The sequence below is a fragment of the Heterodontus francisci genome, chromosome 5 (assembly GCF_036365525.1).
Source record: "Heterodontus francisci isolate sHetFra1 chromosome 5, sHetFra1.hap1, whole genome shotgun sequence".
Lineage (NCBI taxonomy): Eukaryota > Metazoa > Chordata > Chondrichthyes > Heterodontiformes > Heterodontidae > Heterodontus > Heterodontus francisci.
The window spans coordinates 107,003,451-107,125,346 of NC_090375.1; the positions used below are offsets into that span (position 1 = coordinate 107,003,451).

Consider the following 121,896-nt stretch of genomic DNA (forward strand, 5'->3'; position numbering starts at 1 on the left):
CGCTGGAGGGGACCACCAGCTGGGGCACAACTGGTATCACCTCCATGCTCCATCCACTTTGCACCATCTGTGCCACTGACTGGTCAATGCTACAGAGCACTGCATGCCTTCTGTGCATGTCAGTGCACTATTGCTTGCATCCACTCAGAGTGCTTCCACACATGGCTCCATGAGGTTGGTCACTCACTCAATGGAGGAGTTAATTCATTCAAAGCCCTGAGCCATGGTGGTGCACATAACCTGAATGGACTCCTCCATTCTCACCCCATGATTCCGCACTGCCTCAGGAAACTCCAACATGTGGGCACACATCTTGCGCTGCTGGTCAAATTGAGCCACCTTGCTTGTGACCCCGGGGCTGTGCATCTGGGCCGAGCTGAGCCGGGCTGTGTCTGTCCTCCATCCTCTGCTCACAACTTCCTCTGCCTCTTTCACCTCTTCCTGCTCACACGTGATGTGCTCTTCATCCACTGCCACACTTTCTAATTGTGCACGAAGATCCATTGATATGAGTGTAACTGTGTTGGTGGAGGGTACGTTTGAATGATGTGACTGCGCTGGGTCTGTGGCATCCATCTCCTCTGAGGACCCCGGTGGTGTCACTGCAGCACTGGCAGGCTCCACCTCTACAAGTGGCCCTGTGAGAGACATAAGAAGGAGATCATGAGAACTCAGCTGACAGCAGATGCCTCTGCAGAGCGGAGGCTTCCCAATGCAGCTGAAGTTTTGATGTGCTGCCAGACAGGGAGGTGTGCACTCCATCCCCTTCATCAACAGAATTCAATTATATTTCCACCCTCTCCTACATGTATTCCCATTTCTCCATTGCCCACTTCCTCATGCAATGCCACCCTTGCGATGTCAAAGGTCCCCTCCTTCATTCTAGTAAAGATGGCAAGCTGGGGCACTCCTCCACCTGTGTGAGCCTTCTCCCTGGCATTGGGTTCCCTTTTCTCCTGCAAGGACAAAAGAAAGAGAGTGATAAGGCAATGTTGGCCTCTCTCACCAATTCCAGCAGCTCATTTAAATGAAATGCTTTACTTATCAGTGCTGCCAACTCCTCTGTAGTGCTAGCAATTCGAGCCTTGCTCACAGGTCAGTAATTATCTTGGACACACATTTCCTCCATGTTCATGCACACCATGTACCCTCAGGCTGGTGTGTCTGCTGGAGGCCTGTCATCTGGGTGTCATGTTGCACTCACTTTGCTAGAATAAAGAAGGTCATTGAACCTCTTACGGCACTGCACCCAGCTCCTCCTCCCAACACTGCGGCTGCTCATGTGCTCTGCCACCTCGAGCCAGGCCTGTTTGGTTTCACTGGGGGTGGTCTTCTCCTGCCACTCTCCAGGAACAAGATACCTCCATTGTCTCTCATCACCTCCAGCATTACCGCACGGGTAGCATCATTGAACCCTGAGACAGCCCTGCCATGGTGCCTGGCCTCTGCCTTTCCTGCTCTTCGTTTCTTCCTGTCATTGTGATGCAAGATGGCTGCTGTCATCCCTTTAAATCAGGTCTGCACTTTCAGCCTCCTGCCTCCTTCCCGCACTTGCTGCTGCTAATTGGCTGCCAAACCCGCCCTCCAGCCAATTAGGGCCAAACTCCAGGAAAATACCCACCTTTGACTGCTTCGCCCTCAGAGCAGGGTCGGACACAGAAATGGTACTGATGTTGGGGTCTCGACCGCAAATGGAAGATCCTGCCTCACATTACCTGATTCACTTTATGGCAAATAACTCCAACTTTCAGAGTATGATCAATGATCGCTTCCAAATCCTTATCTTTTTCAGCCATTACCCCTTTTATTTTTGGTGAAAGTGTTCTGGATGACTTAATTGGTGGATCTCCTAGCTCTGCTCCTGTTCCTGACAATTGTGCCGTCCACAGGACCATGATATGTGGGGTCATTAACTGGGATCCATATGACTTCCTAACAGAAGTAGGTCACATTTGAATGACCCTTGAGTCTGAAAATTTACAGGTCACTGGATCTCTTTCGTGACAATAGTCAGGTGAAATTTTTTTTAATGATTTTATCGAATCTTTGATATTTTAGTTTTTCTTATCATTAAAAGCAATTTGGGCGGGCCACCCTTTCTGAAATTTTCATGGCATCAGACCTTACAGGAGAGGCATTTGTTAAATCCTGGTCGTGTTGTGCTTAACTAAGTTTTACAGTTCCCATGAACCCATGTTAAAATAATGCATATTTTTGCTGTTACCTGTTCTTCTATGTCTACCCTTCATTTTTCCACATTAAAATTCATCTGTCACATCTTGGCCAATCTACCAGCTGAAGATAGTCAAGCTTTTCTATAATTAACTGCCTATAGAGCTTTGCCTCATTGGAAAGTTTAAGAACATTTAAGTTCAATTTAATTTAATAAAGGAAAGCAGATACAGAAGCCTAGGAGGTGGTGGTGTAGTGGTAATGTCCCTCAACAAGTAACCCAGTGACCCAGGTTATTGCTCTGGGGACATGGGTTAAAATTCCACCATGGCAGATTCAGTTAATCTGGGAATTTAAAAAGCTAGTCTAATAAAAAATTCTGAGGGACAGGATTAAATTCCACTTGGAGAGGCAGGGATTAATCAGGGATAGACAGCATGGCTTTGTCAAAGAACAAAGATAATTACAGCACAGGAACAGGCCCTTCGGCCCTCCAAGCCTGCGCCGATCCAGATCCTCTCTCTAAACATGTCGCCTATTTTCTAAGGTTCTGTATCTCTTTTCTTCCTGCCCATTCATGTATCTGTCTAGATACATCTTAAAAGACTCCATCGTGCCCGCATCTACCACCTCCGCTGGCAATGCGTTCCAGGTGCCCACCACCCTCTGCGTAAAGAACTTTCCACGCATATCCCCCCTAAACTTTTCCCCTTTCACTTTGAACTCGTGTCCTCTCGTAATTGAAACCCCCACTCTGGGAAAAAGCCTCTTGCGATCCACCCTGTCTATACCTCTCATGATTTTGTACACCTCAATCAGGTCCCCCCTCAACCTCCGTCTTTCTAATGAAAATAATCCTAATCTGCTCAACCTCTCTTCATAGCTAGCGCCCTCCATACCAGGCAACATCCTGGTGAACCTCCTCTGCACCCTCTCCAAAGCATCCACATCCTTTTGATAATGTGGCGACCAGAACTGTACGCAGTATTCCAAATGTGGCCGAACCAAAGTCCTATACAACTGTAACATGACCTGCCAACTCTTGTACTCAATGCCCCGTCCGATGAAGGAAAGCATGCCGTATGCCTTCTTGACCACTCTATTTACCTGCGTTGCCACCTTCAGGGAACAGTGGACCTGAACACCCAAATCTCTCTGGACATCAATTTTCCCCAGGACTTTTCCATTTATTGTATAGTTCACTCTTGAATTGGATCTTCTAAAATGCATCACCTCGCATTTGCCCTGATTGAACTCCATCTGCCATTTCTCTGCCCAACTCTCCAATCTATCTATATTCTGCTGTATTCTCTGACAGTCCCCTTCACTATCTGCTACTCCACCAATCTTAGTGTCGTCTGCAAACTTGCTAATCAGTCCACCTATACTTTCCTCCAAATCATTAATGTATATCACAAACAACAGTGGTCCCAGCACGGATCCCTGTGGAACACCACTGGTCACACGTCTCCATTTTGAGAAACTCCCTTCTACTGCTACTCTCTGTCTCCTGTTGCCCAGCCAGTTCTTGTCGGGGGAGATCGTGTCTAACTAACTTGATTGAATTTTTCGAGGAGGTGACTGGATGTGTAGATGAGGGTAAAGCAGCTGATGTAGTCTACATGGACTTCAGTGAGGCTTTTGATAAGGTCCCACATGGGAGATTGGTTAAGAAGGTTAAGAAATTGCCCATGGAATCCAGGGCAATTTGGCAAATTGGATCCAAAATTGGCTTAGTGGCAGGAAACAGAGGCTAATGGTCGTGGGTTGTTTTTGCGAGTGGAAGCCTGTGACCAGTGGTGTACCACAGGGATCGGCGCTGGGACCCTTGCTGTTTGTAGTGTGCATTAATGATTTAGACGTGAATATGGGAGGTATGATAAGTAAGTTCGCAGATGACATGAAAATTGATGGTGTTGTAAATAGTGAGGAGGAAAGCCTTAGATTACAGGACGATATAGATGGGCTGATGAGATGGGCGGAGCTATGGCAAATGAAATTTAATCCTGAGAAGTGTGAGGTGATGCATTTTGGGAGGACTAACAAGGCAAGAGAATATACAATGGATGGTAGGACCCTAGGAAATACAGAAGGTCAGAGGGACATTGGTGTACTTGTCCATAAATCACTGAAAGCAGCAGCACAGGTAGATAAGGTGGTCAGGAAGGCATATGGGATACTTGCCTTTATTCGCCGAGGCATAGAATATAAGATCAGGGAGGTTATGAAGGAGCTGTATAAAACATTTGTTAGGCCACAGCTGGAGTACTGTGTACAGTTCTGGGCACCACACTATAGGAAGGATGTGATTGTACTGGAGAGGGTGCAGAGGAGATTCACCAGGATGTTGCCTGGGCTGCAGCATTTCAGCTATGAAGAGAGACTGAAAAGACTAGGGTTGTTTTCCTTAGAACAGAGAAAGATGAGAGGGGACATGATTGAGGTATACAAAATTATAAGGGGCATTGATAGATTAGATAGGAAGAGACCTTTTCCCTTAGTGGAGGGGTCAATAACTAGGGGGCATAGATTTAAGGCAGGGGGCAAGAGGTTTACAGGGGATTTGAGGAAAAAAAATTTCACCCAGAGGGTGTTTGGAAACTGGAATACACTGCCTGAAGGGGTGGTAGAGGCAGGAAATTTCATAGCATTTAAGAAGTATTTGGATAAGCACTTGAAATGCCATCGCATACAAGGCTACGGGCCAAGTGCTGGAAAATGGGACTAGAATAGTTAGTTGCTTGATGGCTGGCACAGACACGATGGGATGAAGGGCCTGTTACTGTGCTGTATAACTCAATAACTCCATGAAACCATTGTCAGTTGTAAAAAACCCATCTGGTTCACTAATGCCCTTTAGGGAAGGAAATCTGCTGTCCTTACCTGGTCTGGCCTACATGTGACTCCAGACCCACAGCAATGTTGGTGACTCTTTTTTTAAAAAAAAGCCTCTGAAATGGCCTAGCAAGCCATTCAGTTCAAGGGCAACTGGGGATGGGCAATAAATGCTGGCCTTGCCAGCAATTCCCGCATGCCACAAATGAATAAAAAAAAGAAGGCCGCATTTTTAATGAGGGCAGGACAGACAATCCACAAATGTGTTCTACCAGCCAGGAAATGGAAAAAGCAAGGTCATATCCGTGATTTCCCATGTAGGTTTCTATACTGATTGTGCTACCTGGGACAAGCGATAAAAATCACACACCTCCACAAGGAAAAAGTAAAGTCGGAAAACAACTCACTCTGCTGCTTTCACTTCAGATTCATTGCAACATGTGTGTAAATTTACTTATCTTCTCAGTTGAGTTCATAATACACTGCATGAATGGATCTTTAAAGGGGGAAAGTTTTTTTAAAAAGTGAAATAAAAGATATGGACTTTATAGCTTTTAGGAAAAGATTACTATTTAACTATTACTATTAGAAATTTAGTTATTTGACAGTTCCTCGGTGGCTTATTTTGTGAGTACCTTTGCTATGCAGAGCAAAAGAGTTCTAAGTTTGATTCCTGGTTTGTGGTGTGCTCACTGATCTTAGCTGGGGTAATAGTAGGGCAGTATAATAGGCCTTGGGTGTTCCTAGATTACGAAATGGAAAATCACCCAAGGCGACCACTCGTTACCTAGCAACCTGTGCTGCAAGTGTGTTTGTGCACTTGGCTGTGATGCTTACTAGAGTTGGATAACATGCTGCTTCTCACTGTTCAGGCCTGCATTTGAATAATGGCTATTTTGGTGAGACATTAGATTGGCTTCGACGGGAAATTGAATATTATACTGGTTCAACAGGGGATCAGGAAACATTTGTTCATTATTAATAAACGATATTAGGAAGGTACTGCAGTAATATTGTGAAGATCATGCATGAATAATGACCATTTTATTGAGACACTGTCTTGTACCTCAGGTTTACTAATGACACTTGGCTAGTGCAAGGGAGTATACGAAAGAATATATTTAACTAATGGGCAGATAGACTAAGCGGTGTTATGTTTAGGTTCTAGTTATCTCATGAGACATCAGTTCAATGCATTGTTTTACTAGTCAAAGTCCATGCAAACTCTGTTAGAGATAATATTAATGACCTAGACTTGGGAATTCAGGGCACAATTTCAAAATTTGCAGATGTCACAAAACTTGGAAGTATTATGAACTGTGAGGAGGATAGTGATAGAGTTCATGGGGGTGGAAGGTTATCAGGGGTAGGTGGAAATGTGGAGTAATCAGTTCAGCCATGAACTTATTGAATGGTGGAGCAGGCTCGAGGGGTCGAGTGGCCTACTCCTGCTCCTAATTCGTATGTTCAAGAAGATATTGACAGGCTGGTGAAATGGGTGGACATGTGACATAAAATTTAATGCAGAGAAGTGTGAAGTGATACATTTTGGTAGGAAGAATGAGGAGAGGCAATATAAAATAAAGGCTACAGTTCTAAAGGGGATGCAGGAACACAGCGATGGTGGTGGAGGAGTTGGGGGAGGATATATGTGCACAAATCATTGAAGATGACAGCGCAAGTTGAGAAAGTAGTTAAAAAGGAATAGGGATCATGGGCTTTATAAATAGAGGTACAGAGTACAAAAGCAAGGAAGTTATGATGAACTTTTATAAAACACTGGCTTGCCTCAGCTGGTGTATTGTGTCCAAATTTGTGCACCACACTTTTGGAAGATTTTGAAGGCTTTAGAGAGGGTACGGAGAAGATTTACGAGAATAGTTCCAGGGATAAATTGGAGAAGCTGGCGTTGTTCTCCTTACAGAAGAGAAATTTGAGAGGAGATTTGATAGAGGTGTTCAAAATCATGAGGGGTCTAGACAGAGTAGATAGAGAGAAATTGTTCCCATTGGTGGAAGGATCAAGAAGCAGAGGACACTGATTTAAGATAAAATGCAAAAGAACCAATCGCAATGTGAGGAAAGATCTTTTTACACAGGGAGTGGTGAGGATCTGGAATGTACTGCATGAGAGTGTGGTGGAGGCAGATTCAATCATGGCTTTCAAAAGGGAATTGGATAAGCACCTGAAGAGAATAAAATTGCAAGTGACTGGGAAAGGGTGGGGTGTGGGACTAGTTTACTTGTTCTTGCAGAGAGGCGGCACAGGCAAGACAGGATGGATGGCCTCCCTCTGTGCTGTAACATTCTATGATTCTATGATAATAGGCAATTTGCAAGACTCTATGACAGGGTTGTCCAACCTTTTCGCATGGGGGGCCAAATTACAATTTTTGTCTTACACAGGGGCTAGCGAGAAAATTCTAGAAAGATAAATGCATTTAAAATTTATCTTCCTATTAATCAAAACAACAACAAATGTGCATTTTTGTGAAGAAGCTTTAAAAGAGAAGATTAATTTATTGACTTATTTTCTCATCACCATGTTGGACACTGATTTATTGAGATACCTGGCCCTTTTCCGCTTGCACAAGTAGTCAACGTTGGCCTGCACACTTATTGCCGCGATGCTGAGTATTCCAGATAGGAATATAGGAACATAGGAACGTAGGAGCAGGAGTAGGCCATTCAGCCCATCGGACCGGCTCTGCCATTCAATACGATAATGGCTGATCATCCACTTCAATGCCTTTTCCCCACACTATCCTCATATCCCCTTATGTCATTTGTAGATGTCCATCTGTCAGGAGTGATCTTGATCACTCTCTCTTTGTCTCTCTCTATCTCTCTCCCTGTGTCCCCACTCTCTGTGCCCCCCCCCGTGTTGTTCCACCCCTCTCTGTGTCATCTTTGCTCTCTGTGTTCCCCCCCACCCTTACACCCTCTTTCTCTCTCTGTCCTCCTCTCTCTCTGTTCCCCCCCTCTCTGCCCTACTCTCTCTCTGATCCATCTTTCTCTCTCTGCCCCCCCCCCCCTCTGTCCCCCCCTCTCTCTGTCTCTCTCACTCTCTGCCCACCCTTCTGTCCCCCCTCGCTCTCTGCCCACACCTCTTTCTCTATCTCTCTCCCCCCGCCACCACTCTTTCTCCACCCCCGCCCACCCCCCACCCTTCTCTCTCTTTCTGACAGTTCTAGGGAGCAGGAATGCTCAGCAGAGCAGCTTTGTGATTGGCCAGTTTGTTTTTAAATCGCAATGTCAGTTTCACAACTGACAGGTGCTGGGAGCAGGAGCAGCGGATTCTGAACTTCAGACAGATTCAGGATTTTCCGGCAGGTTCTGACTTTTCTTTTTAAAAGCCCGCCAGAGAACCCTGAATCTGTCCAAAGTTGGGAAACTGCTGTTCCCACTCCGAGCACCTGTCAACTGTGAATCTGACAGCGCGAGTTGTTTTAAAAAGATGGTCTGGAAGAAGAAGACAATGGAACATTTCTTATCTCTGAAATAGATCCGTGGGCCGGATGGAAAACTTTGGCGAGCCGGATCCTGACACACGGGCTGTATGTTGGACAACCCTAGTTTATCAGACCTACTCTAATAAAAACCAGAATTAAGTAGCTGGCTGCATACGTACTCTTGGAACACTTGGCTAGGTTCAGAAGCCTTCTTCATTTCTCCCAAAGTGACATATAACAAGACATTTTCCCCCTTTTTATAGTCAGTTCATTGCCCACATATGGCCCCATTTGTGAATTTAGCAATTCCCTTAAGATGTAAAGTTTTAGCTTGCAAGTTTTTGATCAATGAATTTAACTTTGTTAGACATCTTATGGCCCTAAGATCATTGAACAAATTGCTGAACATGCACAGCCATAGGAACCTCATCCTTATCAGATCCTGTGTTATTGTCTAAAATTATCATCTTTTTAGACAGTAGTCAACCATTTTCCATTACACGTTTCTGCTAAAATATCTTTCTGGTTTGCTTCAGCTGTATTATGTTGTAGCTAGGGGTTCTTACTGGTGAAGTGCACACTGCTTTTATAGGCTAGCTACCTTTATGCATGTTGTTACAGTTTATCCTACCTATTATGCTTGCATTAGCCATTCTGTCCTGGTTTCAAAAGCAAAGAAATACAGCAAAAAATTGATCTGCACCCATTTTTGGGCACAAGGATCATGATTTGTGCACTGTCTGCACCTGCTCCCGTTGAGGCAGGCAGCGCATAAACTTTGTGCTGCCTCCTGATTTCCATGAATTCTGTATGCATCCCAGCGCAACCTGCACTACTAGCTCATTGCGCACACAACAGGGTGCCCAACAGATGTGAGGATAGTATGCATTGCAGCCAGCCTCCAGCTCTTAAAGGCAATCTATCCCTCCTAAAGGGAAGCTGCACTGAATCAAAGGTGGCTGCTGCTGACTCCCAGAATTGCAATTGGAAACTCGGCAAATGGAACACTAGGGCAGAGAAAGGGCTCCACTGTTCACGGATGTAGTGCTGGAAGCCTTAGTCATGGAGGTTGACAGGAGGAGAGACGCCATGTTCCTAAGCAGAGCCAAAAGGCCCTCAAGGAATGCCCTCCAAAGAGTGTGGGGGTAGGTGACTGGGTGGGGCGGGGAGGGCAATGCATAAATCTGGCACCATGGACCTGGCAGCAATTCTGAAAGACATTTGATGACCTCATGTGGATGGTCACAGTCACTGAATGCATTTTCACATAACATCTCTTGCCCAGAAACCACCAACCTCTCAAGTTGCACTCTCTGTTATACTCTGTCAAAGCAGCTAGCCTAAAAAAAAAGAATTTCTTAAAGTGGGAACAGTGCAGAGTTAATGGAACAAGCTTTAAAACAAGTTTCAAGCCACAAATAGAAAAGTCATAACAAGTACAGTGCTGAAGGCACACGCAGAGCTGAACAAAGTTAAATATAGAGCAGAAAGCAAAAGAACAGCAAAAGGATGGATATCAAATTTCCCAGTATGAACTGAAAGGCCATTGATATCCTATCTGAGTTCAAACCTTTTATTCAAAGAATGCAGTTATGCTTCAAAGACCAAGTGGTTGCAGAAACAGAGAAGCAGGCTGTGAAAATACTGATAGCAGATAGAAATGAGGGGTTATACCAGTGTTGTCCAACATGTGGCCCGCAGAACATACTCTGGCCTGCCACGGGTTTCAATCTGGCTTGCCAATCATGGTGCGTGTTGTGCCAACCCGCCAATCCTGGTCTGTTTCATTCCGCCCTACCAATCTAAGCACACGTTTCGATCAGGCCTGTCAATCCTGATGCTGTCAGTCATGGGCGCTGGCCAATAAAAAGCGGTACGGGAGGTGGGTGAGCTCGGTGAGGCAGTGGTGAAGAGGTGAGCTCTAGGAGTCTGCAACGGAGAAGGGAGGTTGGAGGCAGTGGAGAAGGGAAGTCGATGGCGGGGAAGAAGGGGAATTGGCAGCAGCAGGAATTGGCGGCGGAGAAGGGAAACCGGAGTCGGTAGCGGAGAAGGGTAGTTGGAGTCAGTGGCGGCGGAGAGGTGAGCTCGAGGAATTGGAGGTGTGGCGGGGAGGGGAGCTCGAAGAGTCAGGGGTGTGTGGGGGAGGTGAACTGGAGGAGTCGGGTGTGTGGGGGAGGTGAACTGGAGGAGTCAGGTGTGGGGGAGGTGAACTCGAGGAGTTGGGGGTGTGGGGGAGGTGAACTGGAGGAGTCGGAGGTGTAGACGAGGTGTGCTCGAGGAGTCGGGGGTGTGTGGAAGGTGAGCTCGGATTCAGGGGTGTGGGGGGAGGGGAGCTCGGATTCGGGGGTGTGGGGGGAGGGGAGCTTGCAGGGACTGTGGGTGGAGGTGAGTTTCTTCTCCTGGTGCATGGTGGGTGAAGGGAGGAATTGTTGAAGAAAATCTGGTAATTTTTTAAAACCCAGTCAGCATTGCTACATCAAGTGTGCAGGCAGACAATGGCAACCTGTGCAAGCAAAAACAATGCCAGGCATCTCACTAAATCAGTGTTCAACATCATGACGTGAAATTAAGTTAATTCGTCTTTTCAATTAAAATTCCTTTACAAAATGCACATTTGTTGTTGTTTTTATTAGCAAGATAAATATTTAATGCCTTTATCTTTCGAAATTTGATCACTGGCCCTCCCGGGCTGAGCAAAAATGGTAATGTGGCCCTCCGCCCGAAAAGGTTGGATAACCATGGGTTACACAGAATCAATACCTCTGGCTTATCTGAAGAGGACCAGAAAGATCCTGCAAAGATATGGAAAGTGCTAGAAAATCAGCTTCGGGCAAGAGTGAATTTTAGAATTCATCGCCTGGAATTTATGTCCTGCAAGCAACATCCACAGGAATCAATAGATCAATTCATCAATAGATGCTGTAGTAAGGGCAACAAATGCAATTTTCAAAAATGGAGTCGGTGATTGTCTCAACACCCGTTGAAGCATTTCAAAAAGACCTCTTGGTAAAAAGGAAAGGTCACAGCATTGATGCTCTGCTAGAAGATGGCAGGAAATATGAAGCCATTGTAGCTGGACAATAGCATCTGCAAGCACTAGGTGCAGCCGCGTGGTAACCACATCACAAAAGGCATGCAAGCTGTGTGGGCAGTGTGGTTTGTCCCACTCACCGCAAGGTTATCCTCTATTTCAAGATCTGTGGAAGGCGTGTGGTGCAAAAGGACACTGGGCCCGCCTATGCAAGAAATCTGGCTCCAAAGATGCAGCCAGAAGTCACAATAGAATACAAACAAACAGAAGACAGGCGCAGCAACATGGCAACAGCAGCAAGGACAGTGCCAGAAACCTGCATAAACGCAAGCCGATACATGAAGTCCACAGCGAAATAGACCTGAGACAAGACCCAGAGTGGAGCAATACTCAGCCAGAAGACGGGCAGGCGTTTCATATAGTGAACCTAGCACATTGTGTTGATGAGGTCAAACAACTGGAAACTTTTGCTACTATTAATATCATGTGCCCAAAGAAAGCTGGCAAACACACACTCAAGACTAAGATTGACATGGGAGCTAGTGCAAATATCCCACCAGTCGAAATCCTGAAGGATATGTACAGGGCTATTGGAAATCAATGATACAACTGACAACTGCAATGTTAACTGCATATAATAATTCACCCATTCCTTGCAGTGGCATACCAACAATGCAATGCAGCTATGGAAAGTTGGCATAGAAACCACAAATATTGGTAGACATGAGTGGACCAGCAGTGGCAGGACTACCAGCATGCAACATCATGACTATCCACGAGGTCACCAAGGTACCCATTACAGCAGAAGAGACCAAGGGTACTCACATTGAGTCAGTCCAGGACTAACAACAAATGTACCCGGAGAGGTTAAATGCCATAGGAGATTTCAAAGGCGATGCCATACTGCACCTCAGAAAGGATGCAATTCCGTCAATCAACCCTCCCAGAAAGTGCAGCATGCACATGCAAGAAAAGTTTAAGCATGAGTTGGATGACATGGAATGCAATGGCATCGTCCATCGTGTGCATCATCATACAGACTGGTGCAGCTCAATTATGTGCATGCTCAAGAAAGATGCAGCAATCAGGGTATGTCTAGATCTGCGGCATCTAAGCCGCTCCCTAAAGAGATGCCCTCATAAGATTCCAACACAAGAAGAATTGAATTCCTAGTTCACAGGAACCAAATTCTTCTCCAAGTTGGAATGCTAAACATGGATATTGGTCGGTACACCTAGCTAAGGAATTTCAGGAAGTCACCACCTTCAGAACACAATTTGGAAGATATTGCTTCCAGAGACTACCCTTTGGCTTATCTGTCAGTCAAGATCTGTTTCAACAGCATATGGACAAAATTATAGAAAATGTGCCTGGATGTCTATACATTGGAGATGATATTGCGGTAATGGGCAAAACCAAAGATGAGCATGATCGAAATCTTCATTCACTGATGGAGGTAGCTCATCGCGAAGGGCTCGATTTTAACAGCAAGAAGTGCCAGGTGAATGTAAGTCAGATCAATTTCTTTGGCTCCATCTATTAATGTTGCAGAATCCATCTTGACCCAGGCAAAAGCGAAGATGTAAGACATATGCCTCCCCCACAAGACAAGGAAGACCTCCAGAGATGTCTTGGATTTTTCAACTTCTTGGCACCATACATTCCAAATTTTTCTGACAAAGTATCATCATTGAGCGAGCTCTTAAAGAAAGACGTACCATTTGTATGGCAGGAGGACCAGCAGCATATGTTTGAGTCTCTCAAACAAGCATTGTCAGCAAAAACCTGTAGCCTGCAGTACCATGACCCAAGGAAGAAGACAATCCTGGAAGTTGACAGTTCACAGAAAAGGCAAGGAGTGTGCATCCTACAGGATCGCAAAACGATTGCATTCAGCTCCAAATGTTTATCCTCAGCACAGTCCAATTACTCAAACATCGAGCGTGAAACACTTGCTCTGGGTTTTGGGATCACAAGGTTCAACACCCACCTGTTCAGTCAGCAATTCAGTGTGGAAATCAATCACAAACCACTGAAGATTATCTGGTGAAAACCATTGACATGTGCACCACCTCAACTGCTGCGGCTCTTAGTGAATGTACAGGGGCACGACTTAAACGTCTGCTACAAACCGGATACAAAAATGGTCACCTCGGATATGCTGAGCAGATTGCCAAACCCGAGCAAGAATGAAGAAGTTCCACTGGATCTACAAGTGGACAGCATGGACACCGAGGTGGAAGATGTGCTCACAATCGATTTAATGCATTTGGGTCAGCACAAATGTGACCAACTGCAATCAGAAACAGCCAATGGCCTACAACTGAAGGCACTATGGAGAGTCATCAGAGAAGGTTGGTCTGATATTATAAAAGAGGTGCCAGAACCCCTCAGATGCTTTTGGTCTTATAGAGATGAACTCAGTTTCGCGAGAGGCATATCCTTCAAGGGAAAAGAAGTGATTGTGCCCAAAGGTCTCCAACAGGACATCTTGTCACAACTTCACCAAGGCCATATAGGCATAGAGCAAACGAGACGACTGGCATGAGACACTGTTTATTGGCCAGGGATCAACGGTGACATAGAAAGGTTAGTGAGGATGTGTGAGGCATACCAGAGCCACCAACCACACAATGTAAAGAACCTCTACACCCATATGAGATTCCGTCAGTCCCTTGGTCCAAAATAGCCACTGATCTATTCTCCGTGAATGGAGACGACTTTATCTTAGTCACCGATTATTTCTCCAAATTTCGAATAGTCAGACACGTAAAAAACACTTCAAGTTGGGAGAGCTGTCCCACAGACTAGTCAAGCAACAGCCTGACATAGTCATACTCACGGAATCATACCTTACAGACAATGTCCCAGACACTGCCATCACCATCCCCGGGTACGTCCTGTCCCACCGGTAGGACAGACCCACCAGAGGTGGTGGCACAGTGGTATACAGTAGGGAGGGAGTTGCCCTGGGAGTCCTCAACATTGACTCCGGACCCCATGAAGTCTCATGGCATCAGGGCAAATATGGGCAAGGTAACCTCCTACTGATTACCACCTACCGCCCTCCCTCAGCTGATGACTCAGTACTGTTCCATGTTGAACATCACTTTGAGGAAGCACTGAGGGTGGCAAGGGCACAAATTGTACTCTGGGTGGGGGACTTCAATGTCCATCACCAAGAGTGGCTCGCTGGCACCACTACTGAACAAGCTGGCCGAGTCCTAAAGGACATGGCTGCTAGACTGGGTCTGCAGCAGGTGGTGGGGGAACCAACACAAGGGAAGAACATACTTGACCTCGTCCTCACCAATCTGCCTGCCGCAGATGCATCTGTCCATGACAGTATTGGTAGGAGTGACCACCGCACAATCCTTGTGGAGACTAAGTCCCGCCTTTACACTGAGGATACCGTCCATCGTGTTGTGTGGCACTATCACCGTGCTGAATGGGATAGATTTCGAACAGATCTAGCAATGCAAAACTGGGCATCCATGAGGCATTGTGGGCCATCAGCAGCAGCAGAATTGTACTCAACCACAATCTGTAACCTCATGGCCCAGCATAACCCCCACTCTACCATTACCATCAAGCCAGGAGACAAACCCTGGTTCAATGAAGAGTGCAGGAGGACATGCCAGGAGCAGCACCAGGCATACCTCAAAATGAGGTGTCAACCTGGTGAAGCTGCAACACAGGACTACTTGCATGCCAAACTGTGTAAGCAGCATACAGTAGACAGAGCTAAGCGATCCCATAACCAACGGATCAGATCTAAGCTCTGCAGTCCTGCCACATCCAGCCGAGAATGGTGGTGGACAATTAAACAACTAACTGGAGAAGGTGGCTCCACAAATATCCCCATCCTCAATGATGGGGGAGCCCAGCACATCAGTGCGAAAGATAAGGCTGAAGCAATTGCAACAATCTTCAGCCAGAAGTGCCGAGTTGATGACCCATCTCGGCCTCCTCCTGAAGTTCCCAGCATCACAGATGCCAGACTTCAGCCAATTCGATTCACTACTCGTGACATCAAGAAATGACTGAAGGCACTGGATACTGCAAAAGCTATGGGCCCTGACAATATTCCGGCAATAGTACTGAAGACCTGTGCTCCAGAACTTGCCGCGCCCCTAGCCAAGCTGTTCCAGTAGAGCTACAACACTGGCATCTACCCAGCAATGTGGAAAATTGCCCAGGTATGTCCTGTACACAAAAAGCAGGACAAATCCAACCCGGCCAACTATCGCCCCATTAGCCTACTCTCAATCATCAGTAAAGTGATGGAAGGCGTCATCAACAGTGCCATCAAGCGTCACTTGCTTAGCAACAACCTGCTCAGTGACGCTCAGCTTGGATTCCGCCAGGGCCACTCAGCTCCTGACCTCATTACAACCTTGGTTCAAACATGGACAAAAGAGCTGAACTCAAGAGGTGAGGTGAGAGTGACTGCCCTTGACATCAAGACAGCATTTGACCGAGTATGGCATCAAGGAGGCCTAGCAAAACTGAGATCAATGGGAATCAGGGGGAAAACCCTCCACTGGCTGGAATCATACCTAGCACAAAGGAAGATGGTTGTGGTTGTTGGAGGTCAATCATCTGAGCTCCAGGACATCACTGCAGGAGTTCCTCAGGGTAGTGTCCTAGGCCCAACCATCTTCATCTGCTTCATCAATGACCTTCCTTCAATCATAAGGTCAGAAGTGGGGATGTTCGCTGATGATTGCACAATGTTCAGCACCATTCATGACTCCTCAGATACTGAAGCAGTCCGTGTAGAAATGCAGCAAGACCTGGACAATATCCAGGCTTGGGCTGATAAGTAGTAGGTAACATTCGCGCCACACAAGTGCCAGGCAATGACCATCTCCAACAAGAGAGAATCTAACCATCTCCCCTTGACATTCAACAGCATTACCACCGCTGAATCCCCCACTATCAACATCCTAGGGGCGACCATTGACCAGAAACTGAACTGGAGTCGCCATATAAATACCGTGGCTACAAGAGCAGGTCAGAGGCTAGGAATCCTGAGGCGAGTAACTCACCTCCTGACTCCCCAAAGCCTGTCCACCATCTACAAGGCACAAGTCTGGAATGTGATGGAATACTCTCCACTTGCCTGGATGGGTGCAGCTCCAACAACACTCAAGAAGCTCGACACCATCCAGGACAAAGCAGCCCGCTTGATTGGCACCCCATCTACAAACATTCACTCCCTCCACCACCGACGCACAGTGGCAGCAGTGTGTACCATCTACAAGATGCACTGCAGCAATGCACCAAGGCTCCTTAGACAGCACCTTACAAACCCACGACCTCCACCAACTAGAAGGACAAGGGCAGCACATACATGGGAACACCACCACCTGCAAGTTCCCCTCCAAGTCACACACCATCCTGACTTGGAACTATATCGCCGTTCCTTCACTGTCGCTGGGTCAAAATCCTGGAACTCCCTTCCTAACAGCACTGTGGGGGTACCTACCCCATTTGGACTGCAGCAGTTCAAGAAGGCAGCTCACCACCACCTTCTCAAGGGCAATTAGGGATGGGCAATAAATGCTGGCCTGGCCAGCGACGCCCACATCCCATGAATGAATTAAAAAAAAGAAATAGAAAAGAATGAAGACATTGTGGCTGCTGCCAGGATAGCGAGCATTCACTGACATGATATACTCTGCATAGTCACACACCAACTGCACATTGATGCAATGATACTTCTCCCCATTGTCACTGCCCCAAACAGCCACATGCATTCAGTCAATGGAGCCCTGCACTATTGGGAATCCTGCTATCCTGGCAAAGCCAAGTGTCTCTCATCCTGTTTCTCCCTGCTAAGGGAGGAAAAAATGTATTCGGCTCTCCTGACATAGATGGCCTCCATTTTCTCCCAGATGCATCGATGGATACTGTAGTGGGTGATATTGGATATGTCACCAACTCCCACTAGGAAAGGTCCAGAAGCATAGAAGTACAATGCCACTGTGGCCTTTGTGGTCACTGGCAGTGGTGTCATCACCTTGGTGTGAGGTTTCAGGTCCAGTTGAAAGAGGTGGCACAGTTCTGTCATCACCTCCTTGTTGAACCTAAGGTGCCTCCTGGATTAGATTGCGGTGGGAAAAGTGCTCCCTAAAACCCTTGGTGAGCAGAGCCCTCCTCCTTCTCCTCCTCCCCCTTCACAGAGCTTCCCCCCTCTGCTCCATTTGTTGGTCATGTTGCAGACCCAGAGGCACTGTAACCACAGCCTCCATACCTTGTGCAGAGTTGGGTCACCAGATCCTCTGGCCTTCCTGATTATATGCAGCAGCTCACCACAAAGCCTCCAAAATCAAGACACAGCATTTCCACTAACATTGCCACAGCAGAAGTAAGTCAAAAGCAGCTCGCCTGCAAGTTGGATGCCTAGCCCTTTAAATAATGCCAGTGAGAGGTCCCTTGTGCTGCTGTTGCATGTTCAGTTGAGAGTAGTACAGACATTCAGTGAACATATGCAGACTAGGTTTGTGAAAGGTTCATCAACTTAGCCAAATGGCTGATTGACATCACAGTCAGATCTCTCCTCATGCTATCAATACTCACAAAGCACATCCGCACTAGCACACTGTGCTGCACAGGACAAGTTGGAAGTGGAAGTGGCTGGCAGCATGGCCTGCACCATTTTATGGCTTCAGGAATTTCGTAGCGCTAAGACTAGCCCAAAATCATGGCCATATTCTCCAACAGGTGTTGAATGGAAATTAATGTGAATATGTATAAAGTAATGCACATTGGTAGAGGGAACTGAGTGCATACTTAGTTCACCTGCAAAAGTAAAAAGCGAAAAGACTAGTGTTACGACCAGGTGAGAAAGAGGTCTAGTGGTTCCCTTTCAACTTTCACCTGGTCTTGCTGTAAAGGGTTTTATTTTTAAACACATTGTGTTTTTAGCTTCCTGTTGGTGAATCCTTGTTCACCACTTTCCAACTATAAGGCAAAGAAACCAACACACACACAGGTTTTCTTAGGTTTAAGGAAGAAAGATTGAAATTTATTCAAACTTAATCTCTATTTCGGTTGATACCTATGGATAAACTATGTGCTCACACTAGCATGCATACGCGATACACATTTGCAAATGGAGACAGAAAAGAGCAGAAGAATAAAGTGGAAAAGCTTGAGGCAATATCTGAAGAGTTTTTGTTAGGCGTCTTCGAGCTCACTTTAGAGTTCTTGATTGTAGATAAATCTTGCATTTCGTTGGGAATCTTGCATTCTTCTTGAACCTTGTTCACTGTAGGAGCCTTTTCACTCTTGGGGTTCATGTGTCTTCAGTGGGTTTCAGTTCTGTGAGAAAGAGATGGGAGCAGACAGGAGAGGCTGTGGCAAGCCAGCCAGCAGAGGTCTTTTCAATCCGGGAGCATTCTACTTTCTGCCTAAACTGGACAATTCAGAAAAAAAAAACAGTCGCCAAGGAAGTTAGTCATGTGACTAACTGGTTTGACCACGTCTGTTTGTGGATTGTATTGGAGCAGAGCATAGCTCCTTTGTTCCCAAACACTGTCTGGTAATACGCAAAAATGTCTTTCCAGCCAGGTGCCTGGCAACCCCTTGTAACAGGCCTTCTCTTCTTCCCAGAAACAATTTGAAATTTAATGTCCATATGCCAAAACTGATGTGCCTCATTCTTGGGAGGTGGGGGCCTGCATGACATAGGAACATAGGAAGATAGGAACAGGAGTAAGCCATTCAGCCCCTCGAGCCTGTCCCGCCATTCAATGAGATCATGGCTGATCCGCGGCCTAACTCCATATACCTGCCTTTGGCCTATATCCCTTAATATCTTTGCTTAACAAAAATCTATCTCAGATTTAAAATTAACAACTGTTCTAGCTTCAACTGCTGTTTGTGGGAGAGAGTTCCAAACCTCTACCACCCTTTATGTGAAGAAGTGCTTCCTAACATCTCTCCTGAACAGTTTGGTCCTAATTTCTAGACTATGCCCCCTAGTTTTTGAATCGCCAACCAGTGGAAACAGTTTATCTTTATCTCGCCTGTCTTTTCCTGTTAATATCTTGAAGACTTCAATCAGATCATCCCTTAACCTTCTGAATTCGAGTGAAAACAGGCCTAATTTGTGTAATCTCTCCTCGTAACTTAACCCCTGTAGTCCAGGTATCATTCTTGTAAACCTACTTTGCACTCCCTCCAAGGCCAATATATCCTTCCTAAGATGTGGTGCCCAGAACTGCTCACAGTACTCCAAGTGGGGTCTAACCAGGGTTTTGTACAGCTGCAGCATAGCCTCTGTGTTTTTATATTCCAATCCTCTCGATATAAAGGCTAGCATTCCATTAGCCTTTTTGATTATTTTCTGCACTTGCTCGTGGCATTTTAAAGATCTATGCACCTGAACCCCCAAGTCTCTTTGGACATCCACTGTACTTAACCTCTTCCCATTTAGAAAGTACCCTGCTCTATCCCTTTTTGGTCCAAATTAGATAACCTCACACTTGCCCGCATTGAAACCCATCTGCCACAGTTTTGCCCACTCACCTAGTCTGTCAATATCTCTTTGCAATTTTATGCTATCATCTAGACTGTCTCCAATGCCGCCTAACTTTGTAACATCAGCATACTTGGATATATGACATACCATGCCATCATCCAAGTCCTTAATGAATAATGTGAATAATTGAAGCCCCAACACAGATCCCTGCAGGACACCACTAGTTACATCCTTCCAATCGGAGTACTTACCCATTATCCCCACTCTCTGTCGCCTTCCACTCAACCAACTTCCTAACCATGTCAATAATTTGCCCTCAACTCCATAGGCTTCTACCTTAGTTTAACAGTCTCTTATGTGGGACTTTATCAAATGCCTTCTGGAAGTCCATATAAATAACATCCATAGACATTCCCCTGTCCACTACCTTAATCACCTCTTCAAAAAATTCAATGAGATTTGTCAGGCATGACCTTCCCGTCATGAATCCATGCTGGCTGTCCCTGATTAACTGAAAATTTTCTAGGTGTTCAGTCGCCCTATCCTTAATTATAGACTCCAGCAACTTGCCCACCACAGATGTCAGGCTAACTGGTCTGTAATTTCCTTGGTTCCCCTTTTCACCCTTCTTAAAAAGTGGAGTGACATATGCAACTTTCCAATCCAGAGGGACCACTCCTGAATTTAGGGAACTCTGAAAGACTATAGTTAGGGCATCTACAATGTGCTCCCCTACTTCCTTTAACACCCTCAGATGGAAACTGTCAGGTCCTGGGGATTTCTCACTCTTTAGTTCCATTAATTTCCTTGTTACTGATGATTTACTTACATTAATTGTATTACGTCCCTGTCCCCTATCGGCTATTAATTTTTTCGGGACTTCTGGCAAGCTATCCTCCTTTTCAACTGTAAATACTGAGACACTAGTGTAAAAAAATGCTAGGAACCAGGTAGTCCCATTGTTATCTAGCATGCAGGTAGTACACATTTTCAAACAACTAATACATCATTCACAACATACAACATAAAGAAATACTAACAACTGAAAGTACAATCTGAACAAGAATCAACATATATGCAGCTCTTAATTAAGGATGTTGTCCTACATTATAAGCAATATCCCACCTTGCATTATCATGCAAAGTAGATATTCCCTTTTCTATCTTGGCCTATGTTGGTGTATATACTGTCATGCCTGGAGGGCACAGTGATGAAATATGAAATGAACAAGAGGAATTATGAAATAAAAGTCAACTGCTGAACTGAACCACAAGAAAATGAACACGTTTGTGCCACAGACAAAATGGAGTGGCGGTCAGGTGACCCCTCCTGTACAGTCAGTAAAATATCTGTGTTGAAGACGAAACCCATTATCCACGTCTGAATTAGCTTTCAGGAAAACACATTGCAGTGTAAAACATTCCTTTCTGTGCAAATAACTCTGATCTTCAGGAACGGAGCTAACAAAGTCTGTTGTAGACAAAGTGACTCCGCAGTCAAGACTAAAATAATAGGTGTGAAGTAGCACCTATTCATCAGAATGGACCACATTCAGATGCCATCATGGAACAATGGTTCCCATATCCTGGAACATTGCATGAATCACCCCAGGGGAGAGAGCCCTCGGACACCTGATTGACACCCCAACCTGACAAGTTTCTACCTTAAAAGGTATCTCTCTGGAGAGAGAGGAGCAGAACAGCAGAATGCCGGAGAAGGTGCTTTCCAGCCAGAACAGCTTTGAGAAAATTCCAGTTAAGCAGGAGTCCTGATGACAACATCTTTTAACTACTGCAGCAAAGAAATTTCTAGGTGACTTTTGAACTCCCCTATCTGCGAAAGTGAACCAGGATTTTCCCCATTGACTTTGGATTAAGGCTTAACCACAAGGAGCTTGCAACACTTCATCCTTTTCAAGCCAAAGATCTTCTAGGCCTGCACTATTGAAAGATTTCCTCCTGAAAAGCTTCTAAAAGTTTTCTTAAAACAACAAACTCTTTTACCATAATTGAACTCTGAATGCATGCTACCATTCTACTTTATCTTATCCTGTGTGTGTGCAGGTGTGTATGTGTGTGTATGCGTGAGTGAGTGAGAATGCAAACATTTTTCGGTTATTGTGTAAAATAAACACTTATCTTTCTTTTTTAACCTATGAGAAAACCTGCCGTTTCTCTATTTACTTGACCCTTAAAACACTCAGGGACTAAAACACTATTGTTACGACTGAGTAGGGGGAGTGCACTGTCTTTTCTAGTTTCACTTCTCCACAGGTCACAACATATATTTTAAATGTTTACTCAGTTACCTATACAGTCAATCATATACTCTACTCTATCCCAGAATAAAATACACCAACCAGGTTTCTTTAATAAACAACAAAATTATCAGTTTATTATGAAACAATATTTATCCTATAGCAAATCATTAACACACAGGTTGAAATATGAAAGTTCCCTTTTTACCTCAGCCCAAAAAACACACACACAAACACACTCACACTAGTTAAAGAAAAATAAAGAAATTTTCTCTGCAGAGCTCATTTACAAGAAAAAAAACCAAAAAAAGAATACTTTGGCCAAATACTTCTTGAAGAAAACAGATGAGATATGTTGTGTTTCAAAATGGCATTCGGTATGGCATCTGAGAATATGTAGATGGGTCACCGGGTTCTTTTCTGGAGCAGTTCTTTTCCGACGACGTCAAGAATTAATCTGGCAAGTTTTTCCAGCTTCTCAGGAGAAATGTGGCATCAGGGGTTTTAGCTCTCACACACACTGAACTTTCAGGGCTTTTCAGAGAAGTCAAGAAAGAGATGAGCTGGGTGTTTCTCTCCTGGCAAGCTGACCTCCAACTGCCTCAAAACAGTCCACACCCCAACCAGGAAGTCAAAACAATATCCCAAAAGCGAAACTGCCTGAACAACATAAATCTTTACATGTCACTTCTCTGTAAACATCTTACTCAATTCACCAAGGTTTCTGTTGTTTGTTGAGCTTAAGGCGTGTGATTTCCAGTAAAGGTTGTTTTGAAACAAAACCTTGTAAAAAAACACATGCATGGAATCTTTTCAGTTTTAAACACAAGCTCTCAAAAAAAAAGAAAAAATGGATGCACTTTCAGATTACTATTTTTAAACAATATCTACGGTCAGTTGTGAGGTGAAAAGTGGAAGTCACCCATATCACTCCCACCTGCCCATAACAATAGGTTAATTGTTTTTGAGAAGTACTCAATCTATGCAAAATAGTCATCAAACTCAAAGATAATGGTGGAATAGCAGGCCAACTTTAACTATAGCTTTCTGCCAGGAAGGTTATATCAGTCTGTACATCAGTTATTTTATGGGATTTTACTAGCATCAATATCTTATCCCCAAATTTAGACATTGCAGTTGGTGTAAAACTAAACGTTGATCATTGGACAGGGCTCTTAACACTGTCACGAGTTTAATATTCTTTGCAGTCATGACACAATGCTTTCCCCTCTCTAAAAATGCTACATTAGTTCTCTTCAAACTTCATCTTTTACTTGTATAATGCAATCAGGGAATTCTTCATCCAGGATGAAGCCACGAACTGGCAACTGGTTCTGCAGCATGTTACACCAGCATATCCAGGCACTACCTTTCTTGGAACAGCAAGAGGTATCTGGGGATTTCCAGACTCCAACTTTCCCACGAACCAACATCTTGGGATGATTAACAACCTCTTTGGATATATTGTCTCCCAGTAGACTGATTGATTCAACCTTGAACACCTCCATTGGTCTTGTGTTATCGTTTAATACATGTATTGCCACCACTCGAGGGATTAACTTAGAAGTATATTGATTCTGGTTATGTGGCATTCTGGCATGATATACAAATATACGAACATATGAATTAGGAGCAGGAGTAGGCCACTCAGCCCTTCAAGCCTGCTCCGCCATTCAATAAGTTCATGGTTGAATTGATTACTCCATGTTTCTACCTACCCCCGATAACCATCCACCCACTTGCTTATTAAGAATCTATCTACCTCTCCCTTAATAATATTCAAAGACTCTGCTTCCACCGCCTTTTGAGGAAGAGAATTCCAAAGACTCATGACCCTCTGAGATAAAGTTTCTCCTCATCTCTGTCTTAAATGGGTGACCCCTTATTTTTAAACGGTGATTCCTAGTTCGAGATTCTCCCGCAAGGGGAAACATCCTTTCCACATCCACCCTGTCAAGACCCCTCAGGATCTTATATGTTTCAATCAAGTCACCTCTTACTCTTCTAAACTCCAGTGCATACAAGCCTAGCCTGTCCAATTTTTCCTCATAAGACAACACGCCCATTCCAGGTATTAGTCTAGTAAACCTTCTCTGTACTGCCTCCAAAATATTTACATCCTTCCTTAAATAAGGAGACAAGAACTGTACACAGTACTCCCGATGTCGTCTCACCAATGGCCTGTATAGCTGAAGCATAACCTCCCTACTTTTGTATTCAATTCCCCTCGCAATAAACAATAACATTCTATTAGCTTTCCTAATTACGTGCTGTACCTGCACACTAATCTTTTGCGATTCATGCACTAGGACACCCAGATCCCTCTGCACCTCAGAGCTCTGCAATCTCTCACCATTTAGATAATATGCTTCTTTTTATTCTTCCTGCCAAAATGGACAATTTCACACTTTCCCACATTATACTCCATTTGCCAGATCTTTGCCCCTCACTTAACCTATTTATATCCCTTTGTAGCCTCCTTATGTCCTCTTCACAAGTTACTTTCCTACCTATCTTTGTGTCATCAGCAAATTTAGCAATCATACCTTCGGTCCCTTCTTCTAAGTCATTTATATAAATTGTAAAAACTTGAGGCCCCAGCATAGATCCCTGTGGCACACTACTCATTACATCTTGCCAAACAGAAAATTACCCATTTATGCCTACTCTCTGTTTCCTGTCAGCTCGCCAATCTTCGTTCCATGCCAATATGTTACCCCCTACACCATGAGCTTTTATTTTCTGTAATGACCTTTGATGTGACACCTTTTCAAATGCCTTCAAGAAATCTAAGTACAGTACATCCACTTCTTTCTTTTGGGCCTCCTTATCTCGAGAGACAATGGATACGCGCCTGGAGGTGGTCAGTGGTTTGTGAAGCAGCGCCTGGAGTGGCTATAAAGGCCAATTCTAGAGTGACAGGCTTTTCCACAGGTGCTGCAGAGAAATTTGTTTGTCAGGGCGGTTGCACAGTTGGCTCTCCCCTTGCGCCTCTGTCTTTTTTCCTGCCAACTACTAAGCCTCTTCGACTCGCCACATTTTAGCCCCATCTTTATGGCTGCCCGCCAGCTCTGGCGAACGCTGGCAACTGACTCCCACGACTTGTGATCAATGTCACAGGATTTCATGTCGCGTTTGCAGACGTCTTTATAGCGGAGACATGGACGGCCGGTGGGTCTGATACCAGTGGCGAGCTCGCTGTACAATGTGACTTTGGGGATCCTGCCATCTTCCATGCGGCTCACATGGCCAAGCCATCTCAAGCGCCGCTGACTCAGTAGTGTGAACAAGCTGGGGATGTTGGCCGCCTCGAGGACTTCTGTGTTGGAGATACGGTCCTGCCACCTGATGCCAAGTATTCTCCGGAGGCAGCGAAGATGGAATGAATTGAGACGTCGCTCTTGGCTGACATACGTTGTCCAGGCCTCGCTGCCATAGAGCAAGGTACTGAGGACACAGGCCTGATACACTCGGACTTTTGTGTTCCGTGTCAGTGCGCCATTTTCCCACACTCTCTTGGCCAGTCTGGACATAGCAGTGGAAGCCTTTCCCATGCGCTTGTTGATTTCTGCATCTAGAGACAGGTTACTGGTGATAGTTGAGCCTAGGTAGGTGAACTCTTGAACTACTTCCAGAGCGTGATCGCCAATATTGATGGATGGAGCATTTCTGACATCCTGCCCCATGATGTTTGTTTTCTTGAGGCTGATGGTTAGGCCAAATTCATTGCAGGCAGCAGCAAACCTGTCGATGAGACTCTGCAGGCACTCTTCAGTGTGAGATGTTAAAGCAGCATCGTCAGCAAAGAGGAGTTCCCTGATGAGTACATCCACTAGTTCCTCTTTATCCACAGCACATGTAACTCCCTCAAAGAACTCTAATAAATTGGTTAAATATGATTTCCCTTTCACAAAACCATGTTGACTCTACCTGATTACCTTGACTTTTTCTAAGTGCCCTGCTATAACACCTTTAGTAATAGCTTCTAACATTTTCCCTAAGACAGATGTTAAGCTAACTGGCCTGTAGTTTCCTGTTTTCTGTCTCCCTCCCTTTTTGAATAAAAGGAGTTACATTCACTATTTTCCAATCTAATGGAACTTTCCCTGAGGAGGAGGTGGTGTAGTGGTATTGTCACTGGACTAGTAACCCAGAGACCCAGGCTATTTTCCAATTTAAAGGAACCTTTCCCGATTCTAGGGAATTTTGGAAAATTAAAACCAACGCATCAACTATCTCACTACCCACTTCTTTTCAGACCCTAGGATGACGTCGATCAGGACCCGGGGACTTGTCAGCCCACAGCTCCAACAATTTGTTCAGTACCACTTCCCTGGTGATTGTAACTTTCTTGATTTCCTCCCTCCCTTCCATTTTCTGACTTACAGCTGACACTGGAATGTTACCTGTATCCTCAATAGTGAAGACCGATGCAAAATATCTGTTCAATTCATCTGCCATCTCCTTATTAACCATTATTAATTCCCCAGACTCACTTTCTACATACCTCCTCGCTTTATACAAATTCTCTGCTCCATCATCATTCCAACCCTTTATTTGATTTTTGATTAAGAAATTTGGAATCCAATTAACTTCAGTGTCTTCTAAATTCTTTTGAAACTGGTTTAAGTGAAACCATCCATAGATACTACATGTAATGGCTTTGGACACCTTTTGATTGTGGTATGCTTGATTTGCCCAATTGATTATTTCAGTAACTGTATCTTGTACCTTCTCCATACTTTATGCTAGCTCTTTTATGAATGCAACTGAGTTCTGTTGTTCCCCAATTGAATCTCCAGTTTTTAAAATATATTTCCTTATGCAATCCCTTCAACTATTTTTTTTATTCATTCATGGGATGTGGGCGACACTGGCCAGGCCAGCATTTATTGCCTATCCCTAATTGCCCTTGAGAAGGTGATGGTGAGCTGCCTTCTTGAACCGCTGCAGTCCATTTGGGGTAGGTATACCCACAGTGCTGTTAGGAAGAGAGTTCCAGGATTTTGACCTAGCAATAGTGAAGGAACGGCGATATAGTTCCAAGTCAGGATGGTGTGTGACTTGGAGGGGAACTTGCAGGTGGTGGTGTTCCCATGTATTTGCTGCCCTTGTCCTTCTAGTTGGTAGAGGTCGTGGGTTTGTAAGGTGCTGTCTAAGGAGCCTTGGTGCATTGCTGCAGTGCATCTTGTAGCTGGTACATACTGCTGCCACTGTGCGTCGATGGTGGAGGGAGTGAGTGTTTGTAGATGGGGTGCCAATCAAGCAGGCTGCTTTGTCCTGGATGGTGTCGAGCTTCTTGAGTGTTGTTGGAGCTGCACCCATCCAGACAAGTGGAGAGTATTGCATCACATTCCTGACTTGTGCCTTGTAGATGGTGGACAGGCTTTGGGGAGTCAGGAGCTGAGTTACTCGCCTCCGGATTCCTAGCCTCTGTCCTGCTCTTGTAGCCACGGTATTTATATGGCTACTCCAGTTCAGTTTCTGGTCAATGGTAGCCCCTAGGATATCGATAGTGGGGGATTCAGCGATGGTAATGCTGTTGAATGTCAAGGGGAGATGGTTAGATTCTCTCTTGTTGGAGATGGTCATTGCCTGGCACTTGTGTGGCGCGAATGTAACTTGCCACTTATCAGCCCAAGCCTGGATATTGTCCAGGTCTTGCTGCATTTCTACACGGACTGCTTCAGTATCTGAGGAGTCACGAATGGTGATAAACATTGTGCAATCATCAGCGAACATCCCCACTTCTAACCTTATGATTGAAGGAAGGTCATTGATGAAGCAGCTGAATATGGTTGGGCCCAGGACACTACCCTGAGGAACTCCTCAGTGATGTCCTGGAGCTCAGACGATTGACCTCCAACAACCACAACCATCTTCCTTTGTGCTAGGTATGACTCCAGCTAGCGGAGGGTTTTCCCCCTGATTCCCTTTACCTCAGTTTTGCTAGGGCTCCTTGATGCCATACTCGGTCAAATGCTGCCAAAGAGTTCAGCTCTTTTGTCCATGTTTGAACCAAGGCTGTAATGAGGTCAGTAGCTGAGTGGCCCTGGCGGAACCCAAACTGAGCATCACTGAGCAGGTTGTTGCTAAGCAAGTGCCGCTTGATGGCACTGTTGATGACACCTTCCATCACTTTACTGATGATTGAGAGCAGACTGATGGAGCGGTAATTAGCCGGGTTGGACTTGTCATGCTTTTTGTGTACAGGACATACCTGGGCAATTTTCCACATTGCAGGGTAGATGCCAGTGTTGTAGCTGTACTGGAACAGCTTGGCTAGGGGCGCGGAAGGTTCTGGAGCACAGGTCTTTAGTACTATTGCCGGAATATTGTCAGGGCCCATAGCTTTTGCAGTATCCGGTGCCTTCAGTCATTTCTTGATATCACGCAGAGTGAATCGAATTGGCTGAAGTCTGGCATCTGTGATGCTGGCGACTTCAGCAGGGGGCTGCGATGGATCATCAACTCGGCACTTCTGGCTGAAGATTGTTGCAAATGCTTCAGCCTGATCTTTCGCACTGATGTGCTGGGCTCCCCCATCATTGAGGATGGGGATATTTGTGGAGCCAGCTCTGCATGGTCTGATCAAGTTCCCACATTGACTGAATGGAGAAACAGAATATTATTTAAATGGAGAGAGACAGCAGAATTCTGTGGTACTGAAGGATCTGGGTGTCCTGGTATATGAATCATAAAAAGTTAGTATCCAGGTACAGCAAGTATTAGGAAGGCAAATTGAATATTGCTGTTTATTGCAAGTGGAATAAAATCTAAAAGTAGGGAGGTTTTGCTACAGCTGTACAGAGCCTTAGTGAGCCCACATCTGGAGTGCTGTGTGCAGTTTTGCTCTCCTTACTTAAGACATGATAACATTGCATTAGAAGCAGTTCAGAGAAAGTTCACACGACTGATTCCTGGGATGAAGGGTTTGTCTTGTAAGATAAGGTTGAACAGATTGGGCTTATACCCATCAGAGTTTTGAAGGATGAGAGGTGATCTTATTGAAACATAGAAGATCCTGAAGGGATTTGACAGGGTGGATGCTGGAAGTGTGTTTCAAATTATGGGCGAGACTAGAACTAGGAGACACAGTTTAAAAATAAGGGGTCTCCCATTTAAGACGGAGATGAGGAGAAATATTTTCTCTCAGAGGGTCGCTAGTCTGTGGAATTCACTTCCTCAGATAGCAGGCCATTGAATATATTCAAAGCTGTTATCCTTGATAACAAGAGAGTCAAGCGTTATGGGGGGAAGACAGGAAAGTGGATTTGAGGCCACTTTCAGATCAGCCATGATCTTATCAAATGGCGGAGCAGCCTCGAGAGACTCAATGGCCTACTCTTGCTCCTAATTCTTTATATGTTTGTATGTTAATCCTGTTCTATGTCGCAGTACCTACAGTGGATCCCATATCTCATCAAGCAACAGACAGATAGGCTAAGAGATGTTGTTAAGTTGAGGTTCTAATTGATTCATGAGATGTCTGTTCAGCACATTGCTTTATGACTCAAAGTCCATGAAAACTCGATTAGACAGAACATTAATAGAGAATTAACAAGACATCTGTCAACAAAGCTACTGCTGGGATGCATCTCAAAGGAACTTTATTACGGGGCGATTCTGCCATCCCATGCTGTAGGGGAGCAAGTATTGCATGAAGTGCAGATTGGAGAATTGGGGTGACATGTTGTAGCTCATCTATAACCTGCACTCCCTGCATCTACTGCTCTCCTACTCAGGCCTTGGGATCACAGAATGATCTCATAAATAAAGAGACTATTTTCATCCTGCACAACTCATCGGCAACTCAAAATACTGTATGAAATTTGGTTGGCCTGATAATTCAAATGCTTAGGTGTGTTAAAGTAGATTCAAAAATGATTCCAGCTTTTAAATTCTATTTGCTAGTCACTATCATGGAAGAAAAGTAAGATGAGACATAAACCATGTCTTTTAAGTGCTGAAAGACATGGCTTAGACAAATATAAGCAAATTAATTTCAGATTTCAGAACTAACCCACAAAAGTACAATGAACCTTCACAAGAGTGTAAGCAGACAAAAACAATCGACACCGAGCCGATGAAGAAAACTGCGCAGCACGGGCGTTTTAATTGAGTCGGCATCAGATTCTGGAAGAAATGAGAATGTCATCAAAAATTAATTGAATTCTGAAAGTGTTCAAACAATGCTGCATTCCGAGTGAAAGTACAGAAGCACATATCGTGAACTTGTGCACTGCCAGCTTGTGGAAAATTAAGCCCATTATATTCACACTGAAGAAATTACAAATTTATGCAGTGAAAAATGATGAGCTCTCATGATAAAAGTATCCAACGTGCTTATAACCTTGAATGCTAACATGGTGCCCATATTCAGAAGGAGTGGTTGGTATACAGATCCATTAGTTTGCTTTTGATCTTGTATAAAAAAATATAAGGAATAAACTTGAGGGCTATCTGGACAATAAGATTGTTAAAGAAGTGGAATTCCGTCAAGTTGTATTGCAAGGGAACACAGTTTCACAGCATGAGTGAAGAGTAAATTTAGGACTGATACCAGGAACTTCATTTCAGCACAAAGCGAAACTAGTAGATGAATAGATTCTCACGTAGAGTAATGGAGACAAAACCCCTGGAATAATTAAGCAAACAATTGGAATAATTTAATACAGAGGGACTTTAGGATCATTCTGATGGATGAAAGAAGATAGGCGCAATGGCCTTCCCCGTCATTAATTATCTGGTGAATGTAAAATGTACAGTTGATCCCAAACTCAAGTAAATCAACATAACTTGTCTTTTTCCAATATTAAAAGCCTATCTATATGGAGTGTTTAAAACAAGTGTTTTAATATTATTCAGATTGCATCATTTTTATATAAAATTCAAAAGAAGAATTTTGGATATGTATATTGAATCCAGCATTCCTTTTTAACATCTTATGTGAGACGAATCACCCAAAAGGTGCTGACGTATTGACAAAACTGTTCCAGAAGCCAAGCCCTCCTTTTCACGTCCAGTTCCTTCTCATTATTCAGCTATAAAGATGCTGTGGCGCTGGATCTGGATATCTGTTTCTCCTGCGTAACTTATTGTGTAAAGTTCGAAACATCGGTGAGTTAAAGCCTCGATGTGGGTTTTGATAGCTTTCATTCCCCGAAAGGACTTCACCCTTGTTCGATCGCCACAGCTGCTTCGTATGTTTTGTAGCTTAAATTTAGTGAAGTGAATCAACCAACTTTGGCGGATCGGGAAGATCGAAAGGAAGAGTAAAGACTGCAAAAACCTCTGCTGCTGTAACCACCCGTTGATCCTGACAAATTATCCAACAATGGCAGATCTGACTGTCTGGATTGTGAGTGTCTTGGCCGGGGTGTCGCTCGGCTTGCTCCTGCTGCTAAGGATCAGGAGAAGGCAAGTGCAGACTTCTGTTACTGTCTCTTTTCTACTGTCTTTAAAAAGCCTTTGCAGCAATAGAAACAGCCCCTTTGCAGTTAAACAAAAATCGATTTGTAAATCCCAGAATAATAGAATTTTCCTTTACAGAAGACTAACCAGCCCATGCCAACCACTTTATTTGCCGAAAACCTATTACATTTCTAGCCTTTGCCAGTTTTGATGAATGTGGAAAGGATGTTTTCCCATGTGGGAGAATCTAGAACTAGGGGTCACTGTTTAAAAATAAGGGGTTGCCCATTTCAGACAGATAAGAATTTTTTTTAATCTCAGAGAGCCATGAGTCTTTGGAATTCTCTTCCTCAAAAGGCAGTGGAAGCAGAGTCTTTGAATATTTTTAAGGCCAAGGTAGATAGATTCTTGCTAAGCAAGTGGTTGGAAGGTTATCCGGATAGGAGGGAATGTGGAGTAATCAGTTCAGTCATGAACTTATTGAATGGCGGAGCAGGCTCGAAGGGCCGAGTGGCCTACTCCTGCTCCTAATTCGTAAAGGTCACTGACCTGAAACGTTAACGTTGCTTTTCTCTTCACAGATGCTGCCAGAGCCACAGACTATTTTCCAGCACTTTTTTAAATTTCAGATTTCCAGCATCTGCAGTATTTTGCTTTTATTTCTGAAAGAACTATTCACTTAGTCTCATTCCCATGCCATTTCCCCGCAGCATTTATTTATTTTCTTTTTCAAATCTTTATCCACTTTACTTTTAAAAGCTATTATGAATTCTACTCCCATCAGTGTTTGTGCTCGAGCTTTCCAGGGCTGATTCTCCTGTCCAGAATGCCCTGTTTGTGCCAGTTTAAAGGGTGCTATGGAAAAGAAATGGGGACAGAATCCTGGCATTATGTGGTTTTAAAGGACCCAAATAGGCAGCAGCAGGAAGCTCTTGGGATAATTTAAATGTCAGAAGCTCCAAAACTTTCTGTACCATTTTGTGGAACTAATACTGGGAAGGCATGTGTGTAGAAGCTGTGTGGAAATTAACTGCTGGGAGTTTCTACCCTTTGTCTTCTGAATGGAGGATCTTTAAAAGGGAATTTAGCAGCTTTACAACAATGCAGCAATGTTTAGGATGTGTTGCTTTTTCCTGTACATTTCACCCAAAATCGGTGCAAAGTTGAGCAATTTCAAATGGAAATTATGCCCAGTATGAATCAAATTTTTTGTGCTCATAAGACATCAAGGTGGAAGCCAGCCCTGCCCATAAAACTGGCGACATTTCCAAATCAAATTAATCACCATAGTGAGTTTTGGCAAATTACACCCATTTGTGGGTCTTTGAGGAGGGTCTTAAAATTAAGTTTTTTTTAGGCACAAGGGAAATAATAGGCATAATATATTAAAATATATTTAATTTACTAAGAAACTGACTACCAGACAGTGTGACCAATTCTGGATGTATTTGCCTTGGGGTAAGTGCAGAGTAAGTTTACCAGAATGATACCTGGACTCCAAGGGTGAGGCTGTGAGAAGAGATTAAACAACTAGGGTTGTATTCCCTGGAATTTAGAAGGTGAGGGGTTGATTTTTCAAAGTTTTCAAGATATCAAGGGGAACAGATGGGGTACATAGAGAGAAACTACATCCGCTAGTTGGGGAGTCTAGGACGTTGGACAGAGTTAAAAAATTACAGCCAGACCTTTGTTACGACCTGGAACTGAAGCGAAAGGTGTCTAGGGGTCTGTTACTATCTTCACCTGGTCTTATTGTAACAGGGTTTAAATTTAAACACACTGCATTTTGAGCTCCCCCTTTGTGAATCCTTGTTCACAACTTTCCAATTATAAGGCAAAAAAATGAGCATAAACAGGCTTTCTGTGGTTTAAAGAAGAAAGATGAAATTTATTAAACCTTAAACTTAAACTCTAATGTGGTTAACGCCTATGGATATCCGATGCACCCACGCACACGTGATACATGCAAATAGGGACAGAAAAGAGCAGAAGAAAACATAAGTAGAACCGTTTGAGACAATATCATGTTACTGTTTCTCGAACTCGCTGTAGTACTTGATTGATGATATGGTCTTGCATTTCGTTGGGGCCCAGTACTTGTCTTAAACCTTGTTTACATAGGAGACTGTTCTCTCTTTGAGTTTATGTGTCTTTACAAGATTCAGTTCCGTGGGAAAGAGACAGAGGCAGGCAGAGAGGGTTCTGCTTCAGTTCCAGGAGCACAGCCTTCTTTACTCCATGAGCACAGGGCTTTGTCTCTTCAAGTCCTTTGTTGGAAGTTCAAATTGTCTGCAACAGCCAGTTAGTCATGTGATTAAAACTGGTCTGACTACTTCTGTGTATTGGGGAAGCAACTGCTGGGTCCCCATTGTTTCAACATTGTCTGGTACTATGCAAATGTCCTTCCAGTCAGGGCTTGCAATTTTAAGTTTTTGTTCATGTGGCGAAATAATGTGTGCCTCAGTCTTGGCAGGAGGGGAGTTTGCCTGACAACTTTCAGGAGTGAAATTTGGAAACATTTCTTCACTCAAAGGGTGGAAATTTGGAACTCTTTTCCACAAATAGCAGTTGATGCTAGATCAATTGTTAATTTCAAAACTGAGATTCATAGATTTTTGTTATCCAAAGGTATTAAGGCATATGAACAAAGGCAGATATATGGAGTTCGGTCGTGATTAGCCATTGAGTGGCAGAACAGCTTGAGGGGCTCAATAGCCTATTCCTGCTGTTACATTCCTATGAAAGAGAGGCAGGAGAGGCAGAGAGGTTAAGGAGGGAATTCCAGATTTTAGGGCCTTGATAGCTTAAGGCATCACTGCCAATTTATTTTTATTCTTTAACGAGATGTGGACATGGCTGGCTAGGCCAACATTTATTGCCCATCCCTAATTGCCCTTGAGAAGATGGTGGTGAGCCAACTTCTTGAACCGCTGTAGTCTATCTGGTGTAGGTATACCCATAGTGCTTTGAGGTAGGGAGTTCCAGGACTTTGACCCAACGGCGTGAAGGATCAGCGATATAGTTCCAAGTCAGGATGGTGTGTGACTTGGAAGAAAACTTGTGGGTGGTGGTGTTCCCATGCATCTGCTGCCTTTGTCTCTCTAGGTGGTCATGAATTTGGAAGGAGCCTTGGAAATTGCTGCAGTGCATCCTGTCGAATAGGGCTGTCCAATATATGGCCTGCGGGCCAGAACCCAGCCCACCGACCTTTTCCTTCCATTCCGGCAATCTGCCCATGGCTTGGTTCTGATTGACGGCTCCCCTGTACATCAATGGAGGGGGTAGGTGGGGCCTGTGTATGACGGGCAGGGAGATCCCTGTATGTGATTGGTCACTCCCTGTGACTGACAGGGGCTGCCCTGGGCGGGGTTAGCGCTGATTGGTAGAATGCAGTACATGCGCCCTGGGATTGGCCGTACCTGCTGCTTTCATGTGGTTTAGTAAATACCCTGTATCTGAGCAGGTTCCCGCCTCTACTCACCCAGCTAAAATAATACAGGCATGGTAAGTATCCGGCTGTGGGAAGGGCTGCTGTGGGGAATAGATAGCAGGGAATATGGAGCAAGTTTTTTTTTATTCATTCATGGGATGTGGGTGTCACTGGCTATGCCAGCATTTATTGCCCATCCCTAATTGCCCTTGAGAAGGTGGTGGTGAGCTGCCTTCTTGAACCGCTGCAGTCCATGTGAGGTAGGTACACCCACAGTGCTGTTAGGAAGGGAGTTCAAGGATTTTGACCCAGCGACAGTGAAGGAACGGTGATATAGTTCCAAGTCAGGATGGTGTGTGACTTGGACGGGAACTTGCAGGTGGCGATATTCCCATGCATCTGCTGCTCTTGTCCTTCGAGGTGGTAGAGGTCGCGGGTTTGTAAGGTGCTGTCTAAGGAGCCTCAGTGTGTTGCTGCAGTGCATCTTGTAGATGGTACACACTGCTGCCACTGTGTGTCGGTGGTGGAGGGAGTGAATGTTTGTGGATGGTGTGCCAGTCAAGCGGGCTGCTTTGTTCTGGATGGTGTCGAGCTTCTTGAGTGTTGTTGGAGTTGCACCCATCCAGGCAAGTGGAGAGTATTCTATCACACTCCTAACTTGTGCCTTGTAGATGGTGGACAGGCTTTGGGGAGTTTAGTTTAGTTTAGAGATACAGCACTGAAACAGGCCCTTCGGCCCACCGAGTCTGTGCCGACCATCAACCACCCATTTATACTAATCCTACACTAATTCCATATTCCTACCACATCCCCACCTGTCCCTTTATTTCCCTACCTATACTAGGGGCAATTTATAATGGCCAATTAACCTATCACCCTGCAAGTCTTTTGGCATGTGGGAGGAAACCAGAGCACCCGGAGGAAACCCACGCAGACACAGGGAGAACTTGCAAACCCCACACAGGCAGTACCCAGAATTGAACCCGGGTCGCTGGAGCTGTGAGGCTGCGGTGTTAACCACTGCGCCACTGTGCCACCCAGGAGGTGAGTTACCCGCCGCAGGATTCCTAGCCTCTGACCAGCTTTTGTAGCCACGGTATTTATATGGCTACTCCAGTTCAGTTTCTAGTCAATGGTAGTCCCTAGGATGTTGATAGTGGGGGATTCAGCGATGGTAATGCTGTTGAATGTCAAGGGGAGTTGGTTAGATTCTCTTGTTGGAGATGGTCATTGCCTGGCATTTGTGTGGCGCGAATGTTACTTGCCACTTATCAGCCCAAGCCTGGATATTGTCCAGGTCTTGCTGCATTTCTACACGGACTGCTTCAGTATTTGAGGAGTCACGAATGGTGCTGAACATTGTGCCATCATCAGCGAACATCCCCACTTCTGACCTGATGATTGAAGGAAGGTCATTGATGAAGCAGATGAAGATGGTTGGGCCTAGGACACTACCTTGAGGAACTCCTGCAATGATGTCCTGGAGCTCAGATAATTGATCTCCAACAGACACAACCATTTTCCTTTGCACTAGGTATGACTCCAACCAGCAGAGAATTTTCCCCCGATTCCCATTGATTCCAGTTTTGCTAGGGCTCCTTGATGCCATACTCGATCAAATGCTGCCTTGATGTCAAGGGCAGTCACTCTCATCTCACCTCTTGAGTTCAGCTCTTTTGTCCATGTTTGAACCAAGGCTGTAATGAGGTCAGTAGCTGAGTGGCCCTGGCAGAACCCAAACTGAGCATCACTGAGCAGGTTATTGCTAAGCAAGTGCTGCTTGATGGCACTGTTGATGACACCTTCCATCACTTTACTGATGATTGAGTGTGGACTGATGGAGCGGTAATTAGCCGGGTTGGACTTGTCCTGCTTTTTGTGTACAGGACATACCTGGGCAATTTCCCACATTGCCGGGTAGATGCCAGTGTTGTAGCTATACTAGAACAGCTTGGCTAGGGGTGTGGCAAGTTCTGGAGCACAGGTCTTCAGTACTATTGCCGGAATATTGTCAGACTTTGCAGTATCCAGTGCCTTCAGTCGTTTCTTGATAACATGCGGAGTGAATCGAATTGGCTGAAGTCTGACATCTGTAATGCTGGCGACTTCAGCAGGGGGCTGCGATGGATCATCAACTCGGCTGAAGATTGTTGCAAAAGTAGTGGGAACACTGAGCAAGTAGCGGGGAACACTGAGCATGGAGCGAGGAACATGGAGCAGGGAGCAGGGCACATGGAACAGCTAGTGGGGAGCACAGAGCATGGAGTGGGGAACATGGAGCACAGAGCAGGGAACATGGAGCAGCTAGTGGGGAGCCTGGAGCGAGGAACACAGAGCAAGTAGCATGGAACACAGTGTAAGTAATGGGGACCACTGAGCACAGAGCGAGAAACACCGAGCATGGAGAGGGGAACACGGAGCAAGTAGTGGGGAACAGAGAGCAGGTAGTAGAGAACATGGAGCCAGGGAGACACAGAGACAGAGGGGGAGAGAAAGAGGCAGAGAGTGGGGGAGAGAGACGGGGAGAGAGAGAAAGAAACAGGAGAGAGATAGCGGGGGAGAGAGAGAGACAGGGAGAGAAACGGGGTGGGGAAAGAAAGAGAGAGGGAGAAGAGTGAGGAGGGGAGAGAGACAGAGGGGGGTATGGAGACAGAAGGGGGGAGGGAGACAGACAGAGTGGGAGTGAGAGACAAAGAGAGGGGGAGAGAGAGACAGAGACAGAGAGCAGAGGGAAGAAAGAGAGACAGAGAGAGGAGGGGAGAGAGAGACAGTGAGAGGGGAGAAGGAGAGACAGAGAGGGGGGAGAACAGAAAGACAAAGAGAGAGGGGGGAGAGACGGAGGGGGGAGAACAGAGAGACGGAGAGAGAGGGGGAGAGAGAGAAAAAGAGGGAGGGGGAGAGAGAGGAGACAGAGAGATGGGGAGAGAGAGATGGGGGGAGAAGATAGAGAGAGAGAGAGACAGAGAGGGCGAGAGAGACAAAGGGAGGGGAGAAAGATGGGGGGACAAAGTGACAGAGAGAGAGTGGAGGTGGGAGAGACAGAGACGGGGGGGAGAGTGACAGAGGGGGAGAGAGAGTGCGAGGGAAGGGGTTGAGAGAGACAGAGAGACACACAGAGAGAGCAAGGGGAGAGGGGGTACAGAGATCAAGATCTGTTTTGAAGGATGGACATCTATCCAGAATACTCCACATCGCTGCAGAGATTGACTGCTTATGCAAGCAAAAACAATACCAGACATGCCACTAAATCTGTGATCAATACAGGGACGAGAAAGTAAGTCGATAAGTTAGTCTTTTCATTTAAACATTCTTCACAAAAATGCACATTTGTTGTTGTTTTGTTACTAAGATAAATTTTTAACGCCTTTATCTTACTGAAATTTGCTCACTGGCCCCCTATGAAGGGCAAAAATTGTAATGTGGCTACCCAAGCGAAAAGGTTGTACACGCCTGTTGTAGATGGTATCCACTGCTGCCCCTGTGCAACGATGGTGGAGGAGTAAATGTTGGAGGTGGTGAATGGGGTGCCAATCAAGCAGACTGCTTTGTCCTGGATGGTATCGAGCTTCTTTAGTGTTGGAGCTCCACCCATCCAGGCAAGTAGAGAGCATTCCATTGCACTCCTGACTTGTGCCTTGCAGATGGTGGACAGGCTTTGGGGAGTTGGGAGGTGGATTACTTGCCACAGAATTCCCAGCCACTGACCTGCTCTTGTAACCACAGTATTTGTACAGCTGTTCCAGTTCAGTTTCTAGTCAATGGTATCTCCAGGATATTGATAGTGAGGGATTCAGTGGTAATGCCATTAAATGTCAGGAGGAGATGATTGGATTCTCTCTTGTTGGAGATGGTCATTGCTTGGCACTTGTGTGGTGCAAATGTAACTTGCCACTTCTCAGCCCAAGCCTGAATGTTGTCCAAGTCTTACTACATATGGACATGGACTGCTTTAGTATTGGACGAGTTGCGAATGGTGCTGAACATTGTGCAATCATCAGTGAACATCCCCACTTCTGATCTTATGATGGAGGGAAGGTCATTGATGAAGCAGCTGAAGATGGTTGGGCTTAGGACACTACCCTGAGGAACTCCTGCAGTGATGCCCTGGGACTGAGTTGATTGACCAGCAACAACACAATGGTGGAGCAATTAAAATTGTGGATACTCAAGAGGCCAGAATTGAAGGAGTGCAGATAACTTGGAGGGTTGTGGGGCTGAAGGAGGCTGCAGAGATAGGTAGGGACAAGGCTATAGAGGGCTTTTAAAACAAGATAGCGTATTTTTAAATTAAAGCATTGCTTAACCGGGAAGCAGTGTAGGTCACCGAGTTCAAGGGTGGTGAGTGAATGGAATTTGGTATGAGTGGAAATGGGCAGCAGAATCTTGAATGACCTCAAGTTTACAGAGGCTGGCCAGGAGTGCATTGGAATAGTCAAGGTCAAAAGGCATAGATGAGGGTTTCAGCAGCAGATGGGTTGAGGCAGTGGTGGAGTCTGGTGATGTTAAGGAGGTGGAAATAGGTGGTCTTAGTGATGCCATGGACATGTGGTTGAAAATTCATCTCAGGGTCAAATACGATACCAAGATTGTGAACAATCTGGTTCAGCCTCAGGTAGTTGCCAGGGAGAGAGATGGAGTCGGTAACCAGGGAAATGGAGTTTGTGGTGGGGAGTGGGCTGGATTTTATCCGGCCAGCAGGAATGGGTGTGGAGGCATAGGAAGCCTAAAAATCAGGGTGGATGCACTCGCCCGGAAGCCCGACCTTGTGACGTCAGATCCGGATTTTCACAGCAGTGGGAAAGCTCAAAGGCGACGTTGTCATCCCAACACATGGGACTGCAATTTGAATTGGTGAACAGCTGATTAGAATGCATTTGTATTGAATTGAAACCCATTTTATGGGGTGTTTCAGATTTAGTCAACGGCACACAGGGATCACGTGCCTTCAGATCCCTGGCTGTTTAAAGGTGGCTGCATCAAGGTGAGGCCTCAGTAACATCGCAGGAAGACAGCCATGGGAGCAGTGGATAAGGGAAGGGGGGGAACGGAGGTCATTGTCGGCCTGTGGTATTGGGCTCTCTGCATGGGTGGGCTCACTCTCGGGTGCAAGGGCCGGGTGGATTCACTGTTGGGTGCAAGAGCCAGATGGGCTGACACTTGGGTGCAAGGGTCGGGTGGACTCACTGTTGGGTACAAGGGTCAGATGGGCTCACACTTGGGTGCAAGGGTCGGGTGGGTGACTTCTCGGGTACTGGGCTCTCTGTCAGCTTGGGCGCTGAGGCGCATTCGTGAATATTCAGAGGGGACTAGCAACAGGAAGATCCAAAGGCAAGTTCATCACTTCAAGGACAATGCACAGAAGGGGCAGAGATCAGCTGACATGGGTCTCATACACTCCGTCTTTGTGGACCCCCGTGCTGCGCAGCAGCGGCTCAGAGGGAGGGAGGGCCAGGATCCAGCTGAGCCCACCTGTGTAGCTGCAGTAGGAGAGCGGCAGCAGCCAGTCACACCAAGAAGGGCCTATCTCTGCCAGAGAATGTACTGGACTCGCCTCACCTACCTCCAAATGTCCGAATGGCATTGTCAGTGAACACTGCAGCTCTCCAGGGAGGCTGTTACTGACTTATGTGCCATGCTGCAGGATGAGTTGTGACCCATTGGCTTCAATGGACACCTAATGCCCGTGGCCCTGAAGATCATCGTGGCACTCAATTTCTATGCATCTGGCTCATTTCAGGGATCCACTGGGACGTGTGTGGGGTCTCACAGGCAGCAGCCCATTGCTGTATCAAGGCGGCCACCAATGCCCTGTTCAAGAGGGCTGGTAACTATGTGCGCTATTGGACTGACCCTTACAGTCAGGCAGAGAAGGCCATCGGCTTCGGAACCGTCACTGGATTCCTCCAGGTGCAAGGTATCATCGACTGCACGCATGTGGCCATCAAAGCTCCCACACAGCAGCCAGTGAACTTCATTCATAAGAAGGGTTTCCACTCGCTCCATGTAAAATTGGATCTGTAACGACCGGAAGTGCATCCTGCAGGTGTGTGCCCGCTTCCCAGGAAGCAGCCATGATGCCTACATACTTTGACAGTCCCAGGTGCCACAGCTTTTCAGACCCCCCACTCGCCTTCAGAGATGGATTCTTGAGGACAAGGGCTACCAATGAAGACATGGCTACTTAACCCTGTGAGGAACCCTCACACTGCAGCAGAGGAGAGATACAAAGCTGCCATGGGTCCACCCGACCGACCATCGAGCAGGCCATTGGGCTGCTGAGGATGAGTTTCCGGTGCCTGGATTGATCCGGTGGAACCCTGCAATGTGCCCCAGCGAGGGTCTCGTGTATTTTCGTGGTCTGCTGTGCTCTGCACAATCTAGCACAGCAAAGGCTGGGGAGGGGGGGAGTGGGGGGATGCCTTGCACGAAGAGGACATGGTTGATCGCTAGTCTTCATCCGAAGAGGAGGATGTAGAGGGAGCTACTGAGCAGGCAGCACTGAAACTTGCTTCCCTTGCACTGGAAGCCAGGGTCAGTGAGAGGTGTGCAGGGAGGCACAAGGGACGCACTAACTTCCTGCCAGCATGATGGCCTCTCAAAGCGAACTCAATAAAAACCCACCTCACTGTATTCCACCCGTCAGCTACTTCCAGTCGTACTCCAGTGCCTAGTGCCCAGCTTCACCATGCACTCTGACACATCTGAAACGCTGACCAAATGCAGCCTGTGCCTACACTGACAGTCCATTGAGGGGGCAAGGGTGAAGGTTACATCTCACAAGTCAGCAATGAAAGCATGAGCCATTTACAGCATTGAATCTGACCTCTATTTATTACCACAATTGCAGGAACCAATGCAAAGGCCAAAATTGATGCACCCGTGGAGTCCCAAGTGTGTCTACGTTCTCTTCTTTGTACGCTTTTGTGTGCTTTTATGGGGTGCAGCCCCTATGGTGGCAACTGTGGTGGAGGCAGGCTGTCCCTTGGCCTGGGATGACTGGCGTGCATCCCCTGGCTGCCTGAGGCCAGGAGGGACCCGGCTGCCTGAGGGATTCCTGCAGAGGTGCAGGATCCTTCTCTGTCGTCACAGCTATGGGAGCTGGTGTCACTGGCGGAAAGGCTGAGGAGTAATTGTCCGCACTCAGCCATCAGCTGTGGAGTCATCTCTCTTCCTCCCTTTCAAGTCTCACTTGTACATCCCTGCTGACCATAGAAGGACGAGGACCTGGAGAAGATTCCAGATGCCTCATCCCTCTCTCACCTTGCCACTGCTGCTTTGAGCTCATGGTCATGGTGATGGTGTAAAGATCTGTGCGCCTCTGTGGGATCTGGCTCTCCAGGAGGGCTGTCAATCTTTCGATGGAGGAAGCCATGCGGTCACACGCCTGAGACAGGGCAGCACTCATGGCATGCATGGACTCCTCCGGCCTCCGCTCATGGCCGCACAATGCCTATGGCAGCTCTGTCAGATGTTCGCTTACCTCTTTCTGCAACTCCAGTATGTTCTGTGCTGCTGACACCAGAGGCTCGTCATCAGCCTGGGGCTCATTTTGGGTCTGGACGCTCAAATTCCTCTGACTTTCAGTGGCCTCGGCTGTCACAGCTTCCAAGCTGCTTGGGCTGATGTGTGGTGCTCTCACCAGCTTGTGACCCTGAATCTAAGCCCAAGTGCATACCCACCTATGTAAGAATATCTGTGTTGGTGGATGGTGCAGGGGAATGATGTGATGGTGCCTCTATCCTCTGACTGTTTCTCCTCCACCTCAGAGGTCGACAGCAGGCCCCTGTCTCAGCAGCTGAGTTTGCCTCCAAAGTGCCGTGACCTGCATGAGAGAACAGAAACATTTGTGGGTTAGGTTGTTCAGATCACGTCATGCCAACTATGCGTGATGTGGATCTCCAGAAGTGTGGTGGAGGACACATGAACACGATGTCTCTTCACTCTCTTGTGCAGACACTCCAATCTCACCGTCAGTAATTGCACGGCCCCCCCTGGTCCCCACTAGCTCCAGAGCCACCTCCTCTGCCGATGTCAGGACGCACATCAGGGATCCCACCTCCAATCCTTGATGTCTCCCTGGTGTTATGGGTCTGTTTCTCCCTCAAACGGAAAGAAGGACACAGTTGGACTTCTCACAAAGAGTAACAGAACACCTCTGCTAGTGGCAGCCCCTTGTACCCTGATGGAGTTTCCTAAATGGCTCCTCCCACGTCCGTTCTTAGGGACGTAATGGGGGTGAGATCTGAAACAAGGCAGCCTGTCGCCAAGTTGCAGCCTTGCATTTGCTATAGTGTGGTGATGCCTCATCCTCTTGCCACCGCCTTTGTGGTCATTCCCTCCCCATGTAGCGCTCCCTGCCCCATAGCCACATTCAAGCCCAAAAGAGATGGGTATGGAGGACTCAACTTGGCGGAGCGAATGAGGTCATTAGCCCTCTTGCGGTACTGGACCCAGTTGCGGGGAGGGGGGATTTCTACGGCTGCTGACCTCCTCAGCCATCTCTATCCAGGCTTGCTTGGTCAGGCAAGAGGATCTCTTCTTGCATCCCTTGGAAAGAGGACTTCTCACCTTTCCCTTGCAGCCTGGAGGAGAATCTCCAGGGAGGCGAATCTCCAGGGAGGCATTGCTAAACCATGGGGCCATCAGGTGTCTTCCCTCTGACATGGTCCTAGTTGGCTCCTGCTCCGTCCGGTAGATCTACAGTCCTGTTGCAGGGGTGCATGGAGGTTCAGGAATCACTGCTGTAGTAGAGGCGGGTCCAGGAGTTACAGCAACAGCAACAGTGGTAGAGGGGAATCCAGAAGTTACAACAGCAGCAGTGGTGGGGCCCAGGAGGTACAGCAGCAACAGAGGGGTCCAGCAGCACTCCAGGTTCACTGCATCAGTGAAAGGCAGCAGCAGGAGCAGGGCTGGCAGCGCTTTAAAGATAGTGCCAGCACTTGTGTTCTGGTCATGTGACGCTGCCATCAGCACCTTGTAGCCTGGCCCCGTCCTGCAATAGGACAGGCCCTGTTTATTGGCCGGCTGCCGCCTGATTGTGGTTGGCCAGCCACACATGTGACATGCGGTGATGGCACCCACTTCTGTTGCTGCCGCCAGGACCCACAACAGGCTGATAAAATTCAGCCCAATGATTTTGGTCTCCCCAATATGTAGTTGGAGGAAATTTCTGTTCATCAAGTACTGGATTTCAGAAAAATAGTTTGACAATTTAGAGAGTGTGGAGGAGTCAAGGAAGCTGGTAGTGAGGCAGAGCTGGGTATCGTTGGTAACAAGTGGAAACTGACACTGTGTTTTCGGATGAATTTGCTGAGGGGCAGCATACCAAAAATAAGGTGTGAGAGTGGGAAGAGAAGCTATTGCAGGTGATTCTCTGGCTACGACTGGATAGATAAGAATGGAACCACCCAGCTGGATGATGGTGGAGAGGTGTTGGAGAAGGATGATGCGGTCAACCATGTCAAAAGTTGCCTACAAGTGGAGAAGGATGAGTAGGGATGGTTTACCTTACCCTCACATACAATGCCATCTCTGACTTTGATAAGAGCTTTGCAGTACTGTGTCAGGGTGGAAGCCTGATCAGAGGGATTCATGCATGGAGTTCCTGGAAAGATGGGCATGGATTTGAGAGGCAGTAACACGTTCAAGGACTTTGGAGAGGAAAGGGAGGTTGGCAATAGGGTGGTAATTTGTAAGGACAGAAGGTTCATGGGTTGTTTTTTGAGGGGAAAGGTGATGACGGCAGATTTGAAGGAGAGGGGGACAGTACCTGAGGAGAGAGAAGTGTTAACAATGTCAGCTAACATGGGGACCAGGATGGGAAGTTGGGTGATCAGTAGTTTAGTGGGAATAGGGTCGAGAGAGAAGGAGGTGGGTCTCATGGACAAGATGAGTTAGGAGAGGGTATGAGGGGACATAGGGGAGAAACTATAGAAAGATACAAGGGCTAGGACAGGCGGGAACCATAGAGGAAGTTTGGCCTAGTGGGCGAGGGGAAGGGAGGGAAGTGGCAGAGGCAACTGATTGGATGACCTCAATCTTAGTGACAAAGATGTCCATAAGCTTCTTTCCTTATTGATGGAGCGAGGGTGGAGGAGACAAGGGACAGGGGTTTAAAGAGATGGTTTGGAGTAGAGAACAGAAGCCAGGGTTTTTTTTTGCATTCCAAGATGACCCTGGAATAGTGAACAGTTTTGTCAGATGAGAGCAGGACCCGATAGTGCTTTTTGTGGTTTAGCCTGACCTGGTGCTGATTGGCTAAACCAGATAGAAACGTAGAAACATAGAAAATAGGAGCAGGAGTAGGCTATTCGGCCCTTCGAGCCTGCTCCGCCATTCATTATGATCATGGCTGATCAACCTGTTCCCGCTTTACCTCATATCCTTTGATCCCTTTCGCCCCAAGAGCTATATCTAACTCCTTCTTGAAAACGTACAATGTTTTGGCCTTAACTGCTTTCTGTGTTAGCGATTTCCACAGGTTTACCACTGTCTGGGTGAAGAAATTTCTCCTTATCTCAATCCTGAATGGTTTACCCCATATCCTTAGACTATGACCCCTGGTTCTGGACTCCCCCACCATCAGGAACATCCTGCATTTACCCTGTCAAGTCCTGTTAGAATTTTATAGATTTCTATGAGACCCCCCTCACTTTTCTGAACTCCAGCGAATATAATCCTAACCAACTCAATCTCTCCTCATACGTCAGTCCCTCCATCTCAGGAATCAGTCTGGTAAACCTTCACTGCACTCCCTCGATAGTAAGAATGTCCTTCCTCAGATAAGGAGACCAAAACCGCACACAATATTCCAGGTGTGGCCTCACCAAGGCCCTGTATAATTGCAGCAAGACATCCCTCCTCCTGTAGAACAAAGAACAAAGAAAATTACAGCACAGGAACAGGCCCTTCGGCCCTCCAAGCCTACGCCGATCCAAATCCTCTATCTAAACCTGTTGCCTATTATCTAAGGGTCTGTATCTCTTTACTTCCTGCCCATTCATGTATCTATCTAGATACATCTTAAAAGACGCTATCGTGCCCGCGTCTACCACCTCCGCTGGCAATGCGTTCCACGCACCCACCACTCTCTGCCTCTCTGCGTAAAGAACTTTCCACGCATATCCCCCCTAAACTTTTCCCCTTTCACTTTGAACTCATGTCCCCTTGTAATTGAAACCCCCACTCTGGGAAAAAGCTTCTTACTATCCACCCTGTCTATACCTCTCATGATTTTGTACACCTCAATCAGGTCCCCCCTCAACCTCCGTCTTTCTAATGAAAATAATCCTAATCTACTCAACCTCTCTTCATAGCTAGCGCCCTCCATACCAGGCAACATCCTGGTGAACCTCCTCTGCACCCTCTCCAAAGCATCCACATCCTTTTGGTAATGTGGCGACCAGAACTGCACGCAGTATTCCAAATGTGGCCGAACCAAAGTCCTATACAACTGTAACATGACCTGCCAACTTTTGTACTCAATACCCCGTCCGATGAAGGAAAGCATGCCGTATGCCTTCTTGACCACTCTATTGACCTGCGTTGCCACCTTCAGGGAACAATGGACCTGAACACCCAAATCTCTCTGCACATCAATTTTCCCCAGGACTTTTCCATTTACTGTATAGTTCATTCTTGAATTGGATCTTCCAAAATGCATCACCTCGCATTTGCCCTGATTGAACTCCATCTGCCATTTCTCTGCCCAACTCTCCAGTCTATCTATATTCTGCTGTATTCTCTGACAGTCCCCTTCACTATCTGCTACTCCACCAATCTTAGTGTCGTCTGCAAACTTGCTAATCAGACCTCCTATACTTTCCTCCAAATCATTTATGTATATCACAAACAACAGTGGTCCTTGACCACTGTTGATGTACTTGAATCCATGTACTTGAATCCTCTCGCTATGAAGGCCAACATACCATTTGCCTTTTTTACTGCCTGTTGCACCTGCATGCTTACCTTCAGTGACTGGTGTACGAGAACACCCTGGTCTCGTTGCATATTCCCCTCTCTCAGTTTATAGCCGTTCAGGTAATAATTTGCCTTCCTGTTTTTGCTACCAAAGTGGATAACCTCACATTTATCCACATTATACTGCATCTGCCATGCATTAGCCCACTCACTCAACTTGTCCAAATCACCCTGAAGCCTCTCTGCATCCTCCTCACAACTCACCCTCCCACCCTGTTTTGTGTCATCTGCAAATTTGGAGATGTTACATTTAGTTCCCTCATCTAAATCATTAATATATATTGTGAATAACTGGGGTCCTAGCACCGATCCCTGCGGTACCCCACTAGTCACTGCCTGCCATTTGGAAAAAGACCCGTTTATTCCTACTCTTTGTTTCCTGTCCGCCAACCAATTTTCTCTCCATCGCAGTACACTACCCCCAATCCCATGCGCTTTAATTTTACATGCTAATCTCTTATGTGGGACTTTGTTGAAAACCTTCTGAAAGTCCAAATAAACCACATCCACTGGCTCCCCCTTATCAGCTCGACTAGTTACATCCTCGAAGAATTCTAGTAGATTTGTCAAGCATGATTTCCCATTCGTAAATCCATGCTGACTCAGCGATATGATTGGTTAACTAGATACACAGTTGCTTGTCCTGTTCACGCATGTCCCAGATTGTCTGTCGGGGGCACTGTATGAAAATGGCTTTCCTATCACTCTAAGTTTCAGTGCAAAATCTGTGGGCGAGCGTAATGAACAATTGGCACCACTTGTTTGCCACTGAAAATAAAATATGCCCTAATGTGTATTTAGCCTACTGGGGGCAAAAACCTAAGCATTAAGGGAATGCAATTTGAAGCTGAATAGTATGTGCAAGAAATCAGTTACAAAGGACACATACTCACAACTATACTCAGGATGATAGAAAACAGTGAAAGCAATCAAACATATGAAAACATTCAGCAATCAAAATTACCTGCAGCAATATGCATGGTGACCTACTTAAGCAAATTCCTGACTGAACTGTCAGATGTCACAAAACATTTAAGCAAGTTACTTAAAAAGACATAGGGCAGGCTTTTCTCCCCCAGATGGGGTCAGGTATGGAGGTGGGCCGGTGCGCAAATTGGCCAGTACTATCCCGTGCCCAGACAGGTAGTTAATTAAGGGAATTAAATGCCTATTATTAAGGCCCATTATCAGAGAATGACTAGAATTTTCCAGTCAGCCTGTGGGCCACTTGAGATGGCAGCAGACCAGGTGGCCAGCATTCCAGACAGGCTTTGAAGCCCTCCCTGCCTGCCTGGCCACAGGCCGCAGGGTTCCCCCTCCACAACGGTGGCCCAGCTGCTGAGGGCATTTTTAAATTTAAAAGATGGACAGAGGGCATCTCAAGATGGAGGTGCCTTCTGTCTCTCTCTCTTACCTGAACTGCAGGCCACAGCTTCTTTGCAGCTGGAGGGCCTCTTATTGGCCCTCCAGCTTCAAAAGCCTGCCCGCCATTCTTATTTGGACAGCGACCCACCCTCTGGCTCCTAATTAGCCAATTTGGAGAAAAGCACTGCCGAGTGACTGTCTCCTGCACAATGCAGGGTGGTGACCCCAATTTAACCCGACGTCAGGTTCCCGATCCAAAACCCAAAATTGGATGCAAAAAGTTCCACTAATATGTACATCCGAAAGAATTGGATCATAAATATCTTGGGACAATTCTGAAAAAGATGATTCATGAGATCCTACCTTGACTGCAGAGCATCTTACATAAATTGCAACAGTACAGCTTGATATTCAAATACAAGCAAGGTATGCAGCTGCATGTAGTGAATGTGCTGAGTTGAAGCTAAACCCAACAATGCCGGTGAGAAAGATTATCAAATAACTGTGTACCTGGTATCCTGACTCCCAATGTCACAAGGCATAACAACCTTGCACTTAGACTGCCTCTTAATTTAAGAAACATCCAAAGACCCTTCACAAATAAGCAACACTTAACAGTAATTCAGTAACTGTTTTGTAACAGTTTTAACTATTACAGAAATAAGAAAAAACAGTCATGATTTGGAGTTGCAGGGCGGCACAGTGGCGCAGTGGTTAGCATCGCAGCCTCACAGCTCCAGCGACCCGGGTTCAATTCTGGGTACTGCCTGTGTGGAGTTTGCAAGTTCTCCCTGTGTCTGCGTGGGTTTTCTCCGGGTGCTCCGGTTTCCTCCCACAGCCAAAAGACTTGCAGGTTGGTAGGTAAATTGGCCATTATAAATTGTCCCGAGTATAGGTAGGTGGTAGGGAAATATAGGGACAGGTGGGGATGTGGTAGGAATATGGGATTAGTGTAGGATTAGTATAAATGGGTGGTTGATGGTCGCCACAGACTCGGTGGGCCAAAGGGCCTGTTTCAGTGCTGTATCTCTAAATAAAAAAAATAAATACAAAGGCTAAAGATGATCCTGTGCTACAGCAGTAATGGGACTTTGATTAATTAAACATTGAAGAGTGTCTTATCTTCGAGTCATAAAGTTCTTGTAGCTCCAGCTTGAGAAAATTTCTGTTGGTAAAAGTATATCAAAGCCATTGAAAATCCAAAAAGTTAACAAGAGATGTCTTGGACTGACTAGTACAGAGGAGTAGCCCTCATTATAAAGGATGCTGTAAGGAGAGTACTGAGAGATGTTCAGAAGATCAGGAAGTAGAATCAATATGGCTGGAGATTAGGTGTAAAGAATGCTGAGGGGTGTCGTTTATTGGCCCCCTAACAGTATTTATACCATTGGACAGAGCATTATGCAAGAAATAATTGAAGCTTCTAACAGGCAATGCAATATTCGTGCGGGACTTTAATCTTCACATAGACTAATCAACTTGGCAAAGGTAGTCTGGAAGATGACTTTGCAGAATGCTTTTGTGACAGTTCCCTGGAACACTATGTTATGAAACCAACTAGGGATGAAGTTATTTTATATGTAGTACTGTGCAATGAGGCAGGTTTAATTACTAATCTCATAGTAAAAGATCCTCTGGGAAAAAGCAATCATAATGCAATTGGATTCCATATTAAGTTTCAAAGTGGCATACTCCAGTTTCAAGCAAGAATTTTGAACTTAAACAAAGCTAATTACATAGGTATGAGGGCAGAACTGGCTAAGGTCGATTGGCTAAATAGACTGAAAGGTATGGCAGTAAATAAACAGTGGGAAACATTTAAAAAATGTTTAAAAGGTCCAACAAAATACATTCCATTTGAAAAAAAACTCAGCAAGAAAAATCCATCTATGGCTTCCAAGGGAACTTAAGGATAGTATTAGATTAAAAGAAGAGGTTTATAATGGTACAGAGAATAGCAGTAAGCCTGAGGATTGGAAGTGTTTTAGAAACCAGCAAAGAGTAATCAAAAAGTTGATAAAATGGGGAAAAATAGAATGAGTTAACTAGCCAAGAATATGAAAACAGACTGTAAGAGCTTTTACAAGTATATAAAAAGGAGAGTAGTGTTACAACCAGGTGAGAAGGGGTTTAGGGATTCCCTCTCAGCCTTTGCCTGGTTTAACCGTGATCGGGTTTAATTTTAGAAACACCCTGTTTTTAGCTCCCCCTTAGTGAATCCTTGTTCACTGCTCCAATTGCAAGGCAAATAAATCAGACAGGTTTCCTTAGATTTAAACAAGAAAGGTGGAAGTTTATTAATCTTAAACTCTAATCCGGTTAACGACTACGAATATGCGACGCGACCACGCTAGCATGCATATGCAATAAACAGACACACGCAGATAGAGACAGAAAAAGTAGAAGGAATAAAGGGGAAAAGTTTGAGGCAATATCTGGTAGTTGCAGTAAATGTGGAGGCTTTGGTTGCTGATAAGCCTTGCAATTCGCTGGGACCCAGTTCACGCTTCAACTTATTTCGATGTAGGAGTCTTCTCTCTTGAGGTTTACGTGTCTTCCATGGGTCTGGTAGCTTGAAAGAAAGTAAGAGAGAGAGACAGCCAGGCAAGAGACTTGCTTGTTTCAGCTTCAGTTGCACACTGCCTTTTCTTTCCTCTTTTTTTTCATGGGGACAGTGCAGAGGGAGCTTTACTCTGTATCTAACTCCCTTTTTTTCTTTATCTAACCCCTTTTTTTTTCAAGGTGGTCTTTATACCCCAGGCCCCTTTTATGTATGTTATGTCGAGGGGGCCTTTATTCCTCAGGCCCCCTTTGCATACATTTTTGCACACTGTCTTTTGTCTTCTTTCTGTGCTGTGACAGTAGCTAAAATAAATGTTGGTCCCTTAAAGGCAGAGACAGGAGAAATTAACACAGGGAATGAGGAAATGGCAGATGTTGAACAAATATTTTGTGTCTATCTTCACAGTAGAAGAGACAAATTACATCCCAGAAATAGAGGGTAACCAAGGGGTTAATAAGAGTGAGGAACTTTACCAGCAGAGAAAAAGTATCAGAGAAACCTAAGGGACTAAAAGTTGACAAATCCTCAGGACCAAATGGTCTCCATCCCAGGGTTCTGAAGAGGTAGCTACAGAGATAGTGGACGCACTATTTATGATTTTCCAAAATTCTTTAGATGCTATAACATTCCCGTCAGATTGTAAGTTAGCAAATGTAACACTGCTATTCAAGAACGGAGGGAGAAATAAACAGGCGACTACAGGCCAGTTAGCCTGACATCAGTTGTGGGCTAAATGCTGGAATCTATTGTTATGGATGTCTTAACAATGCACTTTGAAAGTCATAGTATGATCAGACAAAGCCATCATGGTTTTATAAAAGTGATATCGTGTTTCACAAATTTATTTGAATTTTTTGAGGATGTAACTTGTAGGGTAGATAAAGAGGAACCAGTAGATGTAGTGGACTTGGATATCCAAAAGGCATTTGATAATGTGCCACAAAAAAAGGCTAATACGCAAGACAAGGGCAAATGGAATTGGGGTTTTTTTTTGTGTTTTTTTGTGTTATTTTATTTTAATTTGTTGAGTTTGTTTCTACTGTGCATACCCACTTTTTTTTTCATGTTTGTGCTTGTGGCTGTTCAGTTTTCAGTCCATTAACACCCTATCTGTACTAATGCTTTGTCTTTCAGCACATCATTAACATCTTGTTTGCCTTTGCTCCATGACCTTCAGTCAGTTATTGTCTGTGACCTTGTCCTATCAACACCTCTTTTATTTCTTTATTTATTTAGAGATACAGTACTGAAACAGGCCCTTCGGCCCACCGAGTCTGTGCCGACCAACAACCACCCATTTATACTAACCCTACAGTAATCCCATATTCCCTACCACCTACCTACACTAAGGGCAATTTACAACAGCTAATTTACCTATCACCTGCAAGTCTTTGGCTGTGGGAGGAAACCGGAGCACCTGGCGAAAACCCACGCGGTCACAGGGAGAACTTGCAAACTCCGCACAGGCAGTACCCAGAATTAAACCCGGGTCACTGGAGCTGTGAGGCTGCGGTGCTAACCACTGCGCCACTGTGCCATTAAATCTTGCCCCACCCCCGCTTTACTTGCTTAAAATATTTTACATTTCTTATATCTGCCAGTTCTGAAGAAGGGTCATTGACCTGAAATGTTAACTCTGCTTCTCTCTCCACAGATGCTGCCAGACCTGTTGAGTATTTCCAGCATTTCTTGTTTTTATTTCGGATTTCTATCATCCGCAGTAGTTTGCTTTTCTTATATGGAATTGGGCGTAATATATTAGCATGGATAGAGGATTGGTTAACAGACTGCAGAGAATAGGGATAAATGGGGAATTTTCAAGTTGGCCGGGTGTAACTGGGAGTGTTGCAAGGATCAGTTATTTTTTATGCTGGCCAGGCCAGCATTTATTGCCCATCCCTAATTACCTTTGAGAAGGTGGTGGTGAGCTGCCTTCTTGAACCACTGCAGTCCATTTGGGGTAGGTATACCCACAGTGCTGTTCGGAAGGGAGTTCCAGGATTTTGACCCAGCGACAGTGAAGAAACGGCGATATAGTTCCAAGTCAGGATGGTGTGTGACTTGGAGGGGAACTTGCAGGTGGTGGTGTTCCCATGTATTTGCTGCCCTTGTCCTTCTAGTTGGTAGAGGTCGCGGGTTTGGAAGGTGCTGTCTAAGGAGCCTTGGTGCTGGGGCCTCAACTATTTATAACCTATATTAATGAATTAGATGAAGAGACTGAGAGGAATGTATTTTAGTTTGCTGACGATATAAAGTTATGCAGGAATGTAAGCTGTGAGGACACAAAGAGGCTGCAAAGAGGTATAGACAGGTTATGTGAATGGGCAATGAGTTGGCAGGTGGAGTATAATGTGGGGAAGTGTGAGGTTATTCACTTTGGTAATAAGGACAGAAACGCAGAATGTTTTTTAAAAGACGTGAAACTTCTAAATGTTGATATTCAGAGAGAATTGGGTTTACTTGTACATATAACACTGCACCACACAAGTGCCAGGCAATGCCCATCTCCAACAAGAGAGAATCTAATCATCTCCCCTTCACATTCAATGTCATGACCGTCACTGAATCATCCACCATCAACATCCTTTGACCATAAACATAAACTTAGCTGCACCAGCCATATAAATACTGTGGCTACAAAAGCAGGTCAGGGGGCTGGGAATTCTAAGGCAAGTAACTCACCTCTTGACTCCCCAAAGCATGTCCACCATCTACAAAGAATCTACAAAGTCAGGAGTGTGATAGAATACTCTCTGCTTGCCTGGATGAGTGCAGCTCCAATAATACTAAAGAAGCTTGACACCATCCAGGACAAAGCTGCCCGCTTGATCGGCAACCCATCCACCACTGTAAGCATTCACACCCTCCACCACTGATGCACAGTGGCAGCGCTGTGTACCATCTACAAGATGCACTGCTATACTCGTTTGCTGATTCTTGGTTAGAGTAGTCATTCGAGGTGCTGAGGTGGGAAGTATTGTTTTTATTCTGCAGTCCACCAACAATAATGCTGGTACCACTACATTTTCTCTGGGCAGACGACAATTGTTGTGGCGTCAATACATTTGACCTAATGAAACAGGGCTAGATGCATTATGATCTGATCTTTTACTTTCTTCAATAAACCTTTTGCATTTCGAACATCTTTCTCAGCTTTTCCATTGGATTTTTGAATTCTTTTGTGATGAGGTTGCGATCTTCATACTAGTAGTTTTGCAAAATCATCTGAAACTTCTCGGAAATCATATCTAGCAAACTGCTGCTTGCAAAGTGCAATCACATTTGATATGAACTCTTGGCAGTAAGTTAACTTACTGAGTTCAAAACAATTTGAGGAATAATTAATAATTAATAAAGATTGATTGTAATGAAAGTCAAATATGTCAGTGCCAGCTTTCTGAAACATCTAAATGGGGTGTCATATGCATTGAGTGGGTCTTTCTTCCAATTCCCACCTTACCTTCAGACCCTACTCCAGCCCCCAATATCCACAATTCAACATTCCGATTGCTTTGACTCTAGTCTCTTGTGTGTTCCTGCCTCCTTTCTTCACTCTACCATTGGTGGCAGAACCTTCTGTTTCCTGGGTTCCATTTTCTGGAGTTCTCCCTTTAAACCATTCTGACACTTCACTTCCCTCTTCTCCTTTAAAAACCTTCTCCAAATCAAATTCGTGGTCACCCCCTCCAAATCTTTCCTTTTCAGGATTGCTGTCTGTTTCCCATATGCTCTCATGATATGTTTTCGGATTTTTTTACATTAGAGCAATAGATAAATGGAAGTAATTATACTTGTAGAATGTGTCGCATGTTGGACATGGAAAACCACATCTGCAATTTGTGCCTACATACATAAGAACATAAGAACATATGAAATAGGAGCAGGAGTAGACCATACAGCACCTCGAAGCTACCATGGCTGATCTTCTGCCTCAAATCCATTTTCCCGTCAGCACCCCATATCCCTCAATTCCCTGAGAGATCAAAAATCTCTCTATCTCAGCCTTAAATATACTCAACAATGGAGCAGACACAACCCACTGGGGTAGAGAATTCCAAAGATTCACAACCTTTTGTGTGAAGAGGTTTCTCCTCATCTTAGTCCTAAATAAAGACGCCCTTATCCTGAGACTGTGTCCCCGTATTCTAGATTCCCCAGCCAGGGGAAGCAACCTCTCAGTATCTCCCCTGTCAAGCCCCTTCGGAATCATATATATTTCAATGAGATCACCTCTCATTCTTCTAAACTCCAGAGAGAATAGGCCAAATTTACTCAGTCTCTCATCATAGGACAATCCTTTCTTCCCAGGAACCACTCTAGTGAACCTTCGCTGTACCACCACCAATGCAAGAATATCCTTCCTTAAATAAGGAGACCAAAACTGCACACAGCACTCCAGGTATGTTCAGCCACGATCATAATGAATGGCGAAGCAGGCTCGAAGGGCCGAATGGCCTACTCCTCCCCCTACTTTCTATGTTTCTATATTTTATTCAAGAATCATTAATGAGGAGCATAGGTGTTAATTTTATTCTGGCGATGGGGGCCCGGGCCGGAAGGTGTGGGGAGACCTCTCCGTCAGACCCCCCTTTGCAATTCCACAGTGGGCAGGCAATTAACTGCCGGCTTTTGGGTAAGCCATCTCTTTAAGGGACGAGTTCCCGCCTCCAAGAGTTGCCAGCCAATCAGAGGACCGTCAGCTCTGCAATACCAGCAGCACCACTGGGAGCAGTAGCCAGGCCCGGTTTTGCAGGAGGCCCTGCAGTATGAAGAGAGTAGATTGATGAAGGCCCCGGGACAGGTAAGTGGGGTCGGGGTCACCGGGGCAAACCAGGCAGGCTCTGGTGACTGGGTTGGGGGCCACCATCGCTGCTGGAGGGAGGGGGGGCACTCTGGGAACACCCCCCGACCTGCTAGGAGACCACTGGGTTTCATCTGGCGTTATCTCCTTGCGGTTGGGGCCCTTCCACCTTTAATTAAATTGAAGTGAAGCTGGGAAGAGGCCCTTAAGTGGCCAATAATTGGGAGCCCCTCCTCAATTCTTGTCCCTAGGGGGCCCATAAAATTCGGCCCATAGAGTCCGAACCGTTAAGTATTCGTTAGAATATTTAATTTAATGTCAACATTATGTACAGAAAATACAATAAAGAGAAAAAAGAGAGGGAAAGAAAGGTGGGGTTAGGGGAGAGATAAAAGAGACAGAAAGAAAATGCAAAAGAAAAATTTTAACTTTTAAAATTCTCCAACAATAATTCAAAACTGATGGAATGTGCAGCCTTAGTTATTTTAAACTGTTTTTCTGAATTCACACTGAAAATGACGGAGATTTCTGAAAAATGTTGAATAGGAACGGTTGCGTTTTTTGATTGGGTCATGAGCTGACTCTGGATGAACTGACAAAGGCCGAGACGAGTAAAACTCTTGGAAGTGATGGTTTCCCAGCCGAGTTGTATTTGACTCTCTGGGACTGGATTGGCCCAGACCTGCTGGAAGTGTATGAGAGTATGCTTCTGGCTGGCAACATATCAGAAACCATGAGGAAAGGTGTCATCACCGTCATCTATAAACATCTATAAAAAGAAGAGAGAAGTAGGAAATCAGAAATTGGCAGCCCATTCAACTGCTTGATGTGAACTACAAAATTCCATCCAAGGTCAAGCCAATTGGTTCAAGTCTGCTCTGCAGTTGGTGATACACCCTGATCAGACCTACATTGTACCCAGCAGGAAGACCTCTTATAGCCTCAAGCTTCTCAGGGATACAATCGCCCATGTACAGGACAGGAGGGTGGACACCTCCCTCATCAGCTTGGAACAGGAGAAGGCCTTTGACGGAATATCGCACACCTGTATGTTGGATTTGCTGTCCTAAAGAGGGTTTGGGGAGGGAATCTACAATTGGATCCAAGTGCTCTATACAAACATCAGTGGCGCAGTTTCAATCAAGGGTGAGAATCAGAAAGCTTTCCGATCAAATCTGGAGTCAGGCAAGGCTGTCCTCTCTCCTCTGTCTTGTTCTTGTGCTGTATCGAACCTTTTTCCGAGTTCATCAGGAAGGATGTGCGCATAAGAGGGTTGACAATTCCAGTCACTCAGGTCAAAGCCTCCCCGTGCATGGACAACGTAGGCGTCTTCTGTTCAGATCCACTGTTGGTTCACTGATGAGCGTCCGCGATCAGTTTGAACTTGCCTCAGGAGTGAAAATAAATCACACCAAGAGCGAGGCCATGTTCTTTGGGAAATGAACCAATCGATGCTTTGTCTCCTTCACTGTCAGGTCAGACTACCTGAAGGTGCGGGGGATATGCTTCAAAGAGGCCTCGGCGTGTGCCAAAATCTGGCAGGAGTGTATAGCCAAGGTCAAACAGAAACTGGGTATTGTGGGTCAGAACATGATCATCAGGTGTGAAGTGCTGTTGGTGATGCTGTACGTGGCACAGGTCTGGCCCATGCTCTGCTCCTGCGCCACAGTGGTCACCCAAGTCATCTTCCACTTTTTCTAGAGATCGAAAGTGGACCGTGTCCACAGGGACACCACGTACAAATCTCTAGATAAAGGGGGGAAATGCATAATCAATCTCGCCGTCATCCTGATGGCCACCTTTGTGTGTGTCAAGTTGTGTGTAGACCCTTGGTATGCAAAGACCAAGGGCTGGATCTTCAAAGTGCTTTGGGGCTGAGCATGGGTACGGGCACAAATTGAAGATTGCATTCCCAGAAGGCATCTTTAGATCCCAATGCCTCTGGAACAACACTGTAAATTTCAAAGGGAGGGTCGGTGGTGGGGAGCCGGGAACCCACTCCACTCCAATTAACTGCCTGTTACGTTCCTTGAGGAGCTTGTTAGTGCTCTGGGGTGGGCCAGAAGGAATTTTCAAAGAGGAGAGCAGGCGGAGTGAATGGTTTGGTGCACCTAAGTTATTAGCTGTCAGGAGCAATGTGGCTGAACATTGATGTTAACAATTATTCAAAGAAATTGAAAAAAGGGTGATTGAAACATAGCACTTCACCTGCCCTTCTGTACACTCTTTTTCCACTTGTTTGCATTGTAATATGGCTGGTCCTCTGATCTGCTGCCTGCACCATTGTGCAAGGCAACAGTGAGCTCTGTCACGGCTGCTGTCTACCTTTCAAGATTGCAGTCTGGAGCCGCTTTCTGCCTCTATGCTGGTTCCGGTGCTGCTGATTATGTGCCACATTCGCCCCCTGTCCAATTAGATCATTTACATTTGAAGTTAGCATCGTGCCAGCCATGCTGATGCGGCAAGAGGTCAGGTGCCAGAAATTATCAGGGCATCGGGGTCCCGACCCCAAAATGAAAATCCAGGCCCAAGTGTGCTGAGTTGCTATCTGTCCCCGATGTTGCGAAGGATAAGGGGGCCACATTGCCATGGAATGCTCTATTCAATTGGACCATGCCATACCATCTGTCCCTCGTGGAAAAGTTTGTGCAGAAAAGCATCTTCAACCACAATTCCATCAGGCAGTGGTCCGCATATAATGTCCTTGAGGCCCTGTGGGAAAAGGAGATGATGGATTCTGTCGGATGGTTCCCTGAGCTGGCTGTCAAAGTCATTTGGCAGAATACCTCATCGCCAGAACCTTCAAACAAGCGCCTAGACGTAGCTTGGCTGGTGCTGAGAAAGGCCCTTCCCCCTTCAGATAGTTCATGCACACCCGGAGTCACAGCTCAACTGTGTGCTGCACTGAAGATGGCCGCGGTGGGGAAGAGACCGTCGCCCACCTCCTTCTAGAATGTACCTTTGCAAAGAAGATCTGGAACAAGATGCAGTGGTTTTTGTTGAGATTCATCCCGAGCTGCACCTTAACGCAGGACGCTGTGCTGTACAGGCTGTTTCAAGGGACGCACACGAGACAAACATCAACTACTGCTTGAGGACCATCAACTCGGTGAAATACGCTCTTTAGTCTGCCCAAAAGTTGTTAGCCTTCCAGTGCAAACAGCTGTCCACAACTGAGTGTTGCAGACTGGCACATTCCAAGGTCCAGGACGAAGTGCTGAGGAACGCACTAAAGTTCGGGGCAGCCACCGCAAAGGCTCAAAGGGGAAATACCGCAGACCAAAGCCCTCCTGCCATAGTATACTGAGGGGCTGGAACCCGTGGTAATTCCTCAGGCTGTATGCACCAGTGAATATTTAATATGAAATGCATATTGTGTCACAGAACCGTATTTATTTTCACTTCAGATTAAAATGGGAGACAGAGCGAGAGAGAGGAGCACAGCAGGAGCAGAGAGAGAGGAGCATGACGGGAGCAGAGAGAGAGAGGAGCACGCTGGGACCATAGAGAGAGAGAGAGGAGTACAGCGGGAGCTGAGAGAGAGAGGGGAGCACGGCGGGAGCGGAGAGAGAGGAGCACAGCAGGAGCAGAGAGAGAGAGAGGAGCACAGCAGGAGTGGAAAGAAAGGAATATGGCGGGAGCGGAGAGAGAGAGAGGAGCACGACGGGAGCAGCAGAAGCGGAGCAGGGAAGCAGCTAGGTGATTGTTTTGGGAAGAAGCTACCTGTTTGGTGAGTATCTGGTAAGTTATTAAGGTACATTCTAATCCTAACATTTAAAATAGTAAAAGAGCTAGTGGTAAGCTGAATAAAATGTATATCAAAAAAAAATTGAATAAAATAATTAAGTAGTTAATTAAAACACATTAAGGATGGCAAGACAGGTGATGTAGCATGTGGGATCTTCTGGATGCCAGTGTGATCCAGGGAAAACACGGCTGCAGTAAGTGTTTGCGGCTCGAACAGCTGCGACACATCAGGGAGGGGGGATGTTAGCTGGACATTTTGTATCAGGAGGTGGTCACACCCCTTAGGATAGGGTCTTCTGATTTGTTCAGTGGTCAGGGACAGGAGAGTGTGGCTGCAGCTGAGGCAGGTAAGGGGACTCAGAGGGCAGGAAAGCAGGAGCCTCAGCCTTTGCGATTGCCCAACAGGTTTGAGGTTCTTTCAGCTTGTTTGGATGAGAGTGGGGACTGAGAGTGGATGAGCAACCTGACCATGCCACCATGGTACAGGAAGCCATTCAAGTGGAGGGAGAAAAAGGAATGTAGTGGTAGTAGGGGACAGTATATTTAGGGGGATTGACACTGTTCTCTGCAGCAAAGAGTGAGAGTCCAGACGTCTGTGTTGCCTGCCCGGTGCCAGGGTTTGGGGCATCTGCTCAAGGCTGGAGAGGAACTTACAGTGGGAGGGGAAGGAACCAGTCATCATGGTCCATGTAGTACTAATGACATAGGCAGGACAAGGAAAGAGGTTCTGCAGTATGAGAAACGAAGTGACAAATTAAGAAGCAGAACCTCAAAGGTAATAATCTGTGGATTATTACCTGAGCCACGGGAAAATTGGCACAGGGTAAATAAGATTAGAGAAAAGAATGCGTGGTTCAAAGACTGGTGTGGTAGAATTGGGTTCCGGTTCGTGGGGCACTGGCACCAGTACTGGGGAAAGTGGTGGGTGTGCCATTGGGACGGTCTACACCTGAACCATGCCATGGCCGGTTTCTAGCGAGCCGCATAACTAGGGAAGTAGAGAGGGTTTTAAAATGAGTGGGGGAGGGGGGCAAGGGATCAAATTTGGAAGATATGGTAAATCAAGGAGTAGGACAAGGCAAGAGAGAAAGGTATTAATATGGGAAATGATAAAAAGACTGTGACAGGAAGGGACAGAGCATACAAATCTAGTAGTAAATCAACAGATAAGGCTAGAGGTTACAAAAATAATAAAAGGACAAAACTAAAGGTTCGGCATCTGAATGCATGTAGCATTCGAAACAAAACAGATGAACTGAGAGTGCAAATAGAAATACATAAGTACAATCTGATAGCCATTACAGAGACATAGATTGGGACCTGAATATTGAAGGGTACATGGCATTTAGGAAGGACAGGAATCTAGGAAAAGGTGGAGGGGTATCTCTGTTAATTAATGATGGTATTAGCACAGTAGAGAGGGATGACCTAAGTTCAGGAGACCAAGATGTAGAAGCAGTTTGGGTAGAGATGAGAAATCATAAAAGGCAAGAAGTCACTTGCGGGAGTGGTGTACAGGCCACCTAACATTACCCACACTGTAGGACAGGGTATAAAGGAAGAAATAATTTCAGCTTGTCAGAAAGGTGCAGCGATAATTATGGGGAATTTTAACCTACATATAGACTGGAAAAATCAGATGGGCAGAGATAGCCCAGATGAGGAGTACGTAGAACGTTTTCGGGATAATTTCTTGGAACTATACGTTCTGGAGCCAACCAGAGAACAGGCTATACTAGACCTGGTATTATGCAATTAGGATTAATTAATGACCTCAAAGTTAAGGCGCCCCTAGGTAGCAGCAATCATAATATAATTGAATTTTACATTCAGTTTGAAGGAAAGAAGAGTGGGTCCAAGACTAGTATTTTAAACTTAAATAAGGGCAATTATGAGGGCATGAAAGCAGAGCTAGCTAAAGTGAACTGGAAAATCAGGTTAAGGGATAGGTCAATAGAGATACAGTGGCAGACATTTAAGGGGATATTTCAGAATACACAGAACAGATACATTTCAACGAGAAAGAAAAAATCCAAGGGTGGGACCCGACTTCCATGGTTAACTAAAACAATTAAAGATAGTATCAACTTTAAAGTAAAAGCCTATAATTGTGCAAAAATGGGAGGCAGGTCAAAAGATTGGATAGAATATCAAAAACAGCAAAGAATAACTAAAAGATTGATAAGGAAGGTAAAATTAGACTATGAGAGAAAGATAGCTGGAAATATAAAGACAAATCAGAGTTTCTATAGATATTTAAAAAAGAAAAGAGTTAACAAAGTGAGCATTGGTCCTATAGAAAGTAAGTCTGGGGAATTAATAATGGATAATAAGGAGATGGCAGATGAATTGAACAGATATTTTGCAGCAGTCTTCAATATTGAGGATACAAGTAACATCCAGTATTAGCTGTAGGTCAGGAAATGGAAGGGAGGGAGGAACTCCAGAAAATTACAATCAACAGGGAAGTGGTACTGAACAACTTGTTGGAGCTGCGGGCTGACATGACCCGAGTCCTGATGGACTTCATCCTAGGGTGTTCAAAGAAGCGGCTCATGAAATAGTTGATGCGTTAGTTTTAATTTTCCAAAATTCCCTAGATTCGAGGAAGGTTCCATTTCATTGCAAAATTGCGAACGTAACTCCTTTATTCAAAAGGGGAGGGAGACAGAAAGCAGGAAACTACAGGCTTAGCATCTGTCTTAGGGAAAATGTTAGAAGCTATTATTCAAGACAATATAGCACGGCATTTAGAAAAGTTCAAGGTAATCAGGTAGAGTCAACCTGGTTTTGTGAAAGGGAAATCATGTTTAACCAATTTATTGGAGTTCTTTGAGGGAGTTACATGTGCTGTGGATAAAGGGGAACTGGTAGATGTATTGTACTTAGATTTCCAGAAGGCATTTGATAAGGTGTCACATCAAAGGTTATTGCAGAAATTAAAAGCTGCTGGCGTAGGGGGTAACATATTGGCATGGATCAAAGATTGGGTAGCTAACAGAAAACAGAGAGTAGGCATAAATGAGTCATTTCTGGTTGGCAAGATGTAATGTGTGGTGTGCCACAGGGATCAGTGCTGGGGCCTCAACCTTTTACAATTTATATAAATGACTTAGATGAAGGGACCGAAGGTATGGTTGCTGAATTTGTTGTTGACACAAAGATAGGTAGGAAGGTAACTTGTGAAGAGGACATAAGGGGGCTACAAAGAGATATAGATAGGTTAGGTGAGTGGGCAAAGACCTGGCAAATGGAGTATAATGTAGGAAAGTGTGAAATTGTCCACTTTGGCAGGAAGAATAAAAAAGAAGCATATTATCTAAATGGTGAGAGATTGCAGAGCTCTGAGATGCAGAGGGATCTGGGTGTCCTATTGCATAAATCGCAAAATGTTAGTCTGCAGGTACTAGGCACATAATTAGGAAAGCTAATAGAATGTTATCGCTTATCGTGAGCAGAATTAAATACAAAAGTAGGGAAGTTATGCTTCAGCTACAGAGGGCATTGGTGAGACCACATCTGGAGTACTATGTACAGTACTGGTCTCCTTATTTAAGGAAGGATGTAAATACGTTGGTGGCAGTACAGAGAAGGTTTACTAGACTAATATCTGGAATGGGCGTGTTGTCTTTCAAGGAAAGATTGGACGGCCTAGGCTTGTATCTGCTGGAATTTAGAAGAGTAAGAGGCGACTTGATTGAAACATATGAGATCCTGAGGGGTCTTGACAGGGTGGATGTGGAAAGGATGTTTTCTCTTGTGGGAGAATCTCGAACTAGGGGTCACTGTTTATGTATAAGGGGTCGCTCATTTAAGACAGAGATGAGGAGAAATTATTTCTCTCAGAGGGTCGTGAGTCTTTAGAATTCTCTTCCTCAAAAGGCGGTGGAAGCAGATTATTTGAATATTTTTAAGGCATAGGTAGATAGTTTCTTGACAAGCAAGGGGATGGAAGGTTATTGGGGGTAGGTGGAAATATGAAGTAATCAATTCAGCCATGAACTTATTGAATGGTGGAGCGGGCTGGAAGGGCCGAGTGGCGTACGACTGCTCCTAATTCATATGTTCTTATGTAAAACAGGGTGCCTTTAAGACAGGGAGAGAAGTTTTGAATTTCTGAGGTACAGTGTGCCACAGCAGCATTTTGTTACCATGACGACAGCAGGAGAGAGCGGTCACATGGTATAATGTTTCAATTTGACTGTCTGTAAAACAGGCAGAAACCGGTCTGAACTAGTTAGTTTTGAGAGATTTTCCAGCAAGGCATGCTACTGAAGAAAAGAGCTGTCTAGTCTCCCTCAGCAGAAGTTCTACAAGGGGCTACAGGCCAAGTTCATTGCCTCAGGAGAAAAAAAAAGCCCTTTTTTTTGAAGAGACCATTTGTATCGCTGAAGTTGGCCAAACTCCTTTTCTTTACTTCCAAGCCAGGAAGTATTTGCTTCAAGATTGAATCTCTCTTGACTGTATTTTCTGGAATTCACCGGTGGTCTTGATGCCTGCTGCAGCCGAAGTGTTTTGAATACCTGTCCATTGAAGGACCATTTCATCAAATCCGTGTGAAGACTTCAAGTAGCATTTGATTATTTCCACATTAGAACACCTCACCCATCAGGAGCGTAACCCACAACGACTTGCTTATTTATTTGTCCTTAAGAAACAGCTATTTTTTAAAAAACACCATTTTTAAAAACCGGTTAACTGCTGAACTCGCCGGCGCGCCCGCATTCGCTGGCCGCCGCCAAGGCCCCGTGATATTAATCGCAGTGTTTCATTAGAATCATGGCACCAAGCTGCCCTCCCTATATTATGTGGGGAGAGGTGGAACATTCGGCGCAGTGAGAGAGTTTTTGACAGTTCTGCAGCAGGTGCTGGGGCCCTATTTTAAGTGCCCCGGCACTTGCTTCCTGAAAGCTGTCAAAAAATACTTACCTGACTACTGAAGAGTGGGGCTGCTGTCAATCTGGCAGCAAAGCAGAAAGTGTTGCAGAAATCCAGCAGATCATGCAGCATCTGTGAGAGAGAAGCAGAGTTAACTTGTCCAAGTTCACAGATCTGAAAATTAACTCTGCTGCTCTCTCCACAAATGCTGCCTGACCTAGCACTTTCCGCTTTGCTGCCACATACTTACCCTGCTGTGTCCCAGTGTCCTGTGAAGTTGCAATCCTCTTCTCCCACTCAAGTGTAACATTCCTTCTTGTAGGCATGCTGCACCTGGGTGAATAATCTTAATTTTGCACATTCCAGACAGACCATAAAAAGTATTACAGAGGTTTACAGAGAACGCACTGACACAAATGGGAATGTAAATACGTCTTTCACTAAATGTTCCTCACCAACACGTGCATCCTTTTCTCTGAGTGAATGATGTGTGCCAGCATGTAGCACCAATGTCACAGCCCTTTGCACCGTTGGCCCTTCAGGAGAGCCAACGTATGCAATAACATCATTGCCATGCCACCATTATTCATGAGCGTCTCCTCGAATGCAGTGACATGGATATTAGCTCAGTCAGCTGCTGCCTCTAATGGTTTACACAGGGATGCTGCAGATGTGGACTGGTGCACAGCAGGTGAGCGAGGGTGGTGTGGCTTGCAGAGATCATGTCGGTTCCTATGGAGCAGACAGCCTTTGTCTGATAAGCCACCTCCGTACATCCCTAGCTCACTGTTAGTCTTGCGTGCAGAGTCTGGGTGCCATCTGCCCTCCCATGCGTCTTTCATGTTGTAGGTCTTCAGCTCACTCATAGTCCGAGGAGGAATCCTGTTGACGACTCTCCTCAGCATGCCGGGCCTGGCCCCTATTGGGTGCGTAGTTGTGCAGAGCAACAAAGAAAGGAGCTGACCTTTTCGGCCCGTACTATCCATCCAGGCATTGGAGGCGCTCTTTCAGCATGCCGATCTCCTGCTCAATGGTGACTCTTGTAGTTCAGTGGCTGGCGTTGTATCTCTCCTCTGCAGCAGTGGTGGAGTCTCTCACCGGTGTTGGAAGCCATGTCTGCAAAGGATAGCCCTTGTCTCCAAGAAGCCACCCCTCCATCTGAGCCAGTTCAGTGAACAGCGGTGGCAGCCAGGTGTCATGGCAGCTGCCTGAGAAGCGGTCACACATTCGCTGCAAGCATCTGTGGTGTTCACATACCAGCTTCACCTAGATTGGGAGGGCTCCTTTAATGGTGGCGTCTGCAGGTGGTATCCTGGCAGGAGGCCTGATGGCCACATGACTGCAGCCTATGAACATAACAACCTGTGGTTCTCCAGCAAGGTGCCAGAACCAAATCGCCCTCTGGGCCTGGCTGTGAGAGTCCGTCCTGAAGCGGACATTTTCACTGGCCCTCCGGTGCAGGGTATTGGTGACCTCCCTGATGCAGCAGTGCACTGCTGACTGTGTGACCCCACAAAGATCTCTGGTGGGCCCCTAAAAGGCTGCAGAGGTGTCAGGCTTGAGAACCGCTGCCACTATGAGGATCAAGAGCATGGGATGTCCACCGGAGCCCATGGACTTCAGGTCATCCTTGAGCAGGGCTCAGAGACGTGTCACCACCCTCTCTATATGCACAGTCTCCTCTGACATCCGATGGTATGTCATGTGGGGCCTGTAGATGCACGGCAACATAATGGTGGGCTCTCCTTGGGGGCTGTTGCTCATGACCAGGGACCTCTACGTGGATAGCACCTGCCTGTTGGTATTGCGCATACGGATCCTCACATGCAGAGGATCACACAGTGAGCCATACCCATTTCCATGTGATAAATAAAATTGAACCCTGCATGTATTCGAAGGTTCCTAACAGGGCATGGATTGGTGTTGACGGGTACATCAGCTGCTTTCCTGGATCAACTATGTGGTGTGCCATGGCAATGCCCATCTTGGCCAACACTCAGAGTGGCACAGCATGACCACATCAAGATCCTACCAGCTGAATCAATTGCCCCTACCATCCATACAGCCTTAATGTTCCTGCCCTTTCTGGCACCCTCCCCACACACAGGGTACCTAGTGTGCCATTTCCCCCTCACAAACACAGAGGGTACACTGTTAACGGAGGGATGGTACACGATACCTCCATTCATGCCAGCACAGCTTTCCCTCCAGTAATCCCAGACCCCCTCCCTTTCAGAATGCAGAGTTAGACCCCTGCATATCCCCCTCCCTTCTCCCTTCAGTAATGCAGAATGAGACCCCCGAATAACACAAATTACCTTCGCTGGCAACAACTTCTGCCTCTGAAGACCTGCCAGCTTTTCAGATTGTAAACTGGATGGCATGTGACGCCCACCCATTCAGCGAAAAATCCAGAAGTGTCGGTGGAGAGGCGGCAGGCTGCATAATCAATAAAGGTAAGTACTCCTTACCATATGCTAATTGTGGTGCAGCTGCCGTCTGGGGGGGTGGGGGGGGTGGAACCGCACCGAGGTCCCACCACCGCCAGTAGTATGTGGTGGGCCCTTCTCGACATCGCGGGTCAAGGTGGGCCTCTCCCCGCAGCATTTTAACTGCCCCCGCACCGCGACCCACAGCGTCGAGGGGCCGGTAAAATCCAGCCCATGTGTGTGAATGGGATAGTTATGTTAAAATAAGAAGTTATAAGGTCTTTAGACATAGATTTATCTTAATAGCGTTTAAGATTTAGTTTTTTAAAATAAATAGTTAATTTGTTGTTGTCTAAAGATACCTGGTTTGGTCGGTTTTATTCTGGGGGTTACTAGAGTGTTTAATTTGGCTGTTTTCCGGTTGGAGGGAAAACTTTAATAATATGCTGTGACCTGTGGAGCGATGGACAGAATTGACGATGCATTGCTTCTGCCTCAGTCATAACAATTGTAATTATAATCTGTGATTGTAAGTGTAGTGAGGCACCTTGGAGTGCTACATACTGTACTGAATGAAATTGAACTGTATTGCACTTTATGTAATATCAAATTTGAATGGTTGAATGTGATGTACTTTTGCAAAATTTTATGAATAAAGTATATTTTTTGGAGAATTTTTAAAATTAACTATTTAGTGGTAGCCTTCCTAACTTCATACACTGTTGGGGTGAATTTCCTTGGGGATTCTTCCGTTTGTCTGCTACAGCTGAAAGATGTGCAGGGAATATTTGTTTCTTTGGATTTATTTCTTTTTTTTTCTTTTCACAGACAAGAAGGGGAGCCTCCAGTTGAAAATGGCTGGATTCCATACTTGGGCTGTGCTGTCGAGTTTGGTGCAAATCCTCTGAAGTTTCTGCAAACTCGCCAGAAGAAATATGGAGATGCTTTTACATGTAAAATAGCTGGGAATTTCATCACTTTCATCACTGACCCCTTCTCATACAGCTCTGTAATTCGGCATGGAAAAAATCTTAATTTTCAGACCATTGCACTTAAAATTTCAAGAAGGGTGAGGAATGTTACTTGTTTTCTGAAGTATTGTTTCTTAAGTACTACAGTGCAAAACAGTTAACTTAATAATTTGCTAAGTACTTTTTTCACAATGTTCTATTGTTTTCTCTGTTTTAACTGATGTATCACATTTATCAAGAAGCTTAATTGACTGCCAACTAGCTTGTAATTACGGTACTTAAAAAATAGTCACACAGTTGTAATGGATAGTTGAAAGTGTATTTATGTAATTTGCTTTATTACAATATATGCATTTCAGTGCACATGACAAATCCTTAACCAAAGGACTTAAAAACCTTTTTAAAGAGGACTTACAAAATCATTTTAAAAATTACCTTCAGAAACAGATTAATTACATTTATCAATACCACACAGTACTTAACTATAATTTTTTTAGGAGACTGCTCATTTGTCTTTTAGCTGGACAACAGATGAACTGTGCGTGGTCAAAAATGAGGTACAGCTAAATTGCTGTACTTGAATCAATTACTTGAATCAATTAAACAGTCGACCCAGACACCATATTGTTATAGTTCTGACTTTATTTGGCAAATGCTAAAAATTTATATAGTATTTAAGCAGTACTTTACAAAGCACCACTGAAAATTATATTAAAGCAAAATACTGCAGAAGCTGAAAATCTGAAATAAAAACAGAAAATTCTGGAAATATTCAGCAAGTTTGGCTGTGGAGAGAAACAGAGTTAACATTTTAAGTTGTTGACCTTTGATCAGAACTGTTCTGATGAAAGGACTTTGACCTGAAACGTTAACTCTGTTTCTCTCTCCACAGATGCTGCCAGCACTTTTTGTTTTTATTTGAAGATTATATTAACCCCATTGTTCTTTGAGTAGAAGTCATGATTCCTTTCCTTGTATCAACTACTCACGTTCAGTCGACTGGCGCTCTCCGTTCAATCTTCCACACTGATAGAGACCCAAATACCCTACGTTATATCCAGGAACTGTGACAAAATTCAACCAATCATGAACTTACCTTCCGGGAGAGCAGCAGAGAGTTGTGGACCTGCGGGGAGAACACGGAGCAAGGAGTGGATAAATGCAGCCCAAGGATTGCGGCCTACAGCACTTACCATCCGGGAGAGCAGCGGAGAGGAGTGGACCTGCGGGAAGAACACAGAGCGAGGAGCGGATAAATAGAGCCCGAGGATTACAGCCTCGAGCACTTTCCTTCTGGGAGAGGAGCGGAGAGGAGTCCAGGTGTGCCGGAGTTTGAAAACAAAGTGAGTAGTGATGTCACAGGAAAGCTGTAAGATGATTGGTTGGTGAGTAACTGCTGTTAGGGAATAACTCAAAATAGCTGGGTTAGCACTCCAGTGTTAGGGTGTGTGTGTAAATAGTTTAATAATGAGAAAGTGAGTAGCTTTTTTTTGAGTAAGGCTTATTTTAACTAGTGAACTGTATTGATTTTTAGTAGGATTTATCAGTACTAGTAAGGTTTTATTAATAATTCTAAGCATTTGTAGTATTGGTAAGTTTTTTTTAGCAGTAGCAAAGGGTCAACTAATAAATAAAGGAATGGCAGGGTTGCATCAACCTCAAGAGTGCACCTCCTGTGCTATGTGGGAACTCCAGGAAGCTTCCTGTATCCTGGAGAACCATTTGTGCAGGAAGTGTCATCAATTGAAGCAGCTTGAGCTCTAAGTTTTGGAACTTGAGTGGCAGTTGGTGACACTGCGGTGCATTCATGAGGATGAGAGCTACGTGGTCACCCCACAGCTTAAGAGTATGTAGGGAGAGAGGGAATGGATGACAACCAGGCAGTAAAAAAGAATCATGCAGGTAGTGCAGGAGACCCCTGAGTGCATCTCACTCCCCAACAGGTGTTCAGTTCTGAATACTGAGAAAAGTGATGCTTCACCTGAGGAGTGCAGCCAGGGCCAAGTCCATGGCACCACGGGTGTCTCAACTGCACAGTGGGGTACAGGGAAGACTGGAAGAGCCATTGTGATAGGCGATTCAATAGTCAGGGGAACAGACAGGCGTTTCTGTGGCCGCAGACGTGAATCCAGGATGGTGTGTTGCCTCCCTGGTGCCAGGGTCAAGGATGTCACTGAGCAGCTGCAGAGCATCCTGAAGTGGGAGGGTGAACAGCCAGCAGTCATGGGCCACATCGGAACCAATGACATAGGTGGAAACAGGGATGTGGTCTTGCAGTCAGAATTTGGGGAGCTAGGTAAGAAATTGGCAAGCAGGACCTCCAAAGTAGTAATCTTCGGATTACTCCCAGTGCCACATGCAATTGAGTATAGAAATAGAAGGATAAGACAGATGAATGCATGGCTGGAAAGAAGGTGCAGTAGGGAGGGGTTCAGATTCCTGGGACATTGGGACCGGCTCTGGGGGAGATGGGACCTGTACACGACAGACGGGTTGCACCTGAACAGAGCCGGGACTGAGTTCCTTGCAGGACATTTTGCTAGTGCTGTTGGGGAGAGTTTAAACTAAACTAGCAGGGGGGTGGGGACCTGAGGGTAGACTCAGCTGGGACAAAATCAGAAATTAAAATGGAAGGCGGAAAATTAATGGATGGCTCTGGAAGACAGAGGAAATGAGGATTAGAAAGCAAAAAAAAAAGTTTGGCAGTGCTCAAGGGTATCTATTTCAATGCAAGGAGTATAGCAAATAAAGCAGATGAGCTGAGGGCACAGATAGACACATGGCAGTATGATATCATAGCGATTACAGGAACATGGCTTAAGGAGGGACAGGAATGGCAGCTCAAGGTTCCTGGTTACAGGGTTTTCAGACGCTATAGGGAGGGGGATAAGAAAAGAGGGGGAGTGGCAATTTTGGTCAAGGAAACTATTACAGCTGTGAGGAGAGATGATGTGTTGGAAGGTTCCTCAAATGAGGCCATATGGATTGAGCTAAGGAACAAAAAAGGGGCAGTCACACTGCTGGGAGTGTACTATAGACCCCCAAACAGTCAGAGAGAGATAGAAGAGCAGATATGTAGGCAAATCTCTGAGAAGTGCAAGAACAATAGGGCAGTAATAGGGGATTTTAATTACCCCAATATTAACTAGGATAGTTTTAGTGTGAAAGGAATTGAGGCAGCAGAACTCTTGACGTGCATTCAGGAGAACTTTTTTGCCCAGTATTTAGCAATTCCAACAAGAGAGGATGCAGTTTTAGACTTAGTTTTAGGAAATGTAGATGGGCAGCTGGAAGGAGTGGCAGTGGGAGAGCACTTAGGTGGTAGTGATCGTAATTCAGTCAGTTTTAACATAATTATGGAGAAGGACAGAGATAGAACAGGAGTTAGAGTTCTCAATTGGGGCAAGGGCAATTTTACTAAACTGAGGAGTGATTTAGTGAAAGTGGACTGGAAACAGCTACTTGACGGTAAATCAGTGTCAGAACAGTGGGAGGCATTCAAAGGGGAGATTCAAGGGGTGCAGAGTAAACATGCTCCCACAAAGAAAAAGGGTAAGGCGGCCAGATCTAGAGCCCCATGGATGTCAAGGAGCCTAAAGGGTAAGATAAGGCAGAAATGGAAAGCTTACGTCCGACACCGAGAACTCAATACTACAGAAAGCTGAGAGGAGTATAGAAAGTGGAGGCGTGAAATCATAAAGGAAATTAGGAAAGCAAAGAGAGGGCATGAAAGAATATTGGCAAGCAAAATCAAGGTGAACCCAAAGATGCTTTATTAATACATTAAGAGTAAGAGGATAACTAAGGAGAGAGTGGGGCACAGAAAAGACCAAAAAGGTAACCTATGTGTAGGAAGAAATTGGTATGGTTCTTAATGAATACTTTGTGTCTGTCTTCACAAAAGAGGGGAATGATGCAGATACTGTAGTTAAGGACGAAGAGTGTGAAGTATTGGATGTGATAAACATAGGGAAAGAGGAAGTATTAATGGGATTAGCATCCTTGAAAGTTGATAAGTCACCAGTGCCAGATGAAATGTATCCTAGGCTGTTAAAAGAATTAAGAGAGGAAATAGCAGAAGGTCTGACCATCATTTTCCAGTCTTCACTGGATACAGGTGTGGTGCTGGAGGATTGGAGAATTGCTAACGTTGTATCTTTGCTTAAAAAGGGAGCAAAGGATAGACCAAATAATTACTGGCCAGTCAGTCTAACCTTAGTAGTGGGCAAATTATTGGAATCTATTCTGAGAGACAGGATAAACTTTTTTTTAAATATTCATTCATGGGATGTGGGCGTCGCTGGCCAGGCCAGCATTTATTGCCCATCCCTATTTGCCCTTGAGAAGGTGGTGGTGAGCTGCCTTCTTGAACCACTGCAGTCCATGTGGGGTAGGTACACCCACAGCGCTGTTAGGAAGGGAGTTCCAGGATTTTGACCCAGCGGCAGTGAAGGAACGGCGATATAGTTCCAAGTCAGGATGGTGTGTGACTTGGAGGGGAACTTGCAGGTGGTGGTGTTCCCATGCATTTGCTGCCCTTGTCCTTCTAGTTGGTAGAGGTCGTGGGTTTGGAAGGTGCTGTCTAAGGAGCCTTGGTGCATTGCTGCAATGCATCTTGTAAATGGTACACACTGCTGCCACTGTGCATCGCTGGTTCGGGAGTGAATGTTTGTAGATGGGGTGCCAATCAAGCGGGCTGCTTTGTCCTGGATGGTGTCGAGCTTCTTGAATGTTGTTGGAGCTGCACCCATCCAGGCAAGTGGCGAGTATTCCATCACACTCCTGACTTGTGCCTTGTAGATGGTGGACAGGCTTTGGGGAGTCAGGAGGTGAGTTACTTGCCGCAAGATTCCTAGCCTCTGACCTGCTCTTGTAGCCACAGTATTTATATGGCTACTACAGTTGGTTTCTGGTCAATGGTAGCCCCTAGGATGTTGATAGTGGGGGATTCAGCGATGGTAACACCATTGAATGTCAAGGGGAGATGGTTAGATTCTCTCTTGTTGGAGATGGTCATTGCCTGGCACTTGTGTGGCGCAAATGTTACTTGCCACTTATTAGCCCAAGCCTGGATATTGTCCAGATCTTGCTGCATTTCTACACAGACTGCTTCAGTGTCTGAGGAGTCACGAATGGTGCTGAACATTGTGCAATCATCAGCGAACATCCCCACTTCTGACCTTATGATTGAAGGAAGGTCATTGATGAAGCAGCTGAAGATGGTTGGGCCTAGGACACTACCCTGAGGAACTCCTGCAGTGAAGTCCTGGAGCTCAGATGATTGACCTCCAACAACCACAACCATCTTCCTTTGCGCTAGTTATAAAACTCCAGCCAGCAGAGGGTTTTCCCCCTGATTCCCATTGACCTCAGTTTTTCTAGGGCTCCTTGATGCCATACTCGGTCAAATGCTGCCTTAATGTCAAGGGCAGACACTCTCACCTCACCTCTTGAGTTCAGTTCTTTTGTTCATGTTTGAACCAAGGCTGTAATGAGGTCAGGAGCTGAGTGGCCCTAGCGGAACTCAAACTGAGCATCACTGAGCAGGTTATTGCTAAGCAAGTGCCGCTTCATGGCATTGTTGATGACACCTTCCATCACTTTACTGATGATTGAGAGTAGACTGATGGGGTGGTAATTGGCCGGTTTGGACTTGTCCTGCTTTTTGTGTTCAGGACATATCTGGACAGTTTTCCACATTGCTGGGTAGATGCCAGTGTTGTAGTTGTACTGGAATAAAAACAAGAAATGCTGGAACCACTCAGCAGGTCTGGCAGCATCTGTGGAAAGAGAAGCAGAGTTAACGTTTCGGGTCAGTGACCCTTCATCGGAACTGACAAATATTAGAAAAGTCACAGGTTATAAGCAAGTGAGGTGGGGGTGGGGCAAGAGATAACAAAGGAGGTCTAGATTGGACCAGGCCACATAGCTGACCAAAAGGTCACGGAGCAAAGGCAAACAATATGTTAATGGTGTGTTGAAAGACAAAGCATCAGTACAGATTAGGTGTTAATACACTGAATATTGAACAGCAGCAAGTGCAAACTTGAAAAAAAACAGTGGGTAAGCAAACTGAACAAACTAAGATGAAATGAAATAAATGCAAAAAAAAAGATTGTAAAAAATATAAAAAAAGAATGGAGAAAAAAAAGGAAGAAAAAATAACTAAAAATGAAAGTAAAATGGGGGGCTGTCATGCTCTGAAATTATTGAACTCAATGTTCAGTCCGGCAGGCTGTAGTGTGCCTAATCGGTAAATGAGATGCTGTTCCTCGAGCTTGCGTTGATGTTCACTGGAACACTGCAGCAATCCCAGGACAGAGATGTGAGCATGAGAGCAGGGGGGAGTGTTGAAATGGCAAGCAACCGGAAGCTCAGGGTCCTGCTTGAGGACTGAGCGGAGATGTTCCGCAAAGCGGTCACCCAGTCTGCGCTTGGTCTCCCCAATGTAGAGGAGAACACACTGTGAGCAGCGAATACAGTATACTACATTGAAAGAAGTACAAGTAAATCGCTGCTTCACCTGAAAGGAGTGTTTGGGGCCTGGGATAGTGAGGAGAGAGGAGGTAAATGGGGAGGTATTACACCTCCTGCGATTGCAGGGGAAGGTGCCCTGGGACGGGGACGAGGTGGTGGGGGTAATGGAGGAGCGGACCAGGGTGTCGCGGAGGGAACGATCCCTTCGGAATGCTGAAAGGGGAAGGGAGGGGAAGATGCGACTGGTAGTGGCATCACGCTGGATGTGGCGGAAATGGCGGAGGATGATCCTTTGGCTATGGAGGCTGGTGGGGTGAAAAGTGAGGACAAGGGGAACCCTGTCACGGTTCTGGGAGGGAGGGGAAGGGGTGAGGGTAGAGGTGCGGGGAATGGGTCGGACACGGTTGAGGGCCCTGTCAATCACAGTGGGGCGAAATCCTCGGTTGAGGAAAAAGGAGGTCATATCAGAAGCACCGTCATGGAAAGTAGCATCATCAGAGCAGATGCGTCGGAGACGGAGAAACTGGGAGAATGGAATGGAGTCCTTACAGGAGGTAGGGTGTGAAGAAGTGTAGTCGAGGAAGCTGTGGGAGTCGGTGGGCTTATAATGGATATTAGTAGACAACCTATCCCCAGAGATGGAGTCAGAGAAGTCGAGGAAGGGAAGGGACGGGTCAGAGATGGACCATGTAAAGGTGAGAGAAGGGTGGAAATTGGAAGCAAAGTTGATAAAGTTTTCCAGTTCGGGGCGGGAGCAGGAAACGGCACCGATACAGTCATCATTTTGCTTTTATTATTGTAGTTGTACTGGAACAGCTTGGCTAGGGGCACGGCAAGTTCTGGAGTACAGGTCTTCAGTACTATTGCTGGAATATTGTCAGGGCCCACAGCCTTTGCAGTATCCAGTGCCTTCAGTCGTTTCTTGATATCACATGGAGTGAATCGAATTGGCTGAAGTCTGGCGTCTGTGATGCTGGGGACTTCAGGAGGAGGCCGAGAGGGATCATCAACTCGGCACTTCTGGCTGAAGATTGTTGCAGATGCTTCAGCCTTATCTTTCTAACTGTCACTTCGGTTAATCAAGTATAGTCAGCATGGATTTGTTAAGGGAAGATCTTGTTTGACCAACTTGATTGAAATTTTTGAAAAAGTAACAAAGAAGATAGATGAGGGTAGTGCAGTTGACATGGTCTACATGGATTTTCGCATGTTTTTGACAAGGTCCCACATGGAAGTCTGGTTAAAAAAAAAATCCTATGGGATCTAGGGAAGTGCAGCAAGGTGGAGACAAAATTGGCTCAGTGGCAGGAAACAAAGGGTAACATAGAAACTAGGAGCAGGAGTAGGCCATTCGGCCCTTCGAGCCTGCTTCACCATTCATTATGATCATGGCTGATCATCCAACTCAGTAACCTGTTCCCGCTTTTGCCCCATACCCTTTGATCCCTTTATACCCAGGAGCTATATCTAACTCCTTCTTGAAAACATTCAATGTTTTGGCCTCAGCTGCTTTCTGTGGTAGTGAATTCCACAGGCTCACCACTCTCTGGGTGAAGAAATTTCTCCTCATCTGAGTCCTGAAAGGTTTACCCCGTATCCTTAGACTATGACTCCTGGTTCTGGACTCCCTCACCATTGGGAACATCCTTCCTGCATCTACCCTGTCAAGTCCTGTTAGAATTTTATAGGTTTCTATGAGATCCCCCCCTCACTGTTCTGAACTCCAGCGAATATAATCCTAACCGACTCAATCTCTCCACGTACGTCAGTCCCGCCATCCCAGGAATCAGTCTGGATAACCTTCACTGCACTCCCTCTATAGAAAAAACATCCTTCTTCAGATAAAGAGACCAAAACTGCACACAATGTTCCAGGTGTGGCCTCACCAAGGCCCCGTATAATTTCAGCAAGACATCCCTGCTCCTGCACTCGAATCCTCTCGCTATGAAGGCCAACATTCCATTTGCCTTTTTTACAGCCTGTTGCACCTGTAATAGTTGACGGCTGTTTTAGCGACTGGAGGGCTGTTTCCATTGGCGTTCCGCAGGGCTTAGTACTGGGTCCCCTGCCTTTTGAGGTGTATATTAACAATTTGGACGTAAATGTAGGGGGCATGATCAAAAAGTTTGCAGAAGACACCAAGATTGGCTGTGTGGTAGTTAGCGAGGAGGATAGCTGTAGGCTGCAGGAATATATTGATGGTCTGGTCAGATGGACAGAAAAGTGGCAAAATGGAATTCAACTTGGATAAGTGTGAGGTGATGCATTTGGGGAGGTTAACAGGGCAAAGGAATACATGATTAATGGGAACATACTGAGAAGTGTAGAGGAAGTAAGGGACCTTGGAGTGAATGTCCACAGATCCCTGAAGGTAGCAGGACAGGTCGATAAGATGGTTAAGAAGGCATATGGAATCCTTTCCTTTATTAGCCAAGGTATAGAATACAAGAGCAGGGAGATTATGCTGGAACTGTATAACTCATTGGTTAGGCCACAACTTGAGTACTGTGTGCAGTCACCTCATTACAGAAAGGATGTAATTGCACCAGAGAGGGTATAGAGGATGTTGTCAGGACTGGAAAAATGCAGCTATGAGGAAAGATTGGACAGTCTGGGGTTGTTCTCCTTGGAACAGAGAAAGCTGAGGGGAGATCTGATTGAAATGTACAAAATTTTGAGGGGCCTGGATAGACTGGAGGTGAAGGGTCTATTCACCTTAGCAGAGAGATCAGTTACGAGGCGACATAGATTTAAAGTGATTGGTAAAAAAATTAGAGGGGAGATGAGGAAAAACATTTTCACCCAGAGGGTGGTGATGGTCTGGAAATCACTGCCTGATAGAGTGGTTGAGGCAGAAACCCTCAACTCATTCAAAAGGAGTCTGGATATGCACCTCAAGTGCCTAAAGCTGCAAGGCTATGGACCAAATGCTGGAAGGTGGGATTAGAATAGGTGGATCGTTTATCGGCCAGCACAGACAAGATGGGCCAAGTGGCCTCTTTCTGTGCCTTAAACTTTCTATGATCCTATGTTATTCCTAATATTACTCTTACACTACCCAATCGTAGTCGCCATGTACATGTCCAGACACAGATAATGCCTTGAGACCCCTGATCTGTTTCTGCCTCAATTGCAGCTTCTCTTCCCCGCTCTCCCCCGCAATCAGTGCCTCAATCACCGCTGCTCTTCTGCGCTCACCCCCCGCAATTTGTGCCTCAATCGCCCTTCTCTTCCCTGCTTCCTCCCACCATTCTCTCCCGTGCCCGCCTACTCACCACTTCATCCCTCCGCCCTCTTCCCACCTCGCTGCTAGCATCCCGCTCGCTACCTCACCGCCCTGTGACTTCTCGGGGCAGCGTGGCGGGGAAGGAATGGCGAGCAGATGGATACGGGAGAGCATGATGGGATGAAGTGGCAAGCAGTCTGAAGCAGCTGGAGTGTCCGGCAAGCAGACAGGCGCGGGAGAGAATGGTGGAATGGAGTGATGAGCAGTCTGAAGCGGCAGGATAGAGTGGCGAGAAGGCGGGCATGGGAGGGAGCAGGGAAGAGAAGCAGCGATCATGGGAGGGAGCGAGAAACTGAATGCAGCAATTGAGGCAGCAATCGCTGGAGGGAGCGGGAGAGAGAAGCAGATTGTGAGAGGGAGCAGGGTACTATTGGGGGTGTGCAGAGTAGAGGCCTGCTACCCGACCCGAACCTGACGGGACCCGACAACATGTGTCTGGTTCGGGTCGGGTCGGTTTGGGCCGGGCCCATCTTCAGGGTACGGCGTTCAGGCTCGGATCGGGTTGGACCGAGTCCAGGTTGAGTCGGGTCGAGTCGGGCCGGGCACACATGGTAAGTGCTATGCTGGTATTGAAATTTTTTTTTAAAACTTACCTGAGCTGGGAGTCCGGGACGAAACTGAGTCTACGCAGTGAGCAAGTGACGTCACTATGATGTCATCACGCATGTGCTGCAGCTTCGTGGAGCTTCCAGGTCGAAAGGTAAGTAAAGGGATGGTTGGGTCAGGCTCGGGTCAGGTCGAGCAGGGTTGGGTCGGGCTCGGGGCAAAATCGGAGGGACTCGGGCTAGGTCAGGCTCAGGTCCGCGGTGGTTCTTTTGGGTTCGGGTCGGGTTCTTTTTTCCCGACCTGAGCAGGCCGCTAGTGCAGAGGTGGCGATCGGGCCATTGAGGGGTGAGGGGTTTTGGGTTCAATTCTTTTTTTGTGTCAAATTGAACAGCACCATTTTTACTACTGGCAGCTGCCTCAGACGTTGCAGACAGTGACCTTTCAGTCGATAAGGCTGCATTGGTGCATGTGCCAGTACTGTGCCATCTAGTGGTTGCATTGTCAGCAAACACAGCCAACTGAATAATAGTAAAATGCAATTATAATACCACAAATAACTAAAGCTATTTAGTACCCATGACCATTGCTACAAAAGTGGATAAGATATCAGCATCAGAGTTCTGATGAAAGGTCATCAACCTGAAACGTTAACTCTGTTTCCATTGCTACAGATGCTGCCAGACCTGCTGAGTATTTGCAGCACTTTTTGTTTTTATTTCAGATTTCCAGTAACTGCAGTATTTTGCTCTTATTTATCTGTACCTCCTTCCTTCGCGACTTGTTTAATTTGTAACATCAGAAAGCTTGGGACTGTTAATCCTTCTGCAGCTGCAATGATTCTGTTGTAAAGTCTAAAAACAGTTTATATTACAGCAAAATAGTTTTAACCAAAATTTTAATTATTTAACTCTTTTGAGTGAGTTCTCCCAAATACTCTTCTGTACCCCTATTTCCATATGTGTGTCCGATATGGACATTTTGTCATTCCTAAGCATGGGGCGGCACAGTGGCGCAGTGGTTAGCACTGCAGCCTCACAGCTCCAGCGACCTGGGTTCGGTTCTGGGTACTACCTGTGTGGAGTTTGCAAGTTCTCCCTATGACTGCATGGGTTTCTGCTGGGTGCTCCGGTTTCCTCCCACAGCCAAAAACTTGCAGGTTGATAGGTAAATTGGCCATTGTAAATTGCCCCTAGTGTAGGTAGGTGGTAGGAGAATGGTGGGGATGTGGTAGGGAATATGGGATTAATGTAGGATTAGTATAAATGGGTGGTTGTTGGTTGGCACAGACTTGGTGGGCCAAAGGGCCTGTTTCAGTGCTGTATCTCTCTATGACTCTAAAAGCTTGTGTGTTAACACCTGAGGAGGTGATCTTCATACATAAAAAAAAGATTGATTACCAAAAGTGCTTGATCCTTCCTACCTAAGGACATGAAAAAGACTCTGAAGTATCACTGAATTGGTTACTAGGTGATTTTCACATCTTGGAAAAAGCATTTGTAAAAAGAGTTTAACACATACAAATTAGGAGTAGGCCATTTGGCCCCTTGAGCCCACTCCACCATTTGATAAGATCATGGCTGATCTGATTGTGGCCTCAACTCTACTTTCCTGCGTACCCACTATAACCTTTGACTCCCTTGTCAATCAAGACTCTATCTAACTTAGTCTTAAAAATATTCAATGACTCTGCTTCCAGTGCTCTCTAGGGAAGAGAATTCTACAGACTAACAGGAGAAAAAAATTTCTCCTCCTCTCCATCTTAAATGGGAGACCGCTTATTTTTAAATTGTGTCCCCTAGTTCTAGTCTCTAATCTAAGGGAAACATCCTTTCAGCATCCATCCTGTCAAGTCCCCTCAGCATCTTATATGTTTCAATATGTTACCTCTCATTCTTCTAAATTCCAATGGATATAGGCACAACCTGTCCAACCTTTCCTCATATCATAATGCCTTCATCCCAGGAATCAGTCGAGTGAACTTTCTCTGAACTGCTTCTAATGCAATTATATCCTTTCTTAAGTAAGGAGACCCAAACTGTATGCAGTACTCCAGATGTAGTCTCACCAATGCCTTGTACAACTGTAGCAAAACTTCCCTACTTTTATATTCCATTCCCCGTGCAATAAACAACAACATTCCATTTTGCCTTCCTAATCTGTACCTGCATATTAACTTTTTGTGATTCATGTACCAGGACACTCAGATCCCTCTGTATTGCATAGTTCTGCAATCTCTCTCCATTTAAATAAAATACTGCTTTTCTATTCTGCCTGCCAACGTGTACAAGTTCACATTTTCCCACATTATACTCCATCTGCCAATTTCTGCTCACTCACTTTACCTATCTATACCCCTTTGTAGACTTGGTCTGTCCTCTTCACAACTTACTTTCCTACCTATCTTTGTGTCATCAGTGAATTTAGCAACCATACATTCGGTCCCCTCATCCAGGTCATTTATATAGATTGTAAATAATTGAGGCCCCAGCACTGATCCCTGTGGCATTCCAGTAGTTACAGCTTGCCAACCCGAAAATTCCCCATTTATCCCTACTCTCTTCCTGTTAGCTAACCAATCCTCTATCCATGCTAATATGTTACCCCTACACTATGAGCTCTTACTTCGTGTGGTAACATTTGATGTGGCACCTTATCAAATGCCTTTTGGAAATCCAAGAACACTGCATCTGCAGGTTCCCCTTTATCCACATTGCTTGTTACTTCCTCAACGAACTCTAATAAATTAGTTAAACACGATTTCCCTTTCACAAAACCATGTTGACTCTGCCTGATCGCATTTACAGTTTCGAAGTGTCCTGCTATAACTTCCTTAATAATAGATTCTCGCATTTTTCCTATGACAGATGTTAGGCTAACTGACTTGTAGTTTCCTGCTTATCGTCTCCCTCCTTTCTTGGAAAGCAAAGTTACATTTGCTAAATTCCAATCTGATGGGACCTTTCCAGAATCTAGGAGATTTTTGAAAATTACAACCAATGCATCTACTATCTCAGCAGCTTCTTTTAAGACCCGAAGGATGCAAGCCATCAGGTCCTGGGGACTTGTCAGCCTTTAGTTCAAATAGTTTTCTCAGTACCCTTTCCCTGGTGGTTGTAATTGTTATAAGTTCCTCCCTCCCTTTCACCTCCTAATTTACAAGTATTTCTGGGATGTTATTTGTGTCTTCTGCAGTGAAGACCGACACAAAATATCTGTTCAATGCTTCCACCATTTCCTTATTTCTCGTTATTAATTCCCCAGACTCACTCTTCAGAGGACCAACGCTCACTTTAGTTTCTGTTTTCCTTTTTAAATACTTGTAGAAACTCTTACTATCTGTTTTTATATTTCTAGCTAGCTACTTTCGTACTCTAATTTCTCTCTCCTTATTTTTTTCGTCATCCTTTGCTGGTTTTAAAATTCTGTCCAATCTTTTGACCTACCACTAATCTTAGCAGAATTGTACGCTTTTTCTTTTAATTTGATACGATCCTTAACTTCCTTACTTCGCCGCAGATGGTGCGTCCTTCTCCTAGAGTCTTTCTTTCTCACTGGAATGCATCTTTGCTGAGTGTTATGAAATATCTGTTTAAATGTTTTCCACTGCATCTCTGCTGTCCTACCCTTTAACCTAATTTCCCAGTTCACTTTAGCCAACTCTGTCTTCATACCCTTGTAATTGTCTTTATTTAAGTTTAAAAGATTAGTCTTAGACCCACACTTCTCATCCTCAAACTGAATGCGAAATTCAATCATGTTATCACTGCTACCTAGAGGCTTCTTTACTATGAGGTCATTAATCAATCATGTCTCATTGCACATTACCAGGTCTAGAATAGCCTGATCTCTGGTTGGCTCTAGCATGTATTGCTGTAAGATTTTGTCCTGAATACACTCTACGAACTTATATCACAGAATCATAGAATAATACAGTGCAGAAGAGTCTGCACCGATGCATTAAAACACCTGACTTGTCTACCTAATCCCATTTGCTAACACTTGGCCCATAGCCTTGCCAGGCTATCTTTGCCAATCTGATTCGTCCAATCTAAATGTAGATTAAAATCACTCATGATTATTTCTGTACCATCCTTACAAGCCCCCATTATTTCTTTCCATATACTCTGTCCTACAGTGTAGCCACTGTTAGGGGGCCTATAAACTACTTCCACAAGTGACTTCTTACCTTTGTTATTTCTTATCTGTAACCAAACTGATTCTACATCTTGATCTTTAGAACTAAGGTCATCTCTATTGTACTACTGTCACCCTTACTTACCAAAGCTAACTCACCCCCTTTCCCTAGCTTCCTATCACTCCAAAATGTCAAGTACCCTTGAATATTCAGGTCCCAGTCTTCGCCACCTTTCCACCAGGTCTCTTTAATGGCTATCAGGTCATACATAATTATTCCCATTTATGCTGACAATTCATCTGTTTTGTTACCAATGCTGCTCGAATTCCGATACAGAGCCTTCAGTTCTGTCTTTTTACTATTTTTGCAAACTCTGGCCTTATTTGCTGGTGCACTCATAAGTTTGTATGCTCTGTCCCTTCCTGCTACACTCTGATTATCATTACCCTTAGTGCTACCTTGCTCTATTGCCTTGTTCTTTCCCTATAATTTACCACATCTTCTTTCAAGTGATCCCTACCCCCCACTATTTAATTTAAAGCCCTCCCTACTGCCCTAGTTGTGCGACTGGGTATTACGCTTGTCGCAGCACGATTCAGATGAAGACAGTCCCAACGGTACAGCTCCCACTTTCCCCAATACTGGTACCAGTGCCCCATGAATCGAAACCCATTCTGCCCACACCAATCTTTGAGCCATGCATCCATCCAACTCCCTAATCTAATTTACCCTATGCCAATTTGCTCGTGGCTCAGGTAACAATCCAGAGATAATGCAAACTGGTAATAGTTGTGATCAGATCAGAAAACTGGCAACTGTGATAACACCTTTAAAATTAAATGTCCCCATTCATTTGAAAAGATTTTTGTGATGGTATTATGATATAAATAAGTATACATTTTCCCTGTTGTTTATTTTATAAAATGGTAAACTTGAATAAATATGTAAGCACGGCTGGTAGAAAGCAAGTTTTTTTTGGTCTGGTACTGCTGCTGTTCAAATCCAAAAGTGGGTGAAGACATGTTCTCAAACAAAATTATTTGTTCAGGCTTTTTTTAAAGGTCATTGAAAAGAAAACTGCCACAATATGCAGTGGGGGAGAGGTGGGGATGAATGTAAACAAACAGCAGGCCCTGAACTTGCATCAGAAATAGCATTAGTTATATGAGGGAGTGGCAAGATTTTCAAGTTTCACTGCAGCTAGAAAATATTACTGAAAATTTTCTATTCCACAAGACCAGTGGTACCAGCATGGAATGGCAAGTTGGGGGTGGGACAGGGGGAAGGTGAGGAAATCAGTTCGTAACTCTGCCTGTTTTGCACTGCACATTGTCAACAATCAGCTGAGAAAGGGATCTAGGGGTTCTCTCTCAGCCTTCACCTGGTCTTACCGTAACAGGGTTTAATTTTAAACACACCGTTTTTTTTTAGCTCCCCCTTAGTGAATCCTTGTTCACTTCTTCTTCTTCTTTGGCCTCCTTATCTCGAGAGACAATGGGTAAGTGTCTGGAGGTGGTCAGTGGTGTGTGGAGCAACACCTGGAGTGGCTATAAAGGCCAATTCTAGAGTGACAGGCTCTTCCACAGGTGCTGCAGAAAAATTTGTTTGTCGGGGCTGTTACACAGTTGGCTCTCCCCTTGCGATTCAGTCTTTTTTCCTGCCAACTGCTAAGTCTCTTCGACTCGCCACACTTCAGCCTTGGTCACTAACTTCCAATTATAAGACAAAGAAACCAGCACAAACAGGTTTTCTTAAGTTTAAGGAAAAAAGGTTGAATTTTATGAAACATAAACTCTAATTCAGTTAATGCCTACGGATACACAATGTGCCAACGCTAGCATGCATACGCGATACACACATACAGATAGAGATAGAAAAGAGCAGAAGAAATAAAGTGGAAAAGTTTGAGGCATAATCTGAAGATGGTTTTGGCTACTGTCCTTCGAGCTCGCTGTAGAGTCCTTGATTGTAGGTAGGTCTTGCTTTTTGTTGGGGCCCAGTATTCTTCTTAGACCTTGTTCGATGTAGGAGATTTTTCTCTCTTGAAGTTCATGTGTCCTCAGTGGGTCCAGAGGCTTGTGAGAAAGAGATGGGAGCAGACAGGAGAGGTCTTCTCACTCTAGGAGCAAACAGCCTTTTTTCATTTCAAACTCTTTGTATAATTTAGAAAAACCCACATTGCCAAGCAGGTTTATCATGTGACTAGCTGGTCTGATCACATCTGTTTGTGGATTCTCCTGTCTTAGCCGACCCTGGAATGTCTCCTTTTACACACAATACCTGGTGCTCAAAGTCCATTGTGGGTTAAACTGGAGCAGGGAATAACCCCTTTGTCCCTCCAAGCACTGTCTGTTAGTATGCAAATGTTTTTTCCAGCCATGGCTGATCTGTTTAACAAGTCATTTCCTCATTCCAGCAACAGTTTAAAATCAATGTTCATATGACAAAATTAATATGCCTCATTCTTGGCAGGTGGTGGGGGTCTGCATGATCATATCCTCAGGCTGCCCTTTTAAGCCTGCTAAAATGCAAGAACTTCAGTTAAATATCACAATGCATTCAATATCATAACATAATATGTATAACAAAAATCTATCAATCTCAGTTTTAAAATTTTCAATTGGTTTTGCCTCAACAGCTTTGTGACCCTTTGTCTGAAATCACTCCTGAACAGCTTAGTTCCAATTTAAAGTTTTGCCTCCTTTTTTTTAATCTCGCAGAAGTGAAGGAGGAGACGGAGAATGAGTAAGTGCTGATGAGGTAGGATTGAAGGAAGTGAGAGAAAGAGGCATACCCGAAGTAAAGGATGGGTGGAGAAAGAGAAACAATTGAAGCAGGAGAGGGGGAATAAGCAAGGAGAAGAAATAAGTGAAGTTTAGGAGAGATTACCAGCCTCAATAATCAGAGGGGCACATTAGACATCCCGATTTTTGGTGGATTTCAGCCCAAAACTTTGAGAACTATTGTATTAGTTTTTTCATGATATTTATTATCATGGATTGCCACTTTGCTCAAGGTAGCAATGATTGATAGCAATTTAAAAATATAAAACAAAACATTTTGATTCAAAACTTCACAATTTTACTCTTAAGACAATTAGGTACACCCAACTAATGCCCCTTTTCAAGAAAGGTGGTGGGCACAGTACTCTCCAAAATTTCTGATCCACTGCCTATTTAAAACCATCTTCATAGCCTCTTCTGATAGGCCTTTCGTATGGCACTTTATGCTCACTGTTCCTGCTTCTTCTCATTGCTGGCTCTGCTGCAGTCCAACACAGTATCTTGATTCTGTCATAAAAGCAAAATACTGCGGTTGCTGGAAATCTAAAATAAAAACAGAAAGTGCTGAAAATACACAGCAGGTCTGGCAGCATCTGTGGAAAGAGAAACAGAGTTTACTTTCAGATCTGTGACCTTTCATCAGGTCATTGACCTGAAACGTTAACTCTGTCTCCACAGATGCTGCCACACCTGCTGAGTATTTACAGGACTTTCTGTTTTTGTTTGTGATCCTTCTTCTGTCCCTGGCCATTGTTAATGCAATATTCCCAGGCCTGGGCCAGTACTTGTGGCCCAGCACATTCAGTTGTTCCAGTCCCCAACGCTTTCTCAGTGCTTTCACAATCCAATATCCTTTCAGTGAATTTAGCCTACTTGCATTTCCACATCACTGTTCACCCAATTCTTCCACACCCTAGCTACCTAAGTGCTGAAACTCATTCCAGTTTCCCACAGACCCTATTGTTCATCAAATTGTCCCAGCTATCTAACCTTCTGAATTCTCCCAGTCTTCAGATTCCTCTGAGTGCTCTCATCCCCCCAACTTCATATGTCCCCTCTATTCCAGTGCTCTCAGGTCTAACACCCAAACTTAGCCACCAACTGTAAACCCCACCCTGGCTACTACCTCAGCCTGAATCAAACTGTTCAATACATCAGCATCCTATTTGACTGAGCTGAGCTTCCGATTTTATATCCTTTCTCTCACTGAGACCATCTACTTCCACCTCCGAAACATTGTCCGTCTCTGCCCTGTCTCAGTTTGTCAGCTGCTGAAGCTCTTAACTATGCCTTTGTTGCCTCCAAATTAGATCATTCCAATGCTTTCCTGACCAGCCTGCTATCCTCCACTGTCCAATAACTTAAGCTTAGCCAAAATTCTGCTGCCTGTATCCTAATTCGCACCATGTCCTGTTCACCCATTAGCCCTTTGCTCAAAGAGTTTGGGGATGTGGATATCCTTTCGATCTTAACAGCAATATCTCATTTAAATAAAACTTCCTGGAGTCCCAGCCGACACTCGACCAGGTTCATTACCTTGCCAGCGGAGGGGAGAGGTAATTTGCCGGGAGGAGGCAGCAGCCGATGTCTGTGTGAACAGCCCCCAGCAATCAGTGGAGTAGGCATTCCAGGATGATTATCTGTCAGCAATCGATGGGGGCGGGGAGTAGTTCCTGAACAATCAGGGATGGAGATTCTCTTGCAACTGGTGATGGGTTTCCATCACAATCAGGGGTGAGGAGGCCGATTCCCAGTGATTAGGGGGTAGGCCAGGGCTCGGAAGGCCCACAAGGACTCCTTGAAGGGCATGGAACGTACACCTGTGCCTCCTGGCTCACAGAAGTTGAAAGAGAAGGACATTTTTAAAACTTACCTTGGCCTCTTCTGACCAATCAGGTAGCAAACAGCTTGGGACTCCCTCTGACTTGCCCTTAATTTTATGTTGTCACCCCAATGGCATGTTTGGGCAGAGGCTTGTACACCTTAAGTGAGCCCCTTCTGCTTTTGGCAGGTGCCTCAACCAGGGCATGAATTGCCACCATTAATATTACTGTGCCTGGGAACATGGCAGGATTTGGAATTTCAAGATTTTAACCCCTCGCCTGACACTTTGCTGCTCGTTGGTGTTAGGGGGAGGAGAGAGGTGGTGGGGTTGAATTAAAATCAAGGTCTGTGCTACTACCTAAACTTTATTATTAATGAATTTGATTCATAATTTATAGCTTAAGTCATGTGATCTGATAGTGTGTCTATTCTTCCACTATATGAAGATTAAGAGAGCAAGAAAGGGCTCAAGTCAAGTCAGTGACCTAAGAACATGAAGTACACTGGGAACCAAGGGATTTTCCTTGATCACGGATACAACTACATTGTCAGTTATTGGACCTGATTTTTCAGTTCTGACAAAATCGAGATTGCGCATGGAAACAGCCACAAAATCTAACTAGTCAGCATCATTTAAAGAGATGATGGCCACCAGTAAAGAAGACACTTCTTTTAGATCTAACCACAATTTGCATGCTAGAAGAAGGAGCAAGAAGCTTCATGGTAAAACTTCCCCTTCCATGAAGACCTGGAGGTTTAACAACAAAGAAGGATGGCTCTTTTTGGGGCAGAGAGTGAATTTCCATCAAAGATGGTAGAGCAAGTTTTGTGAAAGAAAGCAATGGAACAAGACTAAAGCATTTGGCAGCAAATTCAGAAATCTTTTTAGGAATCTGTCTAAATGCCAAGGTAAAGGGACTGTCCTTTACATACCTGATGCCTCTTTACTCATGGAAGATGCAGCACACAGGATCTTTACCTCCTCCTTCCTCTCAGGTACAGGATGAGAACCTGTTCCCTGTTTCACAGAATGCTTGAATGTCACAAATATCATACTATCACTTTTGCGTGTTGGCCTTGGGAGGGAGGTTTGTGATCACAAAGGTACAGTTTGGGGTGCTTTATGAGTTTCTGTGTTGTTCTTCAGTGTGTTCATATTGCAACCAAAGTTGTGCATAATCACCAGAAGACCAGGACATGCAGAAGCCTTACAATCATCAAACTCTCACTGCATACAGAATGGCCTTCACACTGTTCCCTCATTAAATGGCTGGAGGGGTGTGCCACCTCCCATTTTATCGCACCTTTCCCAAATTTTCCTCCTCCCCTGGAGTGAATATTGCTAATCTGTTGTGTCAGGCAATAGTAGTCAAAGTTCTTGGTTCTATTCTGAGGAGGCAGTTCAGGAGGCGGGACTGGGAGCAAAGTTGCAAAATAGCATATCGGATTGGCTATCCAACACATTCCTGCCTCTGAGCAATTTTGTCAGAGGCGGGATCAACGCAGCAGAGGCTATCCACCTGACAGTGGCAGATAGCCAATTAGGCCCGTTAATGGGCCAATTGGGTGAAACGATGATGACACCGCTAGGATCTTCCTGATGGTGAACAGACCACCTGCTGAGGCCGGAGTCCATCAGGCAACTGGAAGTGGCTTCCTGGTGGCAGGCTGGGGGCTATTGATGCCTCCACTTGATCACCCCAGCACTGGGATGTGACGTCCGCAGCCGTGGCTGCAAGCCATCCTGTTGAGGGGCTCCCCCTCCACAATGATGGCCTGCCACTATGTAATGAGAAGCTTTTTGTGTTGGCTGATGCAACATAAATGAGATGCGTGGAGTCCAGGTTGTTGAAGGTTTCAAAAAAAGGTTTATTAACAGCTAACAAGTGTATACGGTGCAGAGCTATCTATTTACAGGACCTGCCTCTTGGTGTTTCAGTTACAAAGTGAGACTGTACTGTACTTAACCTCTTCCCATTTAGAAAGTACCCTGCTCTATCCTTTATTAGTCCAAAATGGATAATCTTGCACTTGCCCGCACTGAAATCCATCTGCCACAGTTTTGCCCACTCACCTTGTCTGTCAATATCTCTTTGCAATTTTATGCTAGCATCTAGACTGTCTACAATGCTGCCTAACTTTGTATCATCAGCAAATTTGGATATATGACTTACTATGCCATCATCCAAGTCGTTAATGAATAATGTGAATAATTGAGGCCCCAACACAGATCCCTGCGGGACACCACTCATCACATCCTGCCAATCGGAGTACTTACCCACTATCCCCACTCTCTGTTGCCTACCACTCAACCAACTTCCTAACCATGTCAATAATTTGCCCTCAACTCCATGGGCTTCAACCTCAGTTAACAGTCTTTTATGTGGGACTTTATCAAATGCCTTCTGGAAGTCCATATAAATAACATCCATAGACATTCCCCTGTCCACTACCTTAGTCACCTCTTCAAAAAATTCAATGAGATTTGTCAGGCATGACCTTCCCGTCATGAATCCATGCTGGCTGTCCCTGATTAACTGAAAATTTTCTAGGTGTTCAGTCACCCTATCCTCGATTATAGACTCCAGCAACTTGCCCACCACAGATGACAGGCTAACTGGTCTGTAATTTCCTTGGTTCCCCCTTTCATCCTTCTTAAGTGGAGACCTTCTCACAGACTCGCGAATTAGAATGGACGGTTGTTCACCAGATAGTGGTACTGCCCAAGTATCGCCAGGAAATATTCAGGATAGCCCATGAAATTCCTATGGTGGGACATGTAGGGCTCCGGAAGACACAGTCACATAGGTTGACATTTTTACTGGCCAGGTCTTTGCAAGGACGTGGTGCAATTTTGTAAAACATGCCATACATGCCAGATTGTGGGAAAATGACAACCTGCAATAAAACTGGCACCTCTAATTCCCATACCAGTTTTTGGAGAACCATTTCATAGGGTGTTGGTAGACTGTGTGGGACCTTTACGGAAAACAAAAGTGGGATATCAATATATACTCACTATTATGGATTTGGCTACTCCCTGGAGAACAATTTCTGCTAAGATAGTGGTAGAAAAGTTAACTCCGTTCTTCATTCAATATGGATTACCGATTGAGATCCAGTTGGATCAACGTTCCAATTTTATGTCTAAGAGTTTTCAGGAAGTCATGAGCAATCTGGGTGTAGCACAGTTAAAGTCCTCAGCATACTACCCACAGACACAAGGGGCTTTAGAATGGTACCATCAGACCCTCAAAACGATGGTCAGGGCATACTGTCATGAATATCCCTATGATTGGGACAAAGGACTGGAATTTCTTTTGTTTGCCACCAAGGATTCACCTAATGAGTACCGGTTTTAGTCCTTTTGAATTAGTTTACGGACATGAAGTAAGAGGTCCTCTAAAACTAATCAAAGAAAAGTTTGTAGAACAGAGGAACGAACCTTCCATGTTAGATTATGTATCCGTGTTCCAGGAGCAGCTCACAAGAGCCGCAAAGTGGCATGGGACCACCTTAAAACTTCTCAAAGAACCATGAAGACATGGGCAGACATGCATGCCAAGACCCAAACATTTCAACCAGGGGATGATGTGTTAATATTACTGCCTTTATAGGGTGAATCGCTGAAAGCACAGTTCAGTGGTCCATATAGAGTAGTCAAAAGGATTGGTAAAGTAAATTATTTGATTGACACCCCAAATTGCCGGAAAAAGAATCAGCTGTATCACATCAAAATGTTGAAACAATATCATCGCTGGGAAAAGAATAAGCAAGCACAGGTATGTCAGGTAGTAAGGACAGTGAAGGACAAAAGGGATAGTAAGGATGAGGCAGAAGGAAGCCTAGATAGTTCTCAAATTGAACCTCCTACCATCCGGTTAGCTAACACTGAATTGTTATGGAGATTAGACACTATACTTTCATATTTAGGTGCAGAACAATGAAAAGACCTAACAAGGCTACTCACAGCATTTAGAGGAGTCTGTAGGAACAACAAGGATGCACAATCTTAGCCATACATGATGTGAATGTAGGAGAATCCTCTCATAAAACAGCATCCTGATCACTTAGGTCCAGAGAAACAGGCTCAGGTGAAAGCAGAAATCCAATACATGCTGGAGAGCCACCTAACTGAACGCAGTCAAAGCAGCTGGAGTTCTCCGGTCCTGTTAGTGCATAAACCTGACGGTTCAACCAGACTTTGCCTAGACTACAGAAAGGTTAACGCAGTACAAAGGCAGGCTCCTACCAACCTCTTGCTTCAAAGACTGTATTGACAGAGTAGGCAGTGCCATGTTTCTTACAAAAACAGATTTGTTGAAGGGATACTGGCAAGTTCCTTTAACACCCTAAGCTAAAGAAATATCGGCTTTTGTCACACCTGATGGTCTTTTCCAATGCAGAGTCATGCCATTTGGGCTAAAAATGCCCCAGCAACCTTTCAGAGACCAATGAACCAAGTGGTAGCCAGTGTTCCTAACTGTGTCGTTTACCTTGAAAATGTGCTGGGCTATAGTGACACTTGGAAAGACCACTTGGAACAACTAGAAACTCTGTTCAAAAAATTACAGTCAGCTGATTTAGTAATAAACCTTGCCAAAAGTGACTTTGCAAAAGCAAGAGCGACCTACCCTGTTCATGTAGTAGGGAAAAGACAAGTGTTAACAAGAACTGCGAAAGTACAAGCATTTGTGGGGTTCCCTACCCCTAAGACTAGCGAGAAATCATGAGGTTTTTGGGGATGTGTGGTTTCTACCAAATGTTTGAACCAAATTTCAGTACCATTGCTGCTCCACTGGAAAAGGAAAACCAAGGTAGTGTGATCAGGGGAGTGCTAAGCATCCTTTGAGAGGTTGAAAGCCATTTTGATTAATGAACCAGTGTTAGCTGCTCCAAATTTCACTAAGCCCTTCAAGGTAGCAATTGATGCTGATGACCTGGGGGTCGATGCAGTCCTGTTACAAGACGATGAATCAAGGATAGAAAGGCTAGTGGGGTACTTTTCCAAAAAGCTAAATCAACACCAAAAAGATATTTAACAGTGGAAAAAGAAACCCTAGGTTTATTATTGGCTCTTAAGCCTTTTGAAGTCTATGTCAGCCACGATTACAGAGAGACACTGGTATATACTGATTATAACCCTCTTGTCTTTGTAGAAAAATTTATAAACGAAAATGATAGACTAATCCAATGGAGTTTACAGTTATATCCTTATCACTTAAAGATTATCCACATTGTGGGTAAAAATAATGTTATTGCAGATGCTTTATTGAAAATCTAACTTTGTTCAAGTTATTTGAATGAAAAGAGGGTACAGAGCAGAATTGTATTGACTACAAGAAAAGAGTGAATGGGAATGAGTGTGAAAATGTGTTTTCTATTTTTCCCCACACTTTGTAATGAAACGCATTTAAAAATGGCATTTCATTCTCCGAGGGTGGAGATGTAATGAAAGTGATTCTGTTTTTGTTAAAAATATTTTTAAAGGAATTTATAGTTAAACTGCATAAATGTTGGACCGTTTTTTTTTAAAGAGAGCCATCAAAGGGGTACTGAAGGAACTAGATTGGGAAGAATGTTACTGGTTGTCACATGACTGAAGCTAAAGATAGAAGAGAAACCCTGGTAACAGGGGCAGAGAAGTGACAAGCGTCCCTTGATTGAACAAGCCCAGTAGCAGCAGTGCACACGTGGGATAGGCAGAAAACTCACAAGCTTTTTTGGCAGTGTATGTTTTACCTTCTGGAATGAGTGGCTGCTAAAGTCAAATCTGCTGAAGGGTAAAAAGGAGAGAAGACCACAACCCAGCTCACTTTCCAGCAACTCTAAAGGACCCTGAGAAGTCCACTGTGTCAATTCATCTCGTTTTGTGTCTTTGAATAAAGCCTGCTAAATTACTTCTCAACATCACCTGAAAAGAACTGTTCTATCTCAGTGACCTGTCTATGTGTCCTCCGAAGTTAGACTGTATGCCAATTTTGGAACAACATATCTCATCTGCTGTTTTCTTCAAAAAACGAGCAAGTAATCTGCCCAAATTTTTTTTTGTCTGTAACAGAGCTCTGAATTTATAAAAATCCCTTTTTTTTGGTTAACTTGTGTATGTATATATGTGTGTGTATGAGCATGGAGGGACTAAGATAAAGGCCTCCTACCTGACTCTAACCCGACGGACCTGATGACTTGTCAGGATCGGGTCATTTTGGGCCACTCTTCCGGGTCCAGCTTTCAGGCGCGGGCTGGGTCTGGGTCGGGCCGGGTCCTGGTCGGATGCACACAGTAAGTATTACATTTTGCTCTGCTGGGAAATTGAGTTTAGTAAGTGTCAAAAGTTGAAAAGTCTACCTGAGCTGGGAGTCCTGGACTTCAAGGAGGGAAACTTTGAGTCTGCGCAGTCAGTAAGTGAGCGTCTCTGTGACATCATTATGCTCATGCTGCAGCTTCGGAATCAGCAGGTAGGTAAAGTGAATATTCCAGTGGTCAGGTCGGGCTCAGCTCGGATCGGGTGGGGCGTGGGAAAAAAATGGAGGGACTCGGGCTGGGTCCGATGTAGTTCTGTCGGGTTCGGGTCAGGTTTTTTTTTCCTGACCTGAGCAGGCCTTTAGATTAAGGTTAAAAAAAAAGGGGGAACTTTAACATTTTCATCTGTGTGTTTATGTTTACTTCATTACTAGTTAAGACTTGTTTTATACTAAAAACAAATTGTTATTCATTAAAGAAATCTGGTGAGTGTGTTCTATTCTGACAAAAATAGAGTATATGATTGACTATATCGATTAGTGGGAACAGTTAAAATAATATGTTGTGACGTGTGGAGAAGTGGGACTAGAATAAACAGTGCACTCCTCCCGCCTCGGTCGTAACAGAGCCTGATCTTTTCATCCTTCCATGGACTGGCTACACCTTATTTCAGTGAATTTCTCCATCTGTATCTCCTAGCCAGACCCTCAATTTCTATGAATCTGATTGCTGCTTGTTCCCATTCCTTCCACCATCAGAATCTAACCTTTCAGTCATTATGCAACTGTCTTCTGGAATTCTCTTTGAAAAAATACTTTGGCTTACATACGAATTAGGAGCAGGAGTAGGCCACTCCACCCCTCGAGCCTGCTCCGCCATTCAATAAGTTCATGGCTGAACTGATTATTCCACATTCTACCCCCTTTCTTATCAAGAATCTATCTACCTCTGCTTAAAAATATTCAAAGACTCTGCTTCCACTGCCTTTTGAAGAACAGAATTCCAAAGACACATGACCCTCAGAGAAATAATTTCTCCTCATCTCAGTCTTAAATGGGCGACCCCTTATTTTAAACAGTGACCCCTAGTTTGAGATTCACTCACAAGGGGAAACATCCTTTCCACATCCACCCTCTCAAGACCCCTCAGGATATTTTAGGTTTCAATCAAGGCACCTCTTACTCTTCTAAATTCCAGCAGATACAAGCCTAGCCTGTCCAATCTTTCCTCATAAGACAGCCCACTCATTCCAGGTATTAGTCTAGTAAACCTTCTCTGTACTGCGTCCAACGCATTTACATCCTTCCTTAAATAAGGAGACCAGGACTGTACACAGTACTCCAGATGTGGTCTCATCAATGGCCTGTATAGCTGAAGCATAACCTCCCTACTTTTGTATTTAATTCCCCTCACAATAAATGATAACATTCTATTCGCTTTCCTAATTATGTGCTGTACCTGCATATTAACCTTGTGCAATTCATGCACTAGGACACCCAGATGCCTCTGCATCTCAGCTCTGCAATCTCTCACCATTTAGATAATATGCTTTTTTATTCTTCCTGCCAAAATGGACAATTTCACACTTTTCCACGCTATACTGCATTTGCCAAGTCTCTGCTCACTCACTTAACCTATCTATATCCCTTTGTAGCCTCCTTCTGTCCTCTTCACAAGTTAGTTTCCTACCTATCTTTGTGTTATCAGCAAATTCAGCAACCGTACCTTCGGTCCCTTCTTCTAAGTCATTTATATAAATTGTAAAAAGTTGAGGCTCCAGCACAGATCCCTATGGCGCACCACGCATTACATCTTACCAACCAGAAAATTTATACCTACTCTCTGTTTCCTATTAGCTAACCAATCTTCTATCCATGCCAATATGTTACCCCCTTTATCCATAGCACATGTTACTCCCTCATAGAACTCGAATAAATTGGTTAAATATAATTTCCCTTTCACAAAACCATGTTGACTCTGCCTGATTACCTTCCCACCCAGTTTCAAAGCCTGCTACAAATCCATGTCTTTGAGCATACCATTTGTCTCCCACAGCCTATAAATGCCTCCTTTTTCCTGACTCCTTTGCTTTGCCTTGTAAACTGCTTTCAGATGTTCTTTTTAAATAAACCTAAATTGTTATTAGCTGATTCAACTCACATGAAACCCTTGTGATTTCCATCAATGCAGCTATTAGTATTTTAAATCAGTGAACCAAACTGCTCTAAGTTCAAATAAATCTTTTGATCTCTTTATTATAAGTTAACATTTGGTGAACTTTTAATTGAAAATGGAAGAAAAGCATTCAAAACTTGTGACATGAGCTAACATTGTGAGCTAAATATATTCAGAGGTTCAGAGTAGCTGATTTTATCTATTCTTTCCTGGATACATTGAGCACAAAAGAATAACCATTTGTGTGTTAAAGACAGCTTGCATTTGAAAATTGTGGTTTAGAAAGCAACTAATCTGTATTTATTACTCACAAAGTGATGTTTTTGTTTATACTGAGATAATTGCTGTCATAAGCAAAAATACTGATAAATACTGACTTCACTTGATCATCCAGTATAATAAATAAAACAATATTGCATTCTGTCTGCCACAGGTATTTGGTCATGTAGACTTTGCTGATGCTAAATATGGGATAAGCTATGAAGAGATACATCAAATCTTCAACAAGACCCTACAGGGATTCTCCTTGGGCCCCCTGACCTCAAGTATGATTGAAAATCTCCAGTTTGTAATGTTACAGGATAAGAAATCATCAGATTCTAGCAACTGGACCACTGAAAGTCTTTATGCATTTTCATACAGGATAATGTTTGAAGCTGGGTATTTAACACTCTTTGGAAAAAATGAAAAAGCAATGAAACAAAATAATACTGAACAGGTAAAGGCACAGCATGCTGCTGTTCAGTCTGTCATGGAGAACTTTAAAGTGTTTGACAATTTATTTCCTGTTTTAGCTGGCGGTTTTCCATTGTTCTTTTTCAAAGCTGCTAAGCAATCAAGAATGGCTCTAGTACAAGCATTATTGCACAAAAACTTAAGACAGAATGACAATAAATCTCTCCTCATAGAGGAAAGAATGAAACTTCTTGATCGTTCACCAGCACTTGATGAACTCAGCAAGGGGAAGACTCATGTCGCAATGCTATGGGCTTCACAGGCTAATACGATTCCTGCTGCCTTCTGGAGTGTTTATTATTTAGTAAGGTACTGTTACTTACAAAATTCATTGTACAAGTTTGATCAATTTGTGGTGATTTTAAACCTGAACACTCTAAACATAATGACATCTGTCTGCCTTGTTTCCATATCCTTTTATGCTTCTTTCCTTTAACCACCTTTCTACCCTATTCATGTTGATGTGAGGGTCAGTAATCTGATACAGTGGATAGCCTGTCCATTGTAAATGGGATGAAAATCAGGCAGGTCCTATCAGGTAGACAATGTACTCTGCCAGAATACTACAGTGGTGAAGACAAAGATTTTTCCTATAGTCTCTGCTGTAATCACAAACTCTGGTAATGCCTTCCACAGCCTCACACCCATTTATTATGAAGAGGTTTCTCTGCTTTCTGCCCTAACTCTTCATTTAATCTTACATAAATATTGCTTTGTTCTAGGCCCCTCAATCACTGTCCTGTCTACCCTGTCAAATCCTTCCATAATTTGAACATGTCTTTCAAATCACTCTGTAATATCCTCTGTTCTAATGCACAGTCTTGATTTTACAAATCTTTCTTTGTATTTCCTTCTACCAGGCATCATGATACTAAATCTGTCCTGTACCCTCTCTATTGCCTTAATCCTATTATGTAGAGCTGGTAATTACACACAGTACTTCAGCTGTGGTCTTATTAAGGTTTTGAATAGATTCACCTTTGTTTTCTGTCATTAACCATTCCTCAATCCATGCTTATATACTTCCCCCAATCCCATGAGTCCTAATTTTGTGTAATAATTTCTTGTGTGTCTCCTTATCGAATGCTGGTTCCCCTTTATTCATCCTACTAGTTACATCCTCAACAAATTTGTCAAACATGATTTCTCTTTTGTAAATCCGTGTTGATTCCACTTAGTCATATAATGATTTTCTACGTGTCCTGTTGCCATGTCCCTAATAATAGATTCTTGCATTTTGCCTACTGCTGTTGTTAGGCTAACTGGCCTAGAGTTCCCCTTTTTCTCTCTTCCTCCATTCTTAAATAGAGGGGTTATGTTTGCTTCCAATTCTTGGGAACTGAATCTAAGGAATTCTTTCAGATCAAAACCAGTGCTTCCACCATCTCTGCAGCTACCTCTTTTAAAACCCGAGGATGCAGGTTGTCAGGTCCAGGGTATTTGTCATCATTCTTTACTGATACTGATTTCTTTAAGTTCCTCATTCTCGCTAGACCCTTGGCTCCTTATTATTTCAGGAATGTTTTTTTCTGTCTTCCACCATGAAGACAGATACAAAGGGCAGAATTTTCCCAGTACAGTGGAGGTGAGTTCCAGTACATACAGGCTGGAAAAGTCCCAGAAACTACGTTGGGTCGAGATCCCGACATCATCCCTCTGAATTCTGGCATTCTGCAGGCGTGATTAATGACAAGCGGGAAACCCCCTTGGATCTGTTGGGTAAGAAATTAGGAACTGGATCAGGTAGTTAGGAAGGCAGTTAAGACCTGTGTTAACCCTGAATCCTGGATTTCCCAGTCATGGAACCTGTTTTCTGACTTGTCAGCAAGTTGCCAGGGTTACCATGGTAAGTGCACAGCAGGAAGAGGGTTTTCAGTGAAACTGACAAGCTGGGAAGGCTTTAACCAGTTATACGGAAGAGCTCCAGCCATGGCCATTGTGAGACTGCTGTTCAAAGCACCTGTACTCTCAGAAAGTGCTTTTACTGCTTGGCAGATGATTGCCAGCTTCTTGGAAACCTGTTCACCTGTCTAGCACTTCACTTACCTTCAGGTGCACATCCCTGCTGCCAGCCTTCAACACGGCATGGGAGTGGCTTATGCAGCTCCAACTTCCACCTCTACTGAGGGGTTGGAGCCGAGGCCACATCACTACCAACTGCACCAGCAGCATCAGACGCAACACCAGCAGCAACACTAGCTGCCTTCTCCTCAACTGCATGCCACTCCACAGGACAGATGGATTGGAGGGGAGATCCAGCTGGAAGGAGGCCCTCAACACAGGGTCTACATGTCTGAGCACCAGTGCTTCAGGAGGCTCGGGGTCTCATCGCAGATTGTTGCTGACATCTGCAGCCTCCTGGAACAAGACTTTTTTCCCAGTGGACCATTTGGGCAGGTGTTGCCAATGGTCAACAAGGTGCCTGCCTCTGGAGGGCCACCCCACCCCTCCCAGATCTCTGCCTCTTGCCAAGTTGTGTGCTCTCCTCCTACAAGGAAAGAAAGCAGAGAGGTATGAGTGTTCTTAATGCCTTGTGTGGAGAGTAGGGAAGGGCACCATTTGTGGTCAGTCACTGTGAGACATTGGTGTGAGAGGGCAATAGGCTGAGGATGTGTGAGCGTGTTGGCTGTTCAGATGGGATGTGAGATGCCTGCAGCGAGAGGAATGAATAGAGCTGCAAGATATGTTGGTGTGAGGAGTGCTGTGCAGGAGAATGCTGGGCAACAGAGTGGAGGTTTGGCACCCGAACGTGTTATGCCACTCACCTGTCATGCTGTGCTGTGATCTTGGATCTTCTTGGTGCACTGTCTCCAGGTTGGAGGGACTACACTGTTGCTGCTGATTTCGTCGGTCACTTCCATCCATGCCTGCTTGGTTGGAGAAACTGTCTTCCTCCCATCCTTGGGAGAGCTCACCTCACTGTAGCCTCTCAGATCCCTCAGCAAGACCTACAAGAGTGAGAGACCCGGTGGTGGTGGTTGTGGGGGTGGAGCTGGTGTGGTGCAGGGTGCAGCCTTCCCAGGTCTCCTCTCCATTCCTATGGTTGCTGTAGCCTCAAAAATCCAATTCCTGGTGATCCCTCATAACCAATGCCATAGTCCCTTTAATTATAAATCCTTTCTTTTACAGAATCTCAGCCACCCTCCCTAATTGGTTGGGGAGCGTGGAGGCGGGTTGATAGTTAGTTTGCTCTGGGAAAAAGCAACGGACAGGCGTGCAAATCAGTGAGTTGGGTTTCTGACCCAAAAATGGTTCCACCATTCTGGCAGGGACTAAGATGAGAAGATTCTACCCAGAATCTCTAGCTTAAGGGCTGCATATCAGCGGTGAGCTTCAAAGATGGCGGTGCGCACGTGCGGGGTTTATTCCGTGGAGCAGCCGTGATATTAAATGCAGCGGCTCATTCACATGGCCGGTGCATACCACTACCCCCCACCCGCAGATGACGTGGAGAGGGCGGGCACTCCGTCCCCTGCAACAGCGTCCGGCGCCATTGTGCTGGCGCCGACATCATTTTTAAACAGTGTCAAGCCCTTGCATGTAATTTGAATTTTTAAAGGTATAGAGACGTAGACTTTATTTGAAAAAAGTTAATAAAAGTTTCAAGCCTTCCCTTGACCAAACAATTAATTCGATGAAGCTCAACCAAGCTCAAAGAACAGCACCTTATCCTTCGACTTCTGGGGCTGAATTTTATGAGCTCTCCGGCGTTGAGTGTCGTGGCGGGGGGGTGGGGGGGGGCAAGGAAAATTCTTCCCGGAGAGGTCTGCCATGACCTCCGTCGCCGAGAAGGCCCTGCTGCATTTTACTGGCAGTGGCGAGGCTTCGGTGCAGCTCCGGCAGCAGGGCCTTCATTTGCGTTGCTAAATGTATGCAAATAAATGTAAATAAAACATACCTAGACTGGGCGGCCGCCCCACACCGATATTCCGGCCGATGGCCGGAAGTGCCATGCCTTCTGATCAATGTTTGGGGATTCAAGGCGAGACACTGGTGGGGAGGGTGGGAAGAATTTAATTTTCAGGTCAATGGCGGGAGCGGTGAATGGAGGAAACTTACTCCATTGGCTGGGGGGATGGTGGGAAGGCGTTGAAGGGCAACGATCATAAAGTTTGGGGGGCAAAGGTCGGGCCACACAAAAATGGTTTTTCGGGGGGAGAGGGAAATAAATTTATTGGTTTATGATTGGGCGGGGGGAAGAGGGGTTTTGATCTGCACTTTAATGTTTTTATATAAATTAAAGGTAATGATCACACTAAAAATTAAAATTGCTGGTAAGGACTTCCAGCCCTTTAATAATGGCATCTGCATGGTTGCTCCGGATGCCATTGCCGGGTAGGAAGTGGCCACCCCCTCTACGTCATCAAGGGTGGCTGCTCCGCACTTTCCATTTGAACGAACCCCCGCGCGAAATATCGCGGGAGCGCAGCAATGGCGGCGTGCTCAGATAATTCAGCCCCTGGACTCAACATTGAGTTCAACAATTTTATATCATAATCTCTGCCCCCATTTTGCTTCAGTTTTCTTTGATTTTTTTTCTCATGTTTCTCTTTTATTTTCTTGACTTTGCATTTGGACGGCAGCTATTCATGATCCTGCCATTCACACCTCCTCTCGATACATCTTTTGTTTCTTTACTTGTCCCATTATCATTCCCTTTGGCCTGACATCATGAAACCTTTTGTCATTTAATCTCTCTGCTCTCAACCCGATCACAGACATTCCCTTTTGTTCTTCTTTCCACCACCACCACCCCTTTCACTTACTGAAACCCTATTACGTTTATAACTTTTCCCAGTTCTAATGAAAAGTCACTGACCTAAAACGTTAACTGTTTCTCTCTCCACAGATACTGCCTAACCTGCTGAGTATTTCATGCATGTTTAGCATTTCAGCTATCTAAATGTTATTGATGCATCCTGGGAAATTGGGTGTCTTGCACAGGTGCAGACTACAGGTCCTGCCTCTTGCTTTAAGTACAAATATCATGCAAGCCCTGAATTTTCAGGAAGACTTTGAAAATTATTTTGTAAAAATATTCTGAGTGATTTGTTTGGTGAAAGTTGACATAGCAATGCACAATGGAAAAGGTTGGTACTAAAGTGTGACCAAAAGAACATAGAGTTATACAGCACAGAAACAGGCCCTTCGGCCCATCATGTCCATGCCGGCCATCAAGCACCTAACTATTCTAATCCCATTTTCCAACACTTGGCCCGTAGCCTTGTATGCTATGGCGTTTCAAGTGCTCATCTAAATACTTCTTATATGTTGTGAGGGTTCCTGCCTCTACCACCTCTTCAGGCAGTGCGTTCCAGATTCCAACCACCCTCTGTGTGAACATTTTTTTCCTCAAATCCCCTCTAAATCTCCTGCACCTTACCTTAAATCTATGCCCCCTGGTTATTGATCCCTCCACTATGGGCAAAAGTTTCTTTCTAGCTAACCTATCAATGCCTCTCATAATTTTGTATACCTCAATCATATCTCCCCTCAGCCTTCTCTGCTTTAAGGAAAACAACCCCAGCCTTTTCAGTCTCTCTTCATAGCTGAAATGCTCCAGCCCAGGCAACCTCCTGATGAATCTCCTCTGCACCCTCTCCAGTGCAATCACATCCTTCCTATAGTGTAGTGCCCAGAACTGTACACAGTACTCCAGCCGTGGCTTAACTAGCATTTTATACAGCTCCATCATTGATGGGCCAAACTTTGCTGGAGTGTGTGTAGTCAGTTAGATTTTCTTCCTGTACCTTTTAGCTTAGAAAAAATGTGCTTATAAAGTTGCTGGAAGTACAAGCTGATAACAAAGGCAAGATGTCAACTGGGACTTGGTGAACAATGGGACCAACAGTGCATCTCCTTAACTAATGAGATTTAAGCATTGAGAAATCAACAGAGGAGTGTTACAACCGAGGTGGGAGGAGTGCACTGTCTTCTAGTTCTACTTCTCCACAGGTCACAACATCTATTTAAATGCTTACCCAGTTACCAATACAGCCAATCATTTACTCTTTTTTTGTCCCAGAACAAAATACACCAACCAGGTTTCTCTAATAAACAACAAAATTATCTGTTTATTATAAAACAAGACTTAACCAGTAATGAAGCAAAACATTAACACACCAATTTAAAAATATGAAAGTTCCCTTTTTAAAAAAATTGCCCAATTATACTCACACACACACACTGGAAAAAGTATAGAAATTCACTCTGCAGAGGTCTGTTACAAAAGAAGACAAAAAAAAACTACTTTGGCCAAATACTTGCTAATTCTTGACGAAAAAAGAAAGAATATATGGAAGGATGTCAGTTGTCCCTTTTTTGGTCTGGCATCCAGGTATACAGAGACAGGTCACTGAGATCGTTTCAGAAGCATTCCATTCTGTGGAAGTCGAGGATTATTCTAGTAGGCTTTCTAGGAGAAATGTGGCATCAAGGATTTTTCACCAGCACACACTTGAATCGCAGCATTTTTTTTCAGATCCTCAGGAGCTGTACTGCACCAGGGATTTTTTTGTTCCCCACACTGGATCTTGGCAGGATTTCTTAAAAAAGGTAGAAAAAGAGTTGAGCTGGGAGATTTCTTTTTCCTTGGCAGGAAAACACCAACTGTCTTCAAACAGTTCACGCTCCAACTAAAACTGAAAACAATGTTCAAACCCCATACAGAGAGTCGACCTCCTGACCTCCACAAACCTTGACATGTGGCTTTGCTGTAACCATTTTTCCCCAGGTCACCAAGGGTTCTGTTGTTTATTGAGCCCATCCCACAGGTGGTTTACAGCACAGGTGGTCCTCAAACAACATGTTGGTGAACTTGGTGAAAAAAACACATCCATAGACTCTTTTCAGTTTTGGCACAAGTCCTTAAAAAAAATAAAATATTAAGAAAAATGGAAGCATTTTCGTAATAGGAGGGACTGAGAAGGATGATGAATTAGAGTCGATTAATTTAGTGTCAAAATCAGGTACAGAAAGCGAAATAAAGAGAGACAAAGAATGGTTGGATTGAGAGAGATAAAAAGAGACAAAAAAAAGTTAAAAAAATAATTTTAATTTTAATTTTTTTAAATCTCCAACAACAATTCACTCACTGCCTGATGGATTGAGATTCTACAGTTTTAATTGTTCAATTTCTGGGCCAGAGAGATAGATAACAATTATCATACTGTTAGAAGTGGGTATTCATGCTGTTAATTTCTAAACTTAATTTCTGTATTGAGTTTTATTGTGAATTAATGTGCAAATGCAGCCACTTCCTGAAAATCACAAGGAGAGTAAAGACAATATGACATTTTTTCTGAAGCTTTTTTGAATTCATTTCATGGGATGTGGGCATTGCTAGCCAGGCCAGCATTTGTTGCCCATCCGAACTTGCCCTTGAGAAGCTGGTGCTGAGCTGCCTTCTTGAACTGCTGAAGTCCATCTGGTGCTGGTACACCCACAGTGATGGAGTCCTGCAACTTGTGGCAATTCACAATTCACTGCGTACCTCTTTCACACTACAAGTTGCTGGTCAGTTTGCACATTAATAACGGCATGTGCCATTCAGCAAATCTGGGCCATGAAGATTTGCTGACAAGAAATGCACGTAGAGCTAAGATTTTTAATAGATAGAAAACTGACACACTTTCTGTCTATGACACATTTACACCATCATTTATCTGGTTTTACATAATCTGCAGGTTTCCAGCAGCAATGAAAGCAGTGAAAAATGAAATTGAAAACATGCTTCGTGCAACAAATCAGAAGCCTGGAGACATTAATAATCCTATTATCTTCACCAGAGAGCAATTAGATAGCATGACAGCTTTGGGTAAGAACTTGATCACATCAGTCATTCTAATATATATCTTTGCAACAGTAATCCACATGACCTGAAATACTGAGGCTCACAACTAGGGTTAAAATAGTCACGGAGTCTTGTATATATCATATAAGTGGCCTGAATTGGCCAGCAGGTTTTATTTATTTTCCTTTTGTTGACATCATAAATACTCAATTTTATTGTTAAAACAACCAAATAATTAGCTTTAACAAACTTTTCACAACATTGGAACAAGGGAAGGACATTCAGCCTCTTCCACCATTCAGTTAGATCATGGCTGATGCATACCTTAACTCCATCTACCTGCCTTGGTTCAAAAACCCTTAACAAAATCCTTGGTATTGAAGTTTTCAATTGATCTAGCTTTACAAGTTTTTTGGGGAAGACGGTTCCAGGTTTCCACTACCCTTTGTGTGAAGAAGTGCTTTCTGGCATCACCCTCGAATGGCCTAGCTTTAATTTTAGGGTTATGCCCCCCTTGTTCTGGAATCTCCCACCAGGGAAAATTGTTTCTTTCAGTATCGGTGGAAATGTGGGGTAATCAGTTCAGCCATGAACTTATTGAATGGCAGAGCAGGTTCGAAGGGCCGAGTAGCCTACTCCTGCTCCTAATTCATATATTTGTATCTACCCTATAAACTCCTTTGATCAACTTAAATACCTCAATTAGATTGTTCCTTAATCTTCTATATTCAAGGGAATACAAGTGTTGTTGATGAGTTTATCCTCATAATTTAACCCTTTTAACCCCAGCATCAGTCTGGTGAATCTGCAGTGCACCCCATTCAAGGCCAATATATCCTTCCAGAGGTGCAGCGGCCAGAACTGAACACAGTACTTTAGGTGGGGTCTAACAAGAACTCTGTACAACTGTAACATAACTTTCACCCCTTTGTATTCCAATCCTTTTGAGGTAAAGGACAGCATTCCATTAGCCTTTTTATTTATTTTTAGTACCTGTTGACTTGCTATGAGTGATTTCTGTACTTGGATCCCTAAATCTTTTTGCTCATCCCCAGTTCCTAGCTTCTCGCCATTTCGAAACTTCTCTGAACTATCTTTCTTAGGTCCAAAGTGGATGACCTCACACTTTCCCCCCCGTTGAGCTCCCTCTGCTAGTTTTGCCCACATACTGGGCTGCATTTTTCGGCGGTGGACATAAACAATGGCGGTCTGTCCACGCGGACTACATGTCACAGAGGCGCCGTGATATTAAATGTGGCAGCTCATTTAAATGGCCAGGGCGGACTGCCTCCCCCACCCCCCCCCCCCCCCAATGACCTGGAGGGGTGGGTGGTCCCACCCTGGCAATGGCATCAGCCATCTTTGCACAGGCGCTGACACCATTTTTAAAGGGCTTCAAGCCCCACATTGCATTTAATAATTAAAGAAATATTGATTTTAAAAAATTAAATGATGCTGATTCTCTTCCAACCCCTACCCCCAATAAGCATAGAAGTAATTGCCTGCCCTCTCCCCCCAAAACACTTACCTTGTGCTCCTGACCTTCCTCCCCAAAGTTCATCAACTTTAAACTTTACCTCTTCCCACCACACCCTAGACCAATGAAATTACTCTTGACGCCGCTCTTAACGAAAAACAAAGAACAGTACATCACAGGAACAGGCCATTCGGCCCTCCAAGCCTGTGCCGATCTTGATGCCTGCCTAAACTAAAACCTTCTGCAATTCCGGGGACTGTATCCCTCTATTCCCATCCTATTCATGTATTTGTCTTCCCCCTCCTCCACACTGAGAAACTTAACCAGCTCCCCCCTCCCCACCAGTCTTCTGTCTCAGATCCCCGGATGGAGATCCGAAGGCACAGGAATGCCAGCCACCGGCACCAATATCATTCCAGCACCTTCGGCGGGAGTGGTGGCAGGTCTCTGCCGGAGGCATTTTCCAGCCCCCCTACCCAACCACGACCCACGCGTCGGGGTGGGGGCTGCAAAATTCAGCCCATTTAATCAATGTCACTTTGCAACATGCTACATCTACACTATTTACTGTGTCACCTAACTTAATGTTATCAGTAAACAAGAAGTTGCAAATCAATCCTGTGCTTCCAGTGACAGTCATAAGATACCTTAACTTTTTTATGGTTTACAATGTTATTAGAACCATTCTGTTGAATTACTGATTTATATCCCACTGTCCATCACCTACCATCCTTTATCATTATAGCTAATTTCAGAAATAAACTTGGACATTATTCAGCCATTTTTTGTTAATATTTCATGACAATAATTCTTTAGAGAAACAATTTCTGGTTTTGTTTTGTGTAATGTTTTGTGAATCTCTGCTAAACATTTTTTTGAAAAAATTTGAACAGGTAGTCTAATAAATGAAGGTCTACGCTTATCTAGTGCATCAATAATGCTACGTGTGGCCACTGAGAACTTTGTTCTAACTCTGGATAGGGGTACAAAGCTGGCTATTCGAAAAGGAGACCAAATTGGTTTATGTCCTCAACAACTGCATTTGGATCCAGAGATTTATGAGGATCCTTTGGTAAGTAAAATATTAAAACTGTGCAGATTAAATTCTTTAATTAAATAATTTTAGGAATTTTAAGTATTATATTTCAAAAAAGTACTCTTGTTAATTATTATTATTGATCTTCATTTCATCTTTGAAAACAGTTAGAGATATTAAACTGCTTTTGCAAAGCTCTCTGTCTTGTGCTCCACATTGAGTTTCTTTTCATTTCCTTTTTGTCTTGCCTATTTTCCCTCTTTACATCTCCCCTACCCTGACAAAGGTTGTCATATATCTCAAGTCTTTTTCGATATTGTATAATTATATAAAATTTACAGTACAGGAACAGGCCATTTGACCCAATAGGTCTATGCTGGTGTTTCTGCTGCACCATGTGCCTCCTTCCTCCTTCATCTCGCTCTACCAACATATCCTTCTATTTGTTTCTCCTTCATGTACTTATTTTGCTTCCCCTTAAATGCATTTATGCTATTCAGCTCAACTACTGCATGTGGGAGCAGGTTTCACATTCTAACCACTCTCTGAGTAAAGAAGTTTCTTCTGAATTTCTTATTGTATTTATTCGTAACTGTCTTATACTTATGGCCCCTAGTTTTGGACTCCTTCACAACTGGAAACATCTACTGTATCGAGTCCCTGCCTAATTTTAAAGACCTGTATCAGGTTACCTCTCAGTCTTCTCTTTTCTAGAGAAAAGAGCCCCAAGCTGTACAGTCTCACCTGATAGTTGTAACCTCTCAGTTCTGCACACCTGGTTACCTGAGGGGGAGAGCTTCACCATGAACCACTGCAATCCTTGTGGTAATGAAGGTCTCATGTTAGTGATTGGTATGGAATTTTAAGATTTTCACCCAGCTACAATGAATCAATGACAATATGGCCTGAATTTTCCAAGGTCAGGAACCTGATGCCTGGATTATTTCTGGGTCCCGACCCTGCTTCGCATGGGACATTATTTTCAAATGCAAACACAGTAATTAGCCAGGGGACGAGAGGGCGCCCATTTAGCAGCCTCAGGACCTGCATGGAGGCAGGACTTGGTAAACGAGGACCCCCTGAAAAGACAAGTAGCAGCCATGGCTACGCTTGTTGCTCAATGAAGAAATGGAGCAGCAGGGGACTCTAGGAGAAACAATGGAACAGGCAGATGTCCATGGGTGTCCCCACGATTCTCAGACACTTGCCTGGAGGCATTAATGGGTCCTGTTAGCGAGAGGAGCGACATCTTCCCACCATCCGGGAGAAGGAACCCACTGAAGGGAATGAAATTGGCATGGATGGAGGTGGCAAGTGAGGTCAGCGGCAGGGGAGTGACCCGAAAGATGTGGGCCCAATGCCGCAAGACATTCAATAACCAATAGGTGGAATAGGTGAAGGAGGGCATCCTACTCATGAACTTTCTCTCCTTACCCTGCTGGAAAAGAGAGCCCACAATGCCAGCAAAATGGTCAGAACAGGTGGTGGTGTGCCCAAACTGCACAGTATAACGCCAGTGAAGGAGTTACTGCTGGATATTGCTAATCTTTGGGTGATGGGGAAATGAGTGGCTGAGATCAACAGACATATTTGATAGTTCTATCTTTAGGTGAAGGGCATGGAGGACACTTCTGCCCAATGCGTGCTTTGGCTCTTCGAACAATATCTTCTATGGGGTTGGTTGTGCTGGGAGCACATGATGAGTAGGCCAAGTTCTCATAACCACCTTCTTCTGTTTCCCACAGGGCCAGTAGCTGAGGGGGAGTGCAGTACTGAAGGACAAACATCGCTGTCCTCCTCAGTGGAGGGAGAGCTACCAGAGCCAACACCGTCACACCATACTTCTGCATCTTTCACCAGTGCAAGCACATTCACGTTGGTTGGGCCACCATCTACCTTAGTATGAGGAGTGCTGGGTGTACCTCACATCATGCGTGAGCAGGAGGAGGAAGGTGAGGCAGAGTCGGCTGTGGGCTGTCCCCCTCAGAGAACAGGACAGACACAGCGATGCTCCGCTGGACGAAGATACTGGCCCTCGGGTGTCACAAACGAGGAGGGTCTTCCTTGAGAATCAGAGGCAGATAATTTCTCATTTGCCATAGATCTCTGAGGCCTTGAGGAGCCATAGGATGGCAATAGAGGAGTTCTTGCAGCTAATGTGCTCCATCATGACTCAGGGTTTCAAGCACATCAGCTGCTATTGAAAGAGTGGCCAACTTCTTGGAGAGCCATATGCAGCATCACTCTGAGTGGATGCATGAACTGTGCCTTGATATGCACAGAAGCATGAGACTCTCTGTAGCATTGACTGTTCAGTGCTGCTAATGGTGCTGAGATGCTTTGTGTGGATGCCAGCTGCATCCCAGCCAGATGCCTCATCCAGCATCCATCGGCACCAGGAATGGGCTGAGGCGATGGAAGAGGCAGATGAAGGGGCTACACTTCAGGGGTACCAGCATCAACCATCAACCTTTGGCCCCTTACCCCCTCTGACTCAGGAACCATCTGTGCCGCAAGACCCTGTGACAGATGTAGCAGCCCCCACGGGCACCTCCAAGGCAAGGACAGAAGCCATGGGTATCTCACCCGCAGGCAGAGTAGGGAGCAGGCTGCCTCCACCCCATCCTCTACCCCAGGGGGAGCACCCCATTGAAGTGATATGGAAAGCAAGGTGCCACACTCTTAATTTCACTTAATGGGTCACCTGGATGCTTTTTTCAACATTTGTCTGCTGTTTTGTTTTCATTACAATATAATTTGTTTATGTTATCAATCTAATATCTGTTCTTGATGCCTCATGTTGTTATGATCTCCTTAGAAACCAGTAACTTTTTTAAAAAGAAATTCAAACTCCAGTTATTACTGAAAGAATTATGCCACATGATTTCACGTTTTAAACAAAAGAAACTTTTTTACAAGAGTTAAAGCAAGTACAACTCACTTAACACTATATTTTGTAATCACATACTTTAAACTGAAAATCTCAATTGAACACTCCCCATTTGACTTTTATTTTCACCGAAGAATCCCCTATATTTTACAGGATCTTGAAGGTTCATTCACTTCTCCTGGGACCAATCCAAACCATACCACAGCTCTCAAGAATTCACTTTGATTTTCCTTAGTTTCCCAGTTATCTTCTGAGGTATGAGATTTCTTGGAGCTTCTCCCTCATAGTATCCAGCTAGGTGAACCCTGCAGCTCTCTTTCAACAGCTCACTAATTTGGTTTTCCTCAGCCTGAGCATGGGCCTCACTCACATCTCTTGTATAATAATTTCAAATCAGAAAACACCCTTGGCTCCTGATAGCCCTTTGTCACTGAGTACAGCTGTTTCCAAACACCAACTGACTTTCTGTGAGCAAGACACAGAGATAAAAAAAACCTAACGAAAAGGCATCTCCCTGCATGATCTATCTCCATAGCAGTGTGGTACATCTGGGATGTCCCAGATAGAAATTTAAGCTAATTAACTCCGACTCCAAAACATCACTTCAAATCTGGATAACCAATGAATAATTTATACTGCTAACAAAGAGAGGGAAATTCTCTTCAGACTTACAGGCTTCAGTTCCCCAACTAAACAAGCCCATCTGCTGTTTTATGGCTCTCACCTCTAAAACTCTGACACTGTAAGTACACATGGAAAGATCTTTGAAGTGTAAATCTGTTGGGTGAGCTGACAATCTTTAGTTTCCAGAGTTGCAATTACCTTATATCTACCAATATAATTTCCCCAAAACTAAAAGTGACCTCTTAAAAAAATGTATATAAACCATGATTTAGGTGATCATAACAATGTCAAAAGGGGATGGAGTCTTGGCGGGAGGTGGTGGGGGGGAGGGGGGGGTGACAGCAGAGGGGTCCAAGATTGCAGTTTTCTCATGCTATATGATGTTACAGAATGTTGGCAGTGGAAACCTCATTTTCCATAGTCATGGTTGGCAATGGGACGCCTGAGATATGAGTCATTGTGGCACAATGCTGGAAGGGGTATTATGGGGTATCTGTCACAAGGGTTCAGAGATACGCAGGTGAAATGGTGCTGAATCAGCATTGGTCTTGCGGCCATGTTCACCCTGAGCTCTGGGACGGCATCAGTGGTCTTCCTGCAATGCCGGCCACCTCTGGAGCGATGCCATCCTCCTCCTCTTCATCATCTTCATCTTCCTCCCAGTCCTTCTCCAGGTACTCCACTTCATCCAGCTCCAGCCTCTTTGCATTGTAATGTTGTGTGGGGCGAAGCAGACAACCACAATACGAGACACTCTGGCTGGCTCGTACTGGAGGGCACAAACACAGCAGTCAAGACAATAGAAGCACATTTTCAAGATGTAAACGGTCTGTTTGATGCAGGTATGTGTTCATAGATGGCTCTGTTGTGGGACAACCTTAAGAAGGGAACACCTTAAGAGCTGCAAGTGAAGATCACCAGAGGAAATTATGTCACATCACACATGACCAATTAGTTGCGGATGGAGCCCAAAAAGTGAGACGTGTACAGGCGTGCTAATGCAGTAACTATTTGTATATATATGCTCCAGTTAAGGTGTTGGACATAGCTTCTGAATTTAAACTGTTCCCTGGATCGAGAAGTGAGCAAACCAGAGAAACAAGCTACCAGAATTAAAATTACACTGGGCAACGAGGGCTTGCAATGGATCAATACAGTAGGATTTTCAGCTGAGGATCAGAAGGACCCTAGTAAGCTATGGACATTCCAGGAGCAGCAACTGAAGGTAAAGATAAATTTCCGAGTACATAGGCTTCAGCTTATGACCTATCGGCAAAGGCAAGATGAGTTCATTGACCAGTTTGCTGCAAGGTGCTGAAACAAAGCTCAATCTTGTGACTTTGCAGATATTGAATTGTTGGAACAGGTTATAAAGCTAGCGATCGCGTCCACCCCAATAGAGGCCTTTCAAAAAGACTTGCTAGAAAAGAAAAAAAGGCACGCCATAGATGCACTACTCAGTGATGGAAGGAAATTTGAAGCCATCATGGCTGGACGCTAACAGTTGCAAGCATTGGGGGCACCTACGACAATTGGTACGATAACCAAGGATCAAAAGTCTGACAAGCCTTGTGGCAAATGTGGCCTGACTCATCCAATTCATAGTTGTCTGGTGTACCAGGACCAAAGCAAAGCTTGTGGCATGCAAGGACATTGGGCAAGGCAATGCTGCAGAAGGCCGAGCTCAGATACTGCACACAGGAATGGTGGCAGATCACATGCAGAGAGAATGTCTGCAAGACAGGATGGCAAACACAACAAAAGATATGCCACACACTATAAAAGCCCAAGCAGGCACTTCATGTCAGCAGAGAGACAGATTGCCAGGAGGACATGGATGAAGAGTGTACTCGAACGAACAGCAAACCGGCATTCCACATAGTTAACTTGGATCAATATGTCAATGCTATTACGCAACCTGAGGCATTTGCCACGATCAGGCAAGCATACGCTTAGAGTGAAAATCGACACCAGAGCTAGTGCAAATATTCTGCCCATCTGTATACTGAAGGACATGTATCTAAAGAAATGGGAATCTGTGATATGACCCACCACAGCTGGGCTGACTGCCTACAATGGTTCTCTAAGCAGGTGCATTCGAACAATAACCTTACAGTGCAGCTGTTGGATCTCTAATTGGCTGCCACACGTTTTATATTGTAGACACAAAAGGACCAGCTGTCACAGGATTCCAGTATGCCAAGATGGATGAATCGTCACAATACATGAGGTCAGCACTGCACCGAAAATGGTACAAATTATCCAGGTTGATTGTATCGGGTCAGTCCATGTAAAGGACGACACAAAGGCTGGGAGTCTTGACACGAAGAGGCGATATGACCAGGAGTCTGTCCTCAGGCTTTAGTTCTTTGCAGCAAGTACCCGGATGCCAGAGGGATTGTTGGTGATTGGTGAAGTTGCCAGTCATCATTTTTCTAATCTTTCTAAAAAAGGGAAGAAAAGGGCATCGCATGACAGGCAAGCAGGACCAAAATTAACTCAATTGTAGGACAGAAGGTCAGAGTCCTCAATCATGCGTTGGGATAGTGGTATCCTGCAGAGGTTGTGAGGATATGCGACCAGCCCAGTATGAGGTCCAGAACCCAATGGTGTGATTCTCAGACGGAACTGAAGTACAACAACACTACATGTGGCAACTCTGTGGCATTGCAGATATGTCCAAAGTCAAATTTCTAAAGAATGTACAGAGGCTATGAGAACAGATGAAGAACATGCTAACCAGAGTTCTGAGTTGCCAGAGTCTCAGGAGTCATCAAGACGAGCTCAGCTCTGGGAAGAGGTTCACAATAATAAGATCAGGACGAATAAGCAAACCACCTCTATGTTTTAGAGAGTGTTAAGCTTACTTGAAAATAAGGTTTTTAATCATGTATATTAGTGTGTTTATTATACATATGTTTTTATCTTTGGAAAAAAGGGGGATGTTGTGGATGACCTTCAGAAGGGACCACTTTAAGAGCGGACCACCAGAAGTACTGTAATGAAGATCACCAGAGGAAGTGATGTTGCCTCACACATGACCAGTTAGTTGTGTGTGTAACCCAACAGAGTGAGACGTGTGCAGGTGTGCTTGTGAAGTAACTATGTATATATGTTCTCGTAAAGTTATAATAAAACCAACATTTTCTTTGGATATTACTTCTAGTCCTATGAATCTTACAATAGTTCACACACCAAAGGAACAAGTAACATTACTGGCTCTGGTTGTAGAGCCTGTCCCCATCTGCATTTGGGTAGCAAATGGGCATCAGGAGCTGTCTCTTTAGGGGATAATCCTTATTTCCCAGTAGCCACCCATGGACTCTGGATGTGGGCCTGAAGAGGTGCAGCACCTGGAACTCTAGAAGGATAAAGAAATCATTACAGCTACATGGGAACCAAGTGAAGACCTGCAAGATTCGCTTCCTGTGGTCATAGACCAGCTGGACATTCAATGAGTGGTAGTCCTTTCTCTTCAGAAATCTGGCTGGCAAGCCTGTTGATGTCCTGATGGCTATGTGGGTGGAATCTATGATCCCCTGGACCAGAGAGAATCCATCGATGTCGGCAAACCCCAATGCCCTCTCTGCCTGTGCAGGCCCATCTGCGTCAAAATGGATGTAGAAGCTCCCCGCGCCCCCAGAATGGAGCATCTGTGTTCTGCCTGATTGCATGATAAGAGGCCAACTATGAGATGCCAGCCAGGTCCACAGCTGGTTTGTGGAATAACCCAGTTGCATAAAAATTCAATGTCACGTCTGCAGGTAAGGGACTACCATGGGAGCCACGAGGCCTCAGGCCATTGTGGATCATGGAACAAATATCTGAGACCAAGTGCCTGGATAGGCGCAGCCTCCTACAGCACTGGTCATTTGTGGGTAGCTGACTCTTGGGCAGTACACACAATGTCTTGCATAGCGCCTTCTTTCCCTTGCAGCCTTCCACTGTCTCCTCTGACCGTCTCTTGTCCAGGAGGATGCATCTGCTGAAGCTTATCCTGTTTAAACTGTGCAATGTCAGAGCAGCCTGTTCCCATCTCACCTCCGTCAGCTGGTGCTCGTTTGTTCACCAGGGCTTCCCCTGGCAATCCCAGCTGATCAAGTGATGCCAGCGGCCTCACGTCCCTCTGCAGATTCCTACCACTCAACACTCACAAATGCAAGTCTTTCAGCTGCAGCGATGGCTAGTCTGTGTCACTATTTGAGCAGCTGAGCTTTACACCTATAAACTATGTTCTTCAGTCTCTCCAATAGCCCTCATGGCTCCCCACAGTGTTCATGAAAGCTGCACCCTGCCATGTCCCAGACATGGCCTTTTCCCCATGCTTTCCTATTGAAAATCACAAACTGTTCCTAACAAGCGTTATAATGAGCTCCTCAACAAGCTCAACAACTAATTAACTAGAGATGTGCAGGTGTCCCGTTCTCCACCCCCCCCCACCACAACCCCTCCCCACCCAGCATCCCTTTCAAAATCGCTTCATGTTCTGGAGGCGTCAGGATCCTGAGATACCTTCTGGGAATGCGATATTTAATTCACAACTGCACCCATACTTGTCACAAGCTCACTTTGAAAATCCAGCCCTATGTGCCCACGTGGTATGGTGTGTGACTTGCAGGGGACTTGGAGATAATGGTATTCTGATAATGTTGCTGCTTATTCTTTTTGGTGGTAGAGGTCATGGAGTTGGGAGATGTTGACAAAGTAAGATTTGTGAGTTTTTGAAGTGCATTCTGTGAATAGTACATATTGCAGCCATAATGCGCTGATGGTGAACAAGGTGGATATTGAGTTCCTTGGAATGGTGATGAAGGAGTCTCAGATGCCAGCTGATAAGTATGATTCTGTGAGGATGACTATGTCAGGCTGTTGCTTGACTGGTCATGGGACAGCTCTCCCAATTTTGGCACAAGTCCCCAGATGTTGGTGAGGAGGACTTGCCAGGTTAACCGGGCTGGGTGTGCTTTCACCATATTCAATGCCAAGGTAAAACTTTCTCTCTTAGTACAGTAGAATCAAAATTTTGCTCTACAGAAAATGTGGGTGTACTAAGAGGATTCATTGGGCTGAATTTTACTCACCTTCATGTGGGGGGTTCGTAGCAGGGGGGACCAGAAAATTCTTACGGGAGAGGACCGCCACGACCCCTGATACCGGGAAGGTCCCGCCGCATTTTAAAATGAATTAAAATAAATGCTAACTAACTTAGCTTGACCCAACGGCTGTCCCATGCTGATATTCCGGCCGGTGGCTGAAACACTCACGCCGTCGGATCTCCGTTTGGAGATCCGAGGAGTGACACTAGTGGGGAGGGAGAGGAGTGAAGTTTTCAGGGCAGGGGGATGAAAATTGGCTGAGGGGATGGTGGGAGGGGGGTTGAAGGGCAAAGATCTGCCCATTTGGGGGTGAAAGGTCAGGACTGGCAAAACATTGTTTTCGCGGGGGAAAGGGAAATTGAAACCTGGCTATGTCATTGGAGGGGTGGAAGAGGAACTTCCCTCATTTTTCTCATGTGACAATTGACATTGTCACTTTAAAAATTCAAATATCTTCTAATGGCTTGAATCCCTTTAAAAGTGACACCGGCACCTGCATGGTGGCGCCAGACGCCGTTGCCGGTGACAGAGCGGCCGCCCCCTCTACGTTATTGGGGGTGGCCGTTCCACCCCTTCATTTAAATGAGTGCCCGCACAAAATATCGCGGGAGCTCTGCGGCAGTTATGTTGCACGTGCGCGTGCCTTCTTTAAAGCACCGCGGCGAGCTTATAAAATTCAGACCATTGTGTCTTTCAAGTATTTTAAAGCTGATTTTTCAAGTGATAGTTTGCCAAATGCACTAAAACAAAGTATCATTTCTTCTCCTTTCAGGAATTTAAGTATGACAGATTTTTGGATGAAAATGGAAAAGTCAAGACCACATTCTACAAAAATGGTAGAAAGCTTAAGTACTATCTCATGCCTTTTGGTTCTGGAGTCAGTATGTGTCCTGGTCGCTATTTTGCAGTCAATGAGATCAAACAGTTTTTGACTTTACTGCTCTGTTATTATGACATGGAATTGCTTGATGCCTCAGCACCTACTCCACCCCTTGATAACTCAAAGGCTGGATTTGGAATTCTGCAGCCATCTCATGATGTTCTGTTCCGCTACCGGATGAAATAATAGTGGCATAGTGACTTCACTGAAAGCTAGAATTTGGTAAAATGCCAAGTATAGAAATTCAGTTTTTCTCCATTGAAGCCTAAATGAAAAATAATACATAGAAACATTGAAAATTTACAACACAGAAGGAGGCCATTTGGTGCTAGCCGAAAAAGAGCTATCCAGCCTAATCCCAATTTTCTGCTCTTGGTTCGTAGCCCTGTAGGTTACAGCAAGTAAAGTTCATATCCAAATAATTTTTAAATGCGATGAGGGTTTCTATCTCTGTCACACTAACAGGCAGTGATTTCCAAACCCCACCACCCTTTGGGTGAAAAATTCTTTCCTCAACGCCCCTCTAATCCTTCTGCCAATTACTTTAAATCTATGCAGCTTGGTTATTGACCTCTCTGTTAAGAGAAATAGGTCCTCCCTACCCATTCTATCTGGGTCCTTCATAATTTTATGCACCTCAATTAAATTTCTCCTCAGCCTCCTCTGTTCCAAGGAAAACAAAACCAGCCTATCCAATCTTTCTTCATAGGTCAAGTTCTCCATTCCTGGCAACACCCTTGTAAATCTCCTCTGTACCCTGTCTAGGTGACCAGAGCTGTAAGTAGTATTCCAGCTGTGGCCTAACTAGGGTTTTATACAGTTTTAGCAAAACCGCCCTGCTCTTATATTCTGTGTCTCAGCTAATAAAGTATTCCATATGCCTTCTTAACTGCTTTATCTATCTGCCCTGCTACCTTCAGGCATCTGTGGATATGCATTCCAAGGCCCCTCTTTTGCTCTACACTTCTCAGTATCCTACCATTTATTGTGTATGCCCTTGCCTTGTTTGTCCTCCCCAAATGCATTACCTCACACTTCTCCAGGTTGAATTCTATTTGCCACTCTTCTGTCCACCTGACAGTCCATTGATATCTTCCTGCAGTCTACAGCTTTCTGCCTCACCATCAACTATATGGCCAATTTTTGTATCATCCACAAACTTCTTAATCATGACCCCGACACTTAAGTCCAAATCATTGATATATACCATGAAAAGCAAGTGACCTAGTACTGAGCCCTGCAGAATTCCATTGGAAACAGCCTTCCAGTCACAAAAGTACCCCTTGTTTCCTACCACTGAGCCAATTTTGGGTCCAACTTGCCACTCTTCAGTGGCTGGAGCTCCTAATTTTCTCACTAGTTTGACATGTAGGACCTTGTCAAATGTCTTGCTAAAAATCCATGCAGACTACATCAAATGAACTACCCTCATTGACCCTCCTTGTTACATCCTCAAAAAATTCAGTCAGGTTAATCAGACACAACCTTTCCTTAACAAATAGATGCTGACTGTCCTTAATTAATCTGTGTCTTTCTAAATGATTATTTATACTGTCCCTCAGAATTTTTTCCAATAATTTGCCCACCACCAAGGTTAGGTTGAGTGGCCTGTAATTACTTGGTCTATCCCTTTCTCCCGTTTTAAACAATTTTACAACATTAGCTGTCCTCCAGTTCGCCAGCACCATTGCCTATAGCCAGAAAGGATTGGAAAATGTTGGTCAGAGCCTCCACTATTTCCTCCCTTGCTTCGCTTAGCAGCCTGGGATACATTTCATCTGGGGCTGGCGATTTATCTACTTTCAAAGATGCTAAACCCCTTAATATTTTCTCTCTCGCAATGTTTATCCAATATTTCACACTCCTCCTTCTTAACTACAATGTCTGCATTGTTCCCCCTCTTTTGTGAAGGCAGATGGAAAGTGTGCTTTAGACACATGTCAACACCTTCAGCTTCCACATATAGGTTACCTTTTTGGTTTCTAATAGGTCCTGCTCTTTTCTTAGTTATCCTCTTGCTTGTTATGTAGTTAGTTATAAAACATCTTTGGGTTTTCCTTGATTTTCTTGTCAATATTTTTTTCATGCCCTCTCTTTGCTTTCCTAATTTCCTCTGCACTTTCTATACTATTCTAAGCTTTCTGCAGTATTTAGCTCTTGGTATCTGGCATAAGCTTCCCTTTTTTACCTTTTCCAACCCAAAATGCTCTTTGACATCTAGACAGGTCTAGATTTGGGAGTCCCATCCTTTTTCTTTGTGGGAACAAATTTGTTCTAAATCCTGTCTATCTCCTCCTTGAATGGCTTCCACTGCTTTGCCATTGATTTACCTTCAAGTAGCAGTTTCCAGGGCACTTTTGCTAAATCACACCTCAGCTTAGTAAAATTGGCTTTTGCCCAGTTAAGAATTTTTACTTCTAGTCTATCTTTGTCCTTTTCAAAAACTATGCTAAACCTAACTGAATTATGATCACTACTACTAAAATGCTTTTCCACTGATACCCCTTCCATCTATATAGTTTTATTCTATAATACTAAGTCCCTGTTAAAGATCACCCATTGTTCTGTTACAGCTTCTCCTGTCGGTTTTTGGTTCCATTTTACCCTGGCAAGATCCCTTCGCATCTCATTGAAGTTGGCCCTCTTCCAATTTAGAAGTTCCACTTTAGATTGTTCCTTGCTCTTCTCCATTACTGATCTAAACCTTATGCTATAATGATCATTCTTACCCAAGTGTTCCCCCATAGACACTTGGTTCACTTGGCCCACCTCATTCCCCAGCACCAGATCTAGCAATGCCCCCTTCCTAGTTGGACCGGTCAAGGAAATTCTCCTGAACACATTTCAGAAACTCCTCCCCCTCCTTTCCCTTTACTCCAACATTATTCCAATCAATATTTGGATAACTAAAGTCCCCTAGTATCAACATTCTGTAGTTTTATTTTATTCACTCATGGGTATGTGGGTGTTGCAGGAAAGGTAAGCATTTATTGCCCATCCCTAATTGACCTTGAGGAGGTGGTGGTGAGCTGCCTTCTTGAACTGCTGCAGTCCATGTGGGGTAGGTACACCCATGGTGCTGTTCGGAAGGGAGTTCCAGGATTTTGACCCAGCGAGGAACAGCAATATAGTCCCAGTTCAGGATGGTGTGTGGCTTGGAGGGGAACTTGCAGGTGATGGTGTTCCCATGCATCTGCTGCCCTTGTCCTTCTAGGTGGTAGAAGTCACGGGTTTGGAAGGTGCTGTCTAAGGAGCCTTGGTGCATTGCTGCAGTGCATCTTGTAGATGGTACATACTGCTGCCACTGTGCGTCGGTGGTGGAGGGAATGAATATTTGTCGATGGGGTACCTATCAAGTGAGCTGCTTTGTTCTGGATGGTGTCGAGCTTCTTGAGTGTTGTTGGAGCTGCACCCATCCAGGCAAGTGGAGAGTATTCCGTCACAATCCTGACTTGTACCTTGTAGATGGTGGACAGGCTTTGGGGAGTCAGGAGGTGAGTTACTTGCCACAGGATTCCTAGCCTCTGACCTGCTCTTGCAGCCACAGTATTTATATGGCTACTCCAGTTTCTGGTCAATGGTAATCCCCAGGATGTTGATAGTGGGGGCTGCAGCGTTGATAATGCCATTGAATGTCAAGTGGAGATGGTTAGATTCTCTCTTGTTGGAGATGGTCATTGCCTGGCACTTGTGTGGCGCAAATGTTACTTGCCACTTATTAGCCAAGCCTGGATATTGTCCAGGTCTTGCTGCATATGGACACAGACTGCTTCGGTATCTGAGGAATTGCGAATGGTACTAAACATCGTACTATCAGCGAACATCCCCACTTCTGACCTTATGATTGAACAAAGGTCATTGTTGAAGCAGCTGAAGTTGGTTGGGCCTGAGTCACTGCCCGGAGGAACTCCTGCAGCAATGTCCCAGGACTGAGATGATTGACCTCCAACAACCACAATCATCTTCCTTTTTGCTAGGTATGACTCCAACCAGTGGAGAGTTTTCCCCCTAATTTCCATTGACTTCAATTTAGCTAGGGCTCCTTGATGGCACACTCAGTCAAATGCTGCCTTGATATCATGGGCAATCAGTTTCAGCTCACCTCTTGAGTTCAGCTCTTTGTCCATGTTTGGACCAAGGCTGTAATGAGGTCAGGAGCCGAGCCATCCTTGCAAAATCCAAAGTGAGCATCGGTGAGCAGGTTATTGCTGTTTATGTGGCACTTGATAGCACTTTGAATACACCTTCCATCACTTTGCTGATGATTGAGGGTAGACTGATGGGTAGTAATTGGCTGGATTGGATTTGTCCTGTTTTTTGTGAACAGGACATACCTGGACAATTTTCCACATTGTTGGGTAGATACCAGTATCGTAGCTGTACTGGAACATCTGGGCTAGTTTAGTTTAGTTTAGAGATACAGCACTGAAACAGGCCCTTCGGCCCACCGAGTCCGTGCCGACCATCAACCACCCATTTTATACTAATCCTACACTAATGCCATATTCCTACCACATCCCCACCTGTCCCTATATTTCCCTACCACCTACCTATACTAGGAGCAATTTATAATGGCCAATTTACCTATCAACCTGCAAGTCTTTTGGCTTGTGGGAGGAAACCGGAGCACCCGGAGGAAACCCACGCAGACACAGGGAGAACTTGCAAACTCCACACAGGCAGTACCCAGAATTGAACCCGGGTCACTGGAGCTGTGAGGCTGCGGTGCTAACCACTGCGCCACTGTGCCGCTAGGGGTGTGGCTAGTTCTGGCGTACAAGTTTTCAGTATTTTAGCTGGGATGTTGTAACGACCCTAGCCTTTGCAGTGTCCAGTGCCTTCAGTCATTTCTTGATACCACACGCAGTGAATTATTGGCTGAAGACTGACATCTGTGATGCTGATGACCTCAGGAGGAGGCTGAGATGTATCAACCACTCAGCACTTCTGACTGAAGATGGTTGTGAATGCTTCAGCCATATCTTTTGTGCTGATGTCCTGGGCAACCCATCATTGAGTATGGGGATATTTATGGCGCCTCCTCCTCATGTTAAGTTTTTAATTGTCCACCACATTTCACGATTGGGATGTGGCAGGGCATTGGTCTGATCCGTTGGTTGTGGAATGTCTTAGCTCTACTATTGCTTGCTGCTTCTGCTGTTTAGCGTGCAGGTAGTCCTGTGTTGTAGCTTCAACCAGGTTGACATCTTATTTTTAGGTAACCCTGGTGCTATGCTCGTCTTCACTCTTTATTGAACCCCTGGTTTGATGGTAATGGTAGAGTGAGGGATATGTCAGGCCATGAGGTTATAGATTGTAGTTGAGTACAGTTCTTCTGCTGCTGATGGTACATGGCGCCTCATGGATGCCCAGTTTTGAGTTGCCAGATATGAGCTGAATCTATCCCATTTAGCATGGTGGTAGTGCCACACAACACAGTGAAGGGTATCCTCAGTCTGAAGACAGAACTTTTTTTCACAAGGATTATGTGGTAGTCACTCCTACCAATACTCTTATGGACAGGTGCATCTGCAACAGATAGATTAGTGAGAACAAGGTCAAGTAGATTTTTCCCTCTTGTTGGTTCCCTCACCACCTGCCACATGCATAGTCTGGCAGATATGTCCTTCAGGACTCGGCCAGCTCGAACAGTAGTTGCGCTGCTGAGCCACTCTTGGTGATGGATGTTGTATGATTGCCTTAAAGAGTTATGTCCCTTTAAGATCTTAGTATGCTAATAAGCTAAGTACCAGGACACAGTCATGTGACTCAAAGCAGATTTACTCTGTAACTATAATGACTCGAGGAAGGTTTTGTAAATCGCTAGCTCTGCATTTAGCTGTTAATAAAACTGTTTTGAGATTGTCAACCAACTTTGACTCCACGCATCTCATTTATGTTGCATCAGACAACATTAAAAGAACTTCATTACATGGTGGCAGCTGTGGTGTGAACACAGAATCTAAGATTGAAGACCATAGGGAAAACAGCTTTAAAAACTATCTTCCTACAGCTAAAAGGGAGAAGGTTGATAAGAAATACTGGCCCAAACAGGGAAAGAAGAAAACACTTCTCCCAAGCTG

At 44.8% G+C, this 121,896-nt stretch overlaps 1 protein-coding gene across 2 annotated transcripts; it reads left to right on the forward strand.

The window, feature by feature from the left end:
* The first annotated feature begins 31,248 nt into the window (after nt 1–31,248).
* Nucleotides 31,249–121,686, forward strand: LOC137369991 (cytochrome P450 7A1-like). 2 transcript variants are annotated; one of them, XM_068031878.1, is made up of 6 exons: nt 31,249–31,657; nt 67,672–67,912; nt 95,717–96,327; nt 103,704–103,834; nt 106,181–106,359; nt 115,706–121,686. In XM_068031878.1, exons 1-6 carry the CDS (start codon nt 31,575–31,577, stop codon nt 115,997–115,999), a joined length of 1,539 nt encoding a protein of 512 aa, XP_067887979.1. In that variant the 5' UTR covers nt 31,249–31,574; the 3' UTR covers nt 116,000–121,686. The 2 variants fall into 2 exon arrangements, with proteins under 2 accessions (XP_067887979.1, XP_067887980.1); XM_068031879.1 differs by lacking the exon at nt 115,706–121,686 and adding an exon at nt 112,776–112,957.
* Nucleotides 121,687–121,896: the final 210 nt, after the last annotated feature.

Bases quoted from the DNA above. Each gene is read 5' to 3' on its own strand.
- LOC137369991 (XM_068031878.1), top strand. From the start codon at position 31,575: ATGGCAGATCTGACTGTCTGGATTGTGAGTGTCTTGGCCGGGGTGTCG. The intron at 31,658-67,671 runs GCAAGTGCAGAC...TTCTTTTCACAG, and splicing joins CTGCTAAGGATCAGGAGAAG to ACAAGAAGGGGAGCCTCCAG. The intron at 96,328-103,703 runs GTACTGTTACTT...CATAATCTGCAG, and splicing joins AGTGTTTATTATTTAGTAAG to GTTTCCAGCAGCAATGAAAG.